The sequence below is a fragment of the Mustela nivalis genome, assembly GCF_964662115.1.
Source record: "Mustela nivalis genome assembly, chromosome: 13".
Classification (NCBI taxonomy): domain Eukaryota; kingdom Metazoa; phylum Chordata; class Mammalia; order Carnivora; family Mustelidae; genus Mustela; species Mustela nivalis.
The window spans coordinates 42356790-42500968 of record NC_139032.1 but is presented as its reverse complement, the minus strand read 5'-3'; the positions used below and the strand labels follow the sequence as shown (position 1 = coordinate 42500968).

General features: G+C 47.1%; 4 long non-coding RNA genes across 7 annotated transcripts; 3 read left to right on the top strand and 1 right to left on the bottom strand.

Annotated features, from left to right (window-relative positions):
* The first annotated feature begins 48262 nt into the window (after positions 1–48262).
* LOC309846865 lies at positions 48263–67360 on the top strand. Its single transcript, XR_014302168.1, has 3 exons — positions 48263–48290; positions 55634–55791; positions 67275–67360. It is a non-coding gene; the product is annotated as an uncharacterized lncRNA (long non-coding RNA).
* Positions 67361–96497: 29137 nt separating this feature from the next.
* On the bottom strand, positions 96498–120413 carry LOC309846857. 4 transcript variants are annotated; one of them, XR_014302158.1, is made up of 5 exons: positions 120273–120413; positions 117508–117616; positions 116525–116672; positions 107029–107214; positions 96498–99184 (listed from the first exon to the last, which is right to left on the bottom strand). It is a non-coding gene; the product is annotated as an uncharacterized lncRNA (long non-coding RNA). The 4 variants fall into 4 exon arrangements; XR_014302159.1 differs by lacking the exons at positions 96498–99184; positions 107029–107214 and adding an exon at positions 108030–108905; XR_014302160.1 differs by lacking the exons at positions 96498–99184; positions 107029–107214 and adding an exon at positions 110054–110519.
* LOC309846858 lies at positions 104260–107015 on the top strand. The gene is made up of 3 exons (XR_014302162.1): positions 104260–104348; positions 104855–104962; positions 106936–107015. It is a non-coding gene; the product is annotated as an uncharacterized lncRNA (long non-coding RNA).
* Positions 120414–135693: 15280 nt separating the features above from the next.
* LOC309847177 lies at positions 135694–142709 on the top strand. Its single transcript, XR_014302360.1, has 3 exons — positions 135694–135807; positions 136329–136406; positions 142259–142709. It is a non-coding gene; the product is annotated as an uncharacterized lncRNA (long non-coding RNA).
* The last annotated feature ends 1470 nt before the right edge of the window (positions 142710–144179 follow it).

Genomic DNA, 144179 nt, shown 5'->3' with positions numbered 1-144179 from the left:
TGAGAGAGAGTGAGAGGGGACACAACTTGAATCAGAGCTGAGTGGTTTTGATACCTCTGCTGAGTCAAGTAGGTAGAAACATCCGGTAATGCTCAGGACTCGCAAATATATGTTTTTTTCTTCCCACTATAGAAAAGCAAACAACTGTGACCTTCTCATCCATCTTAATTTAGTTGCCTTCAATCAACAATTATCAGAGAACTTTCTTGTTTTTCTCACTTGGATCACTGAATCTTGGTCATGGATGTTGACCTTAAGAAGAACACAAATGAAACCAGACCAACTGGGTTTAAGTTTGAAAAGTCAAACTAGAAGGGAGTATGTTCATGAGATCAACCCCTTGGCTCTCCAGAGTTTGGCCTTAATTTTAAACTTCTCTCAGAATCTAACAGGACCTGTGCTTTTCCACACCTGTATGGCCTTCAATTTCTTATCTAGGTAATGAGAGTTTTGCCCTTATCTTCTAGCTTCTGTCCTAGGGTGGAGCCTCCTAGCAGGGCAAGGGTTGTTCTAGAACCTACAGAACCCCTGTTTGGTAAGGATTAAGTGGAATGGTCACATATTTTCTTTTTCTCTCACGCCCATCTCCCTCACAGAATCAAGGCAAAAACCTAGGTTGGTGCAAGCAAGAAGAGAAGTGAGGCTCTTGCCGCTGTACAACGTAGGGTATGTGTGTGTGTGAGAGTGTGTGTGTGTGTGCGTGTGTGTGTATTTCTGCATACTGCCAAAGAGCTCAGGACTCTCCTTCTCTGAAATCTTGATAGCAATTAGAGCCTGAGCCACATATTAGTTTGAGTTGTTATTTCTCTTTCTAAGGTGCAACTTACTTCCATAGCAAAATTGCAATCTCCTTGCACCCAGGAAGCACATCTTTAAGAAGAAACTGGTAGAAAACTGCTGTATTGTTTTTATCACAGGTGTGCAATGCTTGGAGGGTGTTCGTACCATGATAGAGTTAGCCTGTCCTCTATGGAATGTTCCTGTTCTAGTTGTTTGCTGCTTCTTTGTTGTTAGCGTACTGTGATGAAGACCCTTGTACATCAAATTCTGATGTCTTTTACCTATATCCCTTTTCAATGTTTACAATATGATTAGTAAAAATATGTTTTGACTTTGATTTCTTTGTTTAGTGCGGGGTGAGTGTGCAATGCTTCCTTTGGCACATACCAACATCCATGCACTAGGGCTGTTTAAAGACCTATTCCACAGTCTGTTCACTGTTTCTTGTCTAAGTTTCTCTCTTGAGATGTTTTGATATCTGACAGCACTTGTAAAAAGTTTGTTATCTTTACCTATGCATTCTTCTGGATGGATCTGAGAAGTCCACTTGCGTTTTTGTTGAAACTGCAGCCGGCCTGGCTGCTGATTTGGAAGCATTAACTGTTCTGGAGCAGTCTGCTGATCTCCCACCCGAACCAAGATTTCCTTCTCTATTTAAGTTTTCTGTCAAAAATTGTAGTGAAGATCTGTTGTTTTCTTCCTGTGGTTTCTTTATATTTACTGCTAGAATTTTCTTAGCTACTTTTTTGCTTGGGTTACAATGGTGAATAGAGACTTCTTTATACTTATACTGCATATACTTATACTGCATATATTTGAATCTCTTTCTTGTTATGCTGAAATATTTTAAAAATATGTTCATTTGGCTACTTTCCTTTATTGATTCTGGGAGGTTTTCAATTGATTTTCTTAGATGGTCTGGTTTTATAATTTTGTTATCTATGAATAATAATCTCTTTGTTTCTCAAGACTTATTCATTTCTTATTTTGCCGGGGGGGGGGCGGGGAGAGAGAGAACCTCAAGCAGACTTCCTGCTGAGTGGAGAGCCCGACAGGGGCTCCACACGGGGCTCAATCTTATGACGCTGAGATCATGACCTGAGCCGAAATCAAGACTTGGTAGCTTAACCAATTGAGCCATCCAGGCACCCCTCTTTGTTTCTAATAATTATACTCTTACTCTGTTCCATACCTTTCTTGTTGGTCAAAGTTTGTATAATGTTAAATAATAATCACGTGAACCAAGATGTATGTTGCGACATTATTCATAGAAGGGAAAGTCAATACCTAATACCTTCTAAAAGTTTCCTTCAGATGCAAAATTCACGTAAGGTCATGTTCATTTTTAGGATTATTGTTGAATTGAGGAAATCTCATATTAAGTCTATTCCATATATTAACTATAAGATTTTTTTTTCTCTTATCCTTATTTTATTGAAGTGGCCTGTGGTCTTTTCTTGGGAGATGAGTGGCTTTGCATGTGGAGAGCGTCTGTGAATGTTTATTGGATCATAGACGCCTCATACTTGCCGCACTCCTTGCTCTAACACTGGATTCCAGGCCAATGAACAGTTGCTCCGATCCAGAAAAGCAAAATACTAACTCACTCAAAATTTTCAGACTAAGGGTTCCAGAGAGCCCCAAGATGGATCTTAGGAAAATCATTTCACAGTGGGGCAAAGAGCCATGACGTCCAGGCTCATTTTCCTTCTCTGTAAGATGTGAGAGATTTTCCACATGCTAGCTTCCACTTCTGTGTATTAAAAAACTTGCTTTTCCTTTTACCCACATCCTCTTGGTCCTTGGCATTCTGGGACATGTTCATGTCTTAATAGGACCTCTGGCCCTTCCTCTGTGCCTCAGGACACCAGGTGAGTGGGTAGACTGGGTAGTAGAAATATTCCTGGAAGGTATTTCTATCCCAGGATGGCCAGAAGCAACATCACTGTCCATGGCAGAACCACATACATACATCGTGTTGTTAGGCCCAAACTAATGCATCCGCAGCTCAACTCCCCACTAGTCCCACCCCGCAGTGTGCACATCTATTCAACCCTACCCCAGAGGCAAGGGAGAGTGGACATGGGTGCTATGGGAGGCACCATTCACATTGTGGGCCTCATGGAGGTACAGATTTATTATCCCGATTTTCTGGCACATGGCATTCAAGTGTCTCATTCTAACTGAATTAGAGTTGTCTGAAGAATTTCGACTGAGGGAAGTAATCTTGAGGAGGGGAGAATGTGTGTTCCTCTTTCACACAAAGGCTCTGTACAGGCCAGGGACTGCCCTGGTTAGGGGGTTCTGTATGTTTTCAGCCTATGAAGTTCTGCCTTGGGCTTATTTGTAGTCCCTACTCCACACCAGTTGGTGGGGACTGGTCACGGTTCCATCTCATATTTAAGAAGGAGCCAATGTCCAAGACCCTCCAGCCCCAAAGGTCCTTCCAAGTTGTCTGTTCCTTTCCCGCACCCTCATGTGCCCTGACTCCATCCAGTTCTGGGAGGCTGGAAGGCCAGCGATCTGGGTTTGAGAGGCAGAAGGATGTGCTGTGGAAACCTGACTCCCCTTCGTATGGCCACACGTTTACAGGCAAGAACTTAACCTTCTGTTCTGCTTTTCTCTAAAATGAAGGTAATAATATTTACTTCAGAGTAGCTGGAGGATTTACACTTTTTTTCCTATAAAGTACTTAACACAATTCCTGACCTGAAAGAACTCTCAACAGACGGAGTTATCATTATTTCCATCATTTGCTCCTGCTTTCCAAATGCTGGCTCTTGGGATTCCTTTGCCTTTCCCATCCCCCTGGTCAGTGATCTCTCCCCAGTCGGAGGCTCTTCTTTCTAGAGCATTGATTGCACCTTATTTCATGCGCTCTCTCCCCTGATGGATTTTTAGTTCCCTAGGGACATTGTTCCATAAGCCTCTGTTTCCCCCAAAGGACCCAACAAGTTCTTTTCAGGGGTCAGCATGTTATTGCTTTTGGCCAAAGCTATTGCAGAACTGACAATCACCGGGTCTTCAAAACACAACAGAAGATGAATGTACAACGAAATCAATGTAGATATTTGAGGGAAAATAAACACAAAGTGTTAGTATTTGTTTCATGAGGTAAATCACCAGGCAAATGCACTTGTGTGTGTGTGTGTGTGTTTAAGAGGCTTTATCTCAGTTTTGTCGAAGGGATGTGTGCAACTAGAGAACTTTGAATCATCCTTTGCAGTTGGAAATCTAATTTTTCCTTCTGTGTTCAAGAGCTTAGACTTGTTGGAGTCCCATAAACTTCTGCCATAATGGTTGTTAAATGGTGGAGGCATGGTGGGGGTGGGGGTGGACGATAATCACCCCAGTGTTAGCTCAGGTTGCTCATGGGTGCTATCAAGTACACGGGGGTATGGGTATGGTTGGGGTGTCACTTGCCAGAACATCTGTCACATACAATCGTTTACATTCACCCGGGATATGGCTGCTGTTCCGGGCTCTCCTCTTCGCTTCCCGTGTGTTCCACATACCAGCCTCTGTGGACAACCTGCCATTTTCCTCACAGTCTCTTCCTGCCGTTCTCCACCCTCCTGTCCTGAGAAGCTTTTCGTCTCCCACTCCCACCCAACGCACCCAACTGTTGCAAGTGTCTCGTCCTTCATATTCCACCCAGCCACCTCCAGGTGGGATAAACTGCCGTCCCCAGTGATCTCACAGCGCTTTGTTCAAGCCTTCACCACCTCATGGGCCGAGCTCCTCCGTCTTCTCTGCCAGACTCTCCATACCCTTCTGTCCCCTGGATGCTGGAGTCCTTGGTCTCATGCTTCTCTGCTCTCTCTGCACTCTCTCCCTCAGCGGCCCCATCCAGAATTATGACATAGACGGCTTCAAATTTATCTCTGTGGTTCTTGCTGAACCCCGGGCTTGACCACACAGCCACGCCCTCTAATCTTCATTTGGATGCTAAGAGGCACCTCACACTCAAAGCGGACCTAACAATCCCTTGATTTCACCCAGTTAAACCTGCTTCCTGGTGCAGGAAAAGAAACCAGCTTCAGTCAGTCACTCAGGCTAAAAACACTGGCCTCCTCATTCTTGATGTAGCCCCTTCCCATCTCCCATCCGCGCCAAAAGCAAAGCTTTGGCTCTTCCTTCAAACGTTTCCATGATCCCATTTCTTACCATTTTTTTTTGCTTCTGAGTCCAACTTGTCTCCCTGAATCCATTCTTGCAGACTATTTTCACAAAACAGGGGATCTTGATAAAATGAAAATTTATGTATGTCAGTCCACACTCGGGCCCCTCTAATGATGTCCTGCCATATGCAGAAAGAAATCCACAGTCCTTCCTGCCTAGGAGATGCGACAGGCTCTGGCCTCTGGCCCTCTCCTGATGTCATCTCTGGCCGACCTCTCCTTGCCTTGGGCCCGGCCACACTGGCCTCCTGACTTCTTTGTACTCACCAAGAACACACCTGTCTCAATACCTTTGCACTTTTTTAATTAATTTTTTTATTTTTAAAAATTTTTAAAGATTTTATTTATTTTACAAAGAAAAACACACCTAGAGAGGGAACACAAGCAGAGGGAATGAGAGAGGAAGAAGCAGGCTTCCTACCAAGCTGGGAGCCTGATATGGGGCTCGATCCCGGGATTCTGGGATCATGACCTGAGCTGAAGGCAAACACTTAACGATTGAGCCACCCCGGCCCCCCAAGACCTATGCATTTTGTTTTCTCTGCCTACTTTCACATTTTTGCTCAAATGTGCCTCCTCCGTGAGACCCTCACCAACCATCCCTTTCAAAGCAGCAGCTCCCCATCTGTATCCAGTACTATCTCTGACCCCTGTCCTACTTTAGGAAAATGTCCTAGCATTTTCCTGAAACAATGTGTTCCCTTGAGGAACTGCTTGTTCTCTGCCGCTCCTATAGAAATGGAAGCTCCCTCAGGGCAGGGCTGTCATCTATTTTAGTCACTGCTGTGGTCCCGCTCCTCGAATAGCACCTAGCACATAATAGGTCCTCAGTACATTGGGTTTGTATATGAATGAATGAATGAGCTTGTATCTCAGCCTGTCTCAAATCATTGCCTGCCCGCCTATCTTTCTTTCTTTCTTTCTTTTCACTAGCCTGTGTCTTCCCTTTATTCCATCAGCAATTTGGGGGAACAGAGGCCATTTCTTATTCCCTTGAATTACCCATCTGCTCACTTGGACCTTGGACTGTGCTCGTGGACCTGAGGTGAAAAGGCCTGTCTGAGCTCATGAGAGGCAGGATTACCTGGGCAACACATTCCCGTGACTACTTGAATTCTCTCAATGGCTTTGTACCCATGCCTGTCCCCTTAAGAAGATAATGGCACATCTGTGGAGGGTTTAAGAGGAAGATGGCACGTCTGTGGAGGAACCTGGCTCTGGAAGGTTGTCTCAGCAGCGGCCAAGCCCATGTGAAGGCCCCTCCAATGCTTTCACCTCACCTGACTGACCAGGGATTCCCTCCGATGACCAATGAGACACATGAGAAAAGACGAGCATATTCTTTCATACGAGTGAAATGTCTGCGGCATCTTGCCCTCTGCTCCAGCTGTGGGTGACCCTGGGTGACAGGACAAGAGGAGAGACATCAGTGAAGCCACCCAGGAGGTGACTTGTGGCCGTGCCCGGGTGCCAGGTGACCCTAGGAGACAGGACAGTTGAACGGGGTGGCCCGTTCCTGGGGAGCACTGCCACATGGACCTCCCTCCCTGTCAGCAGAGTGGCCCGAGTCCCCAATTTCTTCTCTAGTTAACCCCAGTTACCATTTCATTTTTCCCTGCTGACTGTGCTCCACCAACTAAACACAAAGCTATAAATCTTAGTCAGGACATCTGGGTGTGCAGCGCCTAAGCAACCCTGACGCTGATTCCTTAAGAAAACTCATTTCTTGTAATGTGAGCCCTGCTGAGGATGGCCATGTCAACTTATTAGACTTTTTACTTGGCCGTATTGATTCTGCTCTACCCCGATGCGGCCCGTAATGCTGGCTAATGTTATTGACGAGCCATCAGTCTTGTGGAGAAGTGTGGGCCTTGCAGCTCTTTCTGAACCACAAAAACCTCTTGGTGGACAGTGATGGAGAGAAGGAGGAGGCCACGAGTGGGGCTCTCATGCCAGCCCCGTGCAGGCCGGGGTACTTTAACGAAAAGACATACTCTCGGTGGCGAGAGACAGAGGCAGCTCTCCAGAAGCCATTTATTTATGAAATAATTATGAACGCACAGTTGAATCATGGATTTTCATTACCATGTGTGTCCAACACTCTTTCTTGATTCATATTTTGTTGTAAATGGAGTGCTGTTGGTTACTGGGCGGGGGGAGGTTACTGGGACGGGAGGAGGGCGGGCAAGGGGGCACCTTCAGGCAGGAGGCCTGTGACATGTTTTCTCTCTCCCACCCAAAGTACTGGCTGTCCTCCCCCTCCTACCCTGTGTGTCCGTGCTGGGCCAGTGCTGTCTCCAGAGGAAGCTCAGTTCTGATCTATTCTCACAAAGGACCAAGTTTTTGACCCCACAAGTCTGCTTCACTTGAAGAAGCTCAGCTCTCGAGGGCCGGCAAGGGCAGGGCCTGCTGACCTCGCATGCTCGTGTGGAAGGGGACCTTCACCGGGGGGCTACAAACAAGTCTGAGTACAAATGATGCCCACTTCCCAAGCTCCTTACATATCAGACTGTGACTCTTACCTGGGGAAATTTCCTATTGTTTCTATAGGCTTCTGTTTTATTTTTCTTTATTTAATATTTTTAAAAAAATATTTATTTGAGAGAGGGGGGAAAGGGAGAGAGAATCTGAAGTAGACTCTCTGCTGAGCACTGAGCCCGATGTGGAGTTGGGTCCTATGACCACGAGATCATGACCTGAGCTGAAACCAAGAGTCAGACGCTTAACTGACTGAGCCACCCAGGCACCCCTATAGGCTTCTGTTTTTTAAAACACATTAAGCTGGGTGGTTTAAAATCAGACACTTATTTCTCACAGTTCTAGTGGCTGGGAAGTCCTATGTCAAGGTGCCAGCAGCTTCAGAGTTTGGTGAGGGCCCTTTGCCTGGCTGGTGGGCAGAAGACTTCTTGCTGTGCCTCCTGTGTCATGGTCTCTTCCTCTCCTTATTAGGGTACTGATCTCATCACGGGACTCCACCTTAAAATAAGAAAAGAAGAATAAAAAAAGACTCCCCACCTCACCAACCCCTATGTCCTTCAAAGCAAAGAGACTACCTTTGACTCTTCAGCTTGTCATTTTCCCCCACCTCCCATGGTTGCTCTGGCTGAAAGGGAAGCTTCAGTATGTCTCATGCTGTGTGTGTCTGTATCTCTATATGATCCAATACCAAGTCCAGTATATTGATGGTGAAAAATATAAATGAAGGGCTGATACCCAGTTTTCACTCTTTGTGTTGGTATTAGGGAAACAGAGTGACCAATTGGATCAATCCTGGGACAGCTTGAGTAGAGAATTTCTAGAGTCTTAAGGTGAGCGAGGTTGGCTATGGGACTTATTTCTAGCGGGGCTGCTGGACCAGCAAATGATCCAGCAGCATGTTCTAGCAGTTTCTGGCTCTTTAATGGGTGCAAGCCTTCCATAGCCCCCTCCATGTGGTTATCCTGGCACATTCTTCTTTCCCCACACCACGGTTCTTCATGCGTTGTCTTCCTACTATGCTGTGAGCTCCTGGGAAGGCAGAACAGAATCCTGGCAAATTTGAGTCTTGATACAGAAAAGGCACTTCACAAATGTTTGCAAATGAATGAAATATGTTTAGGCTTTTATCCTCCAGAGCTATGTATAACCTCCAACTGTTTGCAGCTCAGCTCTTCTGAAACATCTAGTTGGTCTAAACCATCCTTGGGCACAGAATATGCATCCCCTGCTGATTTTTAAAGTTCTTATAAAACAGTGGAACTCCTTCCTCCCCAACAAGACCCAAACAGAACCCCCAAAGTATGAAACAGATCCAACTGGAGCTCACTTGGAGGAGAAGAAATGGAACGGTAGTGAGAAGAGGGATCAGGAAGAAGCCAAATTTTCCTAAGGCTCTGCTCACTTTCACGTGTCTGAAGGCAGAGGGGGCAAGTGAATATGGGAAACTAAAGAACTGTGGGATGGTTGCCCCATCCCTGAACCTCCTTGTTACACACACACACACACACACACGCACACACACGCACACACACACCACCCCATGAAGGGAAAAGAAAAAACCAGAAGCATTTGATTTCGACACTTCACAGTCCTTGCTTGTTTGTCCTTTCTTTCCACAGACCAGAGGAATGTCACAGATGTCATTTCCCCATCATCTCCCGCAAGCTGGTCTTCTCACTCAAAACTTCCTGCATCCGTTATCAATTAGCTGGGTGAACTTGGGCAAGTTACTTGCCCTTTCATTTCTCATTTCCTTCCCCTCTGAAATGGGCATGATAATACTCCTTGTTTCAGAGGTTTGTTGGGAGGATCAGATGACTGAATGGATGTAGATGTTTGGAATTACGCCCAGCACAAAATAATCCTGTTCGGTGGTATTTCAATTTTGCAGCAGCTAAGCAAGGGAGGTATTTATTTTAGGTGAGGAAACTGAGATCTGGGGACAAATAATTCACCCAGAGCCCTTCAGCTACCAAGTCTCGAAGCAGGGCTTGTGTCCAGCCACACGGCCTCTAGTCTGCTGTCACTTTGGAGTCTTTGGAATCGTCTCGAGCACATGGCACCTGCTGAGCCACTTGCCTGGGGTCTGCAGTCTCCTCTGAAGTCACCGCCACCTGTGTTTTCACTCTCCATGAATGTTTGTTCCCTCCAGGCCGAGTCTTACCATTTAGCTCTGTGAGGTCAAGTACGAGCCAGGCATTGGGCTTTCTGGGTAGCTCCCAGGTCATCACCTTGATCACTAAGGTTGGGTTGGGCCATGTGGTGTTTGGTGGCCTTGGGGGACATGCTGCATCCTTTGGAAAAGGGATTTCAAAAATAGATAGAGTCAATATATACCATTAATAGGAACCGCAAAGGCTGCTGCATTCTTCAAGGTAATGACCTCCCGGAGGGTGAGAAGCGTGACTGCTTAAATCACCTCCTATGGACTCATGGGCACATTTGTCTTTAATCAGTCTTTTTTTTTTTTTTTTTTTTTAAGCTAATAGCAGCAAAACTAAGACCTTTCCAACTTTCATTTTTTGCTTTTGAAAGTATTTTTTCCCTATGCACCCCCGCCAAAAAAGACCATTCAGAAAAGTATGATATTTTTATTTTGCATTGAGAACTTTAGGATCACTGGGGAAATAATCAGGGCATCGTGGTGGGGGGGTTGCTGACCCTGGAGATGACCACCCACATTAACATACACACATGTCCATTCAGTGCAGGCAAAATCAAGGCAGTTCCTGCTATTAGAACATTCGGCAAAGCAGTAGAGCCCCCTAATTTGGGCACAATGGGACCTGAATTGCTGAAACCACTCAGGAACCACCCAAGGCAGAGTTTATGCCTAACTGGGGCACATCTGGGGCAGTCTGAGAAGGAAGAGGTTGGTTTGCGATCCTCTAGGGGTAATCGGTGGGGCGGCAGTGATGGAAAGGGAAAGAGACCCCCCAGGGAGGATCCCATACATCTTAGGGACCTGGAAATCAGAGAGGGGATCCAGACGGCCAGCCCCATTTCCTCTAATACCAGTATCACCAAGAAATCCAGACGCTACCAGGGAAAGCCAATTGGGCTGGTGCCAAATGATGAAGTTTAAAACTTCTTGGTTTGATTCTGTCTGATGCCAAGTAGGGAGCATCCTGGGGGTGGCTCCAGATTGGAGGTTTGGGTACGTGATCGTGGCAGGAGAGTCCTGAGCTCTGGAAAGAGCCAACAAAGGACACAGAGAGCCTTCTTGGGGGAAGCAGGGGTGCGGTGTGAGGCACCAGGGGACCCAAAGGAGGACAGGTTTTACAGGGCAGTGTGTGTTCAGTGGCGACATACCCCTAAGAGGCTGGAAGGGTTAAGGATTAGGAAATAGTCATTGGGTTGGAGGGTAGGGTTTTTCAGAGGACCTCTGAGAGCATTTTCCGTAGAGCATTTTCCGTGGGCTGGAGTCTAGTTAGAGAGAAGGGTTTAGGGAGGAAATGGGAAAGAGGAAAGTCATCCCTGAAGGAAATAACCATGTCTAGGTACAAAGGTTGAAACGGAAGCAGACTTAATGACCCAGGATGCAGGCCCCAAGGGTCAGTGTGGTCAAGGGCAACCTTTTCTTGGAGCACCAACTCCATGAACTCCATGTGTGCATGTGAGGCAAGTCTGCCAGAGGACCATGAGGATGAGGGAGGGACGACTGGGGGCGCAGAAAGGTGAGCCACAAAGAAAATCCCTTCAAGGGTTCAGATAGATGAGCTGAAGGGGGTGACCTCAGCAAAGAGGAAGGAGACGTCTGGATTATAGGGGAGTGTGATGGAGGAGAGGCAGGAGAGGAGGCCGGAGGATGAAACTTCCTGTATTACGTGACCATGGCTTTCTCTCAAGTAGGAGGTCAAGTCATTGCTGGCAGGAAAGTCTAAAAGGGAGGGGTGACCACTGGGGGTGCAAGAGAGGGTGCTTCCAGGGTTTCCTCCCAAAAATGTCCATCAGAGATACCACACCACTTGCCTGCCTGGGGAGTCTGAGCCCTTTCCTGAACCTTCTATGGGCCCCCTTAAAAGGAGAGGCTGGAAGCAGAAGCCAAAGTAGCATTTCTCAACATAGCTGAGGGGGTCAAAGCGGGGATGAGCGAGGGTCTCCCAGGAGGAGAGGAGGTGTCCTGCTAAAATGGAGACATTTTCAGAGAGGGAAGCCCTGGCACCAACACAGACTCACTCTAGGCACAGAGCCAAACAGCATCATAGGAGGGGATGCTGAAAAGGTGGAAGCAAGTAGGGGCAGAGAACCCGGAGCGTCTTCAGATTTGTTAGACTTTTGTCTAACAAAGTACCCACACACCCCCACGCACCAACCCTGGGAGCCTATGGCAGACGTAAGGTAAGGTAGTTGCTCCGAATGGAAGGCAGGTGTGTAGTAATAATAATAATGATGATAATAATAAAACAACTAACACTTCTTTAGTGCACAGCTTTACGTCCTTCACATAAAACTTATTGACTTTATTTTATATAAACTTTACATTAAACTCATTGAATGATCCAGTGAAGTAAATCCTGTCACTATCTCCATCCTTCAGATAAGAAACAGAGGCACCAAGACATTCAGTCACTGGCTCAAGGACCCATAATCCTCCAAGGTATAAGGTCTGGACTCAGATAGTGTGACGTACATCTCATGGGCAGCACTGAGAACATTCATATCTCAAAGCTCCCGCTGAGTGCCCACGTGTACAGGGCACTATACTCAGTGGTGGAAACCAAAAGAAAAGGATGATTTGGGTCTCACTTTGGGTAGCTAGCATGTTCTAGCAGGTCAGGGCTACTACTAAGAAATGGTAACTAATGACTTACCCAGGATTTCCTATTTTCGGTTCACGGCATACACTCCTCCCCCAATTTCTTCAATAAAGGAATGTACAAATGAAGACATGGATTTAAATAAGTGGATTACGGGGCGTCTGGGTGGCTCAGTGGGTTAAAGCCTCTGCCTTCAGCTCGGGTCATGATCCCAGGGTCCTGGGATCGAGCCCCACATCAGGCTCTCTGCTCAGCAGGGAGCCTGCTTCCTCCTCTCTCTGACTGCCTCTCTGCCTACTTGTGATCTCTGTCTGTCAAATAAATAAATAAAATATTAAAAAATAAATAAATAGATAGATAGATAAATAAATAAATAAGTGGATTACTACCCATCATTCCTGGCCTGTTAAATGGATTCATTAGTTTCCTGAAACAAAGCGGAACGATCCAGAAGTTTCCACTTGTAAAATTGGATTGAACTGTGCTCCTCCTGGTCCGTCTCCCTTTTTGGAGTGGCCACTTTCCATCATTGTCTCTGGGCTCACAGCACAACCCAGGTTAATGCCCGTGTTAGGTGGTCCAGACAGGTAGGACTCCGAAGTGTCTCTGCTCAGTTTGCCCCAAGTTCAGGTCTGACACTAAGTCCTCTTGATTCCTCCCTACACAAATCTGGCGCACTGATTCCTTCACTGTATGCTCCTCCCTGCCCTGGTTTTGGCCTTGACATCGCCTGTGCTACTGTAATAGTTTCTGAATGGACAAACATGGGGCTTTTTGAGTTGGAAGGATCTGAATTTGATCTTGTATCTAGCACTTGTTTGCAATTTCACACTCGGGCAAGTGTCTGGATCTCTTTGACTTCCATTCCCTTACCTGCACACAATACTTCGCCTGACAAATATAAGAGAATGATCACCTCAAGTGCCTACTACAGGTTCATCCTTGATCTGTTATAATTTATGGGCATTATTGTTAGACCTCCCACTCCCAAGCCAGCCTACAATGGAAGATTAATCTTCGTCAAATCCAATTTTGATCATGGGATAATTGATGGGATAATTTTGATCATGTCATTCCCTATCCTTCTGCAAAAGCCACAGTTGCCAAAGGACAAAGTCTGTTTGTAAGGGGAGTTACCTTGTTTTTCCTTTCTGGATGCCAGAATCTTGATTCCAAGAGTCCTACTCAGCCCACTCTCTCTATAAAAATGCCTGGAGAGGTTCTCCAATTTACAAAGACAATACAAGGGTTTGTTAGTCATGCTTGAACCCACTCAATGGAGTGAGACCAATATAAGTTTCAGTGTATGGTCAGGTTATACATACTTACGAGATGGGATAAGAATTTCTAGAAAGGTCAACAGAATTTTCTCCCTGTAATAATTCCTCTGGCTCTTTGCCTACTTCAATTAAGCTAGTCTTTCTGGACTCATTCCCTCAGGAAAGAGTGTGATAGGAGAAAGCAGAGAGAAGGGGGACCTCTTTTTGTCTTTGAGTTCCGAAGGCTGAGCCCCTCTAGGGAAAGAAGAAACAAGTTGACAAAAGATGGAGGAGAAGGTCACGATTAAGAACAAGATTTTCTGGCCTCTACCCCCACTAGACAATTCAATGGAATTTGGGAAAAGAGGAAAGGGTAGGGACCGGGGAGGGCAGGGCTATACCTCATCTGCCCCCGGGAGTCAGTCTGTGCATGGTCCCACCAGCGCTCTGCTGACTCTACTTCTGCCATCTACTGAGCACTTCCCTTCATAGCCCCTGGAATGTTTCTAACCAACCCTTGAGAAGTAGGCTCTTCTTCCCTCTGGGACTTTACTTCAGCCCATTGGACTGACTCTGTGGGAACCGTCCTGGAGATCTACTTGGCCAACAATGGTTTGGAAAGACCCTATTATAATCGCGTATTACAGACCAAATCACACACAACAGGGCCCTGGTTCATATTAACTAAGCATGTCTCTATTCCAGTCAGACATGACTTCAAAGGAGGAAGCTGTAATAAAGAGGTAGAAGGGAGTGGGATTCTTTTTCAGGTGGAGACCCTGCTTGGGCTTGGTGCTTCTTGATATTGATACCACATGGCTAATAATACAGAGGGTAAATTTCTGATCTGATAAAAGGAGGTTCTTGTTCCTTCCCTCCCGACCCGGGGTCCTCTCTCCAGGGCCACCTTCTAGGTTGGGACTTCTAGAGGGAGTGGAGGGTACTTCTAGAGGAGTGGGTAGGAACACAGCCAGATCCAGTTGCCTGGGAGAGGCTGTCAGTGGGTTCAGACACCCTGTGAAGTCTTTTGTGGTAGACTGTTCCCTCAGTGGTCCCAGGACACCATACTTTCCTGTGTGGTCCCCTCCCCTATGGACTCTGGGCTTGGCCACATGCTTGTTTGGTCAATGAGACATTAGCAAGCATGATGTAAGCAGACACTCTTTAAAGGGCTTGGGCAATGATCCCCTTGGGACCTTTCTCTGTGAACCCAGCTACTTTTGGTAAGGAAACCAATGCAGATACTGGAGGAAGAAAGGCCCAATGGAGGAAAATCAAGGCATACTAGCTTTCAGCCACAATGACAAGCCACGTAGAAAACACCTCCATGGACATTTCCCCACCTGAGAGCAGCAGCCTGAGAGACTGCAACAGATACTCAGGGGACAGAGTTGAGTTATCCTGTTTGAGCCCTCTTCTTCCGTTGTTGAATCATGATCAGATAATGGTTGTTGTCCCCTCAAGCCACTAAGTTTGGGATAGTTTGTTGTACAGCAAAAAGTAACAGAAATAACTTCCTTCTGGGGTTGCTTTCCCTTCTAATTGCAGGGATTTCCCACAAGGCAGGGAACTTATCCATTGGATCACCTATAGCCTCAGCTCCTAATAGCCCCTAACAGCCTGTAATAAGTGTCTGGTAAATATTTGTGGAATTTGTGGCACAAAACACACTAGCACACAGCTTTATACACTGCATTATGATTCTTTTTATCCCATCCTTCTCAAACCATGAGCTTCTGAGCCTTGAAGCTTCTATTTATTGTAAATGAACAGTGGACAGATTTCTAAGAAACCTATACGTGTGATAGTTTGTTAATGGGCATTTGATTATTATTGTCTGTGGACTTTTGTTCACTGAAAACCAAGAATAATGAATGATAACTGGTCCTTCATTCCAAGGATGAGTGGTAGACACATTTGCAGCACGTGCTGAGATGCCCACAGTCTTTCCCGATGCCCTATTCCATTCTTTGCCTCCAGCCCATATAAGACGAAGATAGGCACTAGAAATCTGGCTAGGAGCTGGATCCAGGCAGCCTGAGTTCGAATCCCCATCTGGCCACGTACCAACTGGGAGACTTGGGCCAAGTTATGTCACCTCTCTGCTCTTCCACTTGCTCAACTGTAAAATGGGGGTGATGACAGCACTTCCTCACAGGGATGCTGTGAGGATTAACTAGGTCCCTGTTGAGAGACCAGGCAGTTCTGTGTACAGAACCCCAAGAACAGAGCCCAGCTCCCAGGAAGGGCCAGTATCTGCTACCATCCAGGTCATCAGAGTGAATGAAGAGGTCTTTGAAGAAAATTGGCTGTTGGGGAGAGGCATACATTTCCCGGTGGGAGAACCCCAAGTTTGGGGCTCTTTGCCAGACGGGAGCTAATATATCATTTGTCACCCCACTCCACACTCCTGCTGAATTGTTGGACTGAAGAAATATCCTGACCCTTCCTGAGCATCTCTGTGAGGGGACAAGGGGAGAGAATTCTTTAGAAAACTTGACCTGCAGCCCACAGCAGGTGGAGGCACCAAGAAGGGAAAAGTCCAAAGGGGAAAAGGTTGGCAGAGTGAGAAGAAATGCTTGAGATGGCGTATGGAGCCTTCCAGGGTTTGGAAGGTGAGGATGCTGAGTTTCCCACATGCTGAGTGGACGGCATTGGCTGTCATGCAAGGAGACATGGAAAGAGGAGGTGAGGTCACGGAGGAGGAGCTGAGAGCCAGCCCCAGGGTCCATAGGCCATGGTGAGCGAGAGGTCCCGGTGTGTTTCTGTAGAAAGGCACTGGAGTGCCTGTGGACAACAGGGTGGGGTTGAGAAGTTGCCATGGAGATCCCTTGACAGCACCTGCTCATTCCCTGATCGGATCTATCTCTCCCTTTCCTTCCTGGTCCCTGCGGCAGCTCTGGAGGGGTGAGGCGGTGGTGGCGGGGAGGGACTCTGAGAGTGAAGAAAACACCCCATCTCCCAGCTTCTGGCTACTGAGGCTCAGGACGCCAGACCTGAGCAAAGACAGGGGCTTTGAATTGAATGAGAAATTGGAATTTCAGTATTAGATGGTCTGCCCTTCATCTGTTTCCGAGGACGAGACTTTTCTCATTCTCATCGGTGACTGGCGATGCTCTGGGCTCAGCCTGAGATACCATCCGGGGGTAGGGGTGCAAAATGCATAGGCTGAGAAGAATAAGGCTGTCCCTGGAATATATTCAGTTACTTTAATATCATCTTATATCAACCGCATGACAACTCTGCAAGGTAAACTGCCATATTCCCACTTTCCAGAAACTTAGCAAAGCTGACGGCCTTGCCCGAGGTGCTATATCTGGCAGGAAGCGAACGCCCTCACTGACACTCCTCCCAGCCCTTCCACCCCAAGAATGTGACCTGGAGGGGACCTGCTAGCAGATACGGTGCCAGCCCGAGGGCTGAGGCTGCTGGAAGGGAAGCCAGCCTTAGCCACCTTCCCTGAAGCTCTCATAGGAACAACATTGTTTGATATCAGGAAATGTCCCCATGAGCGTAAAAGACTTGGAGAGAGCGGCCAGCGTGCCTGTATCTCCTTCCCCTTTCCCTCCGTCAGAACGCTGGGTGAGCTAGATGGAAGAAGGTTCCAGGCTGTTGCTTTGGGGGCCAGTGATGGGGTGTTTGTAGTTTCCGCATACACAGGGGTGGAAGGAAGGTGGCCTCAGGGTGCATAACCCTGACTAGAAAGGGGCCAGGATTCCCAGCACCCTTGGCTTGGGTGTGTGCTGTGCTCGCATTTGGCCACGGGTGTGCCTGATGTTCTGGGAATTCCTATCATTTCAAACAAAAGCTCAAAGCCACACACTGAGAAGACTGTCTCTGGAGATCTGGAAAAACTGCTCAATTTCCCAGAGCTGCCCGTAGAGCAACTCCTCCCTAATTTCATTTGCTGTTTGCAAAACATTTTCACAGATATCCTTTCATTAGCTCCTCATAACAGCCCCCAAAGTTGCTGGGAAAATATCACTATCCTTATTTTACAGGGTTCCTGGAGCTTCAGTATGATTAAAATACTCGCCCAGAGTCAAACAGCGGGGGGTGAGGGCACCTGGCCCCGTTCTGGCCTCGGTGCCCCCACCTCCCTTTTCACAGGCCAGCCCTAGCCACTCCCCAGGTCAACCCTATCTCTCAGTGCCCAGCCCGGGCTGGGACCTGGGGTCCCACGTGCTTGGGAAGGGAAGGGAAGGGAAGTTACCTGGGAAGGTGCTATGAGAGGTGTGTTCCCACCACGCCACCACTTTATATTCCTTTCTAGTCGACCATAGACCTTTCCAGGGAAAAGCCATTCCATTTCCAGGGATTAATGTTTAGATAATATTCAAATCTGGTACCCAAGACAGATGTCTGAGGGGTTTGCCACAGTGTCATTCACAGAAGGGACACACTGCAAATAACTCGAATATCCAAGAAGTGGCCCAGTTACGTAAATTCAGATAGAGTGAATCGATGGAATATATTCAGCTCTTAAAAACCTAGTGAGAGGACTTGAGTGTCATGGAATGATGTTCTTGACCCATCTTTATTTTTTTTAAAAGATTTTTTTTTTTAATTTATTCATTTGACAGACAGAGATCACAAGTAGACAGAGAGGCAGACAGAGAGAGAGGAAGGGAAGCAGGTGCCCTGCTGAGCAGAGAGCCTAATGTGGGGCCTGATCCCAGGACCCTGAGATCATGACCTGAGCCGAAGGCAGAGGCTTTAACCCACTGAGCCACCCAGGCGCCCCCTTGACCCACCTTTAAATTAAAAAAAAAAAAAAAAAAAGATTTACATGAGAAATGTTTTAAGATGGTCCCATTTTGCTTTGACAAATATTTATATCTCTGCCCCCAACAAGGAGACAAGTACCCAGAAGGTCACACACCCAAATGGTAATGGTAGCAATGCTGGTTGGCAAGGTTATGGATGATTTTCATTTCTTCTCTTCGATTATCTAGGTTTTCTAAATATTCTAGATTTGATTTGAGTTAATCTTCTTTTTTAAGATTTTATTTATTTATTTGTGACAGAGTGAGCATGAGTGGGTAGGGGGAGGGGCTGACAAGCGGACACCTTACTGAGCAGGGAGCCTGATGCAGGGCTCAGTACCGGACCCTGGGATCATGACCCGAGCCGAAGGCAGACGCTTAAGCAACTGAGCCACCCAGAACAAGAGATGGTTTTATAATATGAAAAAATGTTACTTACAAAGCAGCAAGAAAGGACTAGCTTTATTGTGTTAGTCATGTAGTGATTCAGTCACCCAGCTATTGGTATTTAATGTATTAGGTGTTAGACATTGGGAGATGAATTCAGAACAGAGTCCTCTGTCCCTGTGCTCTCGTACCTTCCCAGGCTCGCAGGGCACCCCTTCGAAGGAAGGCGACATTTCCTGAGGATTTACACGACACCAGGCATTCTTCCTTCACATGCTGCATTCCTGAATCCCCAACACCATCCTGCGGGGAAGGCAGGGTGCTACCTGTTTTAAAAATGGAGGCTGAGGTTTAGAGAGGTTAAGTAACTCGATGATGTTTGTGCAACCGATGAGTGGAGGAGTCGGGTGTTCGAAGTCAGGTCTGCCGAAGGCCCTGCCCCCCATCTCAAGCCCCGGTGCCCTTTCACCATGACCTTGGCTGCTTCTATTTCACAAGAATGGATCTTTATTAAATCCTTGAGTTTGAATGGCTTCCAGTGCCCGGCATGGTTGAAACTAGAACAAGGTCTCCGGCAGCACCTGAGGAGGTAGCTAAATTGCCAGGAGCAACCCTGAAGACTTGGTTTTCCTCATCATGTAGGGGAACCTAAGCCACTGAAAAGGCACCAGACCCACACTGTATCCGCCATGCGCTGTCAACTTTCCCACACCTGCTTCCCATGCACACCGTGTCCGGGTCACGCACCAGTGTGTGTTAGGACGAAGGATTCCAGGGACTCCTGCTGCACTGGAGCAGAGATCTTTCCCTGGAAAAGGAATGTGCAGATTGCCATTTAAAACTGTGAAATCCAGAGGAAAGCACAAAGGAAATAAAAAACCCCAAACAACATAAAAATCCCCCCCTCCTGTGGGCTAAGCTCTGGGGATCAAATATTCTCTTTGTATTGTGCAGAGGGGGTGCCTGGGTGGCGAGGGCAGGAGTGTTCTGTTGGCCATGCAGAAGACGCTTCGGGGCACTCCTTTAAAAACTAAATCAACATTGTTTTAATTTGCATTCCCTGCTTCCTCACTCACAATGGAGGGGAAGGTGCGAGGCTGAGTAGGAGCGTATTTCTCTTACAAGTTAACTTAACGTGCGGTATGTCGGGGATTACTCTGGGCTCACTCAATACCACTGCCCAGAGCTTTATAGAAGTCTATTGATCTTTGCTAAAGCTGTTTAATTTTTTTTTTGCTTTAATTTTCTTTCCTTATTTGCTCATTAAACATTGGTGAGAAAGGGGCGGGGGACTGATGGCGGGGGACACTTCATGGACTTAAGGCTGCTTAGAGGGACCAGGAAGCTAGTCTGGTAAGTATGTCTTGGCAGCGTGTTAACCCAGTGGCTTGGGGTGGGTGGGTGGCTGGGGTGGCACGGAAAGGGAAATAGAGTTCTCGGAAACACCCTTGGAAGGATATTCTCTGCCGCCAATATAGGATTCTGGGCACAACATGGAGGGGAAACAGAGTGAATCCGACAGAGATACAATCCACAAGGAGCTTACCTTCTAGCAGCAGAGAGAAGTGTGTTAATCTGCACACCGGGATGATGGAATGGAATATCCATTTTAGCTGTTAGGGGAGACACAAAAGAATGAAAATCTAATTTCTCCCACCCAACCCTCAAGCCTTTGACCATCCTGTAACCCCCACATAGTAGTCATCAGGGACTTCAGAGGGACTTGCCCTTGAGGGGGTTTCGGGGCTAGAGCCTGGGACGTGGGGAGGGGATGACTAGGGCTAATGGTCTGAGGACCAGAAATTGCCCACTCCTTGCCATCCTCCCTGGGCCAAGTGGCAGGGTTTCTAAAAGGGCATCCCATGGGGATCCAGATTGATTATTGAGTGCCTGTGGACTGGGGGCCTAGGTAGGGAGTGCGCTGTGGCTGCCCTTGGCCCTGTAGGTTGCACTGCCGGAGTCTGCCCACAGTAGGAAGGACCATGATGATGGTGACAGCCACCAAAGATGAAGGACCAGACACACTTCTTTCCTTGAGTCCTTCAGTTCTTAGAGAGCCCAACACAGAGAAGGAGGGAAGGCTAATACTACTAATAAATGACATGTACCGAGCTTTACTATGTGTTTACTATGTGTCAAGGACTGACTTAAGTTCTCTAAATAAATCCCCACCAAATCCCTCTGACATAAGTCTCGTTATTATTCCCTTTTTAAAGATAATACTGAGATGGAAAGAGGTCTCTTGTCTAAGGTCTTTTTGGATGGTTAAGTAGTAGGGCCAGGGTTTCATCCCTCTCCTTCCGGCTCCTGGATCCCTTGCCTTCCACCACTGTGCTGAGGCCTACTCTTACAGGACCCACTGGTCCAGAGGCAAATGCCTTAGTCTTCGTAAGCAGAGCTTGCCAGGGTGATGGTGGGGGGAATAGAATCAAATGTGATGTTATTTATGCCCTCATATTCTGGAACGTATTTCTATCTAGTGCAAAAGTAGTAGAAGATAGAGTGCTTCAGGAGTTTAGGACCCAACCAGCTCACTTCTGAAGAAGACTTTTTCCAGGTGGGGCTGTGAATGGATTGAATGGGCAAAAGAGAAATAAGGACTTTCTTGGGGGCAGAGGGACAGAAAATTTAGCAGATTCCTGGAACCAGTGAGCATTCCCATTGCCTGTGGCATGGAATATAGAAACAGTAAGAGATAAGATGGCAAAGGGATGTTGTGTCCGGGTCAGAAGGGATTAAGGGAGTTGAAATCTATGTTAAAGGTCAAGGTTAGTAAACGGGTTTCACCTCCTGGGCTGCATTTGATTGGCAGGGGCTGTCGGGACCATTGAGAATGAAGGATACACAGAATTAATGGAAAAGAAATCTGGAGCAAACAGCAGTGTCCACCATGGAATGAGTCTCACCGATCTTTCTTGTCCTGGCATTCAACAAAGACTCTGAAAGACAACAGTGAGGTTGAACCATGGTGGGAGAAACCTGTTCCAAATTATTATTGAACGTCTGGTCATTCTAAGGTGCAGAGACTGATTCCTTTGCGTCGTCAATTACCCCCTCCAACCTTCCCCACCCATATTATTAGAAATGCCTGAAAATAATGAAACCAAGTCTGTTTGGGTGTAGTAGAGAGCTCTGGTTCTCTATGCTTCTCCTCTCCAGCTGCTGAATCTGATCCAATGGGCAGCACCCTACCTGGGACTCCAGAGCACCAAGGTCTAAACTGAGCTCTGCCAATGATAGCTGGATACCTGTAGGCCCAGGTCTGGACCTTTCTGAAGCCATTGTGCATCACAGAGTTTTTGTGATGAGAAGAGGAAGCAACCTATTGGAAAATACTTCGACAATGAAAATGTGCCCTCCTGGTTAAATGGCCATATTTTATCAAATAAAAAGTGTCATTGGTTGTAAGAGTCTATCATTAAGAAAGAAAAATGCTGCCAACTACAGTACCCCATCCAACTTCAATCACGTTCTGCCATCAGGGGTGTTAAAATGCTGGAAAAACAGCATTTAGAATCAATGAAATATGGAACATTATGACGGAGAGCCAGCTCTGAGTTACTAACCTCCATTTAAACAAGTTAAAAATGTGCTTGCTTGGGTTACAGACCAGGCTCTTCATGCATGAATCGCCACATTCAAATCAACTCACATTACCTAACACAAAAATCTGGTCTTCCATCCTTCCTTTGTAATTGAAAGTTGGAGAGATATGGTTCTTTAAGGGGAGATTGTCCCAATTTACAATGACTATGAAAACACTCGTTTGACTGTTGATTCAGCTATCACTGGCTCTAAATCACATAAGCTGCCAAACAGCCTTGATTAAACACTGGATGGAAATATTTCAAGGTCAAGGAGCCTTGTGATTCCGAGTGTGACAGAGTAAAGCTGTGTTAGATGTCAGTCTGGAGCTGGAAAGAGTAGAATGTGAGGTCCACGCTGATGCTCACAAGCCCGGAATTCACCCTCTTTTCCATTTTATTATTTGTAGAAACCTTGAGAATAAGCTATGTGAACACAAGCTATCACCTAACCAAACAGGGGAAAATATATGAGACATTCCCAAGGGAGCCCACACCTAAAAATTCCACCACCAAACAGGGCCTGAAACTCCAGTTTGAGACATCCCAGAAACGAACTCTGATCAGCCTAGCTCAGATCATGAGCTACTTGCAGGCAAACCATATGTGGCCTGGGGGTGAGAGTACTATGATTTTAGACTCTGACTACAAATACATGATTTGAAGAAAGAAGAGGAACAACTTTCTAAATGGGGTGGCCTGCTATGCCAGAAGAAGGGAAGAGTTCTGGCAGACAAGAAATAGATGCATTTGAGTTACCCTATTTATTCTTGGAAAGACATTTTCATTTCATGGCATGAAAAAGAGAATCCCTAGAGGTTTGGCTGACAATAAAGTAATCTTATCACCATAAGAGTCAGGCCAATTTAGCCCATTAATCACTAATGGGGTACTGGAGCACAAAATTGTAGCTGCCATTTTGGTGCCATTCTATGGAGGCAATGCGTGTCCACCTAACAGAAATTCCCGACTTTCATAATATTGTTATTGGAGAACATAGTCTGTTCAACTGCATGTGTACTTTGCAGAAGAACATGTATGGGTTATAATTCTCAGAAGGACTAGACCTCACTCCCTATCCTAACCCACAGCCAAGACCTTGAATGCTTCCTTGGAAGCCCAGTTACCTGTGTGTCATTGGCCAAATTTTGGTCTCCTCTTCTCAATGGAGCCATATTATTAAACTTATTCCCATCATCAAAGATGCTGCAGAAGATGGAATTGATTTCTTTACAGGGACCCTTAAGGAGAGCTATTTGATTGGTCTGAGCACCAGAAATGGCTACATTGCCTCCTTGAACACCAGGTTTGTTTTGCTTTATGGACACTAGATCTCATGAACTTTCATGTTTCCCTCTTCATGGTGGCTGCTAGTAGCTCAGAGCCAAATTCATGAATGACCTGTAGCTCAACCTTAAATCCTTAACAGCAGATCTTCAATGTATGTTGTTGCTTCTTGACTCCATCCTACTTCCTTAACCTTATTCTCTCTTCATCTCAAATTTTAAGACTTGCATACAGGTTACTTAATCTTGGAATACCTTTCATGTCTTTGTAAGCCACCTTAATTTTTTTTTTTCAGATTAAGGGGAGGATATAAGTGATTATTCCACCTTGGTTTCAAAGGTTTTGAGGTCTTTCAGGCAGAAACCACCTTAGTGGAATGTGTTAGTATGTATAGCACCAGTCGTTCTGGAGCCCGGCTGATGTCTTGGGGCATCTTTGATATATGGTCCCTTTGCAAAGGTTTCTAAACTCACTGATCTACCTTTTAATTACAAATCACATTGTGAATGTATTGATTTTTCTTCTTAATATATTTGGCCATGAAAACAGAATTATTTTGTGTTCCTTTCCAAGACTTGGGAGGTTAATTCCCTCCCTCATGGTAATGAAGTCCAAAAGAGAATTCATTCCCATCCTCTACAATACAGCTTTATGCTCAAAAATATCTTCGAGCTTTTACAAATCTCGAATTGCTGGAAGATCTGTAGTTAACAACAAATCTCAAATATTTAGCTTCAGGGATTTAAAATCCCAACAAAAATGGTAACAAAGATAAAACTATTATTATCTACAATAAATGATCCACTGAAATGTCTTTCAGAATACTTGGTGGGCGACTTTCACTTCCATGATCTGGGGGTGGGGGTGAGAGCGAGAGCGTGAGGAACTCAGCCAGATACAAGGGTGGAAAAGTAAACCGTCTAAAAGAGGCACTCATTTCTCAAGTTGGAAACATGGGAACGGGTCCTCTGGGACAGTGGCTGCTCTTTTCATCCTTTGCTGTAAGCCTCTTCATTTCTCTTCTGGGAGCATTTTCAAGCTCCTAGAAAAGGTGCACATCGACACGGGCCCTATTTTTCTAGTTTCTCTAAAGGCACAGGAAGCGAGGCAAATGTTTTCAGTGTGATCTGCATCCTGTTCTTCTTCGTGCAAGTTCCTATTTTGGTTGAAATGATAACCATAAATATTTAACATTCTAAAAGCTGTGGCTTTCCAGTCCCAGCCATCCATCCGATGGGAGACAACGTTGTATGCGTTAATTTACAGTGCACTTTCATTTCAAGTGGGTCGATAATATTTCATAAGGTAGGAAACCAGACGGCGTGATTTTGGTAGAGAGAGGAAAAGGGCACAGCTTGGCTTATGGACCTAAAGACTAAATTCTGAGAGGGAGGATAGAAATTGTGTTTGGCACTCAACTTGTTTTTTGTTTTTTTTTCCTTAAATCGACAAAATTTTCTTTTTTGTGAACCGAAGAAATTAACCACATTATTTTAAGAAGTGAATGCTCTTTTGTGCTGACTCCCTCTCATTCCCCCCTTCACACACACAAACACACTCATGTACACACACACACACACACACACACTCATACATATGCTCACACTCACAAAGCAGAGGTTGTCCAGATGGGGGGCATTCTGTTCAAGCGCCAACAGAAAGTAAGAGAAGGGTGCTTCCCACCAAAGCTGGCCACAGAGTGTTGTTGCACTTGACCCAGCTGAGCAAAAGTGGTGTTTTGAAAAATGACCAACACTTGACACTTACATGATACCATGTCATTATTTAAGTGGTTGCTTTTCTAGCTTGCAGACAGTCTAATTCTCATTAATTTCACCTTGATTTTGGAAAAGAAATGATAACCAATAAAAAGAGAAGAAGAAAAAAACCCCACCACAGAGGTCTGTGTCCTTACGTTTTGGTGGTTTTCCATTCATAGTGTCTTCTGTAAATGAGATTTTGAATCAACCCCAAAATGACAAGTATAGGGTTGAGTGGAAATACATTTTTTTCTTTTTAGCTGGGACTGTAGAAAAATGGGTGACAAATAAAATATCCTAATTACAAAAGCCCTACAATGGAATCTGTTAAAATACATAAATAAAAGTTCAATTGTAGGAAAGTAATTGTTGTATATCTATATGCTGATGTGGAAACCAACTGCTTTTACTCCAGATAATGCAGTGGTTACTGATTTTTTATCTTATATGTTTGATAGCATGCTCCTAAGTTCAAAAGAATCCAAATACTAATATTCATTGACTTTTGCCTTCAAAGACCTTTAGCGGTATATCTATTTAAGGCTCACGCATCACTGTCCGTGCCCCCAGTGAGGTCTGGGTGTCACAAACAGAGGTCAAGACTAGCAGCCCAGAGCAAACCACCTGTGGGATTGACTCCTCTTTGCTTCCTTTCTTCCTGAAATGAAAGGCTCACATGAGGGCAATGGCAACAGAAGCACCAAAGGAACAAAGGTAGGTCGTGTGCCCACAGTTAGGGTACACATGGACCCTAGGCTGGGCCTTGAGCCTGTTGTTTCTGGCATATACAAGGGCCTGATGCCCCTGAAACTCCATTTGCCTTTCAAAGAACTGATAAAATCTGTTTGATGGCAAATGATTTAAAAAAAAATTAATTGGACAATGAAACAACTTTCTTGTTCATGTAACTGAGGATTCTAGTGGTAGGACTGATGCTGGGTCAGACTTGATCCAGTGGCCCGGATGATGTCATCCAGGACGTTGTCACTGGTTTGACTTTGATGGCCCTGGCTTCGTCCTCAGGCTGCTCAGAGTGGCTGTTTCTCATCTCATGGCAACAGAAGTGTTCTAGCTATTTCCAATTCCACATCTTCATGACCTCTTCTCAAGGAGAAGGGAGAAGGTCTTCTGTTAGCCTCCATAACTCTTGGGATACCCTCTCTCTCATATCCTGGGGAAGTAGGACATGCTGCTTGGCCTAAGCCAGTCATGCTCCCACCCCCGCAATAGGGAGTGTGGCCACTCCAGCCCACTTCGAATGGGAATAGGGGGAACAGCTTCCCAAAAGGAAAATCAAAGTATCATTGAATGGGGGGCAATGGAAGCCACGGATGTAAATAACAAGTGTTCACTACAACGACTCTGTAACTCCTTGTTTAGCTATGCCTTTTACCAAACATCTTGATTTTATTTCCTTTTGCCACAAAGTCACCTGAGGAAGTCATTGGTGACGTCAGTTTTGGTTGCAGGCTGGATTCAGACTCTGACGATCCTTTGATCTCCATTTCCAAGTCATTGTTCTGTGTCTCCAAAAGAAGGGGCTGGCAGTGATGGCAGACACCTGGCACACAGGCCGCCACTTTCCCCTCTCGGTCCTACAGCAGACATCATCCATCAATCACAGGACTCTTTCCTGTGCAGGCCAGATGTGGCCCCCGAGACCTACTTAAAACAGTCCTCTGGACAGCCCCTACAAATGTATTGGTGTTGACAAGTGAGATGAAATGTATTTGCCATCCCTGGAAAGGATTGCAGACCAATGACCCAAACTACCAATGCATTTCACTCATATACCAAGAGAATTCACAAACACACATGCACACGTTCATACACCTTGGTGTTTCTCTAAATGTGGTTTGCAGATCTTTTGTATCAGAATTCCCTGATGTTCTCATAAAATGTGGATTCCGGAGACCCACTCTAGAGCTATAGGATCAGAGTATTCTCAAGATAATGGTTTTAAATACTCAATAAGCAAGCAGATACAATAGAGTAATATGCTTCATTCCAGGTCTCTGAGATACTGACTCATTCTTTGTGTATTCTTTAAGCAGTTCCTTAAGCTACTGTGAGTAAGAACTGGGCTAGTTTCTGTGAATTCAATGAGAATGGTACAAATAAAAGACTCTTAGACTTCCTCAGTGGAACCCAGTGATGTTCTGTGGAAGAGTTTAACAGCCACCAGAAAAGAACAGGAATTCTGGAGTTTGGAGTTGGGTGAGATCATGTCTATGGGAGGGAGCTATAAAGATAGAAAGTGTTATGGAGGACTTGGCCCTGGAGCCTTTATAAGCTAGGAAGAGTTGGGGTATGAGTACGGAAGTAGGGAAGAATATGTTTGAGTAGGGAAGAGCTGGAAAGAAAATTGGCAGTGGATGGAAGTGAGAATGTGTGGCAAGAGGTCAGGGACAGTCATTTAATGCAGCTGGAGCTGAGAATAGGGGTCTGAGAAAAGAAGTGGGAAAGATAGGATCACGTTTTCATTAGGGAGGGTTTTTTGGGTCTGGCTTTAGTATTTAGAAATTGTTTTGTAGCCAGTGGAAGCTGTTTTCAGCAAGGGTGTGATATGCTACTAAGCCATGTCTAAGGACATAACCTTTGGAAATGAGAGGGGGGAAGGACTAGAGTGAGAGAGGCTGGAGCTTTGGGGTGGTGAAATGTTGTCACTGCAGGTGAGAGGCTGGGGGTCTGAAACCAGAATCTTGGCAACAGAAATGGGGCGGGGGGACAGATATGAGAGCCACTGAGGAAGTATAACCATAGGCTTTGTTTTGACCCCTTGGCCAGACTTTCAAAGGCATATTAGTCAGGCTATGCTGGGCCATGCTGCAATAACAAATTATTCTTGAAATCTCTGTTTTTAACATAACAAATTTTTACTTAACTCATGTTTTGCATCCAAGACTAATTGGCAGGGGGCTCAATTGCACTCAGACTCTCAGGGACCCAGGTTGAAAGAGGCTCTGTTATCTTCCAGGGGCACCACAGAGCACGTGGCCTCCTCAAGGCTAAAGAAGAGGAAGAGATGGATGCAGGCAGAGCAAAGACCCTTAACTGATTTACACCGACATCACTTCTGTACAGAGTCTGTTGCTCTGAACTAGTCACATCTAACTAAATATCTGTAAAGAAGGCTGGGAAATTAGAGGGATAACATGGGATATTTGGGGAGCTTTCCCTTTTTGGGGGTATAATGGGGCAATTTCTCCATTTCATCCGGAGGTAGAAATTAAGAAGTCATGTACCTGAGTTACTCCTAGAACATGGAGGTAAATTGGTAAGAGGAAGAGACTGGAGAATAATTTTTATAACTCATCCAGTCACTTTTAGGGGTGGTTTTACAATTTCAGGCACAGGGGTGTGCTTTCAACCCAAGTGGTTCTGTCTTAGAATTTTAGTCTTCAAAAGTTAGTCAAAGGAGTCCCTGACTGTGATTGTCTGTAGTAGTGAACACACCTCACATAAGGCAAGCAGAAACCATTTCATGTGTGTGCACACACACACACACACTTAGGTTTTAATGAATATAGATAGATAGATGATAGATAGATAGATAGATAGATCTATCTGTATATAGAGATATATTTAAAAAAATTTTATTTTGAAGTAATCTCTACACCCAACATGGGGCTTAAACTCATGACCCTGAGATCAAGAGTTACATGGTTTCCCAACTGAACTAGCCAGGTACACCTAACATATAAAACAAAATCAAAATCCTCTAGTCCAAATCTATTTATCTTCCTCAACAACCTCAGAGGTTTTGAAAAATACAAATGAGCGAGAAGTCTTCTGAGAACACCCAATAACTATTTTGAAATTCCTCTTTCTGGGCCTTGAATACCCTTCCCTCCAAAGGAATCGTGGCTGTTGTCAAACAAGACACACTGACGCAGGCAGCAAGTAATTACTGTGTGCCCACCAAGTCCCAAGCATTCCTCTAGGTGCTGGGGATGCCACCATTCTGGAACTTACATCTAGTTGGGGAGAAATATAGCTAGTCAGTACTCAGTTGGAACTTTAATCAGGGCTTCACACTTCCAACTGCACTAACATGTCATATTTGTTCTTCAGAGGAAATCTTCCAGCTTTCTATCATTGCCACCTTCTGAAGCACTAGGTCTTTCCCAAGCCTCCTTGACAAACCCCAAAAAGGCCCAAACTTATTGGGTGGCATGTGGGGATCTGGTGCTAGGGGGAGATGAAGATGAATAAGGTTTTCTCTTTGCTTTCAGAGGGGCTTCTGGGCTATTCCGGTCTATCTTTTCCTGATGTGTCCCCCCGCCCCCAGACTTTGTTTTCACAAAATCTCAGGTCAGTGCAAAAGCAGCTAAGCTACCATGACTATACCACGGCCAGGAAAGAGAAGTTCTCATTCTGCCCACCTTTATGAAGGGCAGGAAGATAGTCTGGAATGGATGGGGGTACTTTCCACCCCTGCACTCCAGACAGAGCTGTTGTATTAACCAAAACAAATCTGGATCCAGGGTGAATTGAAATCCATGTTCTTTTTGCTCCTGGGGACGGCAGCTCCACCAGAAAATACTTGGAATCGTTGGGGCAGAAAATAGAAGGCTCTCTGGTAACATAGCGCCTCTGATCCCACTTCTTTTATGCCCCAGGAAAAGAAAAGAGGCCCATGTGAAAACCCCTCCTGGGCTTCCCAACCAGTTAAACATGAGGGAGAGGAGAAAAGGGGAAAAAATTCTAAATAAAAGCAAAGTCTTTGAAAAACTTCAAAGAAACATTTCTCCTGTTCAGAAGTCAAGAGCACATCTGGCTGGCGGTGAAAAGAGAAGTGGTGTCATCTGGGCAAAAATGTTCTTTTCAAATATGTCCTTTAAGAAAAGCAAGAAAGGAGAGTGCAAGGGATTGAGAGGAGAGAAATAATGCAAAGAGGGAAGGGAAGTTAAAGGGAAAAAGAAAAAAGGAAAAAAACCCTCCTAAATCTTGTAATGTTTTAGGAGGGCTTATTAGAGTGAAAATTAAGTGTCATGCAGAGCTCTGCTCCAGTATTGATGGCCTTTATTCAAAGAGCCATCACCCTGTAAACTCACTTTAACAACTCCCTTCAGATGAAATATAAAAATTAAAGACATTTACAACACAGCTTAGTAGCAGATGTAGTCGTCCTATTGGGGCTTAGATCAAATAGTGATGTAAACCCCAGCAGGATAACAGGTCTTATGAAAAAGTCCTTAACAACAGCCCCCAAAAATCTTGGAAATCTTACAAAACATGTTTCCCATTCTCTCCCAACCTCAAGGGTCCCCCTCCTTCCCCCAGCCCCTCCCGTGATCTGCTAGACTCCTTTTCCATCGTCATCCTTGTCTGGAGTTCTTATGAGTCACTCTACACTTAGCAACTGGACCAAAAAAAAAAAAAAAAAAAAAATCTGGTTGGGCTTCTGGTTATCTTCTCCATCTAGTCATCTGCCTCCATCATTACCTGGGGGAATGCCAGGGTGAGGGATGTGCTGAGCAGTCTGGGAAAAGGACTGAAATGTACATATAGCTCAAATGGGGATTGAGGTCTGACCTTCACCTTGGTCCACTCTTCCCCATTTGCCTCTCCTCCTTCTTCAGCTCTCATTTTTCCACCCAGAGGAACCTGAGAAGAGGTTTCCCATTTGATTTAGAGGCTGGGTCCTCACTAGTATGAGGGACATTTATATCTGTTATATTGTAATGACTGCAGTCTGTCAGTCTGTCTGGACTTCTCTCCAGTCTGTCCTTTCCAAAGAAGACTTTCTTGAGGATTTATTCTGGGAGCTATCTACCCACACCATGTACCCACTCACTCACTCATTCATTATTTCAAAAAATATATTCATGTGCCTATGACATGCCAGGCACTGGGAGAGTGCTATAGGCTGACAGGACATGATAGTCCTGTCGGTTATGGTTCTCTTTGTCCTTGAGCTGACGTGTCCATGGACTGGCTTTGGAAAGAGAAAAAGCTTAGAGAACGGAAAGTAAGTTCTATGTGTGAGTTAAGTAGATTTTATGTGAGGATTTCTGGTTGTTAGGTTCAGTTTTTCTGTGTCCCCAACTCTTACAAATGAAGCCAGTGGCCTCTTTTGCTCCCACCACAGTGTATGGAAAAAGAGTCAAGTTGCCCTCTAGGCCCAGGGGCTTGTACCCAGACTCCTCTTTTCTGACAAATGATCACTTAGCCTGTGATTTGGGAGTGATAGTATTAGATCTTTGGCCACAGCTTGGTACTTGGATCAGACAGAGGCCAAGAGCCTGGAAAATAAGGAAGAATATAAAGGGCCTTCATGAAAAAGAGAGCAAAGCCTGACCCTATAATGAGCTCTACTCTGAGGATGGGTCAAGGCTTTGCTTCATTGGGAGCAACCTGATAAGAAAACCAAAATAAAGTGTTATCACCTCAGCTGGCTGAACCAAGGCCAGTGAGAAAATTGTCCTAGGGAGCCCTGAAAACAGTAAATGAGAAGCTAGCTTAGATGTCACATGGAGCTTAAGAAGTTTGGAGACATTCCAGGGCTAAGTGGGGGCCTTCTAAGGTCATGCAGTCTAGAGTTTTCCAACACCCAAGCCAACACTTACAGCTTGAACCATGCCCTCTCTGCCCTCTTCTCCTTTGCTTTACCCAAGAGATCTGTGATGTGATTGGGTTGCAAATTTTGTCTGGTCCATCCCCATACCTCCCAGCAGGCTTGGCTGGATTTTATTTCACACATGGTCTAATCTGAAAACAAACACTGGAAATCAGCGGCTAGGGTGGGAGGCCATGTTGATAGGACCAATGATCAAGGAAGGTCCCCTTTCTGGATCCCTGCAAGGAATGACTTCAAAGGTACTTTCCTCACCCTCTGCCTATCCTCCTACTCACACATACTCACACACCTACAGATGGCCACAATCCCAGTGGGTTCCTTCACTATACTGTGGGCCATTTGGTCATAGAGGAGGCAGCATTTACCTCCCCTAATGCAAGGTCAAGTCTGTGAAGAGAATGTGTGCTTATGTAAAGAATCAAAGAAGATAATAGTTGCAGCCTATGTCACAGGCGTGGACTAATCTTCGATTAAATAATCATATTCAGATGACATTTCTTGGCAACTGGCAGACCAGCTGGAAAAACAAGTCAGAATTTCCACAGAGAATAGACCGTTTTGCCATCCAAAGCTGGCCAAGTACAAACAGCAAAGGTTCTAAATACATGTGAACAAAAGGTCCCGGCACTCCGGCTTGCAAAGGGGCTCCCTTTTCTCCTCACAGAACTGCACATGCGAGTGTGCACATATGTGTAAAATGCATGTGTGAATTTAATATCCACTCTGTCTGCTTGTCTGTCCTCTTCCTCCTGGGTATTCTGACCTTTGCCACTTTCTAGACCAGCTCTTCATTTTTCCGATGAGGAAACGGAAGTCCAAAGAGCTGAAGAGCTTGAGGGACTCGGCCAAGGCTACACTGCAAGCCAGGAGTCTTGACTCTCATTCCCGTGCTCTTTTGAGTCTGACCTCCACAGAGCTGATTGGTGGAATCTGTAAGAACCCACCATGGGATGCCTGCACGGGTGCCGGAATCAGCATCGTTGGGCTGATGTCTTAAAGGTACAGGTGTATAACATGACCGGATGGAAAAATTCCAGCTCGGACACAGTGTAATGTCTGAATCCCAAAAGGGAATGGGACAGAACCCAACACAGGGACTGTTTACACAGAGGCTTGTGGGGTTAAGGGAAGCTGGCAAGGGATGGGGCAGAAACCTATCTGCAACAGTAGAGAGCTTTTCTGGTTCTTAGATCTGAAGGAGGCCAGGGGAGGGAAGCATCCCGATCCCAAAGAGAGTAAGTTTGCTCTTTGGCAAGGGGACTCAGCCAACCAAGGTAGCCTGCCTGGAGGAAGCTGGGAATCAATACTGTGAACTCCCCCTTCCCCATTCTCTCAACTGCTTGTGCCTCCCATTGGGGCCAGGCTGTGGGCCGTACGTTGGGCCTCCCTGTGGAAGAAAGTGGTGATTGGGGCAAATAGAGTACTCTGCATATCTGGGTTCAAATCTCAAGTAGCTACTTAACAGGCTGTGACTTGGGATAAGGGACCCAGTTTTCTGCCCTTGGGTTTCTCTTCTGTGAGATGATTATGATGCCACCCACCTTGAGGGTCGAAGTGACTGGTAGGGCTGCTGGATGTGCAGCTCCAACTTCGATGCCTATCACTCCTGGTGCAGTTTCCTGTCCTCCCAGCAACAGAGGCCCGGGGACCATCTGGCAGTAGAAACCCAAAGCCTTACGCTTTTTCAGACCTTGTGATCCTGTGATTCTGTTTCTAGGAATTAGTTTCAAGGAACTAATCTGGCCCACGCACAAATTTATAATGCTTTTTGCCACCCCACTACTTAAAATGTGAAAATTGGGAGCAGATTTACTGTCTACATCCATCAGGACTCCTAGATGCAAACGACAGAAACTGATTCTGGATGAGTTACGCAGAAAAGGAATTTATCGAAGGAATACAGGATGACTCACAATTGCCAGAAGAGACCAGATTGCCTTGGTGGTTGAAAACAATTATCCTCCTCCTCTTGCACACTCGAGCTCGTGGTTGATAATTTGTGAGCAGCGATGTGTCAAGCCTGCCCCCAGACACCCAGAGTGTTCATACCAAATTGTGTGGGCAACCCAGCTCATCCTTACCACCTGAAGTCATGTTTTGTAGACAAATTCCAGACGCACCAGCAGAATGAGGGAGATGTGCTTGGCAGCAGCACTTGTGAAAAAGACTTGAAGAAGTTGTTCACCAGCAAGCTCCACACCAAGCCCAGACTGAAGTTTTTAAAGGAGCCAGTCAGCCCAGCCCAGTCCACGAAGGAGGTCACAGATAGACTTCAGTGGTGTTTGGGGAAAGAGGAACCGATGCTGGTACTTTGACTCCAGCCTGCCCGTGCCTGGAAATGGTGACTCCCAGGTTCCCTTTACTGGGCCCGTGTGCCCACCCAGATGCTCTGTGGGCCATTGACAGCTCACGGCTGCCCACGTTCTCCCCAGAGTTGACTCAGGGAGTGCCTCACCTGGGCAAGGTTTCTTCATTCTCTGACCCTAAGGGTCAGGCAAAAAGCCAAACTTTTCTCCTCTCTTTCTCCTGCTTTAATTTTCCTTCCTCTCTCCCTTATCAGTTTTCCTTGAGGAGCACCACCCCCTTGATAAATCAGCTGTACTCAATCCTTATCTCAAGCTCTGCTCCTAGGAAAAGGGGCTGAAGTTGTTGTCTGACTTAGATTTATGCCTGGCCTTGAATGCCTTCAAGGGATTTGTGCCGGGGGCCTGGTTTCCTCCCTCATTTGGCTCCCAGCCCCTGCTGTCACCACACTCAGGGAGATCGTGGAGGAGAAAAGTCATACAGTGTTGTGGGAGGGATAGGCATTCTCTCAGGGATGAGGTTTTGTTTTTTGGTCCCCTCACAGAAGGAGCCAGATCTCAAGGGATCAGACTGGGGTGCCTCTCTGTCCTGTGACCCCCACCCCCAGCACCCTGTGTCTACTTCTGTTGTCATGTACACCAATCACACTGTTTTATAACATTTCTGCTTTCTTGTCTTTCTCCTTGATGAGCCTGAGCCCTAGAGTGAAGAAAGTCTTAGTCTGTCTCAAACTCAGAAATGAAAGTGATTGTCATTATTATCGATAGGCACACAGTTAGTCTTTGTCAAGGGAAAGCAAGAATCTTCAGAGGACAGGTCTTCCCCTAGCTCAGGGGGTCAGAACCACTCTTTGGGGAGAGTGGATTACCCCCAAAGCCAGTCTTGGTTATCAGAGTGGCCCATAGACGAGCTTGGGCTGAGAAATGAATGAGCACAGATTCTCATTACCTACAAGTCATTAAGTTGTGATTAGAAAAAAGGGAGGGAGGAAGACACGAGCATTTGTAAAGGGATGCAACATCTGTATTCGTCCGTGCACAGACACCACACTGGCCCACAGGGCCACCTTTAATGAACAGCATATGTTATGGTTTCTGTGGACCATATTGTATACCTGCTTTGTGTGAAGTGTTACACAACACAAAGGTGATCTCCGTTGAGGCCCCTGCCCCCAGGGACCTCACAATTTCAAAGTAAACAAGCAGTTGTAGAATGGATAATATTTATGGAGTGTTCACCGTGTGACAGGTGTGGTTTGAGACACTTCACACATATTAATTCATTTAAACCTCACTGCAACTGTCAGAGATAGGTAATTTTACAAGGGTAAACACTGAGGCACAGAGAGGTTATTAACTTGCCCAAGAAAACACCTCCAGTGGAAGAGGCAGAATTTGAACCCATGCCATTTTAGTTCCAGAGCCCCTCAGCACTCAATCCCAGTGAATGCTTTGGGCCATTTGGTCAAAAGGAGGCTACGTTTACCTCCAGAAATGAGGAGGGCTGAAAAACGTGCGACTTACTTGACGTGAAAAATCCACTCTTCGTACTGAAAACCTTTGTTAATACCCTACTGGCTCACTGTGCCCAAAACAGAAAGCATGCACCCTTTCCCTCGATCATCTGCCCTTTATCCTTATCCTTGTGGTCAACCATGTTTCTATCAACGCTCCCAATCTGGGATCTCAGACTTGTCTTCAATCCTTCCTTCTCCCACATGTCACCTGTCACATCTACCTGCTTGCTAGGTCTGCCGGATTCCCCATCAAGTATGATTCCAGAACTCAGCCCCTTGTCCCCACACTCAGAACGCCCTTTTGCTGCGATCACTGCGGTGGTCTCCATGGGCTTCCTGACTGTTATTCCTTCCCCATGTTGATGCCTGACCCACTACTGCCACCTTACCAGGTCCACCCCAGCCACTTTGCAAGCCTCCAGGAAGCAACTCGGACTCTGGTCCAGTCCATCCCAGAGGCCAGGGCTCTGCCTTTTCAAGAGTAATTCTGGCCAGGACTGGGAAGTGACTCATCTCCCCCTGGGGCCGGGCGAGAGAGGCCCAGCTGCAGCACCAGAGATCACACTGCTTTGCAAACGCTCGTTCCCACATGACTCACCTGGGAATCTTGGTGAAGTGAGGAGTCTGATTCAGTAGGTCTTGGGGTGGGGCCCGAGAGTCAGCATTTCTGCAGGGTTCCCAGGGGAGCTGGTCCCCAGACCTTAGTCTGAACAGCAGGTACTAGAGGGCAGTGTCAAGGATGACAGCAGGGCTGTCTGTCTCCAGCCACAATCTGACACCAGGACAAGCAGGGTTAGAGACAAAATCAGCCACAGAAGGCTTTATGGAGCATTTCCCTAGGCCGGATGCCAGGCCTTATGCCACTGGAAGCCCAGGGACCTGGCAAGGGGTGGGGCCGGGGGGGGGGGGCTCCCGATGTACGTTTTCTCTAGTTCTTGCAATATTGCTCACAGTAGGTACAATGACCAGAGATGCCCGGAGGGAGGTTCAGCGGCAGAAAGGGCAGGCCTGAGATCCCATCATCATTGCCTGAATTCTTGGGTACCCAGAACTGGAGGCATGTCAATGAACACCAGGCCCCGTCTGGGCCACCTTGGCCTCCCCCGCCCCCTAAAGTGTTGGCAAGGCGATCGACCACAGGACCCTCGGTGTGAGGAGGCCAGAATCGGAAGCTCTTGCCAGGAACAGAGACAGCAGAGTGAGACTGTGTGGTGGAAAACTCTGGTCTGGCTGTTTATCCCGGTTTGACAGTGCAAACGAGCAGCATGACCCGAAGCACCCTTTCCCTTCTTGGGCTCCTTTATTCATTGGGAAGGACAGGGGCAGGACTGGGTATGTAATCTTTGGGGTGCCGTACACAGTGAAAATGGGGGCCTCTGATATAAAAAAAAAAAAAAAAGGGACTACGAATTTCAAGATGGCAACAGCAGATCATTAAACCCAGAGCAGGACCCTTCCCAGTGTGGGGCTCTGTGTGACCTCACAGGTCGCACGCCCGTGAAGCCAGCCCCAGGATAGGGTGGGACAAAATGATGTCCAATGCGTCCTCAAGCTCTATTGTCCAGGAATTTTGGTTTTCTGCTGTTATCCTCACTTTGCCTGTTTATAATTTATATGTCACCCAGAAAATATGTGCGGGCAGCCTCTCCACTGGGCTCTGCTCCTGTCTGGTGTCACAGGACCATCTCCCTCCTCGTCCCATCCGCTCTACCACCTGCAAGACCTCGCAAGGTTTGCCGTGTTGTGAATTCGAGAAACTCCCCCCCAGGTCTGTGGCTGCCTCGGAGGGGCTAAGGGGGAGCACGGATGGGAGGAAGAGGAACACGCCTTTCTTCTGTCCTGGACCCCATCCTGTGCCGACAGCTCCTTCATTTCCCAGGTCTTTCCTGCCTCCTGGAGAATCGGAACAGAGGCCTTCAGAAGAGTGAGTCAGCAGCACAAGTCCTGTCCTTGCCTCCTACCTCCCCCCTCCAGGGACTGAATACCTCAGTTCCCAAACGCTCTGAGTCAGGGAGGTCGCCTTGAGGACATCTGCCTGTTTATCTGAGCCAGGCCTTTAGCAAGTAACAGCTGCTTGAATGAGCCCAGGAGGCATCACTTCCCGAGGCCAGGAGGCCAGACCAGGTGGACTCCTCGCCCTTCTCCCGGACGGACGCCTGCAACGCTGCCCAGGTGGCCGAGTACAGGGAGGGGACTGGCCGCCCACTACCATTCCAGAGACTCTGCCCAGGGTCCAGCAGAGCCCCTACCCGAATCTCTTGGGAATGCTTAGCATAGGAGTTATCGAAGTATAGGAGGCCACCCATGGTGCAAACTGGTCTCTGAGAAATAGACGAGGCACTGGCCTGAGTGTCAGGGCTCTGGGGTCTCTTAGGTTTTGCCACTGACCTTGGGAGGAAAAAAAAAAAAACCCAAAAACCCTTTCTCTCTCAATATTCTCTGGGCCTTAGTTTCCTTATACAAAATGCCAAAGATTTTCTTTGCCCCCCTCCCCAAAATGGAAAGAATTGTTCCTTCTCTGGGATCCCCAAGCATATAATACTGTAACTAGATCAGGCACTTTCCACATGGTAAGATGGCTGGTCCATGGTCTCTCAGTGATCAGCTCGTTGAGGGCAGATGATATATTTCAGTCTTTCCCTGGTGCGCCTCTTAGCCCTGACCCTCCAACCATCTGTGTCTTAGATGTTCAGATGGCACTGGGGACGCTGGTGTACAGGGAACGACCATCTTTAACCTCCAGGAAGGTGAAAACATTGCACATGCCCTTTCCACAATGGGAGAGATTCAAAGGGAAACCCAGAGATCTCTGCCCCCCATGCCAACCCCAAGAGCTGTCGTTGGAAAGCTCCCCGACTCTCATGCTCATTCTGTCTCGCTCTTGGTCCTGTGCCTGCCCTAGCCACCATTGAATTTTGTCTTTTGTCCTCTGACTGTAATGGCCCAGCATCCTGTTGGCATAGGATGGCCCAGGAGGCACGGCACTACCGAAAGGAGAGATTCAAGCTCTCATCAGGAATGGTGAGGCAATTCCTGATAATGGTGATGGGGCAGAAGTGTGAACTTCAGACCAGACCCTGGGGAGGTGTCTGAGGGATAAAGAGAGGTAAGAAAATTCCGGAAGCAGCATCTGCTTCCCCTGGGAGCACAAGAGGGCTGGGAAAAGGCCTGCGAGCTCTTGGGGAGGTGAAGGGCTCCCCTGACAAGGTGGGCTCTTGAGTCTCCTCTCCTGCTCATTCTGTCACTCTCCCCTAGTGGGTAAGGAACACTTTAGGGAGTTGCAGTCATGGGAACCGAGGCACGGTTGGTATTACGGACCGACCCCAAATTCCTACTTCAAGACCTTAATCCTCAATGTGATGATATTTGGAAATGGGCCTATGTGGAGGTAGTGAAGGTTCAGTGATGTCACAAGGATAGAGTCTGAGGCAATGTGCTAGTGTTCTTCCAAGAAAAGATGCCAGAGATCACTCTCTCTACCCACACCTGGAGAAGAGGTCGTGTGAGGACACACGGAGAAGGTGGCTGTCAGCCAGCCAGGAAGAGGGCTCGAACCAGAAACCAGCTCTGCCAGCACCCTAGTCTTGGACTTCCAGCCTTCAGGACTATGAGAAAACCAACTTCTGTCATGTGGGGCACCCAACCCGCAGTATCTTGTGATGGCAGCCTGAGGGGGCTCATATAGTTGGCCCATTGGATAGCACCCACCTATTACGAAGCAGGGAGGGGACAGATGTCACAATACGGGGGCTAAGAAAGAGGTTTTGTGGAGAAGGAGAAATGATAAGGTGAGCAAAGGCATGGGTCCTCATTCTTCCACTGCTCCCATGGGATGGTGTTCGGAGCTGGTGAGTGCTCACAGCCCCGTGGTAAGTCAGCTCTTCCTGAAGGTCCTTCCTCTTATAGAACAAGCAAGAGAGGAACCTCATTACTGGGGGCAGCAATCAGACCATTTCAGTACAAGGCAGCCTGGCCTTAGGGGCCCCAGCATTTACCAGAGCTATCTGGGGACATCAGCTCTAGGACCTAGAGCCCATGAGACCATGTGACCAAGGATCACTGAGCTCAGCCACAGCCTCACACCCCCAACTGGCAGATTTGGGGCCCTTGGTGTCTGTAAGATCATTGCCTCAGCAACCTGGACTGAGCGTCAGGATTATTCCAGACGACCCAGGTACTCTCATTTAGGCATAGACCAGAGCAATCAAAAGAACAGCATTCCTTTGGGGTTGACAAGCTGCTGGGAAAGGGAGCGAACCCAGGAGAAGGTCAAAGGTCCCTGGTCCACTGACCAGGGACAGTGCTGGTCACTTGATCAGCTGCCCTTTCCTATCAGGAGAGTCTCCCATCTACAACAGATTTAGCTCTGATCCAGGGAGCGGACACCTCTCCACATGGCGGACAGATGAGGGGACAGGGCAGGACCCTCAGGGCCCCATGGGATCATGGGCCACTGGGTATCGTCAGGCCAATGAGACTGCTAACTCCAATGTGCCTGACCTGCAGTAACATCTGCGGTGGGGGGAAGAGAGCATGGAGGGGGCATGAAGTTTCAGGACTCAGGACTCAGGAAATCACATACTCGAGGGAGAGGGTCAGAGGCAAGACTGACCAGCCACCTGTGCTCCCGCCTTCCAGGGGGGTTGAGGCGCAGCCTGGCTACTTTCCTTCCCCTCATCGGCTGCCTTTATCAGAATGGATATGTCTGGCGAGTGAGGGCCTATGATACAAATCATACTTGGCTTTTCTTCTCCCCCTGGACCTTGGTAGCTAAACTGAGCTCCCCCTGTACTGCGCCTGTGCCCAGGACTGCGCTGATACGTGCGTGTGCGCGTGCACGTGTGTTTATCTGTGAATGTGCTGGCTCTGGAGAGAAGAATGGAGACAGGGAGCCACCATCGCCCCCCTTCCTCCCATGCTGAACCCGTGGCTGGCTCTGTGGCTGACATCACTTACAGGACCTCATCTCCCATGGTGCTTTCTCTACAGTCCCTCCAGGGGCAGCCACGCTTTGATGGCCCCCTCTGGCTGCCTCATGAGGTCAAACTGGATGGGACGCTAGTAGAGAGAGCAAAGGATCAAACCTGCTTTGGCCCAGTTTACCCACGCCTGTCCTGCCTGTACCCTCGGCAGGGTCTCAGCTTTGGTGGATTTCATTGTCACTTTCTGTGATGACCAAACAACTTCAAAATGTGTATTAAAAAGTCTGGTCCAGGGGTGCCTGGGTGGCTCAGTCAGTTAAGTGTCTTCGTTCAGCTCAGGTCATGATCCCAAGATCTGGGATCGAGTCCTGCTCAGCAGGGAGCCTGCTTTTCCCTCTCCCTTTGCCCCTCCCCCGACTCATGCTTGCTTTCCCTCTCTCTCTCTCTCTCTCTCTCCCTCAAATAAATAAATAAAACCTTAGAAAAAAAGTCCAGTTCAGTGTAATTTCAGAGTTTCACCCTTTCACCCAGTTAAAGGTCTCCCTGTCCCAGCTGAGCCCTAACTCAGGGGAACGAGCAGTATTTAGCTTCTCTGTACAGCTCTGGGGCCTTGGGTTTGGAGCAGAGGAAAACAGGGGTTACAGAGGGCAGAGAATGTCTTTCTCTCCTGGTCTGCTGTCATCTGGCACTGGGGATCCTGGTAGACACACTAATACTGGCTCATTTCCTTGTCATGAGCATTTGTGGATCCTCCTACGAGTCACTGTGCCCTAAAATGGCGTGGGAGATGCCATCTCTAGCCGGCAGCTTATGACTGACCTCTCTTGATCTCCATTCTGTGATGCACTCTGTTGGCCATCTCCAACTTCTTTCTGCTGGCGTTGCCTTAGCTCTTTCAGGAAGTGAGCTTGGCTGGAGACTGTCTGAAGACAAAACCCAACCTGCTTGCCTGCCATAAGTCCACTTGGCCCATAGACAACTGCCTGTCCTTTCTTTGCCTTGCGTGAGATGTAACTTATTCCCACAGTCACCTTCTGAGTCTCCTGCAACAGGCTGTGGTCATGCAGTCACTCACCTTCAGACTTTTCCAGAAGAGCTTCAAGGATCTAGCTGGTGTCTCCCTTTCCACTGCTTCAGGTCAGGCTGTCTCAAGGAGTCCCTTTCTGAGAGGCCCCAGTTACTGGTGTCACCATGACTCAGATTTCTGTAGCTCAGTAAGCATCTGGCCAGAGGAGTGAAGTCACTGTCTTCTCATGGGAAACATGCCTGTTCTGTTTGCGTGGTCCTCCTGAAATCCCCCTCTCTTCCCTGCCCGAGAGTGAGGACATGAGTCAACCTGCTGACAACGTTGGCTCTAAGGAACGTTCTTTGCTGATCTGTCCTCCTCTGTGCTTTAGAAGAGGGGGTGGACTAAGAGAATGGTCTTCAAACTATCTTGTTTGACAACTTCCTAAAAGGATTTTGGAAAACTGTGTAGCCTTTCAAGCATCTTTAAGCATTTTAAATGCTTTTACTGCTAAACACTTAAGATTGACATCTGAAATTTTTCATCACACATTTAAATAGTTCCAAAGGATGAGATTTCTGGTGTGCTGAACGCGACATGTGCACTTTTAAATATTTTTCATTGAGACCTTGAAGTTGCCGATTTTGGTTCATCCAACACAGCTAGGGTTGAACTGGGCAAAACCAAAGAGTTAAGTCAGAACTTTTCATAAAAAAGGAAAATTCTGATTTCACTTGAGAAAGTGAAAATATTATATTAACATAATATAAAAGTTAATAGGTACTGGAAACCCCTGCCCCCCCTTTTTTTAAATTTTAGATTTTATTTATTTATTTGAGAGAGACAGAGAGAGCACAAGCAGTGGGCAGGAGCAGAGGGAGAGGGAGAAGCAGACTCCCCGCTGAGCAGGGAGCCCGATGCAGGGCTCCATCCCAGGACTCTGGGATCATGACCTAACTTAACCAACTGAACCACCCAGGCGCCCCATAAGCCCCTGCACTCTTACCCCAAAATAGACAGTGGGTAGGCAGCAGAGGTGCAGAATTTTGTGCTGGTTTGTTACTTGTAGGAAATAACCCTGGCTTGGATTTTTGCTGGGCTCTTCCTTGTGGTCTTGTATTTGGTGCCCTGAGGATTTTATAGCCCAGAGAGAAGCGCCACAGCCAGGTTTGGGATGGGCAAGGCCTTTCTTTGTTCTGGGGCAAAACTGGAAACCCCCAGTGAATGCTCAGACACTTTGGTTTTAGGAAAGAATGCCAGAACAGAGGGACTGGAAAGATGTCTTCAAGGCTGTCTGTGCCTGTGTGCTCTTGGCAATGTCTCCCTATGTCCCCAGGTGGAAGACCACAGGGCCAACGGTGCTGTGTCTTCTGTGGTCATCCCTCACAGGTTCTGCACAGATGGCCCGATATCCCTCATTAGCATTAACACCATTGGTATTGGACTTGAGGTCTCATCTGAGATAGGAATGACGGGTGAGTCCCTCGCGAAGACCTCACTTGGTGCATAGGGGTCTTGGCCCACAGGGGTGCCCAGGGAGGATCTGTGCTCTATGTCTGGTGTCAGTGCTGAGTCAGCCCCTGCAGTCCCTGCTGTCCCTGTCCCTGCCTCCCGCCCCTCCCTGCGTGGGAAGGGGTGTGGCGGGGAATTCTGGGCTGAGTCGCCACTTCCGTGTGGTTAGGGCTTGGGTGTAGGCAGTGGTGGGAGACACAGCTGGCGGACAGGGGCCGGGGGAATCCTCTGGGGGGTGAGGCCCTGGCCAGGGCAGTGCATGTCAGCCAAGTGGAATCCCCGCGGTCCCATTTTCAAAGTCATTTGCAAGGCTGAGCTCTCCCTTTGTCTGTGTCTGAGGACCCCCCACTTTTGGCCACAGCCTGCGAAAATGTGGGCAGTTGGGGCCTTGGTGGCCTCTCAGAGCAGCAGCTGTTCCGCATGGAGCCTCCACGGACCCAGCCTGTCTGGCCCGTCACCAACCATACGCCAGAGGGGCCTCTGCCTGGGTGGTGAGACCGGAGGACACAAAGATGTACTTGATCCAAATACCTCCCACACCAGCCTGCCAGGGGGCCTGGTGGCCCACCATTAGAGAGAGATGGAGAGAGACACGGAGGGAGTGGGGGCGGGGCAGCCTTGGAGCTGGCCGATTTCACTGCCTCCTTGGTTTCTTTAAGTACTGTCTACTTGACCCTGGATACGGCCCCTAAACTCTCCAAGCCTCAGTTTGCTCCCTGGAAATGGGGTCAGGATTCAGGCTCGATGTCTCCCTCCTGGATGGTGATGGGCTGGCTAGTCTCTTCTGGGTGGAAGTGAGATCCCTGTCTGTGGCACTGGCCCATGCCCAGCTTTTAGCCACAAAGAGCTCTGGTGGAGGAGCCGTTATCTGAAACTCTAGTTGCTGCTGACTCAGCCTCATTGACTCACCTGCACTTTGGGGAGACCGAGGACCAAGCGCTGGGCCAGGGGCAGCTGAGAGAGAGCATCAGCAGAGTCTATGGCCACACTTCTCTTCTCCTCCTCCTCCAGGAACCCTTCCTTAATTTCTCCTTCTTGTAATGCCCCCAGTGCCTCAGTTTACCAATCAGTTTGCTGTGCCTCATATCATGGTTCTGTCTCCCTGATGTGCCTCCACATTTCCAGGAACCCCAGTCTTCCTGTGCTGCGCTGTGGGGGAGCAGCCTGTCTGGTCCTGGGAGGCCAGATAATGAAGTAGTGGGTATGAGCGTGGCTTTTGGATCCAAGAGACCTGGCTTCAAATCTACTTCTGCTGATGTTTAACCCTGGGAGATTACTTCCCTCACTGAGACTCTGTTTCCCCATCTGCACACGGGGAGGTAATAATAGCTCTTACCATATGTGGTTTGTCATGAGGATTAAAAGAAATGGAGATGATACCTGTAACATCCCAGGTCTCTGCATTTAGAACACACCTGGAGCTCAATACATGTGAGCTATTATTATTGTTATTATTATTATTATTATTATTACTGAGTCACTCTAACTCTTCCTCCAAGGTTCCATGTGGCCATCTGTCAGGTGCTCATCCAGGTTCTAGGGACAGCAGCATGAGGGAGAGACAGTCCTCCCTGCCCTGGGACAATTTATGTGACGAGTGTTTTCACAGAGATGTGGCCAGGAGACATGGAAAACTTTACAGGGATGGCCTCTTCTGGGGCTGAGCTGGGAAGTGAAGCAGGAGTGGCTTCTGTTCGGGGTTGGCAACAGAAGGCAGGGACCCTGGAGAGGAGGCACAGCTCTCTGCCATGCCAAGGAAAAGTGAGAAGGGCATTCTGGGCAGAGGAGAGAATGCAACAGAAGCACTCCTTTCTCAGGAAGTCATTACCAGTCATGATAGGGAGGGAAGGGTAACAGGGTGGGGACTGAAAAGTAGTTCAGGAGAACCCTTCCCTATGTCCCTAGTTGGGGCATAAACATCCAATCCCTTAAACATTGATCAGAGACATGGCTGGCTCAGGAAAGCTGCACCAGGACCCCACGAGGCTCAGGCAGGCCAGAGAAGTACTTAAGGAGGGCGAGTATCTCTACATGGACAGGTGCATCCCCCACATGCAAGGAACCAGATTCTCAACACAATGGCTCTGACTGTGGCCTTCTGGACAATTAGACAAATAGGTGGAAGACTATCTACAGATCTTACAAGAACAGAAGAGACAGGACACGTGGTGGCTCAGGTCACACCTGGGGAATGGGGCTTTGTCCCTACTTAGCTGCTCTCATCCCACAGGCTCCGCATGGAGCCAGCTGCAGCCGCAAACATGCCAGGCAGCAGGAGAAACCAGTGCCCTCACCATCCCCAAAGCGTGTCTGATTATTAAAACTCATACATCAAGCTCTGAAGCAAATACCCGGCATGGGGGAATTGGGAGCCTTCAGCGTGGACTAGATCCATCACCTTCTAAATCAGGTCCATCAGCCCGTGAATCAAACACATCACCTCCGGATTCGATGGGCTCCCAGTCGGATTAGATGCATCGCCTATTGAATCAAATGCAACTCTGATTGAATCAGAAACTGTACCTCACCTAGTAAATCATCTAAATATTACCCACATTACAAGTTTGGAATGGCTGCCTCCCCAATACGTTTTAACAGACGACATGTTAAAGCTGCTATAACATTTAAACAATTACCCGCAGAAACGAACTCAATACATCACTCGGGCCGGCCCGATCAAGGTTTTGAGCAGGAGAAATGGCCATCCAGATGCACAGGCTTTCCATTCCCCTCCCTCCCCGCTGCCGCCCGCCCCTCTTAGAGTCCTTTCTCTCCAGACACACACTGAGGGGAGGCGGGGTGGGGGCACGGGGGCATCCTGACCCCACGTGGCCCAGGGGAGGCCGCCACGAAACCCACAGCAGACCAGACATGGGCCCATCCGGGCGGCAGACCCGTTCTGCTTAATTGGCATGGTGCTTGCAAAGGAGCGGATGTTTCACAAAAAGAAGAGAAAAAAAAGAAAAGAAAAGAAATCACAAAATTCACATGAAAATCCTGGAGTTTTGGCTTCTCTTAACAAAGTGAGATTTGGCAATAATAGGCCCGTGCTCCAGGCAAAACCTAGTAATAGTAACTATTGCCAGGTGTGGTTCCAAGAATTCTTCTGTACCACGTCATCTGATGCTCACAACAACCTCCAAAATGTGTGCTGTTGTAGCCTCTCCTGGATCCCAGCTGACGAGGTCCAGGGCACAGAGAGAGCAAGCGACTCCTGAAGATCACACAGCTGAGTGGTGAGGGAGACCACAGTCCCATGACGCCAGGGGGTGTGGGCTGGTTTCTGGGGGGATGGGCTAGCTCACCTTGCCAGGTGTCCTGATCTCGTGAAACCCACAGGCCCTGGTGTCCCGGCAGCATCCAGACCCCGAGCTAGGATCTATCCGAGAGGCCCTCAGCTGGAGACCGGGGGATTATCTACAAGATGGTAGGTGTGGCCAGACAGCTGTCCTGGGCGAACTGGAAGAAACAGTCATTATACTATTTTGGATTTGCTCCCTGTAGACTATACTACGCTGAAGATAGTGCCCTTTCGGTTGATAAGCAATTCTTTAAAATAAGTCCTGTAACTGCAAAGCACACAGTTATGCTGAATTGTGCTTGTGTGCCCCATGTCAAGAGTGTTTTCTCAAAAGTAAACACCAAAAAAGAAGAGGTTTGAAACTCTGCTTTGGTCTTTCTTGTTTTTTTAATAGGCCAAAAGCTCTGGGAGGGAAGCGGCCCAGGTCCTCTCTTTCCGGAGCGGCCCTGCCCTGGAGGCCGTGTCGTTGGCAGGGCTGCCACCCAAGGCCCGGAGACTATGTCCCCTCTGCATCTGACCCAGCCAGCTCCTCCTGACCACCGCTCCCCCCAATCCTTCCTCAGCCTTTGGGCTCAAACAAACCAAGTAGAATAAAAGTGACAGCTCTGCATGGCGTGATCTTTGCATGTCACCTGGTTCCTGGAAAAGCTTAGTAAAGATGACAGGTGTGTTTTCAGAGGAAAGCCTGGGAAAGGCCCGCTCAGGGTCTACATAAGCTTAGTAGCAACCCAAGGCTCTGTGAGCATTGCCCTGCGAACACCTGAGGCATTGGCCACCAGCAGTGCCAGCTGGGAAGCCACAGGTCAGGATGGGCCAGGGTATAGCGCCTAGACCGCAAGCCTAGCCCTGACCCACCAGGAAGCAAAGGAAAGTGCTCAGGAACATTCTGGAGGGCGGCTTGAAACCCCCTTTCTGGGTGCCTCCCAGCCCCTGCCACATACCCACGGTTTTAGACACCGTGGAGGTCTGGCTGACCCTGTGGGCTGCCTTGAGAGGTGGCCTGACTCTCGCCAAAAGGCCGCTTAAACTTGATGTTGAGTTTGGGTTGGAGTCTGGCCCTCAGCCCGACACTGCTCCAACCCCAGGGTCCTCAAGGAGGACTGTGGAGACGGCTGCTCCAGGATGGCGACAGCTGCACTTGGGGAGCCATCCCAGGCTGGTCACCACTCATGGGTGACAGGTCAAGAGGGAGAATGAGGAAGGAGGACAGACGGCTTTGCAGGGCCCCCGCCCCCGGCAGGACTCGGAGGTGGTTGGGAGGAGAAAGTGCCGCACCGCTAGCCAAACAGGCGGACAAGAAAGACTCAGGGAGCGACTGGATCAGCACCCTGATGCGGGGCTCGATCCCAGGACCCTGGGATCATGAAGGCAGATGCTTAGTGACTGAGCCACCCAGGCGCACAGCAGCCTAATAATTGAACTTACTGGAATCAGGCTTGTCCTAAGTGTTTTCTTTCCATGTATTATCCTCTTACAAACAAGAACATTGGTATTATTTTTATTTTGCCCGTGATGTATGAGAAAACTAAAACACAGTTTACCCGACCTAGCCTCATTTTCCAGGGCTGAGCCCCCAAGGATCGAAGAGGTGCACTTGACCCACAAAAGTTTCAGAGCCGGCCGAATGGCAGGGCTGGGGTTTAAATCCGAGCATGTCTGATTCTCTCGTCTATGCTCTTCAAGACCCAGGAATGCATTCTGTGGCTGGTCCTAGGTGTGCCACAGACATGGCCAGGAGAGAGCGGGAAGGCTGTGACTCATGCCCAGGAGGTGGAGCATGGGGGTCACCGTTCCAGGAAGAGGCTGTGTGTCTCCCCACATCCCTCACTCCACCCTTAGCACACCCATCTGTGCCTGGAACAAGGCATTTGCACCTGTGAGTGTCTGGAAATGGCTCTGTTGGGGTATGTACAAATGGTGGGGGAGGGGGTCTCTGGTGTCTTTCCTAGTCCCCTTCTGGCCAGCCCCCGAGAGGTGGCAGCTGATGCCGCTGGAGGTTGCCGTGGGCTCTGAGCGACATCCTCTTAGCTCCATGGAGCCCCTGCCCTTCCTCCCCAGTGCCCTACCCGTTCTCTGTAATTACAGTCTTGCCAGCCCCGCCGCTCAGCTGACAGCCTGAACTTTTCTGCCCAGTGCAGCCTTCAGTGCCTGAGGTCCCCGGGGATCCTCAAAGGTCACAAGGAAAAAGAAGCTTCTGCGGGCTCCTTCTTACTGGGCTGAAAGATGTCTGACTCAATAGTGCCTGCTTATATTCAAGGAGCCTCACCCTTTGAGGCCACAAGTGTGGTTGGAGGGGAGTGGAGAGACACCCTGGGTCTACTCCAAAATGCTCCCCATTGGCACTGACATAGGGGAAGTGGTTTTCTTAGTTTTCACTAGCTGCAAGAGCTTTTGTTCCAATGGTCCCTTTGGTAGAAGCCCAGCTGATCAAGTAAGAGTAGAATTTCCCTAATCGAAGGGATTAGGGACTCAGAGCTTTACCTGCTGCCCCCTCTACCCCGGTAGTAAGACCAGAGTCCCTCATCTGGGCTTCCCACAGATCTTGTTCAAACCCCTTGATTTACCAAAGAAGAAACAGTTCCGGAGAGGCTGTGTGACTTGTCTGCTATTTCAACAGAAAACTGAGAGCTGGCTAGCTTCCGTCAGATGTGTACACCCAAGTTTATCTTGTGGAGTAGGAGAGGCTACTGGGAACCCATTATACTCTTCCTTCCCACGTGCGAATTATCAACCATTAGAAACGTCATGCAGTTGATTTAAGCTTAATAAAGTCTCTAACGGCTTGGTGGCCATGCACTGGACACAGTGGGAGGAAATGCCAGTGGCCGCCCTCAAGAATGGGGACGAGATCCACAGGCAGATCATTTTGGTAACTGTGTGGGATGCTGGGACAGTCTGCACAAAGGGCCGTGGCGGCGGAGGACAGCCACTCAGCCAGCCAGAGGGGCCGGGGGCTTCTCCCAGCTTGAGTGGAGCCGTGGGGATGGGTAAGGCTCAGTTGGTGAGGGCAGAGGCCCTTCCAGGAGCCCTCAGCCCCATTATAGGGCTTGGGGGACAAGGATGGTGTGTGCTGTGAACATCACAGCAGACGGAGTACGAGATGGGGAGAGGCAGGAGAGTGTGCTGGGCCGTTTACCCTGAGCTAAGAAGCCTGGGCTTCATCCCCCGCACTAAGGATGCAGGGGAATAAGAAATTAAGGGTGAGGCTTTCTGGGTCTGTGTGATGATGGGTTTGAGGAGACGGGATACAACTGGAAGCCTGTTGAAGATTTTATATCATGGTTTGGGTCAGTCTGGGGTGGAGCTGTCCAAATGGAGATTCCAGAAATAGTTGTGGGGGCATTTGAGAAGGTGGGTGATTGGATTTAGGGAAGAGGTGCCAAGGGAGAGGGAGGAGCTGAGAAGAGAGCGGGTGACTTAGAAGGGCCCCGGAAAGCAAGGACATGGGCCAGCACTCTTGGGAGAGAGAAGGTCTAGAACATGGGGAAGTCGAGGAGGGATATGAGGGGGCAGGAGGGGCTCTGTGTGGCCAGCTGGATTGTGGGGTGACAGAAGACTCCCCCTGCCCTCCTCCTCCCGCCCACTTGCTGCCCACCTGTGGGAGCCTTTCAGACTCAGCAGCTTTCCCTGGCTCCCGTGGGAGCCCCTGGGGCAGTTCTGGGCGCTGCGGGCAAGCTGGGCCGGGCCTGTGCTCTGGGTTCACATCTCAGCGTCTCCTGAAAGATGCTCTTCGTGGTTCCAGGTGCGGTGCTAGCACGGGTGCCTCCTGGAGCAAGTGGAGAGAGAGAGCAAACCCAGACCCCTACCTCCGGCTGCGGGGCGGTGGGTGGGGGAGCGTAGCACCCGCCGCCCAGCGGAGAAACTGCTAGCTCAGGTCACGTTGCCCCCCCATCGACCTCTCTAAGCAAGGGGTTAACTATTTCCTTAAAAACCCTACGGTGCCTTGGAAATCAGCTGAATGGCCTTTCTGCACGGCTCCTGAAGTCCCGGGTGCGCTCCCCAGCTTTCTGACGAGATATAAACGGCGGATTTTATGGGCAGTGGCATGGGCCAGTGGGCTAAGGACAGGCCGGGGAGCCAGCAAGGACGCGGCCTCGGTGCCTGGTGACCGCTTGACTTAAGGTGTGACCTTGGGCCAGTTGCTTAACCTGTTTACACCTTAGTTTCCTCGGCTGAAAAATGGGAGTCCTGATACCATGGGGCCTCACAGGGGGGCTGTGAGCGTAGCTAATTGATGGCTGAAGTGCACCCTGGGTGTCTCAGATGCTAGTAAACCGCTAAGTAATTACGCAGGCCTCGGAGCGCTGGCAGCCCGTACGCAGGGCACTCTTCCCAGGCCGAGGGGGCCAGGAGAGCGAGGCCAAGAACGCCTGGCTCAGCTAAATGCCATTCACCTCGCCGAGCGCCTCCCCGGCGAGCCCCCCTGCAAGGTCATCCTTCACTTCCTGGAGATCTTTCTCGTCAGGTCTCTCACACCTGTTCGCCCTCAGCCCTGCCTTTCACCTTCATTTCTGCAGAGAAGCGGCTTTTTCTGTCATTGATAGTCTGGCGAACGATGCGTCTGTCAAGCAGCCGCTCTGAACAAGGCATTCTGCTGTGTCCCCTCTCATGGGCTCCCGGGATGCCGAGAGGCAGAGCGCAGGGGTCTCTCCTGTTCCCATTTCATGGATGTGGAAACTGAGGCACAGGGGACTGAGGCATGTCTTGATTCTTTCAGTAGAGCCTTTCAAAAACCCTTCCTATGCCCGTTTTGGGGCTGAGCCCTGCATCGTCCTGAAGAGTCAGGAAGAGGAGCCACAGCCAGAATTCTCCAACTTCCGTGCTCAGACCTCTCCATCGCTCTGGGCTGCCTTCCCTGCTAGCTCTTCATTTCATGTGGGACGGTAGGGTGCAGGACCAGACAGGAGCTTCCCCAGCCTCAGGTGCAGAGAACCTGGATAATCTTTTCTATTTATACCAGAAAGTGACTAGATGAGGCTTAGGGCAAGTTACCTGACCTTCCTAAATCTTTTCTTTTCCACTCATGTCCCTTTTGTGTCTACTCTGCTACAACTGGATATTGCGGTAATAGACACCTACATTCTGTGTGTTCTAATATACAACAGGTATTAGTGTATCTGCCAGACGAGGTGTTGTGGATTGAATATTGTCTCCCCAAATTCCTATGATTGGGTCCTAACCCCTAAAGCGATGGCATTAGGAGCTGGGAACCTTTGGGAGGTGATCAGGTCAGGAAGGTGCAACCCTCCCGAATGGGATTAGTGCCCTTATAAAAAAGACCCCAGGGAGCTCTCTCATCCCTTCTGTCGTGGGAGGACACCACGGGAGGACCGCTGTCTCTGGACCAGGAAGCAGGCCTTCCCCAGACATTGAATTTGCCCATGCTTTTTGACCTTGGACCTCCCAGTCTCCAGGACTGTGAGAAATAGGTCTCCGCTGTTTTTGTCATTCAGTCCATGGTATTCTGTTAGAGCAGCCTGAACAGACTCAGATACCCAGCTAGCTAAATGGGTCTAAATCCCTGGGCCAGGGATTTTGCTATATATCTAAACTTCTGCAACGGAATGCATACACAGAAGGTGCCAGGCCCTAGGTTAGAAGTGAGCACGTGTCCCTGCCCCAAAGGGACAAGACTTCAGAGTGAATAGGGGATGCCAGGATACTGGTCATGGCCCATGCCTTCATCTATTGGGCCCCAGTTTCCGGGGGTGGGATGGGATGGTGAAGAGCTCCTGAGCCAGGCCCCAGGGGGGCTGCTCCTTGAGAAACCAAGGGATTCCTACCGGTTTATCTAGGTAAGGGGCCATGGGTAGGGCAAGTTGAGCCTGCCGAGAGTAGTGTCCTGGCACACATCTTGTAGGCAGGTTAGGCTCTGGGGGCTGCACCAGCAGGGTCATGCTTCCACAGATGCTCGGGATCCTAGAGCAAGCCAGGGGTCCTCCCCATCTTGGACCAAAAATGACACCCAATCTCCGAGGTGTCCCAGAGACGCCTTGCTGGATCACAGGAAGTCATGAACACCATCACCTGTTTGAGCCAGCGAATGACAATGACCCTGTTGATTCTTGTGCTCCTGAAACTACTAATGAGTGGTGGAACATTTCAGTGGTCCGAGCAGCACACTGCCCAAACTCAGGATGAGCCAAACATCCCTGTCCCTGCTTGGGTTTCCCGGGAGAAGAGGCACAGACTCTGGGCGCCCATTCTGCCTGTCTGTGAAGGCTCCGTCAGCCAGAGAGCACCCCACCCCCGTCCTCCCCAACATCCACCCTTCCTCCCCCCATCTCTGTCTGAATAGAAGTGGACGAAAATAGCATAATCCTGGGTGACGGGGAGGAACCACACAGGGCCCAGCCTTCCCCACCTGCACCCCCTTCCCTGCTACATTACAGACCATGTCTCTCACCCCTGAGCCAGAGTTCCCGCGAGAGGGGCTGCAGGAATTCGAGCCTCCTTTAAATCCTGCCTTTCTGGACACTTCCAACTAAACAGGATCAACCATCACTTCCTGTTAGCAACGCTTGGCCTTTCGCGGGCTGCTCCATGGATCACTTAGAGTCATAAAGACTGCTTGATGGGCTACCCGTGCATCCCTGAGGGCTCCGGGGAGCACCTGGGGGGGAGCGCGGAACACAGAAAGCTCAGGATCTTTGGCTGAATGCCCGCCTGCCTGCTCTGTCCTACCTCACCCGTTGGCATCATGAACTCTTCAGGGACAGGGACGCAGAGGCCACGGCAGATAAGAAGAGTGGCCACCACCTTCGGAATCGGTGCCAGGAACTATTCTCAGATCTCATTTAACGCTGCTGTCAAGTCTAAAACACATTTAAACCGGGGTCTCAGAGAAATTAAGTGACCTGTTCAAGGTCACAGACAGGACAGCACAGAAGCAGACTCCTCAAGTCACGCTCTTTCTAATTTCCTAGCTGCCTTGGAAAAGCTTCCCTTCCTTTCCACCTGCCAGGGACAACACTTTAGATCAGACACAGCTTTGCCTGACTGGGGAGACAGGTTCCTTCCAGAAGGGATACATCCACCAAGGTCAGCTCTCTGGAGGGGGAGGGGGTATCACACAGACACTGTCTTCAGGGCCGACCCAGGCATTCAGTGGTTAAAAGTGTACATGTAGGATTTATCCCTCAGCCTCCAGATGTGTGGGGACAACCAGGGTTGAAATTCCAGCCTCGGGAAGCTCATGTGACCCTCTTCTCACCCACCCACCCCCACCCCAGCACAGCACACGCTATGTGGAAAGCGGGCTGAAATTTTATAAAAGGAAGCAAAACTATACAATAATCCTAACACAGAGCTGTCGCGAGTCTGGCATAAAAGCAAGCACGTGAGAAATGGATCTACGGATCAGTCCCCTGGCCGGGCCCTGAAAGTCCTCACTCATTAATGTTTCACAGGGTGGCCGGTGGCTGGGCCCTTTCAGCAGAAGTGAACTCCCAGCTTGGCCCACATCCCGTCCTTCCCAGAATGACCCTTCACTCCTTCATTCTTTTGGTACAAGTTTCTGCCAAAGGAACACAGATGGAGAGAGAAAAATCAGGGCTGGGTTTAGATAGCGGGAAAAATTCACAGAATGTCAATCTGTTCATTCTGGAAAAAAGTTAAAATAATATTAGATCATTTTAGGGGTTTTGTAGGAACACACACACACACACACACACACACACACGCACGCACATGGAATGGCCATTTCTCTGTGCTCTGGATCTGTGATCTCTTAGCACTGGAGTCCTCTAGAGGCGCCGGGCTAACCTTTAGGCTCTTCTTCCCTTCCCGTCCTGGAACGGCCTCTCTTGGACCTCTTCCCTCCTGTGTTGTTCTTGTCTCCTACCACAAACACTGCTTCCCTCTTCCTTCTCTGTCTCCCCATGTCCTCCCAGTCTCCCTTCCCAGCCCAACAACAACAAAATAACTGCTAGGGTCTTCAGATCAGAGGGAAAATGACTGATAGAACTTAATGTGTTCCTTCCCTGGGGTATTGCCGTATCCAGGGACAAATGGCTATGAATGTGTGGGGTCTCTTGCCTCAGGAAGTTGATGAGAGGAGCTGAGTGGGGCAGAAGTCATCCTGGGGACCCTCCAAAGCACCCCCATGCGCAGGGCTGCCCACTGTACTTAGCAAAGACCTGCTCTGAGTACCAAGTCTTACCGGATGCTCTTGCTCTCCGGAACCTCCCATGAGGCTGTGTCAGTGCCTGGTGGGTGGAGGTCTTTAACACTGGTTCCTTCTTCATATTCCAAATCACACCTCCTCCCATCTCCATCCTCCCTGCAAAAAGAGGCACATAGAGAACAGGCGTGGATTGGCTGTGGTTAATGGTGTGTGGGGGTACCAGCACGCGGACCTGGCAGAGGGCTGTCTGGCATGGCAGCTCCTGCCCTTGGACGTGCCCAGGCACCAGGCTGGGGGCTCTGCCCGATAAACAGCACTCTGGCAGCCGTGAAAGGGCAGAAGGGGGAGGCAAGAGCGAGATGCTGAGAGGAGCTGACAGGGAATGTGCTTTTGCCCTTTCCTCTCCTAGGGACTGGTGCCTAGAATTTGAAAGCCCCAGCATGTGGCCTGGCCTGCCCTTTGGCATCTGGGTCACGGCCACCAGCAGACGGACAGGAGACACTGCTCAGGCTGAGCCGGGCCGTAACATGCACAGAGAAGCTCTCCCACACATGGTCTCATTATGTCCTCAGGGATGATGTGGGCAGAATCACCTACTTCTGAACACATCAAACTTCTCTTCTAGGACTTCAGGGGGAGTGTCGTGGCCAAGGTTACAAGTTGTGTAATTGACAAGACCAGGACTAGAACGCAGGTCCTGTAACTCCCAAAGTCTCCTGCCACGGATTTTTCCATGTGTAGCACATCATCCCAAAGGTCAGGACAAAGCTCAACAACAAAGACAGGCACTCTCTCCACCGCGTCTGCTTCATCCATCTTCTAGATAATAACTGTTCTTCAGCCTTTTCCTAAAGCACATTGGGTGATGCCCAGGACACAGTGAATGCCCGTGGCTAGGAGTCATTCTCTAGCACCTCCTTGCACTCTTCCCGGGGACATGAGCCTGCCCTTCCCCAACCCCATCCACCGGGGCCCAGGACGCACTTTCGCTTCCGCCACGTGGACGCGCTTTTGCTAAGCGCCAGGGAGTCTTTGTTCCCAAACCTGTGTCATGCTTGCTTTGCTTGTCTTTGTAGAAGCCTTATTGCAATTAAGGCGTTTAATGAAACGTTCTGCCAACAGATGATATAATGACAGCGGAAAGAAAAGAGTCGTCATTCCTTTGCCAATGGAGCGAAGTGCTTTCGGAAGATGACATGACGGGCTGGTTGGAAGTCGCGCTCTTGTTAGGTGTGGGGTAGTGAACACTGGAGGTGGTGGGCAAAACGAGCACATCTCGGGTGAGTCTCCACTCGGAGCATTTGGCACATGTCCTCTCTCACAGCACTTGAAAGGAATGGAAACTGGGAAGTGTAGATGATGCAGTACTGGGTGGGGTTTACTCAGGGAAGACGGCTGGACACGCCCATCCACGGACCCACACTCAATGGAAAGGCCTTTGGACCCACATCAAAGACCAGGGAGTGGATGTACATGTATATGTTTTAACTTAAAATGTTGAAGGTGCGTAGCCTAATTTTCTCGGATTTCTCTTTTCAACCAACTTTTTCCATTAACCGCCCAATACCAGTTCATATTGCGTCAGATAAAAGGGATCTCGATCTAATAGCTAACAGTTCCTGAGCAATTATCTGGTGCCAGACATCATACTAAGTGCCTTTTATGTAGCATCTCTTTGAATCCTCCCAAACTACCCACCAGCGCAAGGCTGACGTTATCCAGCGGTGGCACGTGGGCCGGTTTTTACAGGTCCTGGTGGCTCTGCCCATTCCTGAATCGCACCACTACAAACTGGCACAGCCTCCTCATGGCCTGGTGTTGGAAGGTGGCTGAGGTCTCTGTTTCCCTGGGAAGACTGACCTGGCTTCCTGCCACCCCCTGCCCCCATCCCACCATGATGGCTCTGTGCGGAAGGGAATATGGTGGCTTCAAAAGGCCCAACTCAGGTTCCAGGTTCTGTGCATGGATATGAAGAAGGGAACGGGTCAACACACCTGTATCCACAGCTGGGGAGGAAGCCGTGAACACTTTCTTCTAGTTTTCATCAAGAAGATGAAACCCAGTGCAAGGTTTTGTGGACATGGGGTGGTAGGGGAGGGTGGGACATTTTGGAGCAAAGCACTGGAAAAGGCCACTCGAGGCACTCAGATGGACAAGGGTGGGAGCAGGAAAGAAGGGAAGGCTGAACTGTGTTCCCAGCAGCAACAGGTTCTGGGGGAGGGGGCAGAACTTCCCAATTTAAGCTGGAGTCTATAAATGGGCAACCACAGTACCAGTAGCAACAAAAACCATCCTGGGAAGGAAGAGAGAGGAGTGCCTCCTCCCATTAGTGGTGTTGCGGAACCCGTGAATTCTGCGGTTCTCTTAGTTATGGTAGAAATGTACTTGCTAGACTGTCAGCGTCAAGGCAGAAAGCTGATGTCTGTGTAGGTCAGTCAGATAAGGATTAGCGGAAAGGAAAGTGTTAAGAAGGCACGGTCTGGGAGAAATACTCACTATACGTGTACCTGACAAAGGGCTTACATCTGGGATACCTACAGAACTCCCATAGCACAACAATAAGAAGACAAATAACTCAATTAAAAAAAGGCGAAGATTTGAATAGACACCTCACTGAAGAAGATGTGTAAGTTCAACTTCATCAGCCATCAGGAAAAGGCAAATTCAACTGCAGAAGATGCCACTACATGGGCACGAAGGCAGCTATGATTTAAGAGACTGACTACACCAACTGTTGGCAGACAGTGGTTGTGCCAAGGGCGGGGCAGTGTAAGCAGTCTGTCTAGGGCAGGGAACAATAACAGAACCACTCAAAGCCAATCTGTTTTGGATTATCCCTACGCATCAGCAATTATAAACAATGTCAGTGATAAGATATTATTCCCCAGGGAGGGCAAACCCCTCCCACGGCCCCCTCCCTAGACAGCCTGCTCTGGGCCACGATATGCAGCCATATTTGAGAGCAGGGATGCCATGGGGTGCAACTGCCTCAGAGAACTGCTTGGCAGTTTCTTTTAAAATTAAAAAATTGCACTTGTATGTATTTACCCAGGAGAAATGAAAACACAAGTAGTGTTTATAGTGTCTCCCTTTATATGAGCCCCAGCATGGAAGTAGTCCAAGCATTCTGATGAATGGATCAACAACATATACATCCGTACAGTGCAGTCCTTTTCAGCAATTCAGACTGACTGGACTACTAATGCAGGCAGCAGAATACCAAATCTTATAAACATTACAGCAAGCAGAAGAAGCCAGGCACAAAAGAATGCACGCTCTTTGCTTTTATTTATTTGAAGACCAAGAACTGGCAAATCTAATCTACAGAAAGTAAACTATCAGTTGCCTAGGACTGGGTCATGGGTGTGGGCAGTCACTAACAAAGAGTACAAGAGGACTTTCTGCTATGGGGGTATTGTTCATGACCTTGACTGTCATAGTAGCTATGCAAGCAACCATATTTGCCCAAACTCATCAAAACTCACCTAAAAAGTGTGCATTTGTCTGTGTCAGTTGTGCTCTAGGAAGGTTAATATAAAACTGAAGTTTGAAACAAAGGAAAAGGAAAGACCCAGAGTCAGAACCAGGACAGATATTGATGAATTTGAGAAGTGTCCCAGGCTCTCTTCATGGTCATTTCTGAGCCTAACTCCTTGGGCACTCTAGAACCATTCCTTTGGACCACACTTGCAAGGACCAATCTCTACATGGATTGACATTCATTGTATGGAAAGCAGTACGCAGTGTGATCTATAGAAATTTTTATTTCTTCCCTCTGAAGTGATTCTGTGGTCCCTTCAAATTCCAATATTTTTAGTTCCTTCAGGTATAGGCAAAAACTCTTTGAGTGCCCATGATTGTACTAATAATGCTAACAGCTCACATTTATTGAACATACCCTGGGGTCAGCCATTACGCTAAGCGATTCACCTGCATTTTTGTATGTTATCTTCCCATAACCTGACCCTCTGAGGCATTATTCCCATTTTTCAGATTAGGACTGAGGCACGGAGAGGGGAAGGCCCTTGTCAAGCGCACACAGCTAGTTAGACCAAGACTGGAGTTCAGGTCTCTCTGGCTTGGACTCTGTTCTCGTCAATGAGCTGCGGGAACACTGACCTGGTGGACCCAATATTGCCGTCACTACCTGGTGCACCGGGCACCTGGCAGACAGGTTTGGGCTGTGTGACGAGTCTTTAATAGCCTCATTTACGGACTGTAAGCCCGGGCAGAGTTGAATTGCCTTGTCCTCACAGGCTGGAGGTAGGGTGGGGAAGGCTGGGAAGTTCCCTCCTTGACCTTCTGTTCCTGCCTTGAGCTTTGCTTCCCGCTCTCTACTCTCCCCAAGGATTCTGTGAAGTTTATTCTTGTGAACTATGACCTTGACCATATATATATTTCTGGGTGTATTCTGCGTTCCTCCTACCACAGGGCGGGGTAAGGAGGTTCTGTGTGGCTCAGGGGAGCCCTGGAGGAAACCACTCAAGTCCCCCCAGGGCTGCATCCCAATGCTCTCAGGCAGAAGGGAGGCTGGACCTGCTTGACAAGCAAAACCCAGGCAGGAACCAAAGGGGAGGGGAGATGGGGGCCAGGAGGGACCCCCAGCTGGCCAGCCTCTCATTGGGGAAAGCTGGTCTGGAGGCCTGGGAGGAGGGGGCACGTCTGCAGAAGAAGAAAGGAGGAGATAATGGAATCCAATCGAGCTCCCGAAAACGTGTCATCTTGCGGCTGCCAAAACCCTTTGAATACGTTAAATCCTTAATCAGAGGAGCCTAAGACTGCAATGACTACACGGAGACACGTTAGTCCAGCTAAATCCTCGCAGGTTTCCAAGATCTGAAGGGCCCCGGCACTTCCCTCCATGGCGGCTGCCCTCTGCCCTCTGCACCGTGATGTCACCATTGAAGTTCCGCGCTCCCCACGCATGGTGTCAGTTGACATTGACAGTTGCGGCGCTCTCACACCGACTCTGGAGGATTATTAGCTTTGAAGCTATTTGGCCTTGAGCAGTGAATTCTTTTTTGAGCTCACACTGGCTTATAATATCTGAGAAGCCCTGCTCCACGCCGGCCCCAGCTTGAATTCGGAGAGGAGGCCGCTTTCCAACTTGGAACTGATACCAGCGGGAACAGAATGGGGGAAGAGTCTCCATTTCGGATGGGCCACGGAGTTAGTGTTCTGGAATCCCCCCGGGGCCTTCACACCGAGTTTCCATTTTAACATCAGAGTTGGAGGGGCAGTCGGGGCTGGCCTCCGCCTCCGATCTCGGAACAGCCTCACAGCTGGACGCAGGGAAGGACTCGAGGAACATACATGCTTCTCTGGCCTCTAATCTGTTTGTTATTAGGCTGTTGGAAACCCCTCAGTGGGGCTGGAAGCTGATGTCAGAAGAGTATAATTCAAGTGTATGTTTAAAAAAAAAAATAGAAGGGGGGAAAAAAAAAAGCTCCCTTCTGTGATAATTTGCATGTGGTGAATACAAGTGTCTGGGAAGAGTAATTAGCTGAACAAAGCCCGTGAAGGGACTGCCAATGGATTGGCAAAAATAGTGACCCAGAGAGCTTCTGGCCTGCTCTTAATTTCCTAGCAGGATTTTAAGCAAATGTCTCTTCGATTTGATTCAAGGGAAAAGAGACACCCCTGATCCCATGCCCACCTTGACCTCTAGTTGGCTCAGGAAGACTGTGCTTTTCACCGTCTACGAACCACACCGATGTTCACAGAGAAACTTGGGCAACAGAGCCTAGCCGCCTCGGGTTTGCTAGACCGTCGACCGTCGGCTGGGGGAAGTGATGAGGCTGTGGATGAATTCTGGAGCGCTTTCTTACGAAAGAAAGACAGTAACTCTGAAGTTTTCAGGTTGCTGATTTGGGGAGAAGAAAAGTTTTCTTGGAGATTATCACTTATTTATCCCTGCATTCTTATTTGTCTCCCTGATACCACTTTTTTATCTGTCCGTGTGAAGGTCCATCTTCCCCAACGCTATTTATGTCCATAACTCATGGGCTGCTTCTCTCCTAATGCAGCTGGTTTGGGGGGATGTACCAGCCTCGGAAGCTAAAACAAACACGCATGAGACCCTTTCTGAGGAGGGCTGGAGTTTGGGCTGGCTGGCATCAGCTCAGCACCACTGCCAAACATCAAAGCCGACGAAGTAAAGGTGCCCAGGAGAAGATGTTAATGGAGGTGAAAGCACATCTTTCGTAAGAAGCAGGGACCCTGGGAAAACAGCTGGGGTGGGGGATGGAGTGCGTTACAGAACGCAGAACCCCCCAAACAAACCCATGCTCCTTCCTCTTGTGGTGCTGCTGTTGAAAAACTTCCTTGCATTTTATGTCTCTGAGGCTCAGGAAAGTAAACGGTGCATTCCCTTCACTTCAGCAAATGCTCCCTTGCCCACCCCTCACCATTTCTGAGATCACGTCTTACAGCTGACGTGTCCATTAAACGTATAGGCGCCCACTGAAAGGTGGTATTAACACGTTGGCGTGTCTTACCGTCAGTGTGTTACAAATGGGGAAATATGGTCAGAAGGAAAGTATTTAATCTTTCAGAGATGCCAGTGAGCCCAGTAACCCTTGTTCCATGGGATAACTCTTAGAGGGAAAGCCTACACATAGCTATAAGCATGCACACAGATAGATTTGGGTATAGGTTGAGGTGAGACTCTATGAACCGGCCAGGTCCACCAGTACCCAGACAATGAATGAGTGGTGTCCGACTCAACATTCCCCGTATTAACTCAAGCAACTGATGTGTACTCATCTTATCAAGTCTTACTTATTTTGGCAAAATGATAAATGGCGCTCATTTTTTTTTGCCCCAAGGCAAATTGGTGAGCTTTAAAAAAAAAAAAAACAAAGCGCGCGCACACACACACACACACACACACACACACACACACACAAAACTCTTTGGGTCTGTTAATAATTTCCAAAGCAAAGAGCAGCCAATGGTTGAATAAATAAACCATTCTTGATGACAGTTTAAGAACCAGAGTAACAAGATGTGTGCATGTGTGTGCTTGTGTGTGTGTGTATGAACACACCCATAGTGCAATTGACTCCAAATTAATCCTATTGATTTGGGAGTACTATACTAGCTGGTTCTGTGTTTGAGTGTGTGCGCTTGTGTATACACATATAGTATTTTGCAGAGAATGGTAAAAAAAAAAAAAAAATAGCCGATGTCTGGTGTTCAAGGAGTTGGCTAACGACAGCTAACAAAAACAAAGCAGAAACAATTCCCAAGAGTGATTTCGTCATCCATAATAACCATAATTTCAAAGATAGAATGGGCTATTCTTGGAGGTAGTGAGTTCCCAGTGGCTAAAAGTGTGAGCACCAAGTGTCAAAGGACAGTTTGATAGGAATATTTTGATTAGAGTCCTTTAAAAAATGGGGGTGGGGTAATCGGATGTGGTGATTTTTTTCATTCTCTCCATTTGAAGAATCTATGATTCTGTGACATAGACTATGCAATATCGTCTTAAATAAGATCACACTGAAAGCAAAGTCTCATTCTCTTTTTTTTCCCTAGTGCACAGGACCTGCCACTTGTGTACAGAAGTCTGAATGGGTTGGACAAGATGATTTCTGAAACTGTTTTTAGGGCAAAATGGGAGTTTGTGAATGAATTGTATTAGGCTTCTGCAGAGAACCAGCACCAGTAGGAATTATCTGTATCTGTATCTGTATCTGTATCTGTATCTGTATCTGTATCTGTATCTTAATCAATGGGTGCTTCATATATAAGAGAGGGACTTACCATGAGGAATTAATTCACACAATTATGGAGGCTAAGTCCCATGATCTACTATTGGCAGACGGGAGACCCAGGGAAATCAGTGGTGTAATTCAGTCCGAGTTGGAGGAGCTGAGAATGAGGGGAGCCAATGATCTAACTCCCAGCTCAAGGTTCAAGAGCAGGAGAAGACCCATGTCCCAGCTGAAGCAGGCAGACAGGAATATACCTTCCATTCTATTCAGGCTTGCAAGGGTTTGGATGACCCCCCGCCATACCAGGGAAGGTAACCCACTTTCCTGAGTTCACCGATTCCAACACTAATCTTGTCCAGAAACAGCTCCACAGACACACCCCGAAAAAACTGCCTCATCTGGGCGCCCTGTGACACAGTCAGGTTGACACATATGACCCAGCAATTAACCATCACATTCACGTTCGTCAGCCTTTGACAGTAACGTGCATGGAATGCATGACTTTCTTCCTAAGGATTTATTTTACTAAACCAGTGGCTCTTTCCCCTTTTGCTCCCTGCTCTCTGAATCTATGAATTGTTGGTGGCACTCCTGATGGGATTAAGGTCCATCCATCATTATTTCACTGCTTACTTGCCTGTCCTTAAGCACTGAGCTGCCCTTGAGTAGACTTGTTGACCAGCTCAGTCACACGTTGTTATAATTCCTCAGAAAGTTCTCCCACTTCGAGTAAACCCCACTCTACCCTGAGAGCTGGCTCCTCGTTATGCCTCACTTCTTACCCTCTCAGGCAGGTGGACCCCACTCCACACGCTTGCAGGCTGGCTCGGCTCCCTTCCATCTGACCGACATCACCGGAACAGAATGCACCCCTGTTGGAACAGAAATGAATTTCACACACTGATTGGAATTCGGTGGCCTGCTGGTGAAAGGGAGGAGAACCATTATTCTAAACGAGTCTGTACTGTTTGTCGAACATCTGATGTTCAGCCATAAAACAGAGCAGATTGTATTTCAATCTTCGGTGCTCAGGTTGGCCGGTTACCTTCCGTTCAACCTCTCGGATGCTTAATGTCTTTGCAAGAAGTCAGGCTCCTCCAGGTATCGGGCATAATTTTCAGAAACTTTGTTGAAAATCAATGAGGGCTGGCAGAGGCAGGCGAGAGCTGCTTCTCAGTATGGGCACCTTAATAACACAGCCCAGGACAATAAAGTGGGCATTCTATAACAGTTAAGCATCTTGGACATGACCCAACACGTGCAACCATTTTTCCAACTCAGTCCTCTGCCCTGCCCCCTGCACATTCAGCTTTGCTTTTGAACTTCCGCTGTTAGCTGTCCTTAAATGGATCCTAGGGCTCTTCCTGGGCCACATTTATATGTGTACATGGCCTCATCACTGATGGCCTGAACAGATCCATAGTTGGTGGGAGCACAGGTGTCCACCGGACGGAGCCCTGGCCCCAAAGATCACCAGTAACATCACGAAATTTCATCTTCCTTTCCCGTGCCAGCCTGAGTCTGTCTAGTTTGCTTCATCGCAGGTTCAATGGAGACTTTGTCAGGGAGCTGGGCTCTTGTGATTTGTCATTCCACGTCTCCCCCCACCCCCCACCAATGGTTGGCAACACTCTCCTCTCCCTCAAAGAATGCTGACCTCCACTTTCACACGAAGCACAGTGGGGCTCAGCTAGTCTTTCCTGCAGCTTTGATTTTAATTCAAGTGATGTGAGCATTGAGGACTTCTCAAGAGGATATCTTGCAAACTTTAAATTGCTATTGCCTTTTTGGGACATTAAAGAAAGTTTCTCGTGCCCCTAGGCTTCCCAGAGGACACTTCCAAACACCAAATCTGCTTTGACTTGAAGGAGGATGACGTGTTACACTCAGTAGAAGGGTAAGGAGCGGCGAGGAATACAGATGTAACAGCGTCTCAAATACACTCACGCTCCACCCAGATGTGCAATATCAAGCTGGTCTGAGCTTCCTTAGGCAATCCCCCCCAACCTTGCCAATTAGCAATATCTGAGTCTCTTCCAATTTAAATGCTTTCATTTTAATTTAAGTACTTCAGTTATTGGAAATTCAATTCCTTTCTGGGACTGGTTTGATTTTCCCCCTGAAACATCTTGCCCTCTATCGGTAAAAGCTCATTTTCTATGGCAGGGTGGTTAAAGAGACTTCATGTTATTTGGTGGTAGAGGAGAAAGGGGACCATGTGGGATCCTCTGGATCTTTGAGGTAGAAGGGTGGGACTGGCCTGGCTGCTGTCTTGGGATCAATACCCACCTGGCATTTTGGGGGTGATATGATGACCTCCACTTCTGGCCATTTCTCCTGCTTTCAGGGCCTATTATGGCCTCTTTATGCTGATCATGGTTTTCATCATCTCATCATCCCACCTTCACACCCCGGTACCCTAGGGCTCCCCACGTGCCCTCTAGAAACACTAGTGACCAAAAACATTGTCATAGACTTACAAGCCAGATGACCTTCTTCCACTGTTGTCCCATTGCCTCGCGCCATATTGGCAGTGACTTCTCGAGGGTCGTAGCCTCTCCTGAGACTCCTCAGAGAAGTGAGACCCAGAGTGAGTCTCTAGTCTCCTAACATTCTCTGCCTTCCCCTCATTGGTCCACGGGGCCCCCTGTCCAAGGGCTTAGGATCTGAGAGGAGAGCTCAGGCCCCTCCCGGCTTCCTTGTCTGCTTGTCCCCTTTGCCTTCTTCATCCAACCTCTTAGGCTGAACACAGCCTGTTTTCTACACCTTGACATCCCATCCTGATGGCACAGAATAAATCTCCAGGATCTATTCCACCAGGTATGGCTCTCGATATACTAATGGGAGCTAAAGGAATTTAGAAAATCCCCTTCCTTTTCAACAATGCCTGGCTTTGAAGATGATTTTCTTGCTTAACAGGTCAAGAAAGTCAGCTTTGAGATTCAAACTGATCAATGGTCTCTTTGTTCTAGGCAGTGTCCCTGGGGCCAGAAGCCTTGTGCCTCAGCCTTGGAGGTGGAAGACAGCAGGAGAAGGTGATTTAAGAGGAAACCAGAAAGTTAGAAGTGTGATATTTGCAAAATATTATCCCTGTTACAGAAATGTGATTCCAAGCTTTCAAGAAGCACAAACACTCCCGTTTTAGGAAATGTCCATTTATACAATTTTCCTGTTTGAAACATCCATAATTTTTGACTTCCTTCCTAAAACACTTTCCCCAGAGTCCTATGTACTTTGAAAGACTGTCTTTGAAGGATTTTATTCCACATTCTTTCTCTATTTTTCCAGTTAACAAACAACACTGATTCTGCAATACCTTATCTCCACCTATTTGCCCTTTCTCTACCCTAGGTTCTCCCTTCACTTAGTACTCCCTTCCCTTGTGGGAGCTTCTAAGTCATAAGGTCATTGTGCAGAAGAGAATTACAATCCTTGTGACTGGAAGGAAGTAAGATGGTTTGGTAGCAACATGCTGGGTGGTTGCTGTGATCATTACTAGGAAAGAACAGCCAACTTGGTTTTCATTAGGGAAATAAGATTGAGCCTTTCTTTGTTATCTCCATGGTAATGGCCGTGACCCCAAGGAAGACGGACACAGCACAGAGAGGAGTAAGTTTTCCTTGTGTTTGTCAAAGCACATCACCGCTCTCCCATGGAAGCATGGTACAATTTTCCTAATGCAATTAGGCAGCACCTTTTTTTCGTGGAAATGTACTTACAGATGTCAGTCTGGTTTGTGGTCACCAGGCTGGGAAGAACTTTGTTATGGAACCTGAAACTTGGCCTGATTACATGTTTTGCAACAAAACCCCAAAGTTCACATGAACTTTTCAACTGGTGACTTTGGCTGGGGGGTTCATCCCAGGTTCACTTGGTTTTTTGGACGGAAGATTCTGACCCAGAGGTTCTTAGTATGGTGCTTCCTGTCTGATGCCTTCTTTGTCTTCCTACCTGCTGGATGACACGCTCTATCCCATTCTTTGAATGTACCAGGAAGCTACTTTTTCTCCACAGAACTCTGTGGACAGAGAGCAATCTCTGTGACGGACTTTAAATAGAGAGCACTTGGTTTCTGGGGCTCCACAAAGCACAGGCTCTGCCTGTTGGCTCCTCCCATGACAGGCCCAACCTGGGCTACTGTGACATGCTTGCCCTTTGCAGGCTGTGTGTGTGTGTGTGTGTGTGTGTGTGAGAGAGATTACAACTCCTCCCACAAGTAGAGATACATAACAATGATTTAGTGTGTTTACTTAAGTCTCACAGACACCTAGTAGGAGATGTCACATTGTTCTCACCCGGCTTCTAAGAAAACTGGTGCTAGAAATTGAAGGTCGGTGTCATGGCCAGGAGAGTATGTGACAGGACATAGTGTAGTGGTGGTCAGCACAGCCCTTCTTACTAACACATACGACGGTTCTGAGAACGGGACTTGTCTGGGGGAATGCAATACAGAGTAGCATCTAATAGCGCCAGCTTCTAGAACTTCCATTCCAAAGCCGGCTACATTTGTGGGGCCCAGCGCAAAATGAAAACACAGGGTCCCTCATTTAAAAAAGCAAGAAAAGGGGCGCCTGGGTGGCTCAGTGGGTTAAGCCTCTGCCTTCGGCTCAGGTCATGATCCCGGGGTCCTGGGATTGAACCCCGCATCAGGCTCTCTGCTCAGCGGAGAGCCTGCTTCCTCCTCTCTCTCTGTCTGTTTCTCTGCCTACTTGTGATTTCTCTCTGTCAAATATTTGGATAAAATCTTTAAAATACATAAATAAATAAATAAATAAATAAGCAAGAAAAAACTTAGCTTTTAAGTGTACAAACAAATACAAACAAGAAACAAAACTTTTTCCTTTCCTTTGTAGCCTCTCTCTTGATTTATCATGGTATTTTTAAATTTGCAATTTAATGTCATTCTACAGGAGGAGAAATTAAAATCTTAAATTATTAGCGCACCTTGTAATGGTCAATTTTAAGTTTTAAAATGCTTTTTTGAAACTTGACGTCAGAGCACCGAACTCGTGCAGAATTGTTATGACACAGTTCTTTAATCGCAGCTCCCGCATGTACTTCATCGTTCCTGGGGCCAAGGGGACACGGCACAAAATGAACTCAACTGTTTTATTTTGCTTCCTGACATGCATACATCCTACCAACATCAGGACCACCAGTCAGCTGATGAGTGAGGGAAGACCGAGAGCGGAGAAGCTAGGGGTTGTCCTCTCTCTGTCTTTCCTTCCAAGTTATCACTCTCTGTGAAGTATTTGGCTAATAAAGAGAAGCAACAAGAGTCAGAAAGCCTAGGAGAGGGTTCATTGATCATTTATGTTTCTTAGAATGCTGTTGCCTTCTTTCTGTATCAGAGGCAAGTTCTGGTTCAGATGGGAACGATGCAGCCTCTCAGGGCTGTTAGCACCCCGTTTACTTACTCGTGGACGTAACACTCTTACTTCGTATTCACTTTAGGACTCGCTGAACTATCAGGCATCACGGGTCCCTGGAAATTCTGTGCCGTGGGGCATCCCAAACACTGTGTGCAAACAGGGATGCAAGGAACGGCGCATGCGCTGTGCCCCTCTCCTCCGATCAGGCACATGCTCCGTTGTCCCGCTGGACTTCGTTGGCAAACCCAAGTTCAAAGGCAAAATCCCTAGGAATCTGAAAATGGTGACTGTAGAGCCTGGAGCTTTAAACCACGTCGTCCTGAGTGGGGGAACCTGGGTCACCACACAGGTTGTACTCCGTGGACCTGCTCTGTGGCTGTTCCTCACCTAGGCTCACATCTTGGTTGTACCACGTTTTGACTGGGTGAACTCGAGGAGGTGAGTTAATCTTCTGGACCCTCTGTTTTGTTGTTGGGTAAAATAGGAATCTAAACAATGTTTATTTTTAGCGTTGTAATACAGGATCTGCTCAGCGTCTATCATAGTACTGTCCAAAAGAAATGTATTGTGAGCCAAAAGCCAAGTCTCATGAACTTTCACACTTTCTACTAGCTAGCCCCCTTAAAAAAAAAAAAAAAGTAAAAAGAAACAGGGGGAAAAATTAGATAATATATTCTCTTTCACTCAAACTATCCCAAATATCATCATGCCGAGATGTAATCAATATAAAAAGTTATTGGCCATATGTTTTGCATTCATTTTGCTTGCAACGTCTTCAAAATCTGGTGTGTTTTTTACACTTAGAGCACACATTTCAGGTGTTCAGAGGTCTCAAGTGGCTCGAGAGTAGCATATTGGGTAGCCCAAGCCGAGAATAAAAGAAATGCTCAAGAAATGTCAGCTAGCCCAGTGGATGGAGCATCACATGCCAGGGGTTTCTTAGGAAATGCCCAGGAACAATGCCGGTAAGGGGTGAGGGGCGGTAAGACTGGGCAGAGGGAGGAGCTGAGCTGCAACGTGGCTGCCGAAGAGGCCTCCTTCAGGCTCTCGGGGTGCTCTGAAGCTGGAGTGACCTCTCAGAGATGCTTCCGAATGAAGCAGGAAGGAGGGGTCCTATCGTGGAAGTGAGGCTTCCCTGCAGAAGGGGTATAAATTGGGGCAAGCCGGTTCTTTTTGGCCAAGCATAGTTTCCAGGGAAGGTCCCTGTGAGCTGTCATCAGTCGTCATTTCTGGAAGCTGGTAAGCAAGAGTATCGGCTCTGAAAGGGGGATCTGAGCAGTGTCCTGCAGAATCGCTGCTCTCTACCCCCTTGTGTCATTTGAATCTACCTGCTCCGTGCAACTCTTTCACTGCGCCTGGGAACAAGCAACTCATGAGGATTCTGGCTGCTCTCTTTTTCTGCGGAATCTTTTAAGAGGAAGATTAGTGAAACAAACCACGTTGCCCTTATGGCTGCAACTACCATCATCTTCCTCCCCTACTGCCCTTCATCCCCGGCTAGTCCCTCTACTGAGCCACCTGCGAGGGGTGAGCTCCCGGTCATCATGCCGTTTCTGGGCTGTAGTTGTCAAGATTAGCCACTTACCATCACAGTTGGGTAGGGGACTGCCAAGAGATGTCCCAGTGCAAGCATTTTCCTCCCTGCCCCATTATGGGACAGTAGTCCTATGTCCCCCTGATCAGGGTCATTTACTCCCAATGGGATAGGGACTGCTTTTTTTTTGTCTGTAGATTTCTTGTCTCTGAAAGCCTAATGTGACTAGGAGGCGTTCGCAGCAACAAATTTGACAGATTTTTGCTGGAAAGTGATGTGTCAATAGCTCCCTGCAATAACCATCTGATTCCCTGCTCCTTGTGCTTCCTTAAAACTTCTCAAATGCCCGAGATAACATACACGCCGACATGTTCCTTTCCTCCAATAGCGCATCCCAGCTGACCATGGGTGAGAGGGTTAACAGTTAACAGTTAACACTGGCTATACGCCCGTTAAAGACAATGACTGCATTTTGCAAACTACCATATTCCCAGCGGCTTGCACTGACTCTGGCAAGCAGTCAGTGCTAAGTACTGGGTGCTGAGTTGCTCCAGCTGACTGTCTCCGTGAGGTGCTAGTGACATGGTGGTGAGTGAAACTGCTGTCACCTCTATCCTCACAGAAGTCACAGAGTGGGAGGGGACACAGATCTCAGTCTGGGCAATAATTACACGCTAGGACCATGAAAATACATTGTAGGAAGCCCTGAGTACGCACAGCCAAAAGTTCTGACCAGGTCTGGGGGGGGGGGGGCCGGAGCAGGTGCCCTGTCTGGGGGTACTGGTCGCAGGATGCTGAGATGCTAAAGGAGCAGTGGGAGCTATCTTGGACAGGAAATACAGGATCCTTTCTTGTTCTTATATTCTGTGAGAACGATAAGTTTCTCCTGAACACTTTGCCTCAAGAATTAGGAATTACTACACTAGGATGGCAGAGAGAGAGAGTATTCTTAATTCTTCGGTCCCCGTTGTTTTCTAGAATGTGTCAGAGTGTAGAGCTGGCACACATTTGGAAGGGTTTCAGCACTGCTGGTCGTGTCCTGGCGTGATCAGGAGGCCAGCGCTCCTTCCCACCACCCCAGGGCGAGGTAGTCACTTACTTCTGCTTTCAGTCAGGTGGTAGCTGACCTTTCAGTCAGGTGTCCAGCTAGCCTGGTGGACAGTGGAGGCCAAAGCCATTCCACTTAGCTGCTTTCCAATGACAGTCCCTGTAGCTATCCCAGGCTGTTTCAAGTGACCACAGAATTCTTCTCTGGCTAGCTGAGTATAAAGGAGACAGATTTTATGTCATTCTTCTGCCTTATTCCTCTTGCTTTACAAAAGCAAGAAAGCCTCAGATTTCCTGCTGCCCTACTGTGTGCTGGGGATTCCCATAGGCATTACCTCATTCTATCCTCCAAGATGGATATTACTAATTCCATTTTTTCCCCCCCGGATGAGGAGACTGAAGTTCATGGAGGTCAAATTACTTAAGCAAGCTCTCGTGGCTATCCAGTGGCAAACGCATACCTCATATAACTATATTCTACTCACTGCCATTTTGGAAAAGTTGGTGCTGGAGCATCTGCTAGTCTTCCTCCATTCCACTGTTCTCCCAGCTACTCAGGGCCAAGGCCTTAAACAGGTCTTGGATTTCTCTTTCCCCTTGAAACTCCGCATTTAACCCATCATCAATAAATGTAATAGTCATCATTGATGTATCCACAAATGACATTTATACATCAATTACTATGTACCGAAGACCATTTCACTGAATGCTCACAAAGCACAATGAGGTAGGTGTTCTTAAAAGTCCCATTTTTCAGATGAGGACACTAAAATGCAGAGAAGTTAAGTAATTTGCCCAAGCTCCCATGGCTAGTGTATGGCAGGGCAAGGATTTGAAACCACGAAGTTTGGATCCAGACTGTATGTTTTTAAATCATTACATTTTAAATGTATCTAACTGACTCTACCTCTAAAACACATTGTGAGTTCATTGTTACCAACTCAAGGCTTGCCACCCTAGTTCAAACCACCTGTATGTTGTACCTGGACCTCTGTCATAGTCTCTCTGCTTCCATTCTATAGGTCCTTCTTTACAAAGGAGTCAGCATGGGCAATTAAAATAGAAATTAGGTCATATCACTCTCTACACAGAGTTCTCCATACCCTTCGCCATGACTCACAAGGCTTTTCATGATCTTTACATTGTCTTCCTCTTTGATCTTACCTCATACAATGTTTCCCCTCATTCATTAGCCTCACTCCACTGGCCTTCTTGTATTCCTTGAATATACCAATTCCAGCCACAGGGCCTTTACATAGGCTGATGTGTTTTTGTCACAGACTTTATATAGCACAGTCCCTGATTTTTTTCCCTCAGGTCTTTGTCCAAATGTAACCTTTGTGGAAAGTCATTCTCTGACCATTCTGTCAATAGTAGGCAAAATTCCAAGATGGCCTCTATGATCTCTGCCCTCTGGTATAATGTCCTTGTGCAGGTAGAATCTGTGATTTAATGGGATAGAACCTCCATAATTATTAATCACTTGACTTTGAGTTAATCAAATAAAGACTATCCTGAGTGGAGTTGACCACATCAGAGGAGCCCTTAAAAGAGGACTAAGTGGTAAGAGATATTCTCCTTCAGTATCCATGAGTTCTACAGCTGTAAAGAACTGAATTCTGCCAACAAACACATGATCTTGGAAGAGTACCCCTCACCTCGGATACGACCCAGCCCTGGCTGACCCTTTGACTACAACCTTGTGAGATTTACACGGAGAAGCCATGCCTTGATTCCCGACCATGGAAAATGTGAGATAATACATTTCTGTTGCTTTAAGCCATTAAGTCTGTGGTAACTAGTTATGCAGGAATAGAAAGTGAATACAACATCTAAAATACATTCTTTACCCCTGTTCTTGATCTCCTTTTCCTGCATTATTTATCTTTATAGCATTTTTTGCCACCTGAAATTGTGTCATGTAATTATTTATTTGTCTAGTCTGTCCCACTTGAATATCATCTCCACAAGAGAAGAGATTTTGGCTTGTTTATTGTCAAATTTCAGCTTCTTAGAGCCGTGTCCAGCAACAGTAGGTACTCAATAAATATGTGTTGAATGAATGCATAAATACAGGTATGTACATTCAGCCTTTACCTAATTCAAATGAAAAGTCTTGGGTCTATCTCAGTTTAGGCAAACTTGGCATGAAGAATCTTAATTTATAGATAAAAGTTTAGTATTGATTTTTTTATTGTCTAAAAGAACATAAAACATGAGATAATTTGCAAAATGCCTAGACACAACATTTTAGGAGTCTGTGTATTGCATAAAGCAAGGTAAACCTGACTGTCCATGCCCTCACTGCCATTACTTTAAACAAATGTTCGTGTATTTTAACATTTAGAAGCAGGACAGAAAGCAGACAACCTCAACAATAGGCACTTGTTGCAAACATCTTGGAGAAGTACATCGAATGAATGGAAAACACGGTCAGAGTACTACCAATGCAATGTAAAAATACTCCATTGATGGCAGTGCCCAGAACAATTTAATGGATTATTTTAAATGGTTATAATGGTGAATTGCTCTATGAATTAAACATTCATAACCAAATAAAAATGGACAAAATAAACTTGTTAATACCCAGCCCTATCCCCTTTTTGTTCATTATAAATGATGGATGATCCTACCCTGGGAGACATTTTCATTCATTTTTCGAGGGTGGAATGTTAACATTTGTAATTTCAAACAATAGAAGGAAGAAATGTTTACCGTTCTGAGAATGACGTGGTTTTGCTCATGGTGGAGCTGAAGCGTGCTTTAGGTCCACCCGGGGCTGTCTGATAGAGAGCTCTCTTGGTGTCCTTGCTGTTGGTTGGGATGGAGGAGACACAGGGGAGTGCCTTCAGACTGGCCACCCAGCGATGGGCCCTTCGCCTTCTACAACATACCAGTAGCAATGCTGGGAAAGCACACATCAGGTTCAAAATCCTAAGCCACTTTGCCCACCAAAGAGGGAATTTACAGAAGCTCGAATTCTGAGGTCTCCTGTCTGACTTCAAGTTCTGCATTGCCTTCCCCAGCACCGTGAGGCATTTTTCACACCTTCAGTAGCAGGAGCCTGGGGGTCTGACTGTAGGAGGCAGCCCGGAGGCAGGCAAGCACCTGTGGGAGCCCCAACTGTGAACACTCATTCCTCTCTCCATACACAAAATAAATGACTTCTTTTCCCTGGAGAAAACACCTCATAAAAGAACAAAGTGTCCTGTAAAGTTACTACTGGGATAGAGAGTGTTGCTCGGAGCAAAACCTTATCACGGATGTAGAAACAAGCTCCAGCCGCTCTCAGTTGCATGCCCGGGGAATTCTGGGAAAGAAGGGCTAGACAACTTGGGCGACTTGCTCCCTGATACTGTCAAGGTTACCTCTTTAACAGCCCCCCCCTGGCCAGCTCTCCTCACCCTCCTCACTGGCCTGCTTTAGTTCAGTCCTCAATGGCTCTCGCCTGGATTACTACAAAGTTTACTAACTGGCTTTCTTCCTTGCATCTTGTTACTCACACCCTCCACCCCCAGCCCATTTGCCCTCCTCTGGGGCCCCTCCCTGTGGGTCAGCCGCACTGAACTTGGAGTTCTCAGAGTGTTCCAGCCTGTTTCATGCTGTTTTTGTTGAAAACAAAGGAAAACCATTTTTTAACCTGTTGTGTTGGCAATAATCCAAATGCCAATTTTAATTGCTGGCGAGGGTGTGGACAGTCAGGTGCTCTAAGAGTATAAATGGATACAATCTGTGAAAAAAGATTTTTTTCAAAGTGATTACTCTAAGAAGCTATCATCTAGAAATAGCAGCATAGGATGTTCAAAATGCATGCAAGGCTGTTTGGTCAAAGCCAAATATCACAAATCAGAAATGGTAATATCACAAATCAGAAATGACCTCGAAGTCCATGAAGAGCCAAATGGTTAAAAGTGAGTATAGCTCTCCATGAATGCTGTATGCTTATGGGGGAGACATGGATTAAATCTGTATGTTCTAGCATGAAAAACACTTAGTAAAAAATGCCTGATTAGTTTCAATAAAAATGTAGCAACATATATACACACTAATAATAGGAATAACCCATGGTTGGCTAGGTGTATATACACTCCTGTTAATGTGTGGGTTTGGCAGTCATTTTTTTTTTTAATTTTTAAAAATTTTTAAAAAGATTTTTATTTATTTAATTGACACAGAGAGAGAGATCACAAGTAGGCAGAGAGGCAGGCAGAGAGAGAGAGGAGGGGAAGTATGCTCCCCGCTGAGCAGAGAGCCCGATGGGGGGCTCGATCCCAGAACCCTGAGATCATGACCTGAGCCGAAGGCAGAAGCTTAACCCACTGAGCCAACCAGGCGCCCCCTGACAGTCATTATTGATTTCCCACCTTACTTTCTAACAGAATCCCAACTTTATCCAGACATCCACCCTTTGGGGGTAAAAACAACAATGGCAACAAAAACAGAACATTCCCAGTTCTGCGAGGAATGCTAACTAATCTATGCCAACCTCCGTAGATCTGCTCCTCTTCTGGTGATTGGTTAAGAGTGGTTATGTGAGGTGATGGGGGAATCCACTGAAGGAATTCTGGGAAAGGTTTTTCTGTTTTTACAAGATAGAATCTTCTGGGTACATTGCCTTTTGCACAGTGGCATCTCAGTGGCCATTTTGGAACCATGAGGTATTTGAACCCAGCGACCAAGTGCACACCCAGAGGATGGCAGAGAGGAAAGATGGAAGGAACCTGGGTTGTGGTTGATATCACGAGTTGCTGAGTTAAGCATGAGTTAACTAATTTTGGATCCGTGTGGCCTTGGGACTTTATTCCTTTAGACAGTGTCTTACTTCCTACATTAACAGGAGCCATGTGTGTGCTCTTCCTTGCTGCCCAAGGCTGCCCAACTACTAATGAGAGGCAGAAGGACCTTCACATTCTTTAAAAACTGGTGAGATTGTATATAGACAATCTTTACTTATCCTTTTGTCATTTCCCGTATCTTGCAAAGAAAAAGCAGACTATAAAACTGAGACGGGCTATGGGGAAGCCTCCCTGTCATCATCCAACACAAGAGGGCAGTGGGGTTGGCCCTGACCGTGGGTCAGACCAACCTGGCCTCTCCGTTCTGGCTGGGCGACTTTGCCTAACACTCTGAGTGTTAGCCTTCTAGCCATAATAGTTAAAACTGCCACCTCCCAGGATTGCTATGGAGATTAAATGTGGAACTCAAGGATAGAAACTGGCATCTCAGTAAATGCTATTCCTCTGATTCCCTGAACCTGAGCTCTAATTTTTCTCAGGACTTCTGTGGGCCAGAAAATCAAGGAATGAACGCTGATAGGAGACCGGCTTTATAAAGAATGGGCATTCAGGCCTCATTCACACCAAGATGGCCCAGGAAATGAGTCGAAATGTATTTCCGATTTGGGACAACAGTAATCCTAAGAGTACTTGATAATGTCCTTGAGGGACCAACACCTGCCCTCACATTCCCAGCTGTTGCTTATAGTTTCCTTGTGCTGTTGAGATGAGGACCCAGGCCACACCTGAATATGGCGGCTCTGCCTTGGGGCTGCTGCGTGGGAGTGTAGGAGTTGGTTGTCTGCTTTTTGCAAGCCTCACTCAGGGCAGCTTCAGCCAAGCATGTGGCCTCCTCCTCCTTTGCGATTGGTGCCTTGCACAAGTTCAGAGACCGCCGATCCCCCACAGCTCCCGGGCCCTCTGCTCAGTGGGCTATAAAACACTATTGCTCTCAGCAAGCCCTGGTCATCAGTAATAATGAGACGGCTTTGAAACTGCCACTCTGAAACCCTAAACCAGGACCAGACCCGCGTGTTGGGCCAAGTGCTTGGGAGAGGTTGGCCAAGGTTCGTAAACTCTAGACTGGGTTTGCAGGGAGCCTTCTCAGCCTGGGTTTCCTCAGGGCTTGAGACTGTTTCAGCAGAGGCTGGTCTGGGTGGTATGTGAACAGGCTGATTTACTGGCCTCGGGCAGAAAGCGGGCAAAGCCTGGGACTTTGACTAATTCTCACTTTGAGGTTTTTAGGAGAGTGATTGAAGGCTGATTTTCATCTCCAGGAGGGAATTCTGGCCCTTTCTCCCCGACCTCATTCCCCAAAGGCTCAGGCAGTTCTTTCACCCACCACGCCAGCCTTCTAAGGTGCAGCGAGCGGGCGAAGAGAGCTACGTCGAGCAGACTGACTTCCCAGTAATCTGGACATGGAAACCTCTGAAGGGAATGGTTTTTGTTCTAATACGGTTTTAAAATTAGGCATGTAATGGTAAAGAGACTCCAAAAGATAGTATTAGGATCGCCCTTCTTTGAACAAAATATGACAAATCCTGTCTGGGTTGTCACAGTTGGAGCCCGGGAAGACCTTGCCAACTGCTAGCCTCTGGGTCTAAGCAGTAGGATAACGGCCTTACTTGGTACAGTCCCATAAGCAAACCCCCTAGGAAGGAACCCGTGGTGGCCCGTGTTACACCATATCCCATATGTGTGCACACACGCGTGCACACACGTGTGTGTGTATAACCTAACTGCACAAAGTGCCAATCAGGATCCCAGCAGGGAGTAGATAGCACATTTAAGAGGTATATGGAACAGAGGTTAGTGAGGGACTCTTTTCAGCCATGCGGGCAGAGCTAAGGGGAATCTAGGAGGCGTGCTGAGGGGGCAATAGGCTAATAACAACAGAGAACCAGAAGGACTGCAGAGGTGAGGGAAGGAGCCCTGATGGAACCCAGGGAGAGAGCTGCTGTTGACAGAGAGCTGCCTGATGACTTTGGTAAAACAGCCATGGCACCCCGGAGCTTGGTCAGAAAAGAGCTGGGGCATTAATACTCCACTTCACTTCCTTCCACATCGATCTTCTGCTGGTGCTTCCCCGTGGCTGGACCCAATTGGCTCCAGAGGGCAGGAGCACTTACATGTGTGCTCTATAAAGTTCCCCTTCCTTGGTCACAAGGTGGGGATGAAGGAACCCCCAAGTTACTTCTGCATGAAGATCACATGGAGAGGTTTGGTAACAGGTACAGGTTCCCAGACTGCCCCTGGAAGATTCCATTTTAGGAGGTCTGAGATGAGCCCAGGGGCGCTCTCCCTTAACAGTGCTCTTTGGTGGTTCTGCCACTCAGCCAGGTGAGATCGCTCCTTCCTGAGTCAGTGATGTTCTTGTGAGTAAATGTGATCATCTGGGTCCAAGTTCAAGGTGTCCACTGAGCCCTGACATCATGTTCAAAGCTCGCAGTGAAGTTTACTCATCCATTTATCCCACAAATATTTCCTGAGCACCTTCTGTGTGCCAGGTACTCTGTTAGGTGCTGGGCGTCCAGTGGGGAATAAAGCCATTGCCCCTTCCCTGCATAGGCTTCTTGGTTTCTCTTGTATCTGGAAGAAATGCTATACCCTTGTGTAGCAGAATGGGAACATTTTGGGGAGATCGCCTAGTATTACTAGAAGAGGCTCTCAGCCTGTTGCTTAACTTCTCTGGGCTTCAGTTTCGTTGTTTGGGATTCAGGCACAATGATGGTACTTTTCCCAAGGAGCATTATGAGGACCAAGCGAAATAACAAGTGTAAACCTTAGTCCAGAACATTGTAGATCATAAACCTCTAATACCATTGCTATCGTTATTAATCTTACCACCAGTATTTCTTAATAAGTCTTCGTCACCCATCTTCCTCATCTCTAACTCCAAAACAACAAACAAATGGGAAAATGGCAGCTCCAGACTCATACTTCGAGCACTGCTTCTGAAGAAATCCGGGCAACATCTCTGATGTGATGGAATTTTTTCCTCCACGGCTGCCCTATTCATGTGTTTACTTGACACATTTTTATACAATTTTTTAAAGAGGAGGGCCATTTGTAGGGATGCAGGGAATTTGGAATTTTGAAGGTTGGGATTTTAAGTGGGTAAACAGGACGAATGGGGAAAGATGAAAGGAATTGTAATTATTAACTTGCAGGAGAAATGGCTGAGGGGGTTGGGAAGCCATCCTCTGGGACAAAAAGATTATTAAAGACAGAATGGCAGCCAGTACTTCTTCAGGAAAGACAGAACAAATGGAAGGCAGAGAGCATGGCAAGAGGGATTTCAGTTCTGCCCAAGGATCTTTCCGGGCAGAGATGAGAATAGGCTGTGAAACCCTTCACCGGCTCAGAAGTATAAAGAATTTGCACGATGATCTCTGGAAGTCCTCCCCTGATGGCGTCACATTTGAACAGGCAAAGGGCAATGTCATGGGGTAGAAAGGTACATGTGGGTCCCACCTCCAGCTTGGACCTGAAATACCCATATGACATCCTGTGGGGCCCTGAGATATCCAGTCTCCTCCTCCAGAAGGGAAGGTTTTGGACCCTGCCTGATCCCCAGATACTCTGTGCAAGTTCTGGGGCCCACCTGAAGTTTCCAATCGCCACGGACACCCCATGTGGTGAACACCTTTCCGGCTGGCACACCTTCTGAAATGCTGGATTCCGCTTTGAAGATGAAGGGTCTGTGTCGACTGGTCAGTTGAAAATTCATCAGACCCGCATGTGGGAATTGTGTGTGGCTCTAGACATTTTTTTGGCTCAAAAATGACTTCACTTTGTAGTATTTTGCAGAGTTTTCTGTCTCCGGATAAGGAAAGAAATAAAACAAAATGCTTTCAAGAGAGGCGGACCCACTAGGTCTCATCATGGGTGTGTCTTGCCCTTGGCTTTATTTAGGTTGTAGGATGGTTTCTCCTCGCTTTCTGTCTCCCGCAGGGGCTCTACACGTAAGCCTGGGATGACAGAAGGAGAGAGACCCTCCTTCAGGAATGTACCAGTAAAGAAAAAAAACCTTGAATCTGGGTAAGGTGGGAGTCCCCCTTATTTTGCAGGTTTTGCACCAGGAGCCAAGCCCATCCTCTGCCTCCTGGCTGACTCAGATCTTCCAAGATCATCCAAGAAGACACTTGAGCAAGCCGAAGGAGTAACAAGCAGGGGAGGAGTCCTGGGGAAGGAGGGAAAAAGCAAGTAAATGCCTGGGAGGCTGGGGCCAGAGGCAGACAGGAGGTGGGAAAGAGGTTGCCCGGCCAGCATCAAGGATGTGGTGTTGTGGGCCCTTGACAGCTGGGAAGTGAGAACCCCCTATAAAGAAGAAACTGGGAAAGCTGAAACTGGTACCTTCACATGAAGAAACATCCTTGCATGCCTATTCCTTGGTGGAGTCTTGGAATGTCCAACTGGAACCTATAACAAAATATTTTTTGAAAGCATTCTTCTAGATCAGGACTCAGCGCACTTCTCCTATAAAGAGTCAGATAGTAAATATTTCAGGTTTTGAGGGTCTGTCCAACTCCTTAACTCTGCCATTGTAAGTGAAGACAGCCATAGACAACACATAAACAAACGAGCGTGGTCGCGTTCCAAGAAAACGTAATTTCCAAACCCAGGCCGCTGACTGGATTCGGCATGCTGCCCGTAGATTGCCGCTCCCAGACCAGACCAGACCAGACCAGGGTTTCTCAAGCCTTAACGTGGATGTAGATCGCGTGTGGGTCCTGACTCCGCAGGTCTGAGCTGGGGCCCGAGGTTCTGCTTCTCAAACACACTCCCAGGTGTGGCTGGCCCACAGGCCACACTTGGAGAAGCAAGTTCAAATGGTGGTGGCCACAGGAGCCAGAACCGAATGACCGGGAATGAGGTGTCTGGTGTGGCTACAGGACGTCTGAGAGCTGGGGACCGTGGGGACGACAGTGAGCTTGCCTGTCTGGAGGAAGCCCTATTCCCAGGTCCTGCTGACTAGTGCTCTCTGGGAATACCATCTGCATGCCCAGACATTCTGCTTCATCAGTAGGAATGAGAAGCACAGCATTTATGGGAAAGTCTTCTGATTTCCAAAGGTTTTTTAACCTCCTGACTTTTACAGTTTTTAAAGGTTGGCAGGTTGGCTCAGAAGCTTTTTAAATCCTGCGTGAGCCAAATAAAACATGTATGTGGAATGGTTCCTGCCCACAGCCTGCCATTTTGCAACCCTGGTTCTAGAGCTTTGACCAGCTAGTGACTGCACTGGGCCTCCCTTCCCTCAGGGGGTATGGGGCTGTGCTCATATACACAGCATCTCTCAAGCCCAGGGTCTGGAAAAGAAGGTATGCTCTTGATTTTATGGAAGAGGCTAACGAGCCTTGAAGAAGACAGAAAACAGGGCTGCCACTCTTGCGTACAGTGGTGTATATATATTTAAATTTGGGGGGTGCCTGGGACGCTCAACTGGTTAAGTGTCTGACCCTTGATTTTGGCTCAGGTCATGATCTCAGGGTCCATGGATCCAGCCCCACATCAGGCTCTGTGCTCAGCATGGAATCTGCTTGGGATTCTCTTTCCCTCCCTTCTGCCCCTCCCCATGCTTGCACTCTCTCTATATCTCTCCCCCAAATAAATAAAATCTAAAAAAATAATAATAAATTCAGGCAGATGAATTACAAAAATGCAGCCCCCTTGGACAGACTAATTGCACAAAACTTTTTTTTGCAGGGCAGAAATTCCACAACTATAGGGACTGAACTGCCAAGCAACTTTCTCAAAGTTCCTGGGCTGGTAATGAAAAAGCTGGTATTTGAGCCCAACCTTGTGGACCCTGAATTCCATGTTCCTTATACCGCTACCCACTGATTCTAGTTTTTGTTTTTGTTTTTTTAAGATTTTACTTTTATTTATTATTAGAGAGAAAGAGCAGGAGGGAGAGGGAATCTGAAGCAGACTCCTAGCTGAGCGCAGAGCCTGATGTGGGGCTCAATCCCACAACCTCAAGATCATGACATGAGCTGAAACTGAGAGTAGGACGCTTAGCCAGTTGAGTCACTCGGGTGCCCTTGACTGGGATTGTGTTGGGTATTTCCAAGTGACAAAATTCAACTTATCATCTCCCTGAGATCCAGATACAAGCCACATTTGTAAGACAGAGGCATTGCCAATGTGATATTTTCATCTGAAATATTTACAGGTGGAAAGAATTAAAGCAAGTGATGGAGTATTGAAGGTTAATGCCATCTTTTAATATGGAAAAACTACTCTCTCTGCAAGAAATATACTTGTGGGATAATCTTGAGATATGTGTGTGCGTGCTCAAAATGTCAGCCAGAGTTTCATTAATTTTAGCCTCCCCCTAGAACACTACGTTATGGTTCTGAGGCTGTGTGCTAGTGTGCTGACACAGGCGGGACCACGGCGCCTGGCCCTTGGGGGGGGGGGATTTATAGTACGATGTGTGAGGAATCCATCACACAATTTGGCCGGTGCCCCCGGCTTCTTAATCAGAGATGGGAGATGTAAGACAAATGTTGCCTCCCTAGCTTTGGGTGCTGTGTCTCAGCTCAAGCTTTGATCCATTAGGACAAACACTTCCACTAGGCAGCCCAAATTAATAAGATGGCTTAACATTCACCAACTCAGGACACAGAGGAGTGCTCTGCCCTCAGCTACCCCTGGTCCGTTATTTAATAATTCTCTAGGCTAAAGGATCATGTAGTAGAGGTTTTAGGCAAGCAAAGGGCCTTGTGAAGGTGGCTAAGACCTAGCCTCATTTATTCCTGCCTCATTGCGAAGATCACACTCACAATGGAACCATAGCCAGTATCTAAAGATTATGGGTCCAGCCATTCCATCATGGATGTCTGCTTTATAAGCCCATTTGAAGGGCTCATCTCCTTCTCAGTGTAACACACATATTAAGAAGCGGCCCCTAGAGGCAGCTGGCTTTGTCTTTGGCTCTCAGCTCCTCCATGTTCAAACCCTGCAACTTGGGGGAATTACACAAGCATTCCCTCCCTCACCGGCAACAGGGGATCAGTATCACTTCCTGCTTTGCAGCAGTGCTGGGAAGATGACAGAGACTGGGTCGAGGGCACCCAGCATAGCACTTGGCATGCTGTAAACCACTGCTCGGTTATTGTCTGTGTGTGCAGGTTTTCCTCTCTGTGGTTTTGCCTCTGTGTGGTGTCCTGGATCCAGCCCCAGCTTTGGGGCGGTTCAACCAAGGTTTGAGTTTCTGCTCTGCCCCTCACCAGCTGTGCAATTTGGGGCAAAGCCTTTAATCTTGCAAAGATCTTTCTCTTCAGTAACATGGACGTAATAACAGTGTCTGCTTTGGAGACCTATAGTTAAGATCGAATGGTGGTTGTACGTAAAGTGGTTATGTGACAACGCTTGGCATATACTAAGCACTCAATAAATGTTTATTGTAAATATGAAGTAGGATATGCACTTTGGAATCTGAGAAGCCTTTGACTATATGTTAAAGGGGATAGTTCTATACCTCCTCTAGAACATATCAAAGACCTCCAGAGAGTCTAATTGACCTGAAGAACTTTTATCTTTAAACTCTGAGATTGTGCCAAATGTACTTATTTGCATTTATTGGGAAAATAACATTCTAGGATACAAAAGGTATCAAAAATGTATTAACTGCCGCCCAGTTCTTTCTGCAATGGACCTGTGGACCCAGGTGCTGGGGGAGTGCATCAACCCAAAGCAGAGTTACTCTTCATCGAACAACTCTGATGCGTGGAGCACAGGGCTGGATGCCTGGTGGTGAATGCTATGTCTGGTAACCCTGTGAGGCCATGTTTATTGTCCACGTGTAAAGCAAGAGGAGTCTGAAGCACAGAGGGGATAAGAAGGGGGCGTCTCAGAGCTTGGAAGACATGGAGCTGGATCTTGAGTTGTCTTGCTGCAAAGCTCCATGTTCATCGCTCCCATCAGGGCTGCCAAGGTGCGACCCTTGCACACAAGTTCTGTCCTTTGTACTTCACTCTCCTGCCCCATCAGACAAGACAGGTGTTTCTATTTGTTTTGTAGAAGAAGCAACAGGCTAAGAGAGGCCATGGGACTGGCATGTGCCCACACTGCTGGAGGCAGAACTGAGACTTAACACATCTTAACCACACCTGTGCTGCTCGGACTCAGAACCCGGACGGCTTCCCCAGTAAGGAGAACCTGCTCACGGACGTGCCTGGGGTGGGGGAGGAGAGCAAAGTTTATCTGAGAGTCTTCAAGAAGTTGCATTTTCCCATTATTGCGGTCTTGCCGGCAGCTCCTGTCATCTTGAGTAGAGACCCAGAGACCGATGTGCAGGCTGGCGTTACTGCCCCCAAATAAACCACGGAGGGCAGATTTTCCTGCGATGCCGAGACAGCTAGCCTGGGTCTGCAAGTACATATTTCTCACTATAAAGCAAACAAGCCGACTGGCAGAGCACTGTAGGGAAAATGACATCACTGCAGAATTTTAGGGCTAATCATTTAGCTGGATTAGCCCCAAAGTGCTGTGTCTAAAATCAGCATCCCTGCCTCTTTATGTACTCCAGATGAAACACATTAGCAGAAATATGGCAAGGGACACTCACAATGCTCGGTTCTACACTCTCAGCAGTTTTTGCAAATCTGCAATTAGTCTAAAGGGCCTGGGTAAATTAGGCCTCTTGATAAATGAAGCACCTAGACAGGCCTCAGATTTATTGGATCCCGCTGTCCCGCTGTCCAGAGCCCTTGTCAGCTCCTTGTAGGGCAGCGACGGTGCAGGGGGAAAGGGAAGAGGAGCCAACTCAGTCCTGAAATTGTCCCCCAAATCTTTGAAAACACTGTGCTCCAGGCTGCCGCCTTATTGGCCCTAAACAATCTCTGCCAGGAACATAGTAGGTGAAGTCGGAAGCCTTTGCCAGGAAGTTCATTGGGGGGTAGGGAGTGGGGGTGGGCACAAGAGGCCCTTTCCACATTCTTGATGGCAGAAATGTGGGAGGCAGGGTTCTGACCCATTCTGGGCCACCCAGTGCCTCCAGATTCCTGGAACTTCCCCTGGGTACTGATGGCCACCGCAGGCCTAGTCAGTCCCAGGGCTGACTCTCAGTTGCTTAACCCATTACTTCCCCAAATGAGGTTTTCCAAATGCTTCGTCTGATAGACTACAGGGGTGTTTTGACGATACGGAGAGGTTAAACAGATTTCAGAAAAGTACCCCCGGTGGGGAATTAGAGGGGGGAGTAACTGGTCATTTCATCAAGCAAACTCCAGAGGCCAGAGGGCTGTCCGTGCCTTGGCTCAGGGAAAGGGGGCAGGTGGGGAGGGCACAGCCAGGGCCTATTACCCTGATTTATGCCCGTGGATCACGGGACGCAGTTCACAGCCATATTGGGGCGACACCTGCCAACTTTGCTGCTGTTGCCGCGGAAGCTGGCGTGCTGACATCAGCTTAGCCAGGCCGGTGGAGGGGTCCAGCAGATGTGCATGCGTTTTTTGGGGTGGCGAGAGTGATTTTTTGTCAACTCTTTCTCATTTATATTTTTTAAATAACATGTTCTTTCCTGATCGCCAGCCGTGATGCGTGTTTTGGGGTGCACAGTCTGAATTTTTTAATTTAAAAAGTGGTAAAGTGATAGAGGATTATGCGGACGATCTAAAATTGAAGTCCTTGCGTGTGTGTGTCTGTCTATCTCTTTCTGTCTCCACCTTACAGTCTCAGGATCTCTGTCTCTTTCTCTTCTCTCTGGAACACAGCAGGACGTGCTGTGGCCCCATGGCCCCCTAGCCTCATTCCCCAGACTGAGTACTCTGTCCCTCAACTCCTAGCAGCCCTGCATCTCATAGACAGGCTGTGGATGAGCCAGGAGCATCCCAGGCTGTGAGTTTTCTAAGACCCTGTCCTCCCAGAGACGGCAGGAAGTGCCTTGCCAAAGCGGCGCCCGCAGCCTGTGTGATTCAGGGTCTCTGGTCGCAGATCAGCTGGGCGATTCTCCTGTCAGCCCACATTGATTTTCCTGTAGATTACATTACCTCCAATCACAAAAGAAATTGTGCTCCTCTCCTGGAGTGTCAGGGCAAAATGAATAGCAAACATTTTCCTGCAGGCAGCTCGGCTCTCCTATACAAGACGCCTGAGCAAGCAGACACTGTCCTTGTCCCTTCCTGGAACCACCACCCCCCGCCCCGCGCCCCCACTACCTCAAACCTTTCCTTGTCCGACTCCACAAAAAAGTTTCCAGGCCAAAGTGGGGCATGCAATCCTACTTGGGAGATGCAAGATACCCAATTATGCCACGGTGAGATCCTTCTGTGTCTTAAGACCTTCTAAATTATGGAATTAAGAGAGTTTAGAGTGTGGGGGGTTGTTGAGCGAGGTGGGGGGAAGAGCTGGTGACACCAGATGTGTTCAGAATGTTGAATGTCTTTCTCATATATTAAAAAAGATCCTTTGAATATCATCAAAGAGATCGGGCAATTTTTATTCCTTTTAAAAGTTGCTCTAAGTACTGATTGGGGTCTCTGGTCTCTGGCTCATGTGTATGCTTGTGCTTGTGTGTGTGTGTATCACAAGGGCCTCTCTAACTGTGTGTGGTTGGTGCCAGGTTCACCTTCTGAAACCCTGGCGTGCAGGGAACATCTCGCTCATTTGGGCAGCTTTGGCACCGAGTCCTGGCACCGAGGATAAAGAGAGGTGTCAGCACTTTTCCGACAATGCACTAGCGGCAGAAGGCAGGCGCCAGATCTCTGAAGCGGGCTTTGTGGGAGAGGTGAGGGCTGCGTCTGGCTTACAACCTGCCTGCAAGGCCTGAACGAGGCAAAGGCACAAGACATTTGAAAAGAAGACAGGGGCATCATGGTGGCCACGTAGACCTAAACCCACCCCGCTGAGCGTGGGGTTCTGTGTATCCACATGAAGTAAAACTAGCAAAAGTTTTAGCTGATCACGTCACCAGTATTTATTGAGCAACTATCACATGCCAGGCATGGGGAAGGTGTTCTGTCATCTGTCTAGGCTTCCACTTGTCTGATAAATGTAATCTTCCCAATAAGGCAGGGGGGGTCGAGGGGCATCCCTGCTTGATTGATCAGAAACAGAGCCTTAGAGAATGTATACGACTCTCCAAGATATTACGGATCGAATCATCCTCCCCGGCCCCCTGTACACTGAAGTCCTAACCTCTCGTGCCTGTGAATGTGACCTTATGTGGAAACAGAGTCTTTACAGACAATCAAGTTAAAAGGAGGTCATAAGGGTGAGCCCTTATCCAATAGGACCATGGTCCTTATAAAAAGGGGATAGTTAGGCTAGAGGGAAGACCTTGTAAAAACACAAAGAATGGATGGTCATTTATTTACAAGCCAAAGAATGCCAGTGATTCCTAGTAAACCACCAGAAGCTGGGAGGAAGGCCTGAACAGAGTCTTCTTGCATGGCCGCATGGTGGAGAAAGAACCAACCCTGCCAACACCTTGATCTTGGACTTCTTGCTTCCCAAACTGTGAGATGATACATTTACGTTGTTTAGAGCACCCGGCTTGTGAAACTTTGTTATGACGGCCCCGATGTAGGTTGTACACTGCCTTTCTCCATGAAGAAGTACACAGAACTCAGGCAGGCCCAAGCGGGCCTTGAATCCTTTGTAGTTACTATATTGGGGTGGTTGGAGGCACAGGCTGAAGAGAGAATTTATGATAAATCTAGTATCATATATATTTTAACTTAGGAAATTTAAAAGCCTGCTAATTTGATAATTTATAGGACCTTAAAATGTTTATATCCTTTGACCTATTTCTAGAAATTCATTCAAATAAAATAGTAATGAATATAGATACATATTTATGTACAGCTATTTATCACAGTACTATTTATGTAACAGGAAGTAGTCCCCAAATGGTATAAAAAGCCACATTTCTTGATTTTTCAAACTGGAATTAGATCTGGTTGAAGCCAACACTAGCTAAGGGTGATGGCAAGAGTTCTCCATTCTTCAGCCTGGAGCTGGGTTTAAGGACCTTGGCAGAGCACCCCCAGCCATGGTGGGTGGTCCTGCCCGAGAGACAGTCACACAGAACACCCTCCCTGAGGTCACCCAGGGCGGCAGGCTCAGAGAGGGGCTATAGTTCCATCCTGAGTCAAAGTCCAACTGTTAATCTTCATCTAGTCTTGGGGAGACCCAGACTCTTTTCCGGCCTCTCCTTGGATGGTATAGCCTACAGCTGCTAAGAGCCTTCATGTTTGAAACACGAAGGATCATACTCTCCTCCAGAGTTTTCAGTTTCCATCTGGGAACAGAGAAAAGCCTTCAGGAATACCCTGCCTCTCTCTCTCTGTCACAAGAGGTATAGCTCAGCAGATACTGGAAAAGAGATGTTCATTTCTCATATGAGCATAGAAGACAAAACAAACACAGACAACCAAAGCAGGAAGAAAGCACTTACATTTTCAATAACCAATCTCTTAACACCTGCGATGGCAGCACCTAAATGCCCCCAAATACAGGCTGGTTACATCAGTTATGACCCATTACCACCTTAGATGTAGACATGAAAATTTTAGTTAATAATAAGAGAAAAGGTTTCATGTGAATGAAAATGTAGAACATTCTATTGGTTGGAGAGCAAATTACTACAAACTTGGCCACTTAAAACACCACCCTTATTATTTCATGGTTCTATAGATTCTATAGGTTCTATAGGTCCCAAATCCCAGCAGGTTAGGCTGGGTTTTCTGCTCAGGGTTTTATAAAGACTAAAATTGCTATGTCGGCCAGGTGGTGCTCTCATCTGGAATGGATGTCTTCTTTTATGCTCATGCAAGCACAGAATTCAGTTCCTTGTGGTGGTAAGACCAAAGTCTCTGTTTCCTTACTGAATGTTGGTGGGGGCAGCTCTTAACTTGGGTAGGCTTTTTAACTTTTTTGGGGTAGGCTCTTAAGTTTGGGTAGGCTTTTTTTTTTTTTTTTAACATGGTAGCCTTCCTTATCATGTGGTCTTCTCTATCCTTAAAGCCACCAAGGAAAGATTTCCTTTGCTTCAGACTCTCTCATTCTTCATGTCTATCTCCCAGTAAAGCCCCACCCTTGGTCAGGCTCAAGTGATCAGGTCAGGTGACCAGGAGGATCACTCTCCTTTTCTGGAAGTTATAGAACCTAATCATGGAGGCACTATCCCAACGCATTCACAGGTTCCTCCTCCGCACGTTCACAGAGAGGAGATTAAACAAGGGTGAGGGCATTGGGGGCCATCTTAGAATTCTGTCGAACACAGATATACGCAGTGTAGATGGTAAGATCTCAGCCATGGAACATTTCTATGCTCAGAAAACCCTGGTGTGACCTCGACCTCCATGTTAATAAGATCATTCTTTAGGGTAGGTTATGGTTTCCTTCTTTGAACTTTTCTGTATTTTCCAAGCATTTTATAATTTGCATATATTTGTTTTGTAATCACAGAAAACCCCACATTATTTAGATAAACAATTGGACCTTAAACTAGGAGAGTAGTTTCAATATGCCTGACTAACAGGCATTTGATCTGTGGCATTACTCATGTAAGGCTGAGCAGTTCATTCATTTGTTGGCCCGTTCACTCATTCACTAGCCAAAGCATAGTGGTGCAGGCAGACTGTATTTTCCTGTAAGAGTGTGTGATGATGGAGACCTTCTGTGTCTCCATCCTTCCTGGAACTGCTTGATGCTTTTCAGCAAAAAGATTCCAGAAGGCAAGTGGCATTTCTGTTCATCATTACTCCTGGGAAAAATTATTGAAGGCAAGTTACTCAAACCAGTTGAGAAATCCTTCACCAGTTCTAATTTCCCACCACAATAGCTTGATCATTTTTAGGTTTTGAAATTTCCCATTGTCTTTGTTAGCAGAAAACACCAGCTTCTCATAAATAACCGAAATGAGGCAACAGAACTCTTGGCTCAAATTCACTTTTTCAGGCTGACATGTCAGAGGGATCCTGACGCCAAAACTCTCTCTCGAAACAGAAGTGTGGCCCTGGGAGACCCAGAAACACAAATGAGCCAGAAACCCCTGTGGTGGGAACCCCCTCCACTAACATTAGAAAGAGGAATTGCTCCAGGAGAATCGCTGCATGTGGCAACATCATCAAGGGCACATTGACTGGCCATCTTGGGGCGTTCTGTGTTGGTAACAAGCTTCGGGCTCAGATAAAACAATGAAGAGAATGTGAAATCAGTGGGGATGCAGAGAAAAGTGGACTAGGCATCCCTGGACCAAATGGGATGCTGTCCTGGCTTGCCTCTGGGACTCCCTCACCTCCTTCTCTTCTGCCATGCCTCTTCCCTGCTCGGGTGCCTTGCGGTATGCCCCCAACCCTGGGATCCTATTCTTGCTCTCAGTTAATGAAGATCACTAGGGTGTTGATTCTGGTGTGGATACTTTCAAGGGTATTTGGATTTTAATAAGGGAGTTTAGCAAAAGGTGGAAAAGCTTTGAAGTTGGCAAGGAAAAGCTTGCTACTCGTGGAAGGACCCATAATGGCTTATTTTTCTCAAGAGCCCCACCCAATGTGTCCAAAGTCACCCCTTTCCAGTGTGCACAATTACTGCTTGGTTTTGTGTGGTGTTGATCTGGCCCAGGGACATGTCCCAAGGACTCTCGTCTGTTGACTGTCAGTGGGTGTGGCTAGCTGGAGAACGCTCCAGAAGGCAGCTTTCTCCTGGAGAACGGCAATGAGGTTCTTTTTTTCTGAGATCGGGTATGTTCAGGCAAAGCTGAAATCATGTCAGCTTTATGTGTGCAGTTTTCAAATACATACAAACTTACTCTTTATGAAGCATGAGAGAGAAATGGATAATCATGAAGCTGCTGCCCAACTAAAGATAATGAACGTGGTCCTCTTCCATCCGTCCCTGGAACAAGTCCTCGTGCTGATCCCTCGCCTTCCTACCCACCCCCTCCGACACTTGGCAAGTAACCACTATTTGATTTTTGCTTTCATTATTTTTTTTTTATTCCTTATTCCTACTTTTTTCATTATACTTTTACCACATCATCATTAACCCCGTATGATTTAGTTTGGGTTATGTTTTCAACTCTATATAAGGGCTGTCACAGTGTGTGCATTCTTTTGTGACTTGCTGCTTTTATTCAATGTTATGAGTTTGGGATTCAATCATTTTTGTGCCCATGGCCTCGATTCATTCATTCACATTCCCCTTTGTATCACATTACCTGGGTACAGGAGAATTCAGTCATCTCTTCTCTTCTTGGGAGAGCAGCTTCAGCTCTTAAATCGGTGCTGGACATGTTTTCACTGTCAGATTTAGGATGCCATTTATTCCAATAGTGGCGAAGACCAGGTGTGATTGGATAGGACCAGGTAACTGAGCGGAAGAAAAGGAAAAAGGAAACATTTTGAGGGTAAACCAGGGAGTGGCCCCAGGGATCTCAATGGTTTCTTTGTGCATACCATTCCACCATGCTCAGAAACACTTTTCCCATGACATGAAAGAGCCGGATGAACTTCAGGTGTCCTCCAAGGTAACACTTGAATGCAATACGTTATTCACTCACTGGACACATAGTTAGCACCTGCTGTTTACTCCCATTGCTAAAGATTCAGAGGGAAACAAAACAGACACGGTCATTGTCATAGCAGTACTCTTAGACTGGGGGTGTCAGAAAAGAGAAGGCGTAGACCAAAATCAAGTTGTTGTATTAATCACCCAGATATGACCATCTTTAATGTTATGGGAGCAACATAGGGAAATGGAAATATTTTACTGGGTAAATGGAAGAATAATGACGAAAACAATAATAGTTCGTACTGATTGAAACTTTGCTGTGTTAAAGTTGTTTTTAAGTGACAAATTCTGGTTAGGACGGCGCTGCAAGCAAGCACACGTGGTCTGAGGGTGCAGAATTCTTGACGGGCTTCCCAAGATAGAATGCTCGGGAAAGGCCTCCTGGAGGATGGATGTTGAGGCTTGAGAAGAACCAGCCACACATAATCAGGAGGAAGAGAATTCCAGATTAAGGGAACGACATGTGTCAAAACGCCAGGTAGAGCATGAACTTCATGTGTTCCAGAATCTGCAAGAGCCATAGGAGAGGGAAGCATGGCTCCAGGTGAGCCCCAGGCACATCTGGGAGGGGTTCTGTGGGCTGTGGTCAGGGTTTTGGATTTTATCTCTTGTGCCAAAGGAAGCTGATAAAGGGTTTTAAGCAAGGGAATAGCAGGGCCAGATCTGTGTTTTTAGAAAGTGGGGGGAGGCAGCTGGAGTGGAAACAGGCTCTGGTGGCAAGGGACAGGGGCTCAGACCACAGCAGCCCTGGGGGGCAGGGCAGAGGTGAGAGAGAGGAGCGACCAGGGGTTCCATGATGGTCTGGAGCCAAGTTGTTACAATTTGTTTTTAATGAAAAACATAATCAACATTAGGGATCAAAGGGGAAATAATCAGACCCAGCCTGTTTCACCAGAGAAGAGAAAGTTCAGAAATGACCAGCTGCGCAGATAAGGAAAGCTGTGGTCCTTCAGTAATGGGACGGCCCACATCGTCTCTCCATGTCCCTGCCTCACTTGCTTCCATTTTCCTAATTGTTAGAGCTGCAGAGCACCTTCCAAAATCTGGTTGGAAGATGTCCTCTTCTGCCGGGGTGCAGCAGACGCCAACCACCTTCCCCAGTCTTCGGGAGAACAGGGGACATCCTGGTCCCTGGCACTCCCTTCCCTTCCCCTTCCTCTCCTCCCACACCCCCACCCCCATCCAGGCAGGTGGCCGTGACCTTTCAGGGCCAGGAGCACCCGAAGCCCCGTTCTTGCCAGATTCCCAGCTTGTCACAGCCTTTCCATCTCCCTAACACCATCTTGCCCCCTTAAAGTACCGTAAAACATGACCGAATGGGGAATATCGGTGGCTGTTTAGTATGCTTTAAAATTCTTTAATTTGCTGTACCACAATAACTTGCACTTTAATAAAAGCCATCTCTCGTCTTAATAGCCACACAATAAAGAGTTATTTATAGGCGGCTGTGTGCAGGCCCGAGCCTTCCAGGTGTGCCCCAGATTTGAAGCCCCGGGCGAGAGCTGCGGGGCCCGGGCCGCCTGCCGCAGCCCAGACGAGCCCGCTTAAATGCTGCCATTTCATGGTGTCCCTGCCCCAGGGGGGTGGTGGGGGGGAACTGCAGGCGACCCCCGGGCTCCTGGCCCCCGCACAGCACGCCCAGCGTGCTGATTTATTTCGGTATTATGTTTAATTGTTTCCTTCTTGTTGAAGCCTTAACATGCGAGGCTTGTAAATCTGACCCGAAGCCTCCATATGGCGCTCTGGTTTTCCATTTTCAAATGCGTTCGCCCTGCAATAATGACGGTGGTATAACTCAATTTGAGTTCTGCTGCCGGGGACTTTATTACATAATGCTTTCTAATTGACCCTCATAGTTTAATAAGACAGAACATTTCACCAGAACATTGACAAAAGTTATTAATTTTCACTTCAGCAGAGACCCATGTCCCAATTAAATCCCCGGGGAATGCCTGACTGACTGACTGACCTCATTATGGCTAATGCTTATTAGTCCTGTGGAGAGGGTAGCATCACACACTGTTAAAATGCCTAAATGAGCACATACAAGCGTCCAACGTGATTACAATTTACATACATGACTAATTTTACTCCCCTAATCCTTGTCGGGTGCAATAGATGTGGTGTGTGGCTGTCATACCTCGGGATCAGCCATGGAGGATTTGGAAGGGGTCGGAAAAAATGGCCTTGCGAGGGCGCTGGGCTACACCCGCTTAAATCACAGCTGCCTTTCTAGGAAAGTATCTCAAGTGTCTGGGCATCTTTAAACAGGGAGATTGACTTGTACCCATTCCTTCTTTAATAAGGAACAAGCAGAACTGGTTTTTTTGTTTGTTTGATTTTTTTTTTTTTTTTTGGGTCAACTTTAGGAAGAAAGGAAGGAAGGAAGGAAGGAGGAAAGAAAAAAAGGAAAAGAAAAAGACTGCCACCAGCAGCAGCAAGGAATTTCTCCAGTTCTTCCTGCTTGGATAGCGTGTAGTTCCAGAAGTGGATTCTTCTTCGCAGGGTCTAATTGTATTTGCACATTTCCTTGAGCTTCCATTTCACAGGAGACAGTGGGTAGGGGCTTGTCAAGTGGCTTCACCTGCTTTGTTTGGTCAGCTTTAAGGTGGGGGCTTCCCGGATGCCGCCCTGCGTCACTGGTGATGCGACCACTATTGCTGGAGAATCAGCTGGAAGGACAGTTGGATGAAAAAATATGTGTACTTGCCCCTGCTGGTGAAATTGAAGGCTCAGAGTGGCAAGAAAATGAAAGCAAAGAAGGCTTACAGCGTCTGAATCTTCAGATTGTTTTTTGACCTTTCTTTTCCTGGTCTACACAACAGTGTTTATCTTTCAGGCAGTCTGACCAGGGCTCAGTGTCTGCTTTTCGTGTGCATTGTACTCATTCCTCCTGGGCTGTGTGATTTGACACATGACAACAGTCTAACAGGGGAGATCAAACTTCTCAGACTCTTTGCAATGTGACAAGTAATGTATATTGACACAGCAAAGTGCACTCTGGAAATATGAGTGTTTGGGCGGGTCCCGGCCTCCTCGCTCAGCTAGAGATAGCTTAAATCATAGGCTTCAGTTGCCCACAACGATAAAGCCCAAATTTAAATAATGATAACCAGCTGGAAGCTGCAATTCACTGAAATCTTTTCTAACCCCCCTCCCTTTTTTCCTTTTGTACTCTCATACTGAAAGCAGGATTTGGGTGGGAAAAACATTAGCTATAATAGCAAAAGAAAAAGATAAAGGCAAAAGAAATTAAACTACCTCCCCAGGGAATATTTGAAAGTACTAGGTATTCTGCGCAGCCCCCTGTTCTGCAAGCGTTTACTAAGTACCTCTTTGTATGAGGCAATGAGGACAAGACCCCTGCCCTTCTGAAGCTCCCAGTCCACAGGCAATCCTGCCAACACTGAAATCCAGGTATACAGGGTGAGCAATTCTCCTGATGGCAAAGGTTGATGGAAGCCCAAAGAAGGGACCTCTAATCCACATTTGGTGGTGGGGTTGGGAGTGTTAGGTGGTCCAAGAGGGCTTCCTACAGGAGACATTTAAATTGAGCCTCAGAAGGTAAGTAGGAGATAGTCAGGCAAATCGGGGAGGACGGGTTGGGCTTGAAGTAAGAAGATATCATTTCTTTCTGTCCTTCATCCATTGGGCAAATGAGTATTCAGCCCTACTGTGTGCTCAGTGCTGTTCAGGCTCCTTGTCCGTCCCTGATGCTGAAGGGCGCCTCCTGCTGGCAATCCGAAGTATAGCAACCTCTTCAATGGGAAGAGGATTCACTAGGGAGTCGTGGAACAGAAAATCCTCGGGACCCATTCGTGGAGTAAGTGGTGGAGGCAATCCACACTGTAGAACAGTGCACTCATTCACCCAGAAGAAGCTGTTCAAAAACACTAAGGTGGGAGAGGAATCAAAGAGCCCTGTGAACTGGGGGAAGAGAGAGCTCTCTTTTGCTGGGAAGCGCTGTTCATTCAGAGGTGTTGCAGAGGGCAGGGCTGCTAAGCTTTTTGTGTGGTTTTGGTGCTTAGACCTGGTCATGCATGCATCCTTCTTCCCTGCTGGAATCTCCCGCGGTCGTGGCAGAGTCAACTTCAAGTTCAATTGCATCACATCAGTAGCTTGAATTTGGTCCTGATCAGAGTATTTACACCATAGGAACTGGTCAGGCTTACAGACCAGAGCACCCCTTCCCTATCCACCCCCCACCTTGGAGAGCCAGTTGTCCAACATTGATCATCCCACCGCTGTCTGCACACAAGGATCCCCAGCTATATGCAAAACATAGCATTGCTCTTATCAGAAGCCTGACTAATGTCCAATATCACAACGCAATGCTCTAGTAGATTTCAGTGTATATGCCTGGGGACCCTGCCTTCCATACAGGGCAGTCTTGGGACCCTTACGCCAGGGTCATCTGCAGAGAATAATAAGTTTCTGGGTCTCTGAGAAGATTCTGAGTCAGTTTCCTGATGCAACAGCATGGATGAAATACAGAAATGGAGTGAGCCGGGAGGTGGCCAGATGACTGCTGGAGATGTCCTATGCGAGATTCCTTTATTTGAGGGAACAAATAGTGAAATAATAGTAAGGGAGAGGGTCCTGGGCCTCACAGAGAGAGTGCCAAATGGCAAAGAATGTGTTCTGAGATGTGTGTTTTCTTTCAGTTTAGCAATAGGAAACATGGCTCTCCTAACACTGGGCTCTGCCCTTTCAGTCTGAATGCCTTGTCCCCTGGAGTGGAGGCTGTAGGGAACAGGGAGGACTCACAGGTGTGAAGAATGTCCTTCTAGGAGTTGAGGAAGAAAACTGAGGTGAGGGACAGACACGGGCCTGTTCCCTCCTTGGCAATGAAGACTTAAGAAGTGTGCGGAGCTGACAAAGGCAATAGGGCAGAGAGAATAGCATCACGGGTTTAGGAAGCCAAGGAAAGTTCTGTGGGTTCTTAAGGGTGTGTTCCGCAGGCGGGAGGAAAGGGTGATGGCAAGAGAGGAGCATAGAAATGAAGATGGAACTCAGACTGTGGGCAAAGATGTTTGTTCTTTACTCTGTAGCCAATGAGGATTTGATAAAGATATTTAAAATAGGGGAACAATAGGGTCACTTTTACCCTTCCTTCCCTCCAGGGATATAGAGAATAGAGTAGCAGATGAAGATTCTGGTGAGCAAGACTAGGCTGCTGCAAACACAGTTATTCTTTTCTTGCACTAGCAATTCTCCTTTTCTTTCTTTCTAACAGAATTTCAACTTCAGTAAGGGAGGCGGTGTGTCCTGCTTAAATCAAACAACCCACCGCAGTTACTGCTCCCGGTCTTCCCGCAGAGAGTGGTCACGTGACACAGTTCTGGCCAATGGGCTGCATGGCATTGGGTGGAGCTTCCAGGAGAGCTCTTTGAAAGGAGGTCGGCTCACGAGCCGTTTGCCTTTTGCCCCTTTGCCCTTGCCCTTTCTTCTTGCCAGGAACGTGGGGGTGTGGAAATCTGTGAACACAGGTGGCAAACCCCTGGTAGCCACATGTCGAGAACGGCTGCCCGGAAAGGCAGAAGAACCTGGGCTCCCTGGAGGCTTTGTGGGTCCGCCATATTGGTTCTGGGCCTTGTCTGTCTGAATTTCGAATTGTGTGAGAAAAAATAAACCCCAAGCTCTGTTTGGTCAAGCCACAGCAAGCCCCGCTTTCTTGTTCTGTCAGCCAAACTTCTTCTTATCTATCTTGGCTACTATTTCAAAGATCCAGATGGGACAGCCTGAGGACCTGACGCTCAGCCGCACCGGTAGCATGAAAATGCAGGAATGCCTCTCAGGTAGGCTTGGTAGTAATGTTGTTTTAGGGAGAACGACCATTCAGCTTCAGAGACCAATGGAAATATGGGAGACAGAATGGGCTGCAAAGGATTCAGGTTTCAGGGGGCGGGTAAGGTATATGCAGGAAGACAGTGAACTGAGTTTGGGGCAGGCTGAGTTTGAGGGGCTTGACATGCAGCTAGACGAGTCCTCCTCTGGGCAGCCAGAGAGGCAAGACAGCATTCAGAAGAGAGACCAAGAGAGCTCTGAAGTAGAGATATGGCCGTCATCCGCAGAGAGACTGGGGGCTCCAAGGGAGTGGATTGAATGAATCACTTAGGAAATGGATGTGTGATGAGAAGGGGAGCGAGGAGGGAAATTCTCGGGAATCCCATCAGGCAAGGGGAACCCGGGTGGGTGCAAGAAGAGGGAAGCAGGTTGGGAGAGAAGTGGAAGAAGTATTCACAGAGGCAGGGTCCCAGGAGCCAAGAGCAGAGCCGGTTTCGAGAAGGAAAGAACAGTCAAGAGTGCGATAGGCAATGGAGTTGTCAAGTAGGATGAGGAATGAAAATTAGCCTATGGATTTGGCAATTAGGATGTCAGCTTCTCTACTAAAACTGCTCCCACTGAGGTCACTAATGAAGCCAGAGAAATAGAATGATTTGCCCAAAGTGACATCGTTAGTAATGAGCCAAGCATTAGAAATAGAGGCCCCTGACTCCTGGCGAAGTGCTCTTTCTCTTCTATTATATGTACTTTTAGGCTGTCCCAAAATCCCAGAGACAGGTTTACATTTTAAAAGAACAGCTTTGGGGGGCAATTTATGGTCAGATGCAAACGACTTCAGCTGTCTGATTGGTAAGTAGGTTTAAAGAGGTGTCATTTTGTCCCCAGGTTAAATTATCTCCTTCACTAATATTTTGATGTGCTGAGATCTCCGAATGAACAAGGAAGCAAGACATGGAGAGGAAGAGAGTCCACACGAGAGCCATCCACTCCTGCTCTACTCACTTGTGGCTCTCAGCCTAGCTGGAGACTGTCTCTCCTCTTTCATTTCATGCCTGCCCCACAGCAAGAGGCCGAAGGGACTGTCTGCGATGTTACTTAGTATAGAAGAGCTCCTTTTCTCCAGGGCTTCTCTGAAACGAGGAGCCCTTTCCAAGACAGTCCATCCTGAGTGGGCTTCCCTTGTCCATCATGAAGATCAGAAACAGCCCAGGCACACGACTGTGAAAGGTGCTATTTTAGCGAAGGTCTGACTCCATTCCAGACCAAGACACATGAAAATCCCAGAATCGGTAAAAGCCTTATCTATCAATATGAGAGGTGTAGTTCACAAAAAGCAAGAGAGTCTCTTTGAAATTCGGAAGGCTGAGCTGAACCTGAGTTGTTTTTTTGCTTCATACCAGAAAGCAGAGATCAGCAAAGTGAAATATTGAGGGGGCAAAGTTGCCACAGCCCCCGTGTATTTAAATCACTGGTCCCCTAGGTGATCCCTGATACGGATACACCTGTCAGTACTGAGGTTAGAGCATCGGGTGTCCTTGCAGAAACCCCTCTTTCAAGACACTGTGTACCAGAGAGCACAAAGTAAAGCAAATAAAGCCCCCAAAGCTTGAAACTCTCGCCTCGCCACCCCCTGCCCTAGGCTGCCAGGGGGTGAATCCGCAGCTTGGATATATGGCTGGTGGTTGGCAGGGAAACCTGGTGGGTTTGCTGGGGGCACAGCAATCCATAAAAGAAAGAAGGTCCAAGCAGAGCAAGAGGTTTTTGTTGTTGTTGCTTTTTCCGAGCAAATGAGCACTGATGTCCTCTCCCATGTCAGAAAGCTGCCTCGGATCCGGAGACAAATTTTCTCCAATGGACAAGGCAGCGAGGGCTTCTGGCTGATGAGAAGTAGCTGCTATTCACCGTCTCTCAGAAGAGGGACATAAAGAAGGAGACGCAGCCAAAATAAACAGATGGTGGGATCGGGTGGGGGATGCTGTCAGGAGCAGACACACAGGTATCATGGGCCCCAGGCAACCACACAAAGCCATTAAGAGGAGCCAAAACTCAGCAAAGAGTTCTAGAACCCTGGGAAACAGCATGTGCTCTGCCCCGGGGGGGTCGCCTTGGAATTGTCACCGATCCAAGGGTAGTGAAGTTTGCACAAAGCAGGAGGGACCCAGCAAGCCGAACAATTCCGGACACCAGGGAGGACTGAGCAAAGAGGGAACTGGAGTGAAATAAGTTAGCAGAGTCAGCGTAAACTCAGAACCCCTCGAGTGTTGGGAAGATTGAGTGGCACATAGCATGGTGTGCTATGGCAGGCTGCTTCCAGAACCAACTCAGAGTCACTGAGGCAATTCTGCAAACACTGACTGAAGACCTCCTGGGTAGCGGGCACAAAGACGGGACTTTCCCTTTGAGGACCTCGTGGTCTGGGGAGTGGAGTGTTTTTAGATAGATCAGCGACACCACAATATAATGGTTATGAGCAGAGTCTTGAAGGATCAGGAGGATGGAGTTATCATGGAAGGCTTCAGGGAGGAGGCAATGTTGAAGCCAGGTAATGAAGCTCAGCAGGCATTTGCCGAGTCAAGAAGGAAAACTTGCACCAGAAGGCTATAGCTGTGTAACTGGAAGTTATATTAATTAAAGCTCTGGTTGCAAAGCAAAGAAATCCTGTTGAACTAGCTGAAGTTAAGAGGAGTGTTCCTACAGAATTACAACAGATGATCTTACAGATCTCACAGCCTCGTGGGGGTCCAGGTTTGCTTGGGTATCAATGTCAGGGCCAGTTGTCTATGACTGTTGAGGTCAAGTGTCCATCATCCTGTGGGTACACCTGACTCAGACTCTCAGTTTTCTGATTCCAAATTCCCACGACAGAGAACGCCATTGGTCCAAACTTGGTCATTGATATTTGATTGGAGGATCAGTGCCTGGGAATCATAGGGGGTGATGCAGTGGTTAATATACCTTTTGAGACATGAGTATGTGTGGATGGGCTGTGCAAGTGACATATTCACTATAGTGAAACTGCTCATGTGAACACTCTGGGAATACAGGAAATCTACCATAAACTTCCAGGAGGGACTGTCGGCTCCTCCTCTGTGCTCCCAGGGCCTGTGGGGCAAACGCCTTTATCTTACCACTGAAAATATTGTGATTAAAGCTTATCTTCATGTGGATCTCTCCTTTAACAGAACTTCAGTTCTACAAGAAAGGTACAAATCCGAACTGTATGGATCATTGTAAATCTAAAAGATAGCATTGCATCCAGCACGTTTAAGTCTGAATAAACTTTGATTGTACTGATTTTTTTAAAAGATTTTATTTGAGAGAGAGAAAGAGAGAGGAGAGAGTGCACACGCACACATAAGCTGGGGGAGTGGGAGGCAGAGGAAGAGGGAGAGGCAGACCTCACTGAGCAGGAAGCCAGACGTGGGGCTCAATTCCAGGACCCTGAGACGTGACCTGAGCTGAAGGCAGACTCTCAACCAACTGAGCCACCGAGGCACCCCTGTACAGATTGTTGTACCTGACATTAACCTTCTTTCCTCATTTTCCATGCATTACCATCACCTGCTACATGCTGCTTCCTCTGGTAGGAGAAGAGCATACTTGGAATGCTGGACTTTTCTTGTTCTTTTAAGATTTTTTTTAAACTTATTTTGGGGGTGTGAGTGTGAGTAGGAGGAGGGGCAGTGGAAGAGAAACTCTCAAGCGGATTCCCTGCCACGTGTGGAGCCTCATGTGGGGCTCGATCTCACGATCGTGAGATCACAGCCTGAACTGAAATCAATATTTGGATCCTTAATCAACTGAGCCACTCAGGAGCCCCCACGATGCTATTTAAGCTGACAACTGAGAACAGAGATTTCATGGGACTGTGAGAGATGTCAGAACTGGGTTCTACTTGTGTCCAAGAACAATATATGCAGGGAGCCCTAAATTGTGACCATTATGGGGCAGATGTAGTTGGGTATCTTCACTCAAAATCCTTTTTTTAAAAAAAAAAAGTTTATTTTTTTGAGAGAGAGAAACAGAGAGAGCACAAGCAGAGGGAAGGGCAGAGGGATGGGGAGAAGCAGGCTTCCCCTGAAAGGCAGCCTGATGCCCAGGGACTCAACCCCAGGATGCTGGGATCATGACCTGAGCCAAAGGCAGATGCTTAACTGACTGAGCCACCCAGGTGCACACCCAAAGTTCTTTTGCAGGCAAAACTAGGAGCCACTTGTGGGGACCTCATTCTAATGCAAGACAAAATGGACAGACGTACGTTGCCTCAGTGTTGAGGGGCAAACAGTATCTGAGCATACCAGAGCCAAGCCGCACGGACTCCTGTCTGAAGAGCAGTAAAAAGCTAGAAGAGGGGAAAAAAACCCACTCTACATCCCCGGAAACTCTATAAGACCAAGACAGCACTAATCCGACACCTGCGGACCAAGCATACTATGGGAGAGAAGGTGTCTTCTACCCAGACGCAGCGCGGCTTTGATATACTGACAGCTACAGTATCAGTCGTGGCAGCGCAGGGGTCTGGAGGCAGCTCGGTGACCCCAGTCGATGTGACAATACCGCCACAGAGATGGCAGCCGTGCCTAGCAATGGCAGTCGTGCCTGGAGGACAGAAAGGTCTTCAGAAGGCGGACACTGACCCAGGAGCCCAGCAGGGTACCATTAGCTCCTGACTGGTCTTATTAGCGAGTGGACAGGAGTCACTCGACTACCTGCCAGTGTGAACCAAACATCACCGTAAGTGATCCTGCTTGTACCCGCAGGCGGCTTGACTTGGGGAAATTCAAGTGACATGTAAATCGAGGCACTACGCTTTCTGTCCACAACAGCCCTATGTCTGGGGGACTTCTCATTCCAAGTAAGTCTCAGCAGGAATGAGGACCCTCTTTAGATGGATTCGCGGGGGTTCCAGAAGGAGCCAAAATGGTCAGCTCCTCCCAAGGAGATCCAAGGGTGCTAAGAGCAGCTGCCAATGGAAGAGTGACATCAGACAGAAATGAATAGAAGCTGCCCAAAGAAAAGACGTGCTCCCTGGCAACATCAAGTTTAGAAAAGAGGCCAAACAAAGAGCTCTAAAAAGGATGGGGGGGTGGTAGGGGAAGTAATCAGAACTAGGAAAGCGAGAAAGTCTGAAAAAAAAAAAAAAACAGCAAACAGCAACTCAGAGAGAGAAATTATAGCACAAAGTTAAGAAAGTGCAAAAACATGATAAGGAAAGCAAAGGTGAGGAATGAAAAGAAGATTGCAAGAGAGGCTAAGATAAATAATAAGGCATTTTTCAAGCACAGAAGGAACGAGAGGTCAGTGTAAGAGCCAATAGGGCTTCTAAAAGCTGGCAGAGGTAATTTATTGACAGAACATGAAGACATTGTGAAAAAAATATTAAAAGGCATTTTTCTTTCCCCTCTTCGCCTCTCTTTTCACAAAGGAAGATGGGGACATATGCCAGAACAGACATAAATTTCCCAGGAGTGGAAAAAAGACATATTGAAGGAAATCAGGATCGTGTCAGCACAGGTGATCAAGAAATTAGGATGTCAGAAAAATTGCGGAAAGTCTAGAGCCAGGCCAGAGTCTCCTGGAATGAGGGACCCAGAGGCCAGTGAGGTCCAAGGCCAGGGAAGGGAGGGATGGGAGAGGGTCTGCGGTGTGCCAGGGCGGAGCGGCAGCAAGCCACCCAGGAGCTGCCATTGGAAGCAGTCTCATACCGTGCCCTTAAACTCATCTTGTGGCTGCTTTTTACTCTGAGGTGAGGAACAGACCCAGGGTTTTATCAGGACTTTTATACTCCAAACTACCGACGTTTAATGATCCCTGATGGGGAACTTGCTTTTAAGAGCACCCAGCATGACCCAGTTTTGAGTAAAAGTTCATTTTCCTTCCCATTCGAAGATCCCAGACCAGAGGGGAAGACCTGGGTTCAAGTTATGATTCTGCCACAGACTGGTTGTGTGGCTCTGGGCTAATGGCTTCATCTCACAGAGATGTGTGTCCCCCATCTCTAAAATAAGACAAGAACTACCTTACAGGACCACAGTGTTCAAATGAAGTTGTTTGCTCATGCATCAGTACAAGGAAAAATCCTGAGTGTATTTTATGGGCCAGACACTGGTCTGGGCCCCTAGGAGGCAGGAGTAATAACACAAATTCTGTTTTTGCTGGGCTGACATTCTAGCGTGGGGACAGATCTATCCAGCAAGGAAACAAAAGACAAGGTCATTTCAGAGAGTGTTGAGAGCTTTGGGAAAAATACACAGCTACATAAAGGCCTGCTCACAGGGTTAGTCAAGGAAGATGACATTGAGTTGAGATCTGAACTAAGAGGAAGGAAGATCTGGATAGAACATTCCAGAAAGAGGGCAGAAAGCCTCAGCCCCAAAGTTCTTGTATAAAAGCATTGTATAAACTGCACAGAGTTGTCAAAATGCTGGCTCCGAGTGTTAGCATTATCAGAGCTCTGTCCAAGCTTGAGAATTTGATTTTCTCCTTTGACTCCCTAACCTGGATAAACCATAAGGAATTATCAAGACAAGCCTAGTGACAAAGAAGTGCAAAGCATGCCACATTTGTGGAAATCTAAATGAACTCCAAGAGGAGCAGGAAGGGCATGTTCTTGCTTTCTGGATTCTAAGGCTGTGGTCACTGCCTATGGCCAGCCTCGAAGTCTCAAAGAATTGGCTTTGGATGTGTTGCTTACTTTGGGCTGCCCAGGTTCTGTCTAGCAGGTGGGGGGAAAATGAAGACATGTGGATTTGGTTCCCTGTTCAAAAGCATTGACCCTATTTGAAATTTATTCCTTTCCATCCCCAAACTACAATAATTGTAGTCATGCAGCAATTAAGAGAAAAGCTTCATTTCTATGCTTTCAAAGAGAGTGTTTGATTTTCACAAAATAAGTCAAGCTCTTGGTCTGGAAAACAAGCTGAATGCTGACAGAGGAAAATAAGTAGAACAAGAAACTTCTAATACTTCGTCTTCATGCAATAGTCCAATGAAAGAGAAGTCAAATGACTGCCCAAGTGCTTATGGAGAAACTACTAGTTTCAGGGCATCAGCAAAATAAATAATACCCAGTCCTTGTTTCTCACAATGTCTCTCCTTTGAATCACACTATTTCAAAATATGGTCTCAGCTAGATCAGAAGAAAAGCCTTCCTTGTGATTTGCACCAAGAAATAAGGCAGAAGCAATTAGACTTTGATTGGAAATAGGAGACATTCACAGAGGGATATTTTTTCAACAAATCAAACTTCAGACAATTGTCTGGTCGTGCAGGTGCAGCCCAGCAGCACCGGAAGCTAGGCGGGGCCGGAAGCTGGGCAGGGCCCTCAGGCAGGCCCATCCTGAGAGCCTGGACCATCATCAGCTCCCTGGCCCCCTGGTCTCAGGTAAAATATTTAGCTTCTCAGTCTCCTCTTCTGTAAAATGGGGAGAGAAAGACCTCGCAGAGCCACGATGAGGATAAATGAGCACACACACCGAAGCTTTGAGTTTGGCTATTTGTAGGCATGGCACAGTGGTTTCTTTACCTTTTTAATTGAAGAAATTAAAAAAAAAAAAAAAAAAGGCAGTTCGATGGTGAAACGTTTAGTTTGTTTGTATCCTCCTTTCTAGGAAGGGCATAATACCAGCCTGACATTTTGGAACTGATACCTCCCTCTCCTCGGAGAGCACAGCTCTTATTTCAGAGCATAATCCCCTGGTTTCCCAGGTCACATGGGCCAGAGGCAGAGCAGTCCCAGGAAGATCACAGGGACAGAACAGACATGGTCCCTGCTTGTACTGAGGGAAGTACCCTCCCTTTACCCCTCCAGACAGGGGTCTGGAGTTTGCATCACAAGGGGCCTGGTGGCCATGGTGAGCAACAGTGATCTATGGCAGAGTTTTGTGTGGGGTAGTGTTCCATTAGATTCCATTGTTATGGAACAATCACTGATGTTGGAAACCAGAAGGAAAGTAGTTAAATCTATTGGAGGGAATTGTGGGTATCCTGAAAAGAGTCGATGGTGGCCTGGACAGGATGGTGGTGGGAGTTGATGGGGGCAGTTTTGTAGAGCTTAGGTGCCTCATTCACGAGATAAAATCGGTAGGAACTTGAAGATGGGCTGTATGGACAGGGGATGGAGGGGCATGTAGACGCAAAGGGAAGGAGGGTCTTAGGGAGAGTTCTACGATTCTACATAGTGAAGTGGCTGGGGGGCGAAAGGGGTGGGATTCACCCAGGCTTGGGGATGTGGGAAGACCATGAGTTCCATTTTGCTTATGTTAACCTTGGGGTGCCATTGAGAAATGCAAGGGGGAGTTAAGGAGATATTTAGATATGTGGGTCTGGTGCCGAGCGAAGGCTGGCTGGAGATATATTATTGGAGGAGGTCCCTAGGAACAGACCCTGAGATGAGGAGTCATGTGTCCGTTACTTGTTAAGTGCTCCTGGGAAACCAGAAAGGGAAGGAGGGGAGGGGGTTAGGTAAGAGCAGGAAAGCAGCAGCAGCTAAGAAAGACTGTGATCCAGGACAACTCGCTGGAGAGGGCAGGAGTCAGCCTGATCTCCAAGGGGAACTCTGCAACAGTAAGTTACATCTCAACCCACAGAGAAGGACTTGCACTGTGGGGGGTGTACACAAGCCCGGGCTTTCTCCCCCTTTGACCTGAGACATAGCGGCTCTCACAGCTTGAGCACCACCCTCTGAAGAACTGCAGGTATGCTGACAACACACCACACCTGAGCATAGGAAACCCTAAAATGGGATCCCCAGCCCACTGGGCGCATTGCTGGGCCGGCTAAGCTTACTTAGGGAGAGCGACCGAGAAGAGAGTGGGCACGACCGTGTGCTGAGGAGAACAGAAGCTTATGAAGGAGACCAGGAAGGACGGTTGTTTCACAGCTACCCGGCAAAGGATGAGGGCGGTGCTAGTACTATTACCTCCACTTTACGGGTGAGAAAGTCGAGGCTGGGGGAGCTTCAAGCACCAGTCAGATTAAGAGGAGAGTTAGGACTTGAACACACGTCCCCAGACCTGAAGCTTAGAGCTCCTTCAAATGCAACAATAGAAGGTTTTCCAGGGACTAAGGGCCCCAGCATTTGAGGGAGCTGGTCCTTTTTTGAAGGGGTTTACAGATGCTCATATTCATGATGAAACATGTGCCTCTTTGGACTCAGAACCAGGGAGGCGAGAAGAGGAAGGGAAGCTACTTTTTCAGCGAAACTAAGAATCTCCTGCTTGGGGCATTATGTCTTCGAAGGCCCCAGGATTATGATTTTGCATGTGTGGTGGAGGGGTTTGAACCCTCAGCCCAAGATCATGACCTTGAACAGAGAGCAGCCTGCTGGTGGGGGGCAGGGAGGGGGGTCTGAAGTCTGGAGCCACCGCACCCCCACCCCAGGAGGGACAAGAGGGTGCGAGGAGTACTTAGTGGGGAGGGCTCTCAGCTGCCCAGAGCACAGGCCCGGCCGTGCACAGTGTACCAAGACCCTCACTTGATTTTCTGACTCTGGGGAAGCTGGTGTTGACTTTGTCCATTAAGCAGGCTTGCCGGATGTCTGCTGACCCCAGGTCTTTTGCCCCGTGAGGAAGCCCCACCGCCTCAGAGATCAGCAGGGTGTGCTAGTTCCCAGGGCTTCCCCCTTCCAGAGGGAGGGTGTCTGGGGTGGAGTGGGCTCCGGGCTGGGACTCAGGGCCATGCCTGCGAGACCCAGAGCATGACCCTCTATTTGCCAAGTCTCTGGCATGAGGGGCAGCGAGGAAAATTGGAAGTAGTAATACCTGCCCCCTGAATTGCCTGGGATTAATTAGGAGACAGATAATACACAGTGTGTGCCTAGGATGAAAATGAGTTATAGTCTCGTTATTAATGTAGCTGGAAGGATGATTCGCTTAGACAAAACAAGGCCACTGCGCGAGAAGCCAGAGGTCTTCAGATGTCCTCACAGGGCAACTTAAGGGAGCGGCCTACGGGTGTATTTGCGAGGGATTCCCGCTCATTTACTGGAGGGCGCAAGCCAGCAAACCAAAGCTGTTTTGCCCCGACAAGTAAATAAAACGCGAAGACTGAGCACGACGCTCATGTTTATTTTTTTGTTCCTTAAGGAAAATATTTTCCATAGAGCTGGACACTAACGTGAAAAGTAAAAAGGGGGTGGGGAAAGGAGAAACCCAAAACCGATATAAATTAGAAGCAAACTAGTGTTCATTTCCTGTGGAGGAATTTTCTATTTTTTAATGGAGTTACTGTGGCTTTTTATTTCGGTATGAAGGTGAAGAGTCAAAGCATGAGGATTTAAGGCTTCCAAGTGTGTGTTGTTCTATGAACAGACCCTTAAATTTGCCAGCACGCCCTAGGCGCTGCTCCTGCATAACCAATATCTTCCTGCCAGGGCCAAGGCTGAGGGCCCTTTGACTCCCCTGGAAGTTATGCAGGGAGAAGGGGAGTGTCAGGAATGCAGGATTAGGCCCCATAATTGAGGCTGTCATTAGCTGAAGAGGCAGGCGGGTTTGTGAGCCTTTCCAAGTTTGCATTTATTATGGTATGAAGATATGGCTCCTTTGGTATAAAGAGGGTGGGGGGGGATTTCTGCAAGTCGGCAATATTTTCTTCTCTCTCTCTCTCTGTCTTTTTTTTTTTCCCCCTAAGTTGGCTGGTTCTGTAACATTCATTATGCTTTTCTTAATAGATCCCAGAAATGCTGAAATTGTCCTTTAGAGGAAGCATTCACTTGAAACAACAAAAGATTAGAGAAACCTTAAAAATGCTGGATTTTCTTTACCTTTTGAGGAAGGCCAGCTGGAACCTTCTGAAATCATTCCTATCCAGTGTGCAGCCACAAACAGTACTGATGGTGAGGATAAAATATCATTTTTGTAAATTGCATGTGGATACAGCAGTGCCACTTAATCAGATGCTCCTTAGCGGATGGTGGGAACGGAGACCACGGCCAAGACCGAGGAGACTGCTGCGGCACAAAGAGGCCCGGATTAAGATTCAGAAGAGAGCAAATGGCCCGCGATCATTCTGGCACGTACTTGAATGTAACATTCTAGGAACACCCATTTTTTAAAATTAATTATTTTTTTAACTGTAGTAAAATATAAATAACGTCAAATGTATCATTTAATCAAGTTTAAGTGCACAATTAAATGACATTCAGAACATTCACATTTTTGTACAATCCTCGCCACTCGTCTACCTCCTGAACTTTTCCATCTTCCTCAGCTGAAATTCTGGACTTCCCCCGAGCCCCTGGTGACCACCCTTCTATTTTGTCTGCATGAATTCAACTACTCCAGGTACCTCAAAGAAGTGGATTCCTACAGTTTCTGTCCTTTTGCTTCTGGCTTGTTTCACTTACCATAATGTCTCAATGGCTCGTCCAGGTTATAGCTTGTATCAGAAGGCCTTTTCTTCTTAAGGCTGAATAATATTCCACTATATGTATATACCACATTTTGCTTATCTTCTCATTCATAATATATATATTAATATATATTCATTAATGCATATTAGGATTGCCTGTACTTTTTGGTATAATGCTGCTATGAACCTGGGTTTACAGATAGCTCTTTGAGACCCCAATTTCATTTGTTTTGGGTATGTACGGAGATGTGTCATTTCTGGATCAAGTGGTAATTCTAGTTCTGATTTTTTGAGGACCTGCCCTGTGCTTTCGATCGTCACTGCACTATTTTACATTCCCGCCAACTGTGTACAAGGGTTGCAGTTTCTATCTTCACCAACACACAATTTTCTGTTGTTGTTTGTTTAAAAGATTTTTATTTATTTGACAGAGAGAGACACAGTGAGAGAGAACACAAGCAGGGGGAGTAGGAGAGGGAGAAGCAGGCTCCCCGCAGAGCAGGGAGCCCGATGAGGGGCTTGATCCCAGGATCCCGGAGACACTCAACGACGTAACACCTAATGACTGAGCCACCAGGCATCCCTGTTGTTGTTTTTAATTGTAGCTATCCTAATGGGTGTAAGGTGACGCCTCATTGTGGTTTTGACTTGCTTTTCCCTAATGATTCAGGATGTTGAGCATCTTCTCATGTGCTCGTGTACAAACATCTGTTTGAGTTCCCCCTTCTAATTATTTGGGGGGATGTACCTAGAAGTGAAAATGCACACCACTCCAACATCGAAGCAGGCCCCATTGAGACTTGCTGGGCAACACTGTGTCCCCTGGCCCATCGGCATCCCAGGTTGAGTGGGTGACTACAAATTCTCAACAGGGCAATGAAGCTGTCATTAACCAACATTACTAGAGCCAGAGGATCTTCTGGTTAATGGAGGGTTAATTAGACTTCTCCATTTTGGTTCCAATCATTGTTGCTGAAATTCTTCCCAAAATATTTTAGTCTATTTCCACATGACTTACACAGCCTCTCCTAGGGGTTTTTTCTTTATCTTGGAGGAATACTATTGGATGACCACCTGGGAACTAGGTTCTTAGTGCACTCTCCTGGAGATTTAGATTAGAAGGTATCAGACGTGTCCAGTGATGTTATAAACCGAATGGTAACTGTTGTGTAGGACGGTGAACTCTGGGCGAGTTAAACTTTCAGAGATGTGGTTTCAGAAAAGATGTTCTGTAGTTCTCCTTTTTGGCAGTCACTGGAGAGCAGGGCCTGTTGTCTATTAAGGCCACTCCTAGTTCATGAAAATAAAACCATGTCAACTGCAAATAAAAGAATGTTTATCTTTCTATTCCCTATGGAGGGAGTTGGAGGGTCCAGGCTGGGAATGTGTCTTATCCAAATGCGATAGCATATCATAGATGTTTCAATGGAAAAAAAGAAAAAAAAATGTGTTTGAATTCATCTGTGTTTCACTTCATTGGAAATTGTGAGTTAGGCTAGATGCTGTATTTATTCATTACGGTACCCCTGGCACTGGCCCAATGCCAGGCACCCAGCAAGTGATCAATAGCTGTGTATTGAAGGGCATCAGTGTGGCCTGTTTCTTTAAGAGCCTGCCTGATTACATCTCTCTGTCATGAAGTGTTAAGGTAACAGTTCCCTGACAACACTGGGATAGAACATTCTACTGGCCCGGCTGGCTCCCAGATGCTGCTAGTGCAGACAGGCCCACTCTTCACCCCCACTCATGACCATTCCTTTAATTACATGGGGAACTTCTCTTTCTTCTTCTTTTTTTGGGGGAAACAGAGATAGAAAGGAGGCAGGAGGAAAAGGAAGAGTGCTAGAATGGCAGGAACAACTTTTTTGAATATGGTATGGTGGACAGGATTTGAACCCATGGCTAGAGGGATGAGAGCCAGAGTGTGAGAGAATTGTTCTCCTAGGAATGTCTGTGAGACTCAGGGCACAAAGGCAGCTCTAGGGGAGCCAGGGCAGGAGAGGAAGGCAGTGTGGGCACCTCATGCCCTTGGAAGTCCACTGACAGATTGTAGGTTGAGGCAAACTCCTTGGACTCCCCAAAGAAAAAGGAGGAACAATTTAAATATTCCTACCCAAATATATGTGGGATTCACAATCACAGCTCTGTGTGTGTGTGCACATGTGTGTGCATGTCATTAAATGCCAGTTGGTGACACATGGGAGAATATTTATTTGTGCTCCAAATTTCTACCTTTTTACTTATAAGCAACTAAACCCATGACAGATACCCATGTAGGTAGTAAATGAAGAAAGGCCAACAAAATCCATATGCAAAAGTCATCTATTATTCAAATTGATTTATCCACAACCTGATATAAATATGGTCCTTAAGTGAAATAAGAAACTTAGGGTTGAATAATAATAATAGTAAGGAGGAGGAGGAGGAGGAGAAGAAGAAGGAGAGCTCTGCTCCTCTATAGTGTTCTCTATGTATAAGGCTGATTCCAAGCACTTTATGTATTTCAATTAATTTGTCCTTCCAATAGTCCTAGGAGACAAGTCTTACTCTGTCCTCTACAGATGTGGAAACTGAGGTAAGGAAAGTTAATTAACTTGGCCAAAACACACAGGCAGCTTGTGGCAGAGTTGGGATTCAAACTTAAGAAGTTGGGCTTCAGAGTTTGACATTTCATTGATCATTCTTCACGTAAAGGAAAAGACGACTTTTAATCCTGAATCTAGTTTGGAATACATTTAGCTGCAAGTAACAGAAAAATCTAACAGCAGCTTCAACAAAACTGGGTTTAACAAGAAGTCTGCAGTTTGCTTGGATGGCTCAGTGATGTCAGGACTGATGCGTCTGTTTCATCCTGACCTTTTTTCTCATGCTCCCAAGAAGATTGCCCAACTGGAGATGTCATGTCTGTATTCAAGATAGAAATGGGGGTTTGGGTGGGAGCAGTGTCAGTAAAGCAGAAGTGTTCCCAGAAGCCTTAGTGGACTTACACTGCCACCTCATCAGAGGAACCAAATGACCACCCGTCCTCACAAAGCAGTTGGGAAAAGTCAAAGTCAGCCTCTCCAGCTGTTTCAGTGAAGGGATGTGTAAGAAAAGGAGTTGGAAATGGACGTTGAGTTATTAAAAAAAAATACTCACCACACTCCTCAGTGAGAGGAGGTGAGGAAATCTAGGACAGGAGGAGGAGACAACACCTCTGATGGAAGAGGCTGGCAAGTCCCCATCTCTACTCCAGTTGGTGTGTCCCCTGGATTTCTTCTTTTGCCTTGTCTGCTCTCAGACTTGTGATTGTACCGGAACCACTCATCTCCCCACAGACACTGGTTTGGCTGCATGATGGCTCAATGTCGGGTGTTTTAGTAATGTGACCATAGCACACTGTGACATGATGTGGTCTTGAGATGTTGCGACCAGAACCAGTCTGGCTGGCTGAGCCATGTCTCAATCCCACAGAATTTGTCCAGGGTTCTGGCACCAGCTTGGAGTGTCAGAAGAGTTCTGCAGAGAGCTTTCTGAATCTGTCCCTCCTCATTACAATTAAGATGTTCAAGGGCAGGGCCTGGGTCTCACTGCTCTGTCTTCCTTTTTCTGCTCCCTTCCCCACCCCCACCCCTGAGACTGCAACAGTCCCGAGCTCATCGATGGGTCTCAATAAAGACTTGATGGGTAGACTCACATTCCTGGTGACTGGTCAAAGATGTGTCACTTGTTATGAAGTGTGCCAAGAAAGTCACTTACTCATTTGTCCAGTAAGCACTTTTGTGATTTAATCTGTGAACCAATTACTTCAATACAGCTTCCAGAAATAGAGTTCTCCATCCTTTGAAGCGAGTTAATTGTCAGCCGATATTTTATCTGTGTTCGTTCATCTGACAGACAATTAGTGAGGGCTTCCAAAGTCTCAGGCACACTGCTAGGCGCAGAGGGACACAGAGAAAGAGGTAATGCTGCCCCACCCCCACCTCTGGACTCAGAGGGGAGAGGGCTAGACAAGCATGTCAGCAAATTGACTGGGGCTCTGAAAAGGACTACATCAAAGCACTGTGGGTTCACAGGGGGAGGGTGACTCAAGACAGCAAGGGGTTGCAGGGTTGTGCAACTGGATTGGCTACAGGAGTCTCCCTCCTTAACATTCCAAGATGACTGCCAGCTTGGTTTCACTAATGGGGCCGGGGGAGGGGAGGCATGACCCTGTCTGGCTTCCTCCCTCATTGGGTTCACTAGTGAGTGCATACTTCTCCCTGGAGACCAGCTTCACACATGCTCTGCATATTGGCTCTTTTCACAAACAGGACAAAGGAAAACATGAAGGAGAAAGTAAGGCTGAGGTTTGGGAAGCCAGAAGGCCGGGAGTCTTCTCCGAATGAAGGTGGCAGCTTGAATCTTTTTCATTCTTCCAAGGCTAGAACGTGCGCTTTCATTTTGGGGGATGGAACAGGGTGAGATCTGGAGGATGTTTGCGGGGCGCGCTCTCTGCAAGGTAGCTCAGATGAGGTAATCTGAGGGCAGGGCAAATGCTACCCAACTCTCTTCACCAAAAGGTCAATTAAGGAAACAAAACTACCAGAGTATTTTCAAAGGTCTTTTACTCCCCCTTTCAAAGGAAAACAGCTCTATGGAGTCTTCCGGGAAAACAAGTATATTCTTGCAACTTCGATGACCCACTTATGAGAATATTCGAACAGCAGTGAAAAAAAGACAAAGATACTTTTGTAGCCTCTAAAGGGTTAATATCAGAGCATAGTCGAGGCTTAGCAGCAAAAAGGGCAGCTTTGTGATCTTTTATTATGAAATAAGATTAGAGGCCACAGCACAGACTGGGGGAGGAGGGGTCCGGTGTGGAGCGGGTGACCCCAAGACTTCAGTCTGGAGCAACCGTCCCACACCATAGTGAGTGCCGGACTTAGGGAGCTAGGGTTAAGCCCCAAGCTCAGAGGGACGTTTCCAAACTGGCTCTGTCTGAAGCAGTTTTTGCAAAATAAAATTTGGACCTCTTGCTCTCCTTCAATTCTTAGTGTGCGTTCACAGACCAGATTTGTAAAATCTGGAAGTGGGAAAGCAAGTATGTAATCCCTGGTAATTCCGCATCCAAGAATCTCACCGAATATATCATATGCCACCTCATTAATGCCTGTTCCTGCCTGTGAATCTCTGGCCATTCCAGATACCAGTCAGTCCTATTTTACAGATGCGGAAGTCGAGGGAGAGAAAACAAAGCACCTTCATGGAGAATTAGTCATCAACAGAAACCAAGAGCTCTGAGTGTCCTGGCTTCCAGTCCTTGGCTCTGGCAGCAACACTGGGCTCCCTTTTCTTCTCATGGGAACAACTGCTAACACTTCGGCTTTGACTTTCACTTACAGGGCTGATGAAAAAATTACCATTTGCTGAGAAGGCAGTGAAATGCCGACTTCTCACCCTTTGGTCAAGGCGACTTCCTTGAAAGTGCTTTAAAGTAGATTGATGGAATCCAGATCCAGCCATCTTGTCTCCATTGAAATGGCGGCTCATCCACAAAGAACCCCTCCCCCCACCCTCACCAAAAAGCAAAACCAAAAAGGCTATCCTGCATTCCCTGTTTCTTTGATTGAATTGATCCTTCTTTAAAATGCTTATTGAATTTGTTGGCCAATTTAATTAAAAGAGTTAAAAGAGTGAACTTCTCCTGTGGAAGAATTGTGCCCATGCCTTACTTGTGATGGCTCTTAAATGACAGAAAATGCATGGAGCTGGCTTGGGGGCCAAAGAAGTCAAATAGAATTCTTTCCTAAAGCACACACTTGTCTCCCAAGGTGACCCCTCCTCCCCCCGACCCGGTACCTCGAAGCCCCCAGACAGTGGATGCCAATAGAGAGTGAAGAGGGGAATTTAGACATTTTTAGACATAGCTGGGAGGCTGCCTGGTTCGTGTGGAGCTAGTCATACCCAAAATATGTCTCATAGGCAACAACTAGAACTTGGCCTGGGAATCAAAGGGGGTGTACCGCTTTGGGTCTAAGAAACTTAGAAATAAGCAGAGATTTAAAAAAGGGTCAGAACACCAGCTCTAAGAAACTACCATCTTTTTCCATGGAGTTTTCCCTTGCCTATCAAATACTACTGAACAACAGTTAATATTTTTGCATAATATTTTATACCAGACTTGTGGCTCAGCTTTTACACACAGTATCTCACTTAATCGTTACCACAAGCACATGAGATTTATTATACATTATCTTTTATAGAAGAGGAAATGAGGTGCTTGTAAGGAATCTGGGCAGGACTTGAACCCTCATTTGTCCAACTCCAGAAACCACACTCTGAACTGTCTCTGCACCTTGTCAATATTAATTAAATCCTTGCAATGACAGTCCCCTTCTCGTGGGATTACAACCACATAAGCCCTCCAAGACTGCTGCAAGGGAGACAATCTTGGTTTTTGTCGTGGACAGCGGCATGAAAAGGTGATCCATTTCATCAGCCAAAGCATAAGAGAGAGACCCTGAATTAAGACATTTCTGCTGATGGAGGGGAAGAAAGAGTTCTGGAGAAAGGAGGGTCTCCGTTTGAGAGAAACCCTATGAGAGCTCAGGGCTTGGAGAGTAAGAGTTGGGAATGAGAGAGGAAACGGCCTCGGGCAAAAGACAATAAAACTTGATTTTAGTTCCAGGCGGAGGAGGCAACTTGCCTTAAAAGAGAAAGGAGGGGCTGGGAGAGAGAGGGTAGTGAATAGAGAGGGAAGACAGTGTGTTCAGGTGCTCTTTTTTTTTTTTTAAAGACATTCCCTCAAGTCGGCTATAGTTAAAAGTGAAGGGACAGAGGAGGTCAGATAGAAACAAAGTGCAAAGGGAGAATTGAAGGGCGCTCAGAGAACAGAAGGTAAAAGATCACAGGAGAGGTAGGAAGAAAGCCAGAGGTAACACAAAGCCCCAGGGAAGCGGCGTGGCAGTGGAGGAGCCCAGTTTAATCAGCTTCGCCTAAGGCGGCCACAGCTAAATAAAGAATGCCGGACGCGGGAGACTGGCCATTCTGGAAAGGCAAGGGTCAGTGGTGGCTTCGGTGCCTACGTGGCAGCAAAGGGACAAAGGGGAAGAGACCACGGAGCCTGGGTTCTAAGAGGGAAGAAACAAAGAGCGACCAAGAAAATGATGAGGGGACAGAGGCGGAGAACTGTTTTGTCCCTAAGGGGTGTTCAGTGGCCAGAAGTGGCTGACAGGAGGGGACAGTGAAGGCAGCAATGACCACGGGAGGCAGAGGAAAGTCTGGGGCAATCATAAAGTGGATATTTAGATGCATCTCTGAAAACTGAAATTCACTGTGGCTGTAAATTGTGAACAAATCTGCCCCAGGCATGTACAGCTTTGTTCCATCTGGCCAGCTCAGGGCTGACCACAGAAAGATGTGATTTGGTCGTTCGAGTGCCCAAAAGCCAGCCTAAATCTGCCGCAACCTGTTTGTGAGTCGGCTTTATGATGGAGGAGGCAGGCAGCCGGGAGGAGGCACTTGATGGACATGTGTGAATGAAAGAAAAAAATAAACACTGTAAGAAATGGCTCTCTTAAAAAAAAAAAAAAAAAAAAGAAGAGTCCATTTTTCAAAAGGTAAGAGCCCAGCTAACTCAGTTTTGGAGCTGAGTGAAATCAGGTGGAATGTGTAAGTTCTTGGTCAGCCAGGCCTGGGGTTGAAGCCTGGTCCTACCACCTTGGAATTGAATTTTGGCACATTGTGTCCTTTCCTGGGCTGCCTCTGCAGAAAAGTCACCCTCACAGGTTATCATGGGTGGGTTTTGTGGCGAGAAGGAAAGTATCCAGGGAGGGTCGGGCACGTTACCGGGGTCCTCTCGTAGCTGCAGAAGTGATAGGGAGACACAAGGGCAGACTCAGAGAGCCAACTTCCTAGAGACAGATCTTACGATGTGGTTGAGTCATGAAAACTCTAATTCCAGAGCCTTCCCTCTTCTTTCAAAACAAGAGGCACCAAATTTTAGGAAATCTGAGAGTAGGGGATTCTGTGATAATAACATAAGGTCAACCATGGAAAAAATAAGCTTATCATGGTATATTTATTAAATATTGCAATGACTCCTACCTACCCATCTACCTACTGACCTACCTACCGTGCCTGGGACACTTGGCAAACTGAGAGGTCCCTATCACTGCCTTTTAAATATGCAAGTCTGAGCTTCTGTAGTGCGAGGAAAGTCAATTTTATATCTGCTTTTAGTGCCACATTCAGACTGTGAAAGCGGCCGTTTAGAAAACCTTTAGGTAAATATTTGAAATATTCTAAAACTGACATTCTGAATGATATTCTGATACCACTTCAATAATGTTTTATAAAATTCAGGGGAAAAATAGAATTAAGTAAATTTGAACTTTCCCTTTGCCGAGGCAGTTAAAGGCCGTACTATTTGCATATTCTAATGTGGGATCACTGTAGCTCAAGGTACAAAGCTTCCAAAGAAACTGTCCCTAGCAGGCCAACAGTGCAGGCGCCATTAACCTTTGGCCTTTCATCTGCATAAGACAAAAATCAAAGTCGCTGCTTTTCAAAGTGGCTCCTGTGTAACCACTCTGTGCAGCCCATGCTTTCCAGAACAGTCTTTGGAAGCACAATTAGAAGGTTTAAAAAGCAGAAACAAAAGCTCCATCCTATTTACACATTTAAAGTAAAGGTCATTCTCAGAAACTGGGCTTCCCAGATTTCTCCCCTTGAAATCCCTTAAGATATGTAATACCAACATAAAGGGAATCACAAATCCAGTTTTCAGAAAATGGCATTAAATATAGATTTAAACTTTGACCTTTAGTCCCAAGTGAGAGGACAAAAAATTCTCTTTACAGTGAAGGGCATGTTGCTACTAAGCTTCAATGAGTAGGAGAGAACCTGCCTGGTAGGAGCCAGGATTAAGAAGCACCAAATCGATTTACCTCCAATGCAGGTGTGCTGCAAATCCGCTGGGTCCGGATGTAGCGCGTGATTGGGCCAGGCTCATCTATATTCTAGAGTTTGTAGAAGTAGCTTCTGGGAAACGGGGGGTCTTCTTGGCCTGGGGAATTGACGTTTCCACGGCAATATCTGAAATGCATTCCGAGTGAGCAGGAATAAGAGATGGAATACGCAGGGTCTCCCACTCCACATTAGGGTCATGAGAATAGTGGGAAATCCGTGGGTAGCAGAGTGACGGATTGGGCAAACAGGGAAATCATGGAGACCCAGAGCATTCATATTTTTACATCCCTTATTACTCTGATTGCTCTGCAGGTGCTGACCAGGGCCCCAGGCTGATGACCCGCTCTGTAGCTCATCTCCCTGCTACATCATCGGCAAGTGGATATTGGGGCCCGGGTGGGGGAGAGGGTGCGTGACAGACAATGGGAAATGGAGCTTATTGGAGAGAGGGACTGTCGGTTCTGTGCATACCCAGAGGCAAAAGAAGAAAATTTCCCCTACTGTGGAATTTGCTAGAACAGTTAGGGAAGTGGAGATAAACAGGAATGATGAGTACCGGACTGGGGTCCGTTCATTTTGCTCTTAACTAGGTGAGCTCATGATGACTACATAGCACAATTATTCATTTCTTGGTCTCTGCCACCAGACGGTCATCTTTAGTTAGCAAACCCGATCTTGCCTATTTTCCATCAGTGCCTGACTTATACGGGGCGCTCAACAAATGTTTGTTGATTGGATAAGTGAGGGAAAGAAGAAAATTCTTTGCTGGGAGGGTCCCAGTGCAACTTTTTCACTTTAAAGATAAAGCAATTGAATCCCGGAGAGCAGAGGTCCCACTGCTTGTTGGTGTTAGAATGAACAAGGATAATGGGAATGATCATGGTAACAGTTAACAGTCAAGTACTTGAACTGTGCTAACTGCCCATGTTGGTGATTTCTTGGTTCTCAGCTCCATACTCACCTTGCTATTTTCCCTTCTATGTCCAGTGCTTGGCAGCCGAAAAACTACATTTCCCAGACCACCTCATCAGCTTCTCGTAGGTCCTATCATTGACAAGCACTCACAGAATCTTGGGAAATGGGAACAAGGGAGAAGTTATTATGTTAGCATTTATCTAATTAATTAAGTTGTCTGTGGCAGCAGGTGGTGGCAGCAGCAGGCTGTGGAAGGTGACCGCAGGGTTCTGGGACATGGTTGGTGAGTGGCGACACCTGTGGGTTTGTTGGGCACCATCTCCTGGTTTCCTCAGCACGGCAGCAATGGTGGCCCCCACAGCCTTGGGAGACAGGAGTTTGTGAGCTGTAGGTAACTCCATGTCCCTTTTGGTGTCTCCTGTCCTAGACGGAAGTGTCTTCCTGCAGTTACTGATTTCTCTCTGGGTAACACTGCCTTCCTGGTTTGGCTCCAACAGCCCTTCTAAAACATTAGTACCAGTTTCTGGTATTACGTCCCCCACTACTGAAATACCCACAGTGTTTTCTGTGGACGTTCTCGTCTTCTCACAGAAACCTATGAGTTGTGAACCAATGGAACTATGCACCTATTTTACAGATGAGGAGACAAGGCTAACGGATACTGAGAGACTTGCCTAAGAGCACAAAGTGAGGTGGTGGTACAGCTGGGACACAAACCACATCTGTCTTCTGCCTAAATTGATGCACTGAACTCTGTCCTCAAGGTACCCTGTTACCTCGATGGGATTATTTTACTGAGGTCATTTGGGTGCCTGGCAATGGGGTCTTCCACCTCTGTGCTGTGTAAGAGTGATTTTACTGGACTCTCTTCTAGAGTATTATAGAACATACTTTCTCCAGGATGCTTGTTTCCTTGCCCTTCGGATCTAAGCCTCATGATGAAGTTATTTCCTTCATTAAAAACTTTACAGTGGGGCAACTGGGTATCTCAGTTGGTTAAGCATCTGATTCTTGGTTTAGGCTTAGGTCTTGATCTCAGGGTCCTGGGATTCAGCCCCCAAGTTGGGCTCCACGCTCATCGGGAGTCTGCTTGAGATTCTCTCTCTCCCTCTGCCCCTCCCCCCTGCCCATATTCTCTCTCTCTAAAATCTTTAAAAAAAAAACAAACAAAAAAAAAACACTTTACAAGGACTAGTGTATCTTTTAACAGCAGAAGTAGCTAAGGGTCTGGGGCTGTTGGCAGAAGCCAGGAGGTTACCTGGAGTAAGGATTTGGAGAAGAGAAGAGAAAAGAGTGAATGGGCCCAGTGTTATTAAATAGCAGATGGGGCCCCTACACTGTCAGGACAACATTGAGGGCCCTGGCCCCTGGCTTTGGTGAAGACCAACCAGAGGATGGAGGATTAGAGGAATTTTTTTCCCATAAATGCCTTAGAATGGTGCCTGACTTATCATAAGCACTCAATTATTATTAGCTTAAAAGTAGGCCATGGGACCAGGGACTGGAGGAGATACCAAGGCAAATCAGAGCCAGCTCAGCCTTTGGGGATATTCAGCCAAGAGGGGCTGAGGCGAGTGCACATCTGAACTGGGAGGGAAGGGCTGGAAGGCAGCACAGGCATCCTGAGAGGGTTCTGACCCAAAGGGGTCAATGCAGGCTCTGGGCTTTGAGTAGGCTCTTTAAGCAGGGTGAGATGTAAAGCAGTGGCAGTGGGGGAGGAAAGCACAATTTCTGGGCAAAGAAACTGTACACAGAGGTATTTTCAAATTAAAGTCTCAAATCTCTTGGGTGATTTTTTTTGAAGCTCTCCCACCTTCCTTCTAAAGGTCTGAGAACAGTTTCTGTGAACCCCCAGGGCCTCCAGGAGCTGCTCAGAGTTGAAATGTCCTCTACAAAAACCAAGTTCAAGGACCAATCTGGCCTTTTCCACATCTTTTCCAATCTTCTCTATCTCTCCTCAACCACTGCTTGCCTCCCCCAGCCCCTAGACCCCAGGACTTATTCCTTCCAGGGGCTCAGCAGAGAGCCTTCCTTGCACCCTCCCTGACATCCAGACCCTTTGTCCCTGGGCCTGCTCCTTTAGGCTCCTGCTATTGGACCAGACAGCAATTTTGATGGACTCACCTGAAGTAAGATGTCAATGGCTGTTGTAACTTAAAAATGTTCCCTCTCAAGAGTGTCTGTATTTTAACACTGGCCCTCGGCACTTCATCGAAAGGACTAACGTGGAGTTTCAAATGATAGGTCCTAGAACTTACATCAGTTAAAAGTGGGTTTGGCTGTAACATAAAGTCATACTGCCATGGTTTAAACAAGGAAAGGTCTTGTAGGAATGCACACACACACACTCACACATGCGTACATGCACACACAGAGGCTGTTGATGCATCTGTTCAAGGAGAGCAAAATATGCCACTTTGGCATATGGGTTATTTTGAGATGATGGCAATGAAGACCCAGCAGACTCAGGAACAACTTCCATCTCTCCCTTAACGACCTAAAAAAATTTGGATAGGGAGTCTGGCCCAGCAAGAGAAATACCACCAGAAAACTTTCTATCTGAAAGACCTATCTGTATGGCAGGATAGACATCTAATTACTAAACATCTGTTGTTCTCCTCCTCCGGTGAATCGCCCTTCTTCCCCTTCGAGGGCCCAGGCCCCGAGCCCATTCCCCAGCTCAGGATGGCATATTAGCCTCAACCGCCCTCGAATCTCATATCTTTGTGGCTCCCGAATGGACAAAATTACACTTGTCTTTCTCTGTTAGCCTGTCTTATGGTAATTTAATTATTAGACGGACCAACAAACCTGGAAGGGAGGAAGGGAAAATTTTCCGCCCCTGCAAGGGCTTAGTATGGCGGCTCTGTAAGGTCACACCCCGGCCCGCTCATCCTCTTCCTCTCTTCCGGCTCCCTCCCCAGGCTGGCAAGATGGCTGCTGCTGCTTGAAGCATCGCAGAGGTTAAGGAGCAACAGGAAGAAGGCAGAAGGGGAAGAAGCAAAGCGGCTCCCGCCCCAGGGGCTCTGCCTCTATCTCATTGGTCAGAACCAAGTCACATGATCAGTCCCCAGCTGCAAGGGAGACAAGGAAGTGATCTTCATGTTTTCTCTCTCTATCTTTTAATAATTGGACAGAGTGACACTCAAAAACAAAATCCAAGTTCTTTTAGTCCGTAGAAAAGGAAAATAGATGCGGAGTTGGCAACAGGAGAGTCTTCCAGGGCTGGATTCAAGGGCATTTTGTCCTGCTTGCTTTGTCTCTGGAGAAGGTGTAGCATGAAATGCAGAGAAGCGCGGCTTGGAGCTGAGCAGAACCATACCAAGCACCCTGGCCTCTAACCCCCTGACCGCTGTGCACTTTATTGTGCTGTTTTTCACCTGCCAGAGTTTAGGGTGCATGTGCTAAAGCCAGGCAGCGGACGGCACCCTTTCCGGCAGTGCCACCCACTCTTCCCATTGCATAAGGTAGCCCCTGCTTCCTTCTGGTACAGTTAGAAAGTCTTCATTTTTAAATTTTTAAAAACCATTTCAACCCTGTTTAAGTGTACAGTTCAGTGCTATTAAGGGCCTTGACCACGTGGTGCAACCATCCCCACGATCCCATTGTTTATTTTTCATTGCTAATCCAATGCTGGTTTCCTTAGGTGTGGGGTTCACAGGTGGGGATTTGAAATAAGGGTAATGAAATTTTAATTCATTCAAAAATACAAAATATTTTTACTTTTCAAAGTGTTAACAGCTTAAAAGCACATGTATTTTCTGCCCGGAAACATGTGGTTTCTTATCTGGATTATTTATCCCCCTCCAATAAACGTTGCTCCATGCTACTCTCTTGCACAGAGAGCCAGCATCAGGGCTCTGAGCTGCTCCATCTTTTATTCAAAGGGCATCAGTATCAATCCCCTTGGTTTGTACTCTGAGTCTACAAATAAATTATTTCCTTTGTATGCTACCGTTGCCATTTTGTGATTTTGGACAGATGAACACTCCTCCGGATTTCTAGTCCCTGTGAATTGGGTCAAAACCAGAAACGAGGAGGAGACATTTGGGGGTAGAAAGACAGTCCCCAGCCCACAAACAACCTTCCAGTCTTGGAAAGATTCCCACAGTGTTTCCCAGGCAGAATAGCCAGTCCCGTAACTTCAGTAGACTGTGGAACTCTGGAGGGAGACAACTGGTGCAATTTCCATCTCTTGAAACATTTAAAATGTATCTGATCAAAGGGGGAGAAAATTAACCACAGTGTAGGAAGCTGGCAAGGGGACGGACAAGATGACCTAATTTGCCTTTCCCATTACTAATTTCAGTAGGAGTCTTCTCTGGGACTTTCACACTGAAATTCCAAGGCAAGAGCACCTCAATGGGATTCTCATGGCTGCGAGAATGACAATCAGGACTTGTGATTTCTGAAGCATCTGCTGTTGTATCCTTGGGGGTTTAGCATGGAACTAAATTCTCCTCAGATAGATACATTGGGCCCCATTCTTATCTACATAATAACTATGGAGAAATTTTCCCTTTGGGTTTCAAAGGACGTGAGTTTGGTCTATCAAAGTTGGGGCTATGCAATGAATTCATTACTCACTGAAATAAAAATCAACACAAATATGTCTTTGCCTTAAGAAAAAAAAAAAAACCCACACCACTTAGTTGCTTTACCAACCTCTGGATTCAATTAATTTTTAACATGGAAGTAAAGTTCCCTTTTATTTTTTTCTTCCTTTCAAGCCAGACATTTATTTTTAACAAGGGATGAAATCATCTGAGAACAAAACGGGACATCTGTTACTTTATATCTGTTTATTTTAAGTACTTAAATCTGAGTTTGATTTCACACAATTTTGACATTGTTGCTTCATTAATAATCCTTACGTAATTGCGACCTCAGAGGGCGCCCTGTGATTGCAGCATTCACTTCTCATTAGTGGAGAGTCTGATAGGAAAGCCAGAGTTGCCCTGGGATGGGAGGGACTTCCATGTTCAAAGTTGCTCTCACCGCTGACCTCAGCAACAGCAGGAAACCACCTCAGAAATCACAAGGAGAAGGCCTCGAACGGAGCCCAACTTCAGTAAGCAATGGCCTATAGTCCGTTGTTAACATTTGCATGGTCCCATTTTTTGGGAGTTGTTGGTTGGACAACCTAGAGGCAGCAGCTGTTGCAAGAGAAATGCAAGATTGTGTACACTTGCACACAATTAACACATACACATGTGTGCACACCAATGTGTTGGAGCAAAGAGACCATCTCACCCATCTTCAAAGGGTAGCACAGGTTGCTGGGTCAACTAGGGGGATGTCTAGAGGAATGGGCCAAGACATATGTGTGAGAGCCTCACAGAGAGAGGCTTCTGTGGCCATAGTGGGCCTGGCCAAAGGGACAGCCTAATACCTGTGGCTGAGGATCAAGGTGTGGGGCTCAGAGATGGGTTGAAATGAGGGCAGTGGAATTTTTAATTGGTTTGCTCATTTATAGACCAAATACTCCATAACCTCTATGCAAAGCATTGCATATATATTGGTAAATAGATTGTCCTTCTGAAGGTTGCAGATCCGTGTGCTATGAGAAGGAATGGCCAAGGGGCCTAACTGAGCTCAAGGGGGCCACAGAAGGATACTCAAAGAGGTAAAATGTGGGTTGAGACCTGAAGGATGAGAAGGAGTTGAATATGGGGAGGGGGAGGGAACTCAAGCTCATGGAAGGGAAGGAGATCCGCTTATTGGAGGAATGGAAAGGAGGCCAGTGTGGCTAGAGTGCTGTGAGAAAGAGGAGTGAAAAGAGGGAGAAGGGAGAAGGTGGAAAATAAAAAGGGAATCATGCCTGGTCTCATAGGCTGAGGAGAGGTGCTTGGATTTAACTGTATGCATAAGGAAAACGATACATGCATAGTTTTAAGCAGGTGAGTGATACAATGTGGCTTATGTGAGCAGAAAGGGAGAAATTAATTTCATAGGCTGTTGTCATGGTGGAAGTGGAGGAAGTGGGAAGGGGGCGCATTAGGAAAATCTTTAGGGAACGCTGATGGGCTGGATATGGGGTGTGACAGGGGAGGAGTCAGGACTCTCCTGAGAGTTCCTGGCTCAAGTATTTGGGTGAACGGAGGTGTGAGGTGGGAAATGTGAGCTGGGGCAGGGAAACAGCTTGTTGGAGGAGGGTTGAGATGAGGAATCAGCCATTCCATTTGGGACATCTAGCTTTGACATGTCAAGTTGGCAGTTGAGTATTTGAGTCTGAAGTTTTCCTAGGAGAGGTCTGGCTTGGAGGTATAAATATAGAGCTGTTGGCAAGTAGATGGTTTTTAAACCAAGACAATGACTGATGTTAACAAGATTTTGAATACAAGTGGGTAAGTGTTGTGCTGGCTAGAGGTTCTCCATGGAAGAGGGAAAGGTGCTTATATTTACTTATATTTAATATTTAATATTTTAATATTTAATATTGGGGGAATATTTTAAAGGAAATTATAGACATGATATTTTACTCCTAAGTTTCTTAGTATTCCAAAAAAAAAAAAAATCAGGACCTCTTTCTACTTAAGCACAATCCCAGGAAACAACATTTATGGTCCTCAACTCAGTGCTCTTTTCTCATGCCCAGCACTGTCCATTTATATTTTTCTTAAATCCTTACAAGAACTTTTTGAATAAGATGTGATCAGCCCATTCTACCAACGAAGACACTGCAGCTCAGCAGTGTAGTAAATCACCCAAAACCAGGTATCTAGAAACTTGTAAAGCCAAGACCCAAACCTAAGTATGACAGACTCTAAAGCTTTCCTCCCATCCCGCCTTAGCTGCATGCCGATGCCTGGAAACCCCTCTTTTTAAAAAAAAAAAAAAAGATTTTATTTATTTGATAGAGAGAGATCACAAGTAGGTGTAGAGGCAGGCAGAGAGAGAGGAGGAAGCAGGCTCCCCGCCGAGAAGAGAGCCTGATGCGGGGCTCGATCCCGGGATGCTGGGATCATGACCTGAGCCGAAGGCAGAGGCTTTAACCCACTGAACCACCCAGGTGTCCCCCTGGAAACCCATCTTAAAGGAAGGCATATGATCCTTCTATCCTTCACTTGGCTTCTATTTCTCAGAGAACTGTCCTCTCTTTTGAGCATTTGATCCCATGATTCCCATTCTTTGCTACATTGGGGGACTGTGTTCTCCTTTGGCCAGCCTGCAGTGGACTATTCTCTAAAGGCATGGGGGTCCATGAAGAATCTGGCTACAGCCTATCAACCCAATTATCATAGATTTGAAAAGCCAATTTTCATTCTGGCCAGCATGCATGGGGTGAGGACTCTGCTGATCCCTCGGAATTTGGCAAACAAGTGGTGGTTGAATGAGGGGCATAATTGTAGTGACCATTCTGCTTTCTGTGGTCACATCAGTGCCTCATGCTCCCAGGTCTGCTCACCAGAAGAAAGCCTGAGGTTGTGCCCCTGGACACGCTGCCCCCAACTTCCTGCAAACCATGACCTGGGAAGCTATGGGGTGGGGGCAGTTGACTCAGATACATGCCAGTTCTACTTTCCCCAGGAAGGGTGTGTTCTCGGCCCACTGCTGCCATCATCCTTATTGTAGATGATGCAGAATTTACATGTAGAGGGGCCTCTATCATTCAAAGGAGGTATATGTATTCCAGAGCCATCCTGGTGGCCTCCCCAATCCCTAACCCTGCTTTATTTTTATTTATAACATTTATCATCATCTGCTATAAAAGCATTTGTTGAATAATGATTGAAACAATCCTAGAGCGTCCTAGACATCTAAATATTAACCTGGTGAGTCCAAAATAGCCCATAACAGACTTTTGTCCACTCTCCTCTACAAAGCTCTGAAATACTTTCTTGTCCCACAAATCTCAGCAAACAAAAAGAAGACAATGATGAAAGAAAAAACAGGAAGGAAGAAAGAAGGAAGGAAGGAAGGAGAAAGGAAGGGAGAGAGGAAACAAGGGGAGAACAAATACAGAAAACGTGGGAACACACTAGAGGGAGCCATGTTCAGAGCAAAATGGAGACCCTGGGCTAGTTTCTAAGACCTCGAGGTGGGGCACGGGAAAGTTGCCTTCCTCCGAAGCCAGAAACCTCAAGGAACTGGAGCTTTCCATCATCAAGTTATTCCAGGCTGGCTTAGAGGTCTGGGGAGGACATTCAGGCGCTCTGAAATACAGCGATAATCAAGAGAAAGAGGGAGTCTTAAATTGAGGATGGAGAGCAATATACTCAGGTTAATGGAAGCACTAGCAATATTAAATGAAATTGCTCTACCACTTCTTCATAAGACGACACTGGGGAGCCTGCTCTTTGCATAAGCAGGGAGGGTCCTGGGATTTAGTGGGAGGGCGGAGGAGTTGGGGAATCAGTCATGCAGCAACCATTACAGTTCATGGGAGCCCGGCTCACAACCCCTTGGCGCACCTGCTGCATATTTACTCAGGCCCACGCAGGAGCCAGGCAAATTTGGGCAGGATTTCAAGGGAGCCCGGAGCCAGGGGAGCCTGCTTTAGTCCAATTAAATGAAGCAGTATCAGGTGGAAAGTAATTCTGAGTATTCACCATTATAGGGAGTTTTGTGTTTAAGCCCCTCTGTGGACCTTCTTTTAATGAAGAACTAAACTGCGGGGTCTGGAGGTGGGCAGGAGGAACTGCTCTAAACTCACAGAGCTGAATCCGGCCCCAAGGAAGGCAGACAGAGGCTTGCAGAGTCTCCTGAGGGCGGCATCTTCCAGGTCCCCTGGCACTCCCTCTCGCACCCTGGGACCCCTCTGTAGGTATGTCATTTCTGCTTGGTAAAGATGCTAGGGAGACTTCACCAGGCCCCGGGGGTCAAAGAACCTGTATATGAATGATTGCAGGTGGATCCAGCGCCCTGGAATCTTTAGGGGGTCTTCTTTCTGCTTCCTGCCTTTCTCTCTTCCTTCCCCTGTGTTGGTCTTCAGAGGCAGCAGAAGCAGAAAGAATGAAGATGAGCAAAGGATCAAAAGTCTTATGTAAGAGTATTAGGGAAAAACAAGTGCACTAGGGAAGGTAATAAACAAAAGAGGAGGAGTGTACGGTTCATGAGTTCCGACAGCACAGAGAGGATGTCGCTTTCAAACTGTTGAAGCTACTGATTGGAGAAACCCCACTATCGGTAGACATTTACGGAGGACTCGAAGGAAACTAAATGTTGTGCTCCATCAGGGGGCCCAGGCCAAGGACAGAGGCCATAGAGAGAACCACAAAACAGGGCTGGGCCTGTCCAGCAACTCTTGATGGCAGTGCACTGAAAATATTTGTCAAGTCGAAGAGACAAAACATAAATATGTGAAATGAAACAACTGGGCCTAATTGGACACTATAAACAATAGAGACCCTATTTCAGACCCTAATTCTTCTTTGACCACCACAGTCCTCTGGGTATATTCAAGCATGCTGCCCTGCCTGCTACCCTCAGGACTCTCCAGCCCCGGACACCACACGTATTGAGAGCAGAACCTGCTACAGAGAGGTGCGGTGTAGGTCCGCCTCTGATTTCCAACATGCACCAGTGACTCTAAAACATGCCAGGGATAAAATTGGTCTTCTTTTCCCCCAACCTCCCTCCCCGCCACCCCAGATTCTTTTGCTGGTCTAAGGCAAAGGATTGAGGTAGTTACTGTTGGGTTTTGATTGAATGTGTATATTGCATGTATAATATATAGATGGGCAAACACACTGGCACATTTTCATTGAATAAATATTGTATTCTATGTGGAAGCTAATTCAGAAATCTTTGGCTACAGAGTCTCCCATACAGGTGGACACACATTCATGTTCCTTTTGGAGGGAAATTCTTTTTTTTTTTTTAAAGATTTCATTTATTTATTTGACAGACAGAGATCATAAGTAGGCAGAGAGGCAGGCAGTGAGAGAGGGAGAAGCAGGCTCCCCGCTGAGCAGAGAGCCCAATGTGGGGGTCGATTCCAGGACCCTGAGATCATGACCTGAGCTGAAGGCAGAGGCTTTACCCCACTGAGCCACCCAGTGAGCTACCTGAAATTCTTGCAGGTAGGGCTCATTTGAGTCCACGCTGGCTACAGTTGATGTCTTCAGCTCCTGTGATGGAACATGTAAACCTGCATTTCAACACTAGATGAAAAACACCAGTCCTGATAAGAGACTGTACGGATGCAACAAGGACAGGTGGGGTGCACTGACTATTATTTTATATGGCCTCTTAGAGTTTTTGTTTTCAAAATCCAAGACAGAGAGGGGTGCCTGGGTGGCTCATTCCATTAAGCCTTTGTCTTTGCCTCAGGTCATGATCCCAGGGTTCTCAGTTCAAGTCCCACTTCAGGCTCTCTGCTCAGCAGGGAGCCTGCTTCTCCTTCTCCCTCTGCTGCTCCCTCTGCTTGTGCTCTCTCTCTCAAGTAAATAAATAAGATCTTAAAAAATAATTCCAAGACAGTGAAACAGGGTGCTGACTGTGAGGTGTCATATTTTTGTTTAATATGTCATAAATTTTAGTGCATGCCTGAAATATTTTGCTGACTCTATCTTGTAACACTGAGATCTCCTCCTGTAAAACTGCTAATTTTTAGTTTAAAACCGAATACCAAATAGAGGTAACTGTTACTGAATATGACAACTGATTCCTAAAAATAGATGTCATGGCACAGGGGAGGGGTTGCTAACGAATTCCCCTGCTCTGTATGCCAAATACACCAGGGACGGCACTGCTTTCCAGAGAATCTAGAACCTGTCCTGAAAGGGTTAGGGCCTCCACTCATGACCTGGCTATTTCTTGGGTTAGTAGTTTCCATGTTCTCATATCAAGGCAATTCGGGTCCTTCCCTAATCCCACTCTGTGTCTACCTTTCTTCTTTCTATTCCCAGACATGTTCTACTCTGAACCCCTTTCTAGTTTCCCTTTCCTATATTCTCACAAAAAGAATTTGGGAAAACAGAATTGACTACCCACCTCTCCCTCCCCCCCGCCTTAAGACTGCTACTTGTTTTACCCTCTTCTGTTTACAGATGTCTGGCTTCGCATTAGTTCTGTGGTATCTCTAAAGGAAGACAACCCAGGAAAGGGTGCCCTTGGAAAGAGTACAGATCAGTAGATTTGAAGGAATTGCCCCCCCACGCCCCAATTAGAAAACTGATCATAACAATTGCTTAAGAAGTCCACCTATTTAAGGACTGAAAAATATGAGTCATGTTCAGGGGATTTATCAGAAGTATCAAAAGAAGACATGTGGGACTGATTTCCAAAATAGGGAAGCATTATTTCCCTGGAAGTCATCCAGGGAAAACATACAACTGGGAATTTCAACATTTTGCAAGAAAATGGAACAAATCTTAGGAGAGAAAGGCTCCATGAGCAATACAACAGGACTTCAAGAAGTTAATGGATCATGTTTATGAAAAACTGAACTTGCCAAATCAATGGTGTCTTCTAAAATTTTAGCTTCAGGATTAGCAAGTGACCATTTCTGACCACTTTGCTTTTACCTTCATATTCACGATAGATTTGATTTTAAAACTGGAAAAGGACTTGCAATAATGGGAATTGGAAAATGACTAAATGGACCCACAAGTGGGTGACTTCTGCCTTAGACCTGGATGGGAAGTTTCCAGCAAAGTGTCAAGAGGCTCTCTGGCCAGGCTTGTCTCATTGATGTTCTGGAAAGGGAATCAAGCAGCATAGCACTGGATGGTATGTATGCTGGAGACTGTGTGCTAGAGACGGGGGAGATGAACAGATCCTGCCACCAACACGGCCACACTCTGCACACCTAGGCGGCTGAGAATGTGAACTCAACAGGCACTAACATGGGGAGGTAGTAGCTGGGCTGAGGGACCAACTTCCCTGAGCCCGACTGGCCCGGTGCCACCCTTTCAGGCACTGACAAAGAGAAGAACATGTTCAAGAAGAGCCTCCCAGGACAGAAGAGGCTGGCATAAAGCTGGAGGTTGTTAAAGCAGAAAAATCAAACCCTCAGAATAACATACGTGTCTTCTTCATAGGTCTACGCAGCTCATCTGCAGAAGAGGGGCTGTTACGGGTTGAATTGTGTCCCTCTTCCCATTCATATGTTGAAGTCCTAACTGCACCCCCTCCCCATTACTTTCGAATGTGACCTTACTTGGAAATAGTGTTGTGGAGATGTGAGTAGCTAAGATGAGCTGGAGTAGGGTGGGTCCCTCATCCAATACAACCCACTGATGTCCTTAGAACAAGAATTTTGGAGACAGGCACGCACACAGGTGGAACTCCAAGGGACCATGGAGGCAGAGATCTATAAGCCAAGGAATGCCAGTGATTTCCAATGAATTGCTAAAAGCTTAGAGAAGGGGATAGAATGGATTCTCTCTCACAGCTTCAGAAGGAGCCCACACTCCTGACCCTTTTATTTCGGACTTCCAGGCTCTAGAACTGTGATACATCAGTTTCTTTTGTTGATAACACCCTGTGTGGCAATGCCAGGAAACTAACAGAGGGACTGAAGTCATTCAGTGACAGACATGACTCTTGCTGGTGAGTGGCTTGGCATGTCCGGCAGGCAGATTCAGCATGAAGTGATGGAAGAGAGACCTTTGTAATAATCGAGACTTTGCAAGAGCGGCTGAGCTGCCTTTTTGGGAGGAATGCACTTTCTGGCATTGAGGGCGTTTTAAGCAGAGATTGGTGGACCATCTGCTTGGGATACTGTAGGGCCAGTTCCTGCCTTGGGAGCAAGATGGGCATGGGTCATCTCCAAGGTCTCTGCCAATCGTAAACTTCTAACTCTAATTCTAAAAGTATTCAATGACCACAGAAAATTAACTTAAGAGTTAAAATTGGTACTTGTTCTGTTCTGGGAAAGGTCAGATTCTTTTTTGTTTTGTTTTGTTTTTAAAGATTTTATTTATTTGACAGACAGAGATCACAAGTGGGCAGAGAGGCAGGCAGAGAGAGAGGGTGGGGGAAGCAGACTCCCCGCTGAGCAGAGAGCCCGATGCGGGGCTCTATCCCAGGACCCCAGGACTATGATCCGAGCAGAAGGCAGAGGCCTTAACCCACTGAGCCACCCAGGTGCCCCAAAAGCTCAGATTCTAAAGAATCATAAAATAGAAATAGAACCAGTAAAGGGGCTCCTTGCTGGCACAGTCAGCTAAGCATCCAACTCTTCTTGGTTTCAGCTCAAGTCAAGATCTCAGGGTTGTGAGATTGAGCCCTGAGTCTGGCTCCGCTCAGCTCAAAGTCTGCTTGAGATTCTCTCTCTCTCTCTGCCCCTCCTGCTGGTGCTGTCTCTCTGGCTTGCTCTCTCTCTAAAAAAACAAAAACAAACAAACAAACAAAAAACCACCAAAAAATAAAAAACAGAACTAGTAAAATATAATTCCACACAAGAAAAAGTACAAGTATTAACAATGGAGATATTTCAAGATATTTCCAGTAGGCCGGAGGTACATGATTAATGATGAAGCAGACAATCAAAGGACATATTCAAGTCAAATTAAAGATGTGCTTGTATGTTAGGGCTGAAAACCAAGGTGGTTTAATATGAGCATTACCTGTAGGGGTTAGAAGTATGGAGTTTCAAGTTAGGCGGTTTCCTGAACACTCAAGAGCTCTGTGGCCTTGGCCTATTGCTTCTCTGAGCAAGAGTTTCTTCTCTTGCTGAGTAGGACTGCAAGGAGTTCCTACTGCAGAGTAGGACCATATCACCTGGTTCCCAGTGTCAGAGGGATGATACGAGATAATTAATGAAAAGTGTGGGGTGTCTAGTAAGAATGCAATAAGGGATTGCAATTCTTATCATGAAATTATTGTCCCTAGCACCAAAATAGGAGGCTAATTGCACATATGTACACACACAGAAACAACGATGACAGAAACTGACTTTTTTAAAGATTTACTTATTTTGAGAGAGAGAAAGAGCATGCATGACTGAGGGGGAGGGGCAAGGGAGAGGGAGAGAATCTCAAGCAGACTCTCCGCTTAGCGTGGAGCCCAATGTGGGGCTCTGTTCCACAACGGTGAGATCACAACCAGAGCCAAAATTGAGCGTCAGATGCTTACCTGATTGAGCCACCCAGGTGCCCCCAGAAATCAAAGTTTTAAAAGAAAAGTCATCATTAGATTTCATGACTTCAGTGGCCTCTTCCCTAGTCAATGTGAAAGTTTCCCTTACTGATATTGAATTTAAGTTAAATTACTGGGAATCATAGTATGCCACCTCATTCCCCATACACTCAGAAGAAGAGCAGAAAGGTGGGCAAGTTTTGTGGGTGATCAGTTCCTTTGAAAGCACTAAGTGCTGGCTAGGGTTAGAGTCCCTGGTCTGTTGTGTCACCTTGGATGTGTGAGAAGGAGCTAGCCTCGCCTACCTCATCAGTTTGGTGGGGTGACCAGATGGGGCCAGGCTTGGGAAAAGTGTCAGCTAGAGGGCAGTGTCGGCAGAGAGCAGGTCAGCATCGCTCATGCTCAGGGCTTTGGGATGGTGACTGGGGGATGCGGGTGGGCGCGGCTTACTCTGCACCACCCTCGCCCCCCCCCACCCCCCCCTCCCGCATGCACCTTGATGCCAGGGAAGTGAGGGTCTATTGGTCCTGATAGGGCCAGTCAAAATGAGGAGTAATGCATGAAATTAAGCTAGATGAGGCTTTAAGGAAAGGAAAAAGTTCTGTTCTGCGGGATCTTTTAGATAATGAAGCGGTCATTAAGGACACTGGGAGATACAGCACCCCCTTCCCCGCCCCCACCCGGGAACTGACACTGAACCAACCCTGCCTGCGCAAACCGGAGGGAGTCCGCGCTTCGTCCCTTCCTGGTCTTCACAGCTTCTCCTTCCTCCTTTAACTTCAGCCTTTTCTCAAGGACGTTCTTTGATCTGAATTGCTCCTTCACCGAGGCTTGATCCATTCATTGCTGGGGTTCAAATCGGCTGAGGTGTGTAGTATCCGGTGATAGGACAGCCTTAAGAAAGCGCCCACTCTCTGTCTCTGTGGCCCGCCCCGCTGCCTCCCTGTCCCCCACCACGTTTGTGGCGGCCCCCGCAGACTGGCTGACTTTCGCGCCTCGGTGTCAGCCTCCTCATTAGGCATGCTCTGGGGCTGTCTGGTGTCAGAGCTGGCCGATGCATCAGAATGCAGGGCATGCCTCGGGCTCCTGGGAAGCTGCACATTCCGCATGAAATATGAAGGCAGCAGCCAGCCCTGGGGAGACCCGGGGTGAAGTCAGTGAAATAGCAGCAAAGGTGGCTGGTGGGGGAGGGGGCGGCGTACAGGGTCCGGGGGAAGATGTGGGCACCTTCACGTATTTTAAAGCGGCCTTTTGGGTGGGGGGGTGGGGAATGCAGGAAGGGGGCACACGGTATGTGTATCCTCTGGGCTGTTCCCGACATACACGCCCCAGGTTACACTCTTTCTGCATAAGCTTGCGGTCTCTCCGTGATTATGGTGATGTGCCCTTTTGAGATAGGCAGCCGGCCCCCTCTCCTGCTGTGCTCATCACCGATTCTTGAGTTTCTCTTTTGGGACAACCTGAAATCATAAGAGCAGTCCACATAGGTTTCAGAGCACCTGACAGTAAGAAGGATAATAAAAGTAATGATGGTCCGGTGGGCCCTGGAGATGCTTGTCGCACACCACCTTGGGTCTGCTGAGGTTAAACGTGCTTAGCAAGTTGTGGCCTCCCGTGGCTGAAAGGCCTGCTAGAAAAGCCTGTCCTCACCTTTCTCCCCAGTCTCCCAGCTTCCAGTCAGGGCTCCCGCTGGGGGTTCTAGGCAGCCATTCTGAGATGAAACCGTTTCTCCCCACCATCAGCACAAACAGCTGGCCATGCCTCTTGGATGCAGTGCCGCATAATGCCCTTGGACATCTCCCATAGAACGCTTCCCCACCATAGTGAGGTCCGTCTGCGTGTAGGTCTTGGTCCTAGTTTTTCCGTGAAGCAGAGACACTGTGCTTTCTTGTTATTGTCTATCTGGGGATAGGACATAGGAAGTACTCGGTAAACATTGAAGAAGTTTCACCGGGTGAGACTTCCCTCCTATGGTATCAGTCATCCGAGTTACCAGGACCTTCAGGAGGCACCCTTCGCGCTAAGGCCACATCACTATTTGGAACGTGGGGACCCATATGCTTGTCTCACATGTAGGAACATTCAGCACATATCATTGTATTTGGTGATTTTCTGTTAATTTTGCCAAGGATTTGCCAGGACTCTTTGTTTGGTTCTTGATGGGGAACAGCAAGAGGCAACGGGATTGCGCTAAAATGCTGGCTTCTCACAAGCCTGTCAGGTCTCCGAGACGGGGCATTGTCTGTCTCACTCTCTGCTGTGTCCCCCAGTGGCTAGAAGAGTGCCGACCACGCGCAGAGTAGGTGGTCCACGAACATTTTGGCCAACTACGAGGCACATATGGCGCCTTATCCTCTAGCCAGGGACAGGTTCGGAGTTGAGCCTTCCCTGGCATTGACTTACAGGCACTGAGAGAGTTTCTCTTTCTGCTGGGGTTGCTAAACCAGAAGCAGCAAGTTAGTCATGAAAAGGAGAGAATTCGGCTATCTGACAAAATGAGAGAGGGAGAGAGAGTGCGCGCGAGAACAAGTTAGCTCTCAGTCCTGCTGAGGACCTAACCCAGAATGTCTTGGTTATACGAACCAGTGAATTCCTCCTTATTTATTTATTGCCTTCAGGTAATATTAGAAGAGGGTTTCTGGCACCTAAAACTGAAAGCGGTCTGATGCACTTGTTCATACCATCTCTGTCTCCTTTCAAAGCTCTTCATTGACTCCGTACTAACAGCTGACTCTACATTTTACGCACGTGGATCTTCAAAATGTCCGTTTTCACATAGTGGTCCTCCTCTTGTTCATCGCTTTTGCTCGCTTTAGGCAGAACTGTGTTTAAACCACGCACTCAGGGTATCTTTCCCGTAGGAATACTCCAGATGGAGGGAATTCTTCGAATCCCCTGGACTTCACAGTTCTGCCTGGTGACAGGTCCCTGGGTCCCTAGAACACACATGACGGCTTACCCTCCCTCCACAGTGGAACTCGCACCCAGCTCTGCTGGGACAACACTCAAGTGTTTGTACCTTGTCTCCCAGGAATCTGTCTCCTGAACTAGACTGGAGATGGGCGATTTTCAGAGAACCAAGAAGGGAAGAAAGATGGTCCATCGTTATCTACTCCACAGCCAAAAATCATCCACGGCACTGCCCATCCCTGTGGAACAAATAACTTCCTCGCCCACAGCCACAGACACAGGCTGAGTCTGTCTGATCCGTGTTTTCCTTCCTTCCATTAAGTGACCTCTGGGGCCATGTTCTGATTTGCTCTGGTCAGGTCCTGAGTGCTCGGCACCATGCCGGCTGTGCGGTGAGTCCAGCCATGACCCTGCAGCGTTTACCACCGTTTCCTACAAAGCTAACGAGCAGGGAATGTTGGACCACCCCCTCCACGGTGGGAGAGAATGGCTCGACATGGGGGTACACAGAAACAAGAGAACTTAGGAGTCTCATTTCCTTCCTCCGCGGCCCACCCAGCCTCTGGGATTCGGAGCCCGGCCCCGGGAAGGCATTCTGTTGTGGGGCAGGCTGGTGTCCGCTGCTGACCCACCTCATCGCCGGTCTGCAGGTGCTGGAAGGGGGCTGCCGTCGTCCCCAGCCCCCAACAGGGAAGGGTGGAAAGTGCTGCACTGTGCACGGGTGTGTATGTGTGGTCCTTGGAGCGAGGGCCGGGCAGGGGCCCATCTGCAAAACAACATTAAGAGACCGAAACATTTTCCACTGAGAAACAGAATTACTGCCCGTGGAATTCTTACCCAGCCCGAGAAGGGAGGGCAGCCCCTCCTTTTCATTAGTTAAACAAAGAGGGTTATTTTTCAAATGAAAACTTTCGGTGTCGAAAACAAGCTAATTCCCGGGGCTTTTCAACAAGAGCGATGCTCAGTGCTCGAAGAAACATGTCTGTGTGGACAGGCAGCTGCAAAGAGTGGTACAGGTACCCGGTCACATAAAGCGGCCAGCCTGGCTGGTGGGGGACGCAGGACTCAGCTTCAGGGTCCTTGAAACAATCTCAGGTAAGAAAAACCAACAGAGGAAAGGACCCAAAGCCTCAGATTTGCCCACCGCTCCCCCCAAAAAAAGCTGAATATAAAAATATTTTTTATAAGTTCATGAAACGATCCTCCTTCTTCCTTCAGGTCAACGAGCTCCCTCTGATTGGAAAATAATCTGCAAACTCCAGCCCGGCCTGGTTCCACGGGGCATGTGCAGCTTTATTGAACTCCTAGCTTTTAGATTTCTTTTGAGCACAAACTGGCTTCCACTCACAGCCTGGTGGGGTAACATCACGGCTTTCCGTCGAGGTGTCCTCTCCGGGAAAGCTCTCAGGTACTTGCATTTGTTTAAGGGCAGGTCTGCCAGGGTTCGAAGTACCCTGTAAGTAAGTTACTGTAACCTGTAAGTAAGTTACTTGTAAGTAACATGTCACTTACAAGCACAGTCTGGGCCTCAGCCTGCCATCAGCAAAGGGGGACAGCGATGGTGCCCATGTCACAGAGTTGGCATGGAGATGAGGTGGGAGCATGCTTCCTGGATGCCTCAGCACAGTTTCTGGAAAAAAAGAACTTCTCCCTAAAATGTTGGTCTTTCTTAGGAAGTTAAAGGGACACGGCATATGATCGTAGATCTAAGCTTTTTAAATGAACAAATACCGTTCTTTGAGGTTTCTGCTTTTCCCATCTCACTTGCAGAGTGAGTGTTGTTTAAAAAAATACAAGCAGGCACAAAATAGCTGCTCTTCAGATCGGAGCTTCCTTCTCCAATCAGCCCGTGAACGTTTCGGGGAGCATTCTATTTGACTTGGCTGGCCCCTGGTTTTGCCGTGAGTAATATGTTGGGCTTCATTTCAGACTCCACACGGCCAAGATCACTGGATACTTGAGCTTCCCTAAACTGAGTTGACACAGCTGCTCTGCCCCTGGTCACTGGTGAGTTGTCCCTGTGGGTTCCAAGAGGTCTTAACACAGACAGGGCAAGGTGCAGCTGCCAACCGAAATGCTTGGTGATGAGGGCTCCCATGGAGAGGGTGCCCGAGTGAAAGAAGACCCAGGAGCCCTGGGGAGCACTCCTGGGGAGTGCGAGAAAGCTGGGACAGAAAGGGGATGGTCAGAGATGGGTCATAGAGGGTGGGGGAGAGCAGAGCCATGTGGAGAATCCTCGCTCCCATGGAGGGGTCACTGGACGTGAGAAGAAACCAACCGGATATGAAGGTGCCCTGTGATAAAAGAAGGGAGCCGCCACTCCCTATGCCAGGACTTCTGAGACTCATTAGAGTCACTGAGGGATACTTGCTTTAAAAAGTATTGAGTGGGGCTCTCTTTTAAAGACACTCTTCATTTCAAACAGAACTGAATAAACTAAATTTAATTTAGATATTTTTCCCCCCAGGAACATAGCTCTGGCATGAAACAAGGTTTGCCCATGGTCACTTGAGAACATGCTCTGTGAGACAACAATGCTGATGGACAAATAGAGCAGAGTGTTAATGTTGAGGCCAATCTAACCTCAGTGACAGGCAGGCTGGTAAACAGATTGAAGGAGCTAATGACTGTCTAGTGTTTTCTTTCCAGGCTAGCAAACATCTCTTTGACTGCTGGGGTAGCAACACCCTTACCTTAAAAGGTTTGGATTGATGATCTGGGCCTCATAAAATCCCCTTCCCATGTCTGCAGGGAAACCTGGGCATTTCAGAAGTGAAAGATCATGATGACGTTCTAGAAGCCGTATGATTATGAGTACCCATTATAGATGTTAAAACGATCATTGCAGTTAATCAGACCGCCCGTCATAGTCTCAACCTTGTAACTAAACACTGGTAGATTCATCTTCCCCATGTGCTTTTAAAGACAAACTTGCATCAACCTACAAATTTCCCCCTTTGACCTCTATCTCCGGAAGATAGTCAGGTGATGGGAGTGAGGTTTGGGCATTGTATGAAGATGGGGAGCTGTGATGCTCTTGCAAGTTCCAGAACTTCGGAGTCTACAGGACCCCTGAAGGAGGGATCAGGCCTTTTTTGTTCACAGCCATAAGAGGTTCCTTGGTAAATGTAGCCAGTAAGTAACTGTTGAATGAGAGCGCGTGTAAGTTTCACAGCTTGGAAAAACATACCCATTAGAACGAAGCTCTCCCCTATCTTTCCATTGACACTAAACATTCATGCTCCCAGTGATATCCCGCATGCCGCATCCGGGAGCTTCCTCGGTCCTCGCCACTCACCTGTTCTGTGGAATCTCGTCACAAGAGCTCACCTTGATTGAAAACCCCGCTTCTCAGCTTCCATGGCTCCATGCTGCACTCTGTCCTGTGCCGTTGGCCCCTCTCTCTCACTTCCTAAGGGGAGCTGCTAGTCAGTGGCCCTGGACTCAGCCTGGTCTCCTTCTGCTTCTTTTCTTGACAACTCATTCAGTCTTGGCGTCAGCCTTCAGCTTTATGCGGGTACCTACGAAGTCTAATTCCTAAACGCTGAAATGCTCTTTCTCCTGCCTTTTGTGTTTGTATTTTCTTTTATTTTTCTGGAAACATCACTATCCTCCCAGTCACCCTGCTGGAAAACTTGGGGAGTCTTTCCTCAGCATTGTTCCTCATCTTTACCAGATACTCAAGAAAACAAAATATGGCAAATTTCCACTGTCTTCTCATGGTCTATGACTCAAATTTCTTGTCCGTCTCAACCGTCCCATCTCTCGGGCGTCTCCCTCGCCCTGATTCTCTGTTCTACTTCATCCAAATGACTATTTCCAACATTCCCCTTTGCCAACAGTGCCTTTTCTTCTCTGTATACTGCCCCAATTCTCCCTTTGTAAGTTTCTCTGGGCCTTTTAAATCATAATTTCTCCTCCTTTTAACCATCACTCACTATATACATTTCAGGAGACATTTTCCTAATGCTTTATTGTATAATGGTTTTCTGTGTATTTGTCCATATCCTTTAGAGAAAGACTAAATAAATCCCTGGAATGATTGAACTGATAAAATAGATAAAGAGAGCTTGCATAGATTACCCATACACACCATACGGACATTAAAAAATATTAAGAGGATATTATGAATAATTTTATATTAATTAATTTGAAAATGTAGGTGAACAAATTCTTACAAAAATGCAAAAAGACTGATGTGAGAAGAAACAGATGATTTTAATATTCATATATTTATTAAAGAAATTAAATCCATAATTTAAATTTCCCCACAAGGAAATCTTAAAACCCAGATGGTTTGAGTGGAAAATTCTTTCAAACATCTGAGGAAAATATGAGTGTTACACAAACCCTTCCAGGGAATAGAAAAAACAAGATACACTTTTCTACTCATTTTATGAGGCCAGCATAACGATGATGGGGAAATTTATCAAGGACATTATGGAAGAAGAACATAGATATAAAATTCCCAAGGAAAATATTAGCAAAAAGATGTATTAAAACAATCAAATATGACAAAACAAAGTTTATTCCAGAAATTCAAGGTTGGTTTGACACTTAAAAATTAATCAATATAACTCATCACAGTTATAGGATAAAGAAGAAAAACACAATGACCATCTCAGTAAGTGAATAAAAAGAATTTGATAAAACTTAGTACTTTTTCATGATTAAAAAGATAACTCTCATCAAATTAGAACTAGAAGGGAACTTCTTCATGTATAAAGGATATGTCTGATAAACTTATAATCAACTTCTCCCTGAGATCAGGAATAAGACAAGGATATTCACTCTTACCATTTCTATCCACCATTGTATTGAAGGTTCTACCTAGAGTGATTAGATAAGAAAAAGAAACTTAAGGATTAGAAAATACATAAAGCTGATGTTGTTTGTGGACATGATTGCATAGATAGAATCTATGGGTAAACAAATAAATAAATAATTATATTTAGCTAGACTAATGAATATAAGGTTGACATAGAAACAGATCAATTACATTTTTGTATATTTACAATAAATGTTACAAAAGAATAAAGTTGATGCCATTTATAATAGCATTTTAAAAATCAAGTACTTATGGGAATAAATTTAGCAAAATATGCACCTGACTTAGGGGTAAAAAATGCACTACAGAGATTAATTTTGGAAGATTTAAATAAATGAAAGGCTATATCATGTAAATTGGATTTGAAGACTTAGTCTTGTAAAACCATTAATGCTCTCTAAATTGGCCTGTCGCCTTAGTGCAAAATCAGTCAAAGTCCCAGCAGGTTTTCTGTCTTCCTCCCTTCCTTCTTCTCTTCCTTCCTTCTTTCCTTTCGTCTTCTCTTAGTTCCTTCCCCTCTTTTTTTCTTGTAAAAATTAATAAGCTAATTCTAAAACTTACATGGAAATGCAAAGGTTAAAAAATACTTAAGAAAGTGACACCTGGGGGCGCCTGGGTGGCTCAGTGGGTTGAAGCCTCTGCCTTCGGCTCAGGTCGTGATCCCAGCATCCTGGGATGGAGCCCCACATCGGGCTTTCTGCTCTGCGGGGAGCCTGCTTCCTCCTCTCTCTCTGCCTGCCTCTCTGCCTACTTGTGATCTCCATCTGTCAAATGAATAAATAAAATCTTAAAAAAAAAAAAGTGACACCTGCGTGGTCCAGTCAGTTAAGTGTCCCCCTCTTGATTTTGGCACAGGTCATGGCCTCAGGGCCATGGGATTGAGCCCAGCTTCGGGCTCCACGCTGGGCACGGGGCCTGCTTAGGATTCTCTATCTCTCCCTCTGCCCCTTCCTACCACTCATTCTCTTTCTCTCCAAAATAAATAAATTAAAATAATCAAGACAAAATTAAAGAAAAAGTTGGAAACACTCACACTCCTAGATAACACACCTTATTATAAAGCAACAGTAATTAAGACCATGTGAAATTGGTGTAAAGAGAGATAAATACACCCATGGAACAGAGCTGAGAATCTGAAAACAGAGCTGAATATAAGTTATGTGGTTTATAATGAACGCTTCAGTGTAATGCAGGGTGTGAAGAATTGTGTCTTAATTAAGTGGTTGGGTTAACTGGATTTCCAGGAGAAGAAAATTACTTATATCCATGTCTCACACCATATACGAAAGTCAATCACTCCATAGACTTAAGTGTGGAGCTTAAACAATAAAGTTTCTGGAATGGAACATGTGAGAATATCTTCATCACTGTGGGTAGGTCCATTTAAATAACCTAAAATTCATTAGCCATAAGACAAAAGATTGATAAATTGGTCTTTCTAAAATTAAGAACTTTTTCCATGGAAAAAGAAAAGAAAAGCAAGTAGACTCGTGCCATGAAGAGAACTGAAAAAATAGAATAGAATAGAAGAAGATATTTCCAAAAATATATCGAAGGACTTGTATCCAGAATATGTAAAGATTTCTTCTACTAAAACAACAAAAACAAGACCTACGTTCATTAAAGATGGAAGAAATCATTGAAAAGCCACTTCACAAAAAGATATCTAAGTTGATAACAGATTTATGAAAAGAGGCAAAATTAGACACGCTACATTAAAATCACAATTCAATTTTTTAAAAAATATTTTATTTATTTATTTGACAGACAGAGATCACAAGTAGTCAGAGAGGCAGGCAGAGAGAGAGAGGGGGAAGCAGTCTCTCTGCAGAGTAGAGAGCCCAACATGGGGCTCGATCCCATGGAGTCACGGGACTTGAGCATGACTCAACTGGGATGCGACTGGGATCATGACACAAGCCAAAGGCAGAGGCTTTAACCCACTGAGCCACCCAGGAGCCCCATAATTACAATTCAATTTTAAGTGCTTATCCACTGAATGTGTAGAATTTAAGGTAATCAGCAATGCTGGGTATTGGCGCAGAAGGGAGTGAGAGGGAAGGTGCTCACTTTGGGGGTTACAGCAACATTCCACGGCCAGATCTGAATGGTGGTCACGTGGGTGCGTTCACTCTGAAGAATTCATCAAATTGCACAGTTATGATGGGTATATAAGTTCTATTGCAAGTTACAAAGCTGACCAAAACAGCAATAGCAAAAGCCCTAGACCCCAAGTCCTGTGCACATTCACTTGATTCTTAGCATTGACCTTTTGCAGGTTGCTTTATGTCTTCGTATTTCTTTTCTTTTCTTTTTTTTGTCTTCGTATTTCCGATACTGTCTCCGTTCCTAGTTTCCATTGCTCCTGCCGGTCGACATGATTCTATCCCTTTCCTCTACATCTGCACTTTGCTTTCAATCTCAGTTTGATACATTGATCTTCATGTAGGTGGTTTGCGCATCCCCCCGCCCGACCCTGAGCTGATTTCTCATCCTCGACTTCTGTCCGTATTTCATGCATAATACCCCATATCGACTTAGTTCTATTTTCTTCTATAAATTTCATTACTGGCCTTGATATAAATTTTGTGTTGAAATTTTTATTTCTTCCTTATTTAATTTTTTCGAGGTTTTCTTGATAATTTTTGTGCTCCTACTGATCCATAATTTCAAAATTTCTATGAGGTCATTTGCTTGGTCTCCAATTTCCCATCAAACCCACAACTTTACAAAAAGCCTTATCTCTACTTTTCTGCCCAGTGGAATGGGGGCGGGGGGAGTAGGGGGAGATGCTCCTTCTCATTCTGTCCCTTCCAGCTTTGACAGCAAAGAGCCAGGTGATCTGACATGCAATAGGAGAGGGGAGAAAAGAAGATTCAAACATGATAACTAAAACCAGCACTCCCCAGGTGCCCGAAGCAGTTTAACAGATAACTTTCCTCACAGATTAAGCTAAGAAGCCATCTGACCTGGGTCCACTTGTGGAACCATTGGCCTTGTTTTTACTTTTTTTTTTTTTTTTCTTTTTCAGAATAAATCCTCTCGTCCTACACTGGAGCCACTGAAGAAACAAGGGGGTTTGTATTATTTTTTTTTTAAATCCAGATGAAGGTTGTGGCCAGGAATTTTTCAAACACTGGAATAAATTTTTAATTTGGACTTTGATATCCAGACAAGCCCCGCTCATGCTCTCTTGGGTCTCCTTCCCAAAGACCAGACTTCAAACACACACGGCTCGCCGTCTTCGCAGAGGGGGCAGAAAAGCCCCAAACCAGCCGGGGCCTCAGTTGACAGAAACCCCAGACATCCAGCCAGTCTGGGCTGGACCCCTGTTTGCTACCTGGTCCCGGAAACCCACGCATCCTATTCTCTGGACCTGAAGCAAAGTTCCTCCAAGGAGAACGAGTGAGCGGGTCATCTGTCCACGCAGGAAATGCTGGAACATTCGTGCCTCCACCCGGAGACCCTGCCTAGGGCATTCTCAATAACGCAGGCATTACATCTTGAATGGAAACAGGCAAATAAGTGTTAAATTACATTTGCCTTTATTCTTTCCTTCTTAGTCTTTCAGTTTGTCTTTTAGAGTGTGGATGGTGGGGGAAATGGATGTGTTTCTTACAGATTAGACTCCAGAGAACCTTTGCTTTAACTCTTAGTTTAACTTTCTGAAAATTGACAAAACAGAAGACGGGAAGAAGGGGAAAAAAAAATACAAAACCGTGATATTCTCTGACAACCAAGAAAGAAGCTCATTTCCTTTTGGAGACCTAGATCAGAGACTCTAAGTAATTGAAACTTAATACCCAGAGTCCCTTGGAAAAGTGACCACCCTGGGGCTCTTAGCATCATTTCCTACTAATTGTCACCTGAAATAACCAGTTGTGGAAATGGTGTGGGGGCCCGAAGCAAAGGAATGTAGTTTGGGGAACAGCTAGCTCACTCATGTCCCATAACAAAATACACATGATTTAACAGCAATGCTGACAGGGTTCTTAGAATAAATCATTTCCATTCCCACCACTGCAAATCACTTACTGTGATTGCCTTGAGACAGATTTGGGGAGCTGGCTATTGGTCACCCAGGCTTTGGGACAATTCCCCCTAGTTACCTGTGAGGATAAGTTGCAGTTCTGACTTAATTTACTGCTCTTCCCTATGGCCAAGGGGCAAGTGCGCTCTGTACTTTGGGAAGTCTAGAAGCTACAGGTGACCTGGATAATTAGGAAGTCTTTCCCGAAACCCCCTTCCCCCATTCAGCAGCATTGGCTCCTCAAAGCCCGGGGGGGGTTGCGGGTAGAGGGGCTCAACTGGGGAGCTGTGGCTAGGCCAGCATAATTTTCCTATCAAACTGAGAGCCCAGCCATTTGCCCCACTTTCTCCCAATCTTTCTGTCACCCTATTGCAATGAACAAAGTTTGGAACCTACCTTTTACTTTTTTGGAGAGGCCAAGTTCCTGTTTGCCCTATGATCTGAGAGGTACATATATCACAGGTTAGTCACATGGTCCTCTGTGCATCAGTTTGTCCTTCTGCTGTGGGCTGAGAACACCAGGGAAGACGGACAGGCTACATGGCGTCTCTGTATCCCCATTACCCTCATAGGATGGATATCTGAGGAATTTTCATGGACTATGGGACGATGTCTTGGCTTAGGGGTCCAGTTTTCTGGATCTGATTGCAAACCAGTAAAACATGCAGAAACAGAACTTCTAAGGAAGTTTCCTGGAGAGGCTTTATCCCAAGATGGAGAATCCGGTATAAATGCCACCACAGCTTTGGAGGATTGCATGGCTGGGAAGCCTCCCCCAAGACCTGCCAATATTATGTCTTTTCTTTATCTTGATATCCAGACCCTTAGCCCTGGCCCTCATTATTCCATGCTGAAGTGGCCTCGCTGGACTGATCGTGTGTCCTGACTCCCAGTGGCCCCTTCATGATTACTCCTTTATGGC